This window comes from Pleuronectes platessa, chromosome 4, assembly GCF_947347685.1.
Source record: "Pleuronectes platessa chromosome 4, fPlePla1.1, whole genome shotgun sequence".
Lineage (NCBI taxonomy): Eukaryota > Metazoa > Chordata > Actinopteri > Pleuronectiformes > Pleuronectidae > Pleuronectes > Pleuronectes platessa.
Window position 1 is genome coordinate 23,449,767 of NC_070629.1, and position 123,054 is coordinate 23,572,820.

The following is a 123,054-nucleotide window of genomic DNA, read 5'->3' on the forward strand; positions in this document are numbered from 1 at the left end:
CATTTCCAGTGAGGCCTCCAACCCAGTGAGTGCTGTGTAAGTCAATGGTAAAAGGACTGTATGACACTTCACATGCAGATGGGGAAGACCGGATTCAAACGGCCAACCCTCTGGTTGGAGGACGACCGCTCTACCCCCTCAACCCCAGCCGCCCCAGTGTGTTCCTCCTGACAGATATGAACATGCTGTAGCCTGTGACTATGTTACCTAGCAGGAGAGGAACCACCGACTTATTTTCAAACTTTACATATAAAAGTAAAAAAAATGGGGCAGAGGCAACGGCAGATGTTCCAATAGCAACGGGGGTCACACAAGCAGATACATACACAGTCAAGTACATGTTTGAGTAAAGTGCGGAAACAAGTCTGCAGATATTTCCAGCTTCTTCTTGGTGTCCTGCCTCATGGAGCGACAGCATCAGGCCAGTGTGACAGCTGGGATACGTCCTGCCAGAACGTGAAGTCATCACTAAACACTCAGACACGTGTTCTAACCACATGTTGGGTCAATACTCTTTGACGAAGCTGCGTAGATAAAGTGTTGTGGCATCGGTCGGTCAGAGGTCGAGAGAGGTACAGGAAGTGTTTATTGGTTGCAGAGCATTGAGTTAGTTCAAGGAGCCGCCGGTTGATCAGACATGTTTATACCCGACGGTCCACATTGCACCGTGTGGTCCGATAGAGCTGCAGAGTCGTCTTCAGATTTCATATCACAGCAAGTTTCAGATGCAGACGGATTATCGCAATACACCACATGTTTGGATGATCTATTTGTGACCAGGGTTTGTCTTTACCAAACGGATCACTACGATTTGACCAAAGTGCCTGTCAAATGGTTGAACACACACATACACACACACACACACACACACACACACACATACACACACACACACACACACACACACACACACACACACACACACACACACACCTTTCCATCCTCAAAATTTCACGATTTCTGAAACTTTCTGAAAATGAAATTGAGTCTCTTGCAGGTTTGTTGAGAATGTACATTTTGCACTTTTTAAAAATGTTTTAAAACATTTCCCGATATTGCTAGAAGATTATTATTATATCACATTTTAGAGGATTTCCCGAGAATTGTGCAATTTGGTGACTCTTGGTTGAACCTAGAGGAGCCGTTGGGCCTTGGCGGAGGTCGAACACTCTATCGACGGCCGCTCTAGTTTTAATAAACTGTCTATAGTTGCACACACTTCATTCTGACACTCTTCAAGTGTTCAACAGAATGTAACATTACAACATTTGTTTTAGCAACCGTTGTCCAAACGCGTGTGCTCTCATCCCCATTTTTCACCATTAATTCCATCTTTTCACTTCTCTTTCCGCTCCACCTTCATGTGAGGCCATGAGCAACAGCTGTGAACACTTTTTGTCACTGACAGATGTGTTGCATCATGGTGAGCGGGTTGACAGGTTTGGATTGTGGCCAGAATTTGTGTAATTCCCCCATTTCAACTTCACACACTTGCAACCCACCAGAAGAAGAAAAAAATAACTCACATTTGAATTGATAAGTGGTTTCACATGTCAGCTTTAATAAAGTCCTGACAACATGTGGCTACAGAGATATGTTAACCAGTTCTACCAAAAACACCTGAAGTCCTGTTGACCCGACAAACAGAGAGAATGTGTTGTCCATGGATACAGATTGACCGTTTTGTCGGCTCCCCAAAAGTGAAGCCAAACCATCTTGATCGCCCCCTAGTGGCAGACTGCACTGAAAGATTTAAACCACGCCCCCCCACATTAGCGGATAGGACATGGACCAAATTAAATGTTACAGTACAAGTTAAATCCATTTTTATCACAGATGGTTTCATCCATTTTTATCACAGATGGTTTCTGTCTTTTATGAGAGTTCACGTTTAAAAAACAAACTAATTTTGTTTTGATTAGTTATTTGATACTGTAATAACGGGACGAGCCAGCAGATGAGATGAGCTGAGTGACAGCTGAGACTGACTCACGATTGGTCGAGGGTAAGTTTCAGTGGGAACTTGATACTTCGGCACCAAACCACGATCACTACTGCACAGACGCTACAAATTGTGTTAAAGATGCAAGATAGTGGGACATTTTTGTACAACAGGAGGAAGCTGACAAACAAAACTTATTCAAAATAGTTTGAAACTCCTCACTTAACTAAACATTCATCTGTAAATAAGGTGAACTTGACTCAAACATTTTAACGGTTTAATAACGTGTACACTCATCAGCTGCCATTGACAAAATAACAGCCAAATGAATCCGACAGCACATAAATCCCTTGTCTAATTAGCGCTGAGCGTCTGTCTAATTTATAACAGTTTAATATGTTAGCAGCGCACCATGTGTCAGGACACATAAAAGCCAAACATATCCTCAGAGCAAACAGACAGACAAATTAAACGTTATTAGTTTTTCACTTATCTGTTCAAAATGTTAAGATATGAGGCGGCCGACCTTGATGAGCAATGAAAGATTAATAAACATGTTTCTCTGGAGACTCTGCTGCTGTGGGCACGTCGGCCAAGAGCAACACAACCAGCGTGCATTTCATCCTGCAATCTGCTCCACAGAGTGGGAGACAGATACTCTGCGGTCTGCCATCTCTGATATAAATCACTGTTGCGAATCAGAAATAGGAACCGAACCCTGTTGACCTACGTTAAAAGAGATGGAAAACAGCATAGTTTGTGTTTGAATGACAAGGAGAAAGTGCAGCCATGGGAAAGTTAATCTAGGGGTACAACAAAAACACGAACATACTGTTCAGTGTGGATACAGAACACACTGAGCACAGAACGTCAGATGAGGATGTGCTGCCTCGGTTTTATCTGCTCTAACCAGCTGAAGTATTTCTTCCACGAGGCTCTGTGGTGGAGATAAACTGTTGATAGAGCAGCAGGTGTTCTGCGTCCACGCTCTAATGCATCAACCACTTTCTTATTCAGATTCTACACAACCGAAAAAAAACTTAAAACCCACACACAGACACACACAGAGCTATTAAAAACACTTACAGGGCTCCTGGCGGCTGGTGACCAGTGACGCGGACGTCAAACTTCCTGACACCTCACCTGACTGAGTTCATCACCAGTGTTAACATACCTGTCCTCGAAGTGACGGCCAAAAACCCTGACGACAGGGAGAAATGTAAACAGCCCTTTTACTTTCAACCCAGTGATTTTATATTGAGAACAAGGACCGAATGACCCTGTTATGATATTTCAGATGCGTCATTTAAAGCGTATCAGTGCGAGATAAAGATAACACACACAAAACAAGGCCGAGGCTCTTGCAGCCTGTGGAGCGAAGCTGCTATAAAATAAAAGAATTCTTGTGGTACTTTTATTCATAGTATTAGCGGTTGTGCGATGCCTGTGTAGACTCAAAATCCAATATTCAATATTTTCCCTTTTCTGCCCATAAAACGACAAACACTTAAAATGTCAAGTCTGGAAATATTCTCCATTTTTCTTGAATCAATATTGTCTCATTGGCTTTGATTTCTCTGTGCAAATAGAGCGCCAGTAACAATACACAGGGAACCACACAATGCACTGGGTTCCATGGTCCTTCAACATACAGTAATTAATCCTGCACAAATTGTCCTGCTGCAGTAATATTCAGTAGAGTATTTGTATTAATCCGCTCCTGATAATAGTCCCCATACCAATGTGTGATTTACTCTTGTTCAGTTACTGGCTAAAAACTGCACTGACCTGATTTGTAATGTAAAATGAAACTTTACGACCCATTTTTCAAGATTTACGTCTTCAGCATGAGCAAATCACTTCAGGGATGTTCGGTCAGGTTACGTCAGAGAGTGAGTAACACATCTTTGGATATTCTTTTATGGGATTTGACCTGGGCCTCACACAACGGCTTCCCTTTAATGTCATAATTAGACCATGCTCTTCAACATGTAAACAGGAGTATGAATAGAATATTGTATTAACAACTCGTGTAAATAATCCAAATCACAGCTTAAGATATTCAGTCAATAGTTGGATAAATTGGGTAAATGTAGTAAAGTACTTGTATTTTTTGGAATCCAATTGAAGTGAGGTAGTTCCTGGTTTACTGGGACACCTGATGAATCTGGGACTGTTTCACTGAATCTGTTTCACCTGCTTTTCCTGCGTTGACTTTTTAAAAACATCTGCTGTGGAAGATAAAAAAAAAGAAAAGCTCTCTACACATCTCAGTGGCGAGGAAACTTTGGTCGATCACGGCAGCCCGGACGGAGCCTCGGGTTCACAATGGTTCTTGTTTCAGGATTTTGTGCCATTCATTCAAACTGGACTGCATACCAGGCTGTTTCCCAAGATCATATTCTGAATACTGAATAGCGAGTGGATTGAATGCATTATGTGCAAAACCACAACAGCATTTTCTCCTGCAAAGATCTATTATCTTATCTTTCCTGCAGACTCTAAACAACACAGGCTTTTGTCCATTGGCCGTGTGCTGTTTCTACTGATGCTGTGCTGGACGTGCAGCAGCTGACTTGTCAATATTTGAACCTCTTCTCTCACTTTGCGTCTTTACCTGGATCTGCACTGCATGATGCAAGTTTTCCTTTGTGAACGGAAATGTTTCTGGTCACGACTGCATTCCTCTCGTTGCATGCACAGACTTTGGGTTTTCTCTAGACGGGTGATCGGCAAACATCGCTCGTGTGCGATACCCCTTTTATTCCCAGAGATGCTTTTGACTGACAGAGACACACACAGTGCGGGCAGAGAGGAAGAGGAGGGGGAGGAGAGGGAGGATGTGTCGCGGAGAGCTTTCCCCAGCTTCTCCTTTCTTTTTGATTACATGAGGTCACCACAACCACCGGTCTTAACAATTGATGGGACCGTGTGTTCCAATAATGATATCATCCCATAGTCCTGCACAGAAATACAATAAAAGAGAGAGAGAGTGTTTCTGTAACAAATGAAAATGGAAATAATTTTTATTGAGATATTATTCACACTTTTAATTAGCCTGATTCAACTTTATTAAAACAGAACAATATTTATCAAGAAAACAATAATTGACCATTTACATCAGTAACTAGTGAAACGACCAGATGTAATCCCAATTTTATTTGTTATCTCCGACGTATAAACAACTTTTCTGTACATGCTGTGAGGACAGATCAGTGACGAGGGTTCAGCTCCGTCTTCATGCCTGCTGAGCCGCAGCCTTGGCAGCCAACCTCTCCTCTCTCTCCTGGTTGGCCTTCTCCCTCATCTCCTTCTCTCTCTGGATCAGCTGCCTCTTCTCGGCCTCCCAGGCCTGCAACCGGCTCTCGTATTCCTCCAAGTCTGGTTTCTCTGCTGCAGCCAGGTTCTGCTGGGCAAGCGCGCTCACCAAATCCTGGAGGGAGGCAGAGTCCACTTTACCCTGCGTCTCCAGCTGGCAGCTCAGTTCCTGGGGAGGCAGAGAAAGAAGAAAAAGGTTGAAGGCGTCAAACGGTGACCTCATTACATTATTTAAATAACTTTGGTGAAATTCCCCAAAGCCAATAAACTTTATTTAATACATTTCAAATGCTCCAGCTCTGACATTCCTGAACCCCACCAAAAGAGACAGATTTCCTTAAGTCTATAAATACGTTAAGGTTTTGGATGTTCACATAAAGACACACTTCAATTTAGAAATAAGTTTTAATAAAACATTTAACATTGCTAGAAAGGTTTTTTGACATTTTCACCAATTTCTCAGAGAATAAAACTCATTTGGGACTAATATCTACAAGTGTGCTTAATTTGGTGCAGCTTGATTGAATTCAATGGATTTTGGCCTTGTTACATGAGCTCTAATCTCTGTGATCTCTCTGTGATCAAGACTTCCAGCCAATACTCTCACATTAAACACATGTCACAATTTCATGATTAACACATCAATATGCCAAAAACAGGCAGGGACAAAGAAAAGAGAGAAAGCTAATAAACAAGGATAAACCTCATTTAGGGGGAAGAACATCTGTCCACAACATGCGGCAGATCTTCAGAACCAATAAAATGCATCTGAGTGGGTGTATCACTGAATGCAATTAGAAAAATTCCCATGAGGAGTGTGGTAAAAACTCTTTGGCAGCTCCCTTAAATAGCTTTATTTCAATCAATTGGAGAGAGGTCATGAAACTTTCTCTTAATCTAATCATTTAAAAAGATTCATCCCTCTGCATTTGACAATAGAACAAAGCAGGATAGAATCTTACAGTGATGAAGCTTCATCTTTGCCTGCAAATCACTGTCTAATTATTATCATGGAGATGATGCAAATAATTTTCCAAAGCTGACGATTGGGTTTTAAACAGCATAGAAAAATAAAAATGTTTCATCATCCCCTGTTTTACTTGCTTGTGGGATAATTCAATACCATCTGCATTGTCTCATTACCTCAGGTCAAAGTTATTTTTATCATCCAACATCGTAATTCAGCTCAGACTGAATCTTTTTCTTGATTGTGTGTTTACTAAAACATGATCTATACGTCTTCTCCTTTAAGGGTAGTGGGGGGGGGGGGGGGCTGGAGCCAACCTCAGCTGAGACTGGGCGAGAGGCAGGGTACATCCTGGACGGGTCACCAGTTTATTGCAAGGCTGACGTACAGAGACAAACCTTACCCCAACCTGCATGTCACAGGGAGAACTGAAAACTTCACACAGAAAGAACCAACCAAGACCCTTCTTACTCTGAGGCGACAGTGTAAACCACTGATGTGCCACCTGTGTGTGGTTGTTATACTAATGTTAAAAGAAAAACAACCCTAGGATGCTGTGTAATAAGATTCTACTGGAAAATCTTAAATTACCTCCCCCGTCATGACTGGAAACAGAGAGCCACCTGTGACAAACACCCACCTTGAACCTGGTGACATACTGAGGAAGCTTAGCCTGCTCGGCCAAATCATCTTCATCTACAGCTTCTTCTTTCTTGTCCTCCTCTCCTCCCGACTCCTCTCCAGAGGAATCAGAGTCTGAGCTGGAAGACAACTCCTGCAGCAAGTCACTCATGTGGTCCAGCTGGAAAGAAATTTTAAATGAATGTTAAGAAGTTTATGTTTTCAGTGCAGTTAGAAATCTTCAGAAACAGATTTAATAGTAATTAGTTAGTGCCAGAAGACTTTTCCCAAGTTATCATATTAACCTGAGCATCTGATATTTTCCTTATTTGACTTATGTCGGAACAGGCATACAATGATGAAAGAGGGTGAACACTCTACATGACAAGTCGCCTCTTCTTCTCAGAGAAAAGGTAAGATTAACGCTGACCTGAGGCGGCAGGCGCCAGTCGCCAGCACCTTCATATCAAATGTAATATTTCCTCTGTGTCCACTGGCGTTATCTGCTCCGTCTACATTATTGCCGTGCCGCCGTCTCGCTGGCTGCATTAATTCCTGTTGTGGTAATTCTCACAGACATGCTCGGCGCTCCAGGCCCCTCAGAATCTCATTAGACGGGAACAAAGCTCAACTATTGAACTGGACAGCGCAGGGCGGATTAGAGGCGCTACAGCCGGTCGCATGTGCGTGCATACAAGTAAAAATAACAGCAAAATGACAGCATGTGTGTTCCATCTCAGCAGAGGAAGACTGTCACACACCACACCTGGAGAGTAACAGAGGCCTGTCTCTTCACATGATGTTGTGCAGAACCACGATCACTCTTTGAGTCTAATCAGCATTTTGGTGCGACGATCTCACACCAATAATCTAACACTTAGGGAAATGTGTTTTTCTGCCGTCAAAGCCACAGTCTGAGGAGCAGATCAATAACAAAAGTCCAAATGGTCACAGGCTGTGATTCTGTGTGGCAGCGTGTTTTGATCATGCAGCTTGTTTGTTGATCTTTGCTTGTATGAGCCATGTTTGTGTGTTATGGTGCACTGTTTGTACTGTGTTATTCTCTTCTGCCTGTAAGATAAACCCCGTATGATGTCACTGATATTAGGAGTTATGTGTGAACTAATCAGGAATAAGCCAACTTCCAGACACTGCATACACACACACACACAGTTTTTTTCATTCATTGGTTTGGACGTGTTTAGCTTAGCTTAGCAGAAAAAGGGTAAACTGCTGACCTTATTATATTAGAAAACAACAATATGGTTTCCACCTACTCCAAAGCCTCCTCTTGTCCTGTTCTGTTATCCTAGAGCAGTGGCAGTAATATGTCTGGTTGGACTGGGCTGTTTGCTTCTGCTGTGTTGATTTTCTTTCTGAATCTGTAAAATAGAGCTGCAGTAATTGAGCCACGTCTAAGTAAAGACAGACTGCTGGACTCAGTCCACAGAACCCTGAAGCTGCTGCACAAGGAGCTGTTCCCCTGTTTATTCAAAGTTCCGTGAAGACCGACTCAGGACAAAGAACCCCAACCTGGGGAATCAGTTGTCATCGGCGTTTTTCGTGAATACCAGAGCCCTGGTCACACGCGTTCCACATAGAGATGGACAGAGAATTCTGATATTGCACCGTGCAACTTTTTTGCTCCTATTTTACAGATTCTAATGCATCAGTTCAGAGTAATTCAATCTACAACGGTTACACCATGCTGCATTGATTTAGTTTCCTTATCATACACTGTGTTAGCCCTCCTCAAGAAATAAAACTAAACAATAATCAACTTTGAGATCAATTATTTAAACGTCCTTGTCCTCACCGTGTCTTTGGACAGCTTGATGTCTTCAGAAGCAGCAGCTACTCGCTCCATGACAGCCAGCGCTCGGTCCAGATATCCACGACCCCAGAAGAGAGGCATGCCCCGAAACACGGCGTGAATGCCCCCTAAGATCTCTACTTTGCCTGGATGGGAAAAGGAAGATGAGAATTTATGAGACATGGAGCATAATGAAAACGTGTTGGACCAACAACCATTGCAAAAATAAACAAGGTTATAGTGGGGGGAAACTTCAATACACACCTAGGAGAGCATTTCCAAGTAGCTGAGCGCTTAGGCCAACACTGTTGTCCTGCTTCAGTCCACAAAGGAGCAGCGACGCCCCCATCGCCCGATCCTCTGACATCTGAACACAGCGAGGAACAAGTGCACACATTTCATCTGGAGGCAGATCGGTTGGTTCTGCTACAAACACTCAAACACTAATGACTTTCAGGAATCCATTTTTCCTAAATGAATAAAGCCCTCATACATCACTCTGAGCATCAGCAGTCATACAACATGTCGTTGATGACTTTACCGGAGGAGTAATGCACTGCATTCCCGCCAAGAGTAAGAATATTCTGCTATCATTTATTTTCATAAAGCCGTCCATGTTGCTGCGGCTGCAGTTTCACTCACAGTGAGTTGTGGTCTGGCTGCGAAGTAAGAGCCCAGAGCGTAAAGAGACAGAATCTGAGTGGAGGGAAGGTCGAAGGCCTCCTGGAGCATCACCTCTTCAACCACCGAGCACGCACCTGTACCACAGAAACATCATGTCAGGGTCATTTCTGCTGTTTTCTAATGTCAGGCTGCTGCACTGGATGATGTTTTCAGATATTTCCATCTAAAATAATATTTCAGTAATGCTTCTTATTCTAACTGTAGCTAGCATTCTAATGTTATTTAGGGACAAGAGAAGGTAAGAGTCAGTTTAACCCTTGTCAAGTTAAAGTGATAATGACTCTTTGTGTTCTTTGCTGAAACACTTACTTGTTTTAATATCACTCCAAAGAGTAAAAGAAAAATTCTACATTATTGGTTTGAACATGGCTCATAATGCCACCTAGTGTTTCAAAAAGTCTGAACCTTGCAGGGTCAATGCTTCCCGTAAAGTTTTTATAAAGTCTACGTTGACTCAACTATTTGGGACGTCTCTACCTCTCATGACATTTATGTGTGTGAAAAAGGTAACACCCTCTAATCAAAGGTGGGCGGCCCCCAGCGACTGCTCGGTGTTTGAATCTGGAAAACTTTCCTGGGAGAAGAGGTTCAGCCAAAACTTAGGGATGAAGTTACACTGGATAAATCTGCTGTTATTCTATAGTTTTCTTATAATCGAGAAACACTAGAGCCAAGTTTCCCATCGTAATTTTAAACAACTTATAGGAATATAAACAAAAAGAAATGCAGATAAGAGTATGTTTCTACTCTAGTATTACTGTTGAGTGAATATAAGAAGTTAGTTCATTGTGTGGTGGAGCTAACTGTCCTGTCAGGTGACATCTAACAACCTCAGAGGAGGAGGACAAGAAGAGAGGATGAACCAACAGTATGGATTGTGTCTGTAGTCTTGACTGGAATGAAAAAAACTACAGAGCCCACACACCTTGAAACTATGTGATAGAACTATGTTCCTTCATTAGTTGAAAGACGACCCTGTTTACTGTCTAATGTCAGAAGTAATCAGGCTTCTCCTTTACCTCTGTCTTTTACAAACAAGGAAAGAAATGTTTGAAATATGATTTTAGTGATTTGACAGGCGGCTCCCACTCCTGGCAATATTCACAGTCAACAAGAGTGTTTGGAAAGCCGCAGCGGCTTGTACTTCATTTCAGCCGCCTGTCTGTTTTTTTTCCCCCTAAATCTTTCATGGGAATTTTTTTTACTTACTTTTAAAGTCTCCATCCTTAATGTAAGGATCCATGAGCAGATTGAAGGTGAAATCGTCTGGAAATATTCCATACTGAACCTATACACACACACACACACACACACACAAGCACACATTGAATATTCACGCCACATGTACAACAACTCGATCTTTTACATTATTTATCCTTCAACATTGTTTACTCCACGTGATTTGGTAAAGACGGTGTAGATCATGCACAACAATAACAACTGCAGATTCCTACAGAATCACCGACACTGACACCAATCAAAACAACAGGCGGCCATAACAGAGTATACGCCGCTTTACCTCACTGTAAACACATCAGCGGCCAGTTGACGTCTCTGCCTTTGGAATAATGCAGCGATTCCCAGATAGTACGACTCATTCAAGAACAGTACACATGCTTGGGAAACGTCAAACACGTTTGATGTTATTTGTTCTGCTCAGATCAGTTTGAAAATGCATCTGGGTTGTTAAGATGGGATCTATAATCGCTCATCCTGGAAGATAACCGCAGCTGTCAGCCCTGATCAGAGCCGCTGATTACATTTCCTCTCTGGTTTTGACGATGAGCCTCTTCTAAATAACAGAGGGAATAGGATGTGATGCGTGTACCTTGTTTTTAAGCGTGTACAGGGACTTGTCCCTGGCCCCGTATTTTAGACACTGCCTGACCCAGCTGTGAACAGACCAGTCTCGCAGGTACCAACAGTTTGGACTGTGACGAAACCTGGAGGAAGAGAAAACACATGAATGTAAACACATATGTACGTGAATGGCTCTCAGTCAAGCTCATACCTCCGCCAAACCCCAACATTCCCCTAAATCCAGTCAAACTGCACCAAATCTCCCACACTCACAGATATCAGTTCCAAAAATGTGCCTGATTTTTTCCCCATGAATTATTCCCTGCATCCGCACAAAATTTTAATGGATTCTCTGACCGACTTGCTTAGAAACAAACAAACAAACCAGCAAACACATAAAAAGGGCTGAACACATAGAAATCCGCACACAGCTAACAGGAAAGATGTGAATATGAAAAGAAGTGACATGCAGCTGTAATCAAACGTCACAAATGTTTAATAAACAATTTAGCTGCAGAAGCACCCGACTTCATCCGGAAATATTAACAATGTGTGAAAACCAAACACAGTTCAATGAGTTTTTTACTCCGAACTTCTCATAGTGGAGAAGTTGTTGTTCAATTCTTACTCAATTATGAAAAATGTATGGGCCGCGAACAAGTGTGCGATTGGGAAATTTCCTAAATCTTGTAATCAGAAGAATGGGTGCAGATTCCAGAGGAGGGAGTAAACAGGAAAGTCTGGAGTTGCCCCGGACAAAGAAAAGCATGTGACCGAACATAAACCAAAACAGACAAACCAAACAGACAATTCATTCCAAAAAAAGCACACAAGTTGGTACAGTGGACCGAAACCAAGACGGCTGACAAAGACCTGCAGACGCAGAGAGAGTCAAAAGTAATTCCTCTTACTTGTAGAGGTAATACTCTGCTTGATCGATTTCCTCCCGAGATGATATGTTGTCAACAAACTGAAACGCAAACAGAAAATATAAATCGTTACTGAAAATTCTAACACATTTGTTGGTTAAACAACAAATTAAACAGTCCAGGTGGACGCAGCTTACCCGCGACACGGTCAGAGAGCTAACTGGGAGATTCCTGTCGTATGTCCTGTCCATGGTGGCAGCCAGTTGAGCTGTGACACAACACACAACACTATTATTACACAGTTTAACATGTAAGAAACAAGCAATACTCCATAGTAAGAATTTAAGGTATCCCTTTGGAAAACACCTGCTTGAACAGATTTTTAATATCATCTCTAATAAAGGATGGGACTTGAGCCACGAAAGAAGCCATTACATTTTCCCGTAGATCTGGACAAAGGGGCGGTTCCAGGAAATGTTTGTCTCTTTCTTAAACATTGTGAGATTCATTGTTTTATTTCACATTTTCACCAATTTCCCAGGGAATACCTTGTGGATCTTGATGATTAAATTGGGCATATTTAGGGGACTGATTTCTGTGTGTAGCTTTAGTAAGTGTGTGGAATTTGGTGCAGATCCAAGTAGAAAATCTAGATCTAGCAGATGGGATTTCATTGGGGGAGGGGCTCTTTTCAGGGACTGTACAGTGACAAATACAGCTGTAACACTGTAACTACCACTCATGTGTAGTTGAGATAATGTGGATTCAGAAGGGAATCAACAGTTTGTGTGTATCTTCAATAGTTAAAGAATCATGTTCAATCAAACATGACACTGTTTGACACACCTACCACTTCACATTAGATCTGCCCCGTCTTTAACACACTTTAAATCACTACTAAAAACACACCTGTTCTCCCAGGCGTTCTCCTCAAGTACGTTTCATTGCAGCTGATTTTATTTATCTTATCATATATCTTATTAGATTCATTTTACATTAATAATTGTTACAATTCTATTTGTATTACTTGCACTATGATGTATAACGTTTTACTGTCCTTTTGTTGTACCATTACACCTGTAAAGCACTTTGGTCAACCAAGTTCTTTTAAATGTGCTATATAAATAAAATTGACATTGACATTAACAGATTTGGTGAGGAATTGAACTGTTTAGCCTTTGCAGACACAGACTCTTGACTTAATGCCACTCTGGTTATATTGGTCATGAAATGCTTCATCATCAGTTCAGCTCGATTAAAATAAAAATTTAAATCTTAATTTGAAAGTTAATTTGATATGGGCCATGACATGCTGTGTGATAATCAGATGTGTGAAGGCTTATTAATCAGTGAATCGTGCTGCTGCAGTGTTACACTGCCATCCTGTGTTGATCACACGCACACACAGTAAAAGCTCCACTACAGCATAGTCAGTCAAGCAACATTGAATGTGTACAGTAAGCTGCACTCTTATAATATTACTTAAAGCTTATATATTTATTTCTTGAATAAGGATATATGTGATCGATGAGGAAAATGCTGTTAGGAATCTGACTGGTCGTTAAATTACTATTTTTCTTTTTCACTTTGCATTTAAGCCTGTATCGAAAAAAATGAAAAAGGTTTGATACCCGATCGTAGATTAATGTTCTATTGATTTAGTGTCAGCTTCTTTCACTGACCTTCTAGATTAGAAACATCCTCTGTAGCACATGTCCTGCTCCAGTATTCTCTCTGTGTACACACTTATCCCCAACAAGAGCGTATGCAAGCTGCCGGTCTATCACCCTGTGTCTCTGATATGGACAGACCCCCCCCCCCCTCTCTGTGGGAGGACACCCACTCAGGGACAGGACCCCACAGTGTCTGCAGGATTCCCCAAGTTAAATAAAAGGTCTACAGCACGTGGGTTGGACTTTATGACAGAGAACCAGTGAGGACGATAAAGCCAAGATCAGGATAATGTGAAGGTGATAGAACACATGTGCTGTGGACATGTCAACATGGAGCAGGACCTCAAAGGAAACAATAGATGCAGGTGGTGTTCCTAATAAAGTGCTCTTAGGGTGCGGGCTCCCCTCCCTCAGGTGGAGCTCTTACCCAGGTTGTGAGGGTCCTTCTCCCGCGCCTCCCACAGCCTGGTGTCGGTGTAAGCTGCGGACAGCAACCATCTTCTGACTGCAACACACAAAACACCACCAGGTCACACACACACACAGACACACACAGGCCCCGCGTGATGGCGAACAGGCTGTTTAAGAGCGGGAGGACATTCACTGAGGGTAGGGCCTCAGCTTCACGGTGAGAGCAGAGTCTGACCTGAGAGAGACGGAGAGAAACGGTTCACTTTGACAGCAGCAGTCACACAGCGGCTCAACACGGAGGACGCCATCTTTGGACGGTACTATGTCAGAGGCCGGGGGAGGAGCGCGGCGTGTTTCTGTTTCCTCAAAAGTGACGTCAGAGGGTCATACCAAGATAAAAACGAGACTTAGAAAAAAGCATTTTAACGAAACCTTATCAAAGACGGTGGTGATGGTGGTTAAATATGCAGTTATTTGATTTTAAAATGTTTGGGAGTTTACCATAAAATTATAGCATTTAAAAAAACGATATAAACTTACACTGAATGAGTGAGGTTGTATATCTTCACTTCAGCTTCTTTATCACATGAAATTCATCACATTCATTTTCATTTGACTTATTTATAAAACTCTTCTATACTCTCAAAACTCTCAAACTTCTACAGGCTCGCCTTCTTGTACGTATAGTATTTTATAACAGTGTTGTTAGTGGAATCCACTGTATGTGTGTGTTTGTATGTTTATTTGAACTGTCTTTGTCATGGGACCTTTTTTTTTTAAATCACTTATTACTTCATGTGATCTGCCAATGACACGTTTTTCTATCATACTACCCCTTTTCTCTGTTTTCATACATTTTCTTTTTGTTGCATTTGTGGAGCTACTGCTAAGTAATATTCTTTGTACGCGTTCACACTTGGCTGATAGAAAACGGACAATAGAGGGTGCTGTTTATTTAAGGAGGAGACCGAGCAGATAAGACAGAAGAGAAAAGGAAGGAGGTTCACTTTGAAAACCCACGAAAAGTCCCAATATTAGAATCCCAGCAAACCGATTCTAAATATGTCTAAACGCGTCTGGGAATAGCAGGGCCACTGACCTGATGTGTCCCCTCACCTCTCTGTCAGTGAGCCAGGGTTTTGTTCTGTGTACAGGAGAACAGTCGTCAGCTGGGACTACAGTCCGCTCCCTGGCTGCGGGTCAAAGGAGGTAACAGGTTAAGTCTGGGGTGGGACAGTTTAATGAAACAAAACATGGAGGAAATTTCAGCTCCATCTCCTTTTTCTAACTGACCAGCAAAACAGGAAGCTCTTACCTGAGGAAGTGGACTGTTCTAAACAAACAAACAAGGGCTGAGGCCGTCTTTTCAGGAATAAAGGACCAATGGAGGCGGATACCCTTGATGCAATTTTATTACTTGGACATTAAATGTTAATCTTGCAAGGAGCAATACATGTTCAATTCATTTTCTTAAGAATCAAACTTGCTCCCAAACTCTTCCACTCATCTAGAAAGGTGTTTGTAAAAGTGGTTCAATGAGGTGAAGTGAAAGATTTGATTTCGTCCCATAACTGCTTCCCTTTTTGTTTCACCTCCATCATGTTGTATAACATTTTTGTATCTGAGTAGATAACAAAATGTATTATACATGATGAGAAATGTCCAGCGAAACATTTGATGGTATTTTATTTAGTGTTGTTTCAGACAGCAGGACTTTTCCTCAGATTCTTGAATTGGCATGTGAGCTAGAATGTTTCTTAATGGATCAACAGAATATGCCGGTCTTAAATTTTCAGTGTTTTGAATTGTATCTGTATCACAGCTGCTGTATCTCAAAAGGAATGTGTAGTAGTTATTCTGATCGCATAACGTCTCTGTATATTTTGAAGGGAATGAAACAGGATGTTCCGCCCTCTCATATGCAACCCGATATCCCATTGTTTAATATATGAGGAAACATTAATTAATACTTCACTCGGAGTAACTGGGGATCATATCTCACAGAATTTTCTAAAACTGAAAACATTCACTTTCTGTATCATTACACTCTGGATGATCAGGTCAGGTTGGGGCTACAAACACATAACGTTTCTCCACTACCAATTAATCTGTCACAAAGTGTGAGGAAATTGTAGAGATTCGATTAAGATTCGATTAAGATTCGATTAAGATCAGATACGATTATTTTCCTGTCAATATTAACAAATCGATAGATCATCTGATCAGCGCTTAATCAATAGATATTAAAGGTTAAATCCTCTCTATGATAAGAAAATAAATAAATAAGGTTCTCAGCTGCATCAGATAGTTTAATACAAACAAGATGGTAATTCTAACTTAATAGAAAAGTTTAAATTATATATCTAATAATAGAAAAATAACTATTTACTACCTACATATAAACTGAGGTCATTTTTCATGAAATGTTGTTTTCTGCCTCTCAAAAGGAATAACAAATTTTTATACATCCCAGTGAACTGAATACCTTTGGACTCAGTCTGTTGCTTGAGCAAAATAAGAAACATGAAGACGTCACATTAGACTCAGAGAAACTGACATCTTCAGTTTATCAAGAAATCTAGAAAATAATTAGCAGATTAAAGGATAATAAAAATATAATTATTAGTTGCTGCCTTCCTGAAATTAAAAGCTCCTCGATGCTCAAATCATGAAGTTTGGATGATATGAATTCATTTCTTCACTGATGAGACATTTTCTTGTCATTGTGTCGACATCATTTTGTCATGGAAATATCTACCAATGTTAGTTTTCATTGCAAAGCAGAACCGTTGTGTTTTACCGCAGAGTTCATTTTTTCCATCCCTTCAGTATCTACCTGTTTTTCTGTGTGGATTCTCATGAACGTTAAAGTTTCACTTCATTAAAAACACACAAACCTATAAATCAACCTCTGAAACATCATCTTTCACTGCATCACTGTGCTGGGGTCAGTTTGACCCATTATTCAGATAAGATAATCCAACGTCAATGAAAAATGAACATCATTAAAGTACTAATAAGTAGCATGAAATACTTATAGTGTAAAGAGGTATAGAAAAATATAAAAAATATAAATGAAGTACAAACAAATATATACAGTGTCAACGGAATATGTGCATTATAATGGATTTCACTTAGCCATTGAAATTCACCAAAAGAAATGAGCATTGCACAGTTGAAAAGTCCATTAAATGTGCACGTGGTCAACTGTGGCTCATCACTGTTCAGCAGAGGAGCTGATTCTAGAGAAGAGGCGTTGACTCTCTGCGGTTCCTCTCTGAGCGAGAAGCAGGGATTGACATGTGAAGGTGAGGAGAGGAAAGGAAAGGAGAGGAGGATGTGAGAACTTCCTCAAACTGTTTGCAGTTTCGCCCTTTAGGACACGGTGGTCGTCACCAGTGGAAATGGAGAAGCTGCTGTTCTGCATTTCATCTGACAAGAAATGACTCTTTCACCTGAACCAGCACGGTGACAAGTGACTTATACCATGAAACCAAAATGAGCTAAAATGAAAGGTTTATATCACTGGATAGAAACACAGCAAATCACACTTTAAAGTATACCTTTTCCTAAATACCCGACAAATATATGTGACATTGATGAACTGTAGGCTAATGTTCATTATTCTACTGTGTTATAACAATTTTTTTTTTACATTTCACTTCTATTTGCAGTTGGGGCTTCTGCTTTGAGCAGAAACAATGCTTTATTCTGACTCATGCCGACATATGAAGCTTTTGTCTGAGACACCTACTGTGTCCGTCACTGCCGTTTGATCACAACCTAAAAGAGAGAAGGGGAGAGGTGTTTTCTCTTCCTCTTCCTCTGCTTTGAAAGAGAAGCACGAGGAGAAAAGCAAGTTTTTTTAAGACTCACAGCAATCATTCTGGGTTTGCCGAAGAATGTGCGAGAGAGTGAGAATTGAGATTTTATATCTGGACGGAGAAAAAAAGAACAGTTGCAGGGAGGTTTATAATTTCTGAAGACACAAACAGAAGATTCACTGCACAGGTTCATTTATTTAAGCTTTTATTTTTCTCTTTATTTAGCAGAATAATCACTTATCATCACTTATCAACACAGCCATTCCCCAAAACTAGCAAAGTAATGTTAGAAACAAATCTAAACGTTAGATATCAAAAATAAAATCACAGTTTATTTCATCAACCTTTGTCATATAAAATGCGATGAGTTAATTTCCCCCCAAAATAAACCTAATTCTTAGTTTTTAGTATCTCATTTTTACATAAAAATTAAGTCAAAGTTTAATCAAAATTGCGTATTTTTTTTAACACTAGAAAAATATTTGTAAAAAAACAACAATATTAAATATCTTAATGCGTTTTATTCATTGAAAAGCTACGTCCTAATCACAAGGTTCCACTCAACCTCCTGCTACATGATATGTTCTCTACATGCAGTTTGATTCACAGCTTTTGTATTACACTTATTTTCTCAGTTCAGGGATGTGTTCACATTTCCCTTCCAGTTCAGAGCTTTATTTCTAAGTTAAGTTTAGAGACCTACTCACTTTCCTCTCTCCTCTGGGGAGTGTCTCCTAAACATCCTGTACATCAAAAACATCAGCGTCCCTCAAAACCTGCATCTTCCTCAAATTCTTCCTCTACTTTTCCTCATTCTCTCTGCTCCTCTTCATCCACCGTGCTTATAAATTCACCTGCCTTCACACCGCTCTGGTTTCTCTCTGCCACATTGATCGCCGCCTCATAAAAATCAACCAACTGCTGTTTGCTTTGCTCTGGCTCATCTAACTCTTGATGAAGATATTCCATCTCTGAGTCACAGGACTGTCTGTGGCGTGTTTCATGGTGGTACGCCTCCTCCTCCTCCTCTTCACCTGGCTCTGATTCAGATTCGCAGGAGGTGTCTGACTGCAGGAGTCGGACCTGGTCACCTCTGGGATCTACAGATGATCCTTTTTCTTCTGCTGCAGCCCCCGTGTCATGAGTCAAACTTTGCTGGTATGTCTGTGTCTCGTCTGGAGATCCCTGTCCTCTCTCCTCCAGCTTAGGGTTGTACTGCTCCTCGCCTGCAGCCTCGTGCTGGTCCACCTCCGGGCTGTACTGGCTCCTTCTGTACAAGCTATCTTCATCCTCCTCCTCCTGACACGAGCTCCCCGGGACGCTCTCGCCATCGGACTGGGCGAGACGGAGGCTGGGCAGGCCCGGTGGCTTCTGGGAAAGGTCAAACGGCTCCTCTTGGCCGAGGTGGGTGAGGAGGCCCATTGGAGCGCTCAGGCAGAAACGGCCCCTTTGCCTAAACACTGAAACACGAGAAAAGGTGATTGCATAAAACACGTTGCACGCCATAAACAGTAAAGTGCAGATGTGAGGATCCTTACATCTTTCATCCAGCCCTCTGTCCATGACGCCATGTTTGACCTTCATGTGTCTGGTGAGGTTTCCCTTCAGCGTGAACTTGCTCGGGCAGTAGAGGCATTTAAAGGGTTTGCTGTCTGAATGCAGATGCATGTGGCCCATCAGATTATGCATCCTGTTGAACTCCTTTCCACAAAGCTGGGAGAGAAAAAGTGTACGACCAGGTTGAGTTTTTATCATTTAAACACAGTTGCAATTTAAGATTTCAGGTCCTCACTTAAAGAAACATTTCAAGATTTTTTCTAAATTTGCTAATTTGTTACACCAATTTCATGCATGAATATGAAATATGAGGCTGGAGCCAGCAGCCAGTTAGCGTAGCGTAGCATGACAACTGAAAGCAGGGAGAACCCAAATGGCACTCAGAGCACATACCTCCGCCAAGGCCTAACTGCCTTCATGTTAAACCACATTTAAATTCACAACATCCAAATCAGTCCCCTAAAAATGTTTTATCAATATCCATGAATTATTCTCTTATTCATAATTGTACTTTCCTGACTCAAACCACATCCTTTCACCAAGTTTTGTGTGAATCAGTAAAGTAGTTTTGTTTTATCCGGCTAAGAATGAAAGAAATCGAAAAACAACCTTCCAGGCAGAGGGGAAAAAGGCCACATTCAGGTGCACTATATATTATTATATGTTTTAGATTCTTTGTCACTAATGCATTGACATATAAGCATTGTACTGTTGTAGCTAGATAAGATGCCGTTAAGGTCAACAAGCAATGATAATTCACTGTAATAAAACTCAAAATCTTTCTGCATGAAACGCAGTGCAGTCAAATCAAAACTTCTGTAATACTCAAGTAGAGTACTTTAACCTCAAAACTGTGCTTACTGAGTATAGCTCTGGAGTTACTGTACTCAGTTACTAGCCATCTGTAGTACATACTATTTAAGAATTCAAGAGAAATACGCCAACACCATCCATCTATTATCTTTTATTTTTGTTTTTTCTGCTAAATCTCCTTTGTTAGATGACTAATATTTTCCGAATGCACAGCTACACGTAATCATCAATGAATGTGCAGGCACACACACACACACACACACACGCACACACACACTCTTTCCTTCTATCTTTGTTTTCCTCTTTTCCTCCATGTCTTCCTCTCTCGCTCTCTCTTTCTCTGTCTCCTTGACGCACAAGAAAAACAGACAGAGAGAGAGAGAGAGAGAGAGAGAGAGAGAGAGAGAGGAAGCAACATGGAGACAGAGCCAGGAGGAGAACAGGGAAGGGCAACTCCTGCGCTGTCCTTCCTCTGCATTCTTTTTTATTAGGGTGGTCCTTTCCTTCAGGAGGAGAGAGGGACTGTAAACTGTCCGAGAGGACCGTGAGAAAACAGGAAGCTCCCTCCAGCAGCAGAGAAAGCGAGATGAAATCTATTTGCGGGCCCCGTCCTCCGGGGAGGCTGGGGGGCCATTGTTAGAGAGGCAGTTTGTGCGGCGATATCCTTCCTATGGACAAGGAGGCTCCCACTGCCAAAAGCCTCTCTGCTATCTGGTCATCGTCTCAGTCGTCACACCAAACACCAAGGTCAAAACATACGCTGCAGAGAAGTGTTGAGGCCTTTGATAGCCGCTAAATATTTCAGGCTGTGGTTATCAATAGATATGATTTGGTTTTAAGATAACAGAAGCACGGTGAGTGTTATTTAAACAACTCACCGTAAAAATAGAGACTATGATACTGAAGGACTTTCTTCTTTCTTGCAAGAAGAACAACAAGTCATTTGTGCACACTACAAATATGGTTACTTTGTGTTCGCTGCTACTATTATTGTTTTCACGCAATATTTCTATACATTTAAATACACATTGGAGAGAGAAGCCTCTTCTAATTTCACCGTACCTGAATATGGTGACAATAAAGATCTTGGATATATACAGTGAAAATGGGGAAACCGTTGACTTGTGTTGGTCCAGTGGTGTCAAAGTTTGCCATAGACCCCCCCCCCCCCCCCCCCCCCCCCGTCATTCTGCACCATATTTTTACACTTTGCTCTATGGTGGCATTAAACAAAAGGTTAATTAGCTAATACTAACTGCCATTTGCAAGAGTGTTCTGAGCCCCTATCTGCAGGAGAACATGTTTAATGGTATTGAAATATAACTGATGAGGTGACCTTCAGAAAGAGCTGGCTATGGATTAGGGAAATGTGTTTTGGGTTAGTGCTCTGTTAGTGTTTCATGGTCACAGAAATGACAAGTCGGTTAAGGTTAAGGAATGATTGCCATTAAAAGAAAGCCACCATGTTGACTGCCAATGGGAAATGCTAAAACAAAAAGTGTTCCCCCCATGTTCCACTACAATGTTTTATAGACCCACCCAGCACCTCCATCTCCTCCCTCTGGGGACTTTGTTGTCTTCAGCTACTTGAACATTTCCTGAAATTCATCGGTGACCAAAAGAGGAACTGAAGGTAAAAACTCTGCCGTGTTATATTCGACTAACCTTGCACTTATAGGGCTTGATGTCCGAGTGGACGATCATGTGAGCCTTGAGAGTCTGTTTTTGGACGAAGCTCTTGAAGCACATGTGGCACTGGTAGGCCCGAATGTTGGTGTGGATGAGGACGTGGCGCTTCATGTTGGCCAACAGGGTAAACTCACGACCACAGATGCGACACTTATGCTCTTTCACGCCCTGGAGAACGAGAGAATGTGCAAGTATGTGGCATGAGACACGGAGTTGACAGACATCTGCTTTCTGATGGCTACCAGTGTTGGTCTGCTACACCTCTTTAACTTTCATATAAGATCTTAATTTTTCATTTCTATTGGAAAGACCTAATATTCCAGATATTCCAAATCAGTCAGGCGTTAGAATATTTTCACCAGATGCTATGTTTCAATCACAGAACAACAAATCTTGAAATGCTTCAGTGGACAGTTAACACAAGTTACCACAGTGAACACTAAACAGTAAAGCAGTGTTGAATGAAATGTTTTTTTCCAATCCTAAAGTTCCTAAAGGGGAAATAAAGTAAGAAAGCTGGATGTTATTGGGTAAAATAACATCAGTGGTCGGAATTTAAGGTGGAATCGGTTTAAATCGGCCGCCAAAGAAACCTGTTAGAACAGAGTCCAAACTCTCTCCGCCAACTTCATAATCCAAAATGTAAACAGGGAATAATGGGCGAGTTTCAAAGTGACAGCAAAATTGATTCCAAAATCCGTTGTTTTGCTTCCAGTCCAGAAAAAAAAAAAAAAACATGGAGAAAACACACCATCGTTTCACTGGGTTCTCCTAATGAAACCTACTTTGTGAGTGAGCGTGTGCTGTTTCAGGTGGTGCGACTGGATGAACTCCATCCCACACTCGCTGCAGATGTGTGGTCGGATGTCTTTGTGTTTCATCATGTGGTTCTGCAGCTGACTCGGATACTGGAAAGTCTTCTGGCACTCTGCGCACCTGCAGGAACAAGAGGTATAACCTCCTTCTATACAGTCAAATAAAGAACTGAAATGTTCAAGCAATACTTTGAAATGTTCCCTTGTTCATTTTCTTACGACTGATACAACTCTCATATCTGTTGACTGTGAGATTAGTTGAGCACAAAGAGCGGTAACTGGTGGAAGCAGCTGGGATGGGTCCTACTAAAGGTAAGAAATCCACCTGCAATCAGCTGTAAAGCTCAATTATTTTCATCTTTTATCTCCTCTGAGATCTGAACAAAAAGTGTAAAAGTTTCACAACGGGGTTTATGTGCCAGATTATCTCTTGGCCTGGAGCAGTAACTTCCCAAAACTCCCTGACATCCGTCTGAACAGGGCAGCCCATAAAAAGCTTTACACTTTGGTTTTTGTGTAATTAAAATGAAGTTAGAAATAAAGTTACATTTTCGGGGGGAGTTTTAGATAGATTAAACAAAGAAGATGTGCATGTTAATGACTGAGTTTTAAAGGTGCAATTAAACAGACTCCCCCTTTCCAGAACAGACATAAGAGTGGTATAAATCTCGTCTTCTGACTCTCGACAAGAAAATGAATGAGGCGGTTTCAAACTATTGCTCTTAAAGCACACAATCACATTTCAGCGAAAGAGAGGAATCGTGTTTCTGCTCACCTGTACAGGGTGGGTCCCCGATGGGCGGTCAGGTGCCTCTTCAGCTGAGCGAGTGTGGGAAAGTCCAGACCACACTCCACGCACACGTTCTCCTGGCCCTTCTCATGCTTCAGCTCGTGGGCACGCAGCTCACTGGGGTAAGCGAAGCCTCGGCCACACACGCCGCAGCTGGAGGGGGCCGGGATTCAAAGTGTGTGTGTGAGAAGGAAGATTCAGACACAAAAACAGGCAGAAATAAAAACCTGACGTGTTCATTCACCTGTATGGCTTCACGTCGCTGTGCTGCATCATGTGCCTCTTCAGGTGGCTGGTCTGGGTGAAGGCCTTGTGGCACACCTGGCACTTGTGGGGCCTCATGCCCTGATGCGTGAGCAGGTGAGTGTGCAGGTGACTCAGCTGCTTGAAGAGCTTCCCGCACAGGTGGCACCCGTGCGGCTTGATGCCATTGTGGCCCAGGATGTGCGTGACCAGGTTGTACTTGGAGGTGTACGACTTGTCACACATGCGACACTTCCATCGCTTCTGGTCGCCTCCGACATCCACATAGTAGCTGTCATCCACGTGAACGTCCAACCCGAGCTTCTCAGCGCTGGTTGCCCCGCCTCGGGGAGCTCGGTCACGGGTGCGATGACCGGGTCGGAAGCCCTCTCTGGGGTAGAAAGCACCGGGGGAGAGGTGCATGACAGGGCCGGGCATGAAGAAGGGGTATGGGAGGAGGCTGTGGTGGAGAGGTGGGAAGAAAGGAGGATGGAAAAGGAGAGGAGAGGGAGGCCAAACTGGGGAAGGACTGAGAGGCTCCTGTTTCACCTGCACAGGTAGATTCATACCCGGCGATCGCTGGTGAAGCTGCAGTCTGTGGAGCTCGATCATACCCGGGTGGGGTTTTGGAGCTGGGGAAGGAATGGGGCGAAGGGGGAGAGACAAGGGGATGTGGGAGAGGTCAACAGTCTTCTTACTGCCGCTCTCTCCTGCCTCCTCCTCGCCTCTGTCAGGGGATTCACCTCCTTGGGCGTCCATTTTGAAAGGTGTTCTTTTGCGTTTTTGGGATCCCTCCTTTGGAGTGTACCCAGAGCCAAGCAAGGGAAAGAAAGCGGGTGAGCTGAACATCCTGTAGGCGTCCCTGGAGGGTGGAATGCTGGGGTAACTGGGAGGGGGGAATTTTGGGGGTTTCATATAGAGCGGAGTTGGACTTAGGTAGAAACTGTGCTGGGGTGGTTGCCTGAGCTCATCTCTGAGAGGAGGACTTCTTCCTGGAGAGAATCTCACTCTATCGGTTTCCATCTTCTCTCTGCATTGGAGCAAATAGAAGATAAATGTGGTAAAATGTCTCAGTGAAAGAAACGTTCAGATCCTTCACTTCACTCATTTGACATCAAAGTCTCTAGACTAGAAGTTTGGCTCCAGAGAGAAATGAGATGAGTTGCCTCAAGCGATATCAGGCAGCATCTGACGAGGCTGAAGACCAATTGCTATTGCTAAGATTTAAAAAAATCTGGTGATGCATTGTGGGTAACGTAGGCAGCGGATTTTAATACGGAAAGGGAACGAGTGGAAAAGAAATCTAGTGGGTGATGATGAGATGATTAATGGGGTCAGTTTCACATTATCTTGTATTGAATTGATATCTTTGGAAATAATCTTTACTGTTTGTGAACTATTACTTTTACCCTTTTGGGCCTGAAAGGGTTAATTTAATTAAGGGAGGAATCACTCTGCAGTTGTCAAGAGGCCTCAGCTTGACACTGATTATCTTTGCAAGATGTTTTATAAATGAATCACCTTGCGTTTTATGTATAATCCCTATCTGAAACCGAATTAGAAACTACAGCTATCAAATAAATAAATGTAATTGGGTAGAAATCAAAAATATTTCCACCTGACACGTAGAGTTTATTAATAACTAAATGTAAGATGGAAATAGACGACTAATACCTCAAACTTGTGTTGGTACTATATATGTATTTGAGTAAATTTACTCAGTTTATTTCTAGCCTCCAAAACAACACATCATTTGCGGCAGACTTGACAAAAGTCCAGAGTCTCTGTCTCTGGTTTCTGTTTATGGTATGAATCTGAAGATTTCTTTGGGAGGAATTGAAGCCGGACACACACACACACACACACACACACACACACCTACATTATGACGTCACACACCCACACCTTTCAGTGTTCAACATGAAACGTTTCACTTCCCCCTTTCTCACAGGTCTACTCCTCTCCTGAAATCAGGAAGTTGTTTGTGAAACACTCACCTCTACCTCCCGCATACTTTTCGCTTCTCCATCTCTCTTTTCAGTCTGTTCATCTTCTTTTTTTTTCCTTTTTTTTTTAAAACTGATAGCTGAAAACAACTTCTCCCTTTCTCTTCCACTGATGGTTATACATCATGTTTAACTGTGTATCTCTGTAGTCTAAGTCTAAGTAGTCAATATTACAGATGGGAATACAACTTTGATGTTAGGAAGTAAAGGAGCCGATCATAAAGTCTCTGCAGTGTGTTTGTGTTTGTGTGTGTGTGTGCGTGTGTGTGTGTGTCTGTGTGTGTGTGTGTGTGTGTGTGTGTGTGTGCGTGCGTGTGCGTGTCCTATAGTGTAGACGATGGTCATGGATGAAGAGATGATGATACCCAGAGGGGAACTGTCTTACTTCTGCATGACATTTAAGTAGAACTGAGACAAATTGCGCTTAACCAACCAAATAAATAACCATTCATCAGTGAGAAAATGTTTGGATTCCTGTAAGTCCACATTAGCATGACTGCATGGTCTACTTAATGGTCTGTTATGTGTTAACCCCCCTGTCTGCTGCTCATGATAATCATAAAACAGTGAGGAGTGTCTGTTACAGTTTCCTGAAAAGCAAGAAAAGCAAGACAAGCAACAGATTTTCTAATAATCTGGAATCTGCATTCAGTTTAAATATATTCGTGCTCCCTTATACATGTAGAGTGAAATATGATTGAATTTAAAAGATGGTAACAAGTGAGGATGAGGAAGTTTGAGAAGCTCTGTTGTGCCGTGATTAGCATCCCTGCTGTGAATAGCACCCCATGTACGTTTGACATTAATTCAACTCTAACACCAACCGATCATCACTCTTCATACCTGAGATGAACAGTAAAGGCGGGGGTGCTCATCATACGGCACAAGTTCATGAGATGAAAATAAGGGGACTACAGATTCATTTACAAATTTACGTTCAAACACATTATTTTGTCTTTGCAAAAAGATATACATTGTGACAGATGGGTTGGGATGTAGACCTGTTATCAATACTTTAAATTAAAGTACATGCACAGTGTAAAATAAATGTTATTCAGCTTCAGTTATAATTTGATATGCATGCTGCACTTCTCAATGTTTTCGAGCCAGTTTCATAAGTTCTCGTGGATCATCATCATCCTCACCTCTCCCTCCTCCGTGCACCGTGCAGAGACCCCAGCCCACACTTTGCCACACCGTGCATTCCGAGCAATCCATTAAAATCAGAAGCCCCTCCTCGCCTGTGTGCCAGTCACTGCCATGTAAGTGTGTGTTGGTGTGAGGCTGCAGCGAAGCCTGTGTGTGGAACTCACCAGTTGAGTGTGTTTTCTGTGATGCTGTGGTGGTGGTGCTCCTGCAGCTGCTGCTGTTGTACCTGTACAAGTGTTCTCTCCCTCCTGCTCGCCCTGCAGCTCTCCTGACAATGAGCCGCCCGTCCGCGGATAGCATTTGAAGTGACTTAAGAAAGAGAACAGGAACAATCACTTTGTTCTCATTTTTCAGATGAGTACCTTCGGAGAGAAGGAAGGAAGGGAGGGGAGAGGAAGTCAACAAGCCTAGTGCCTTCCTGAAGAAAAATAAGGAAACACTAGATAGACATCTCCATTTCTCTATGAAATAGGGATTTGTAAAAAGCTTTCGGAGAAAGACGAGATATGATTTTTCTCTTTATCAAGCTCAAAAACACCAATTGATAAAGATTGATGTTATATGAAAGTGAATAAAAGGTCATGTGTTTTTTATAGTTGGGATATAACATTTAAGCTTTTTGACAACACAAGAAACTTTTGGGTGGAAAATATTTTCGGTTTCCTATTTTGCAGCAGACAAATTCGATTATCAATTGATATGTTCATTGTTTCTGTCATGCAGGGGCTGTGCACTCTAACATTGACAACTGTGTATATTGATGCAATTTCAGAGAAAAGCCGTGCAACAAATTCTACCTCTGTAAACCTCAATGTTCAGTTCTTTGTTTGTTGTAAAGAAATCCTATAAATGATTGACGTTTGTTTTATTCCATTTAAATGGAAATTTACCGTTCTTTGTGGGGTGTGTTGATATGATGGATTTCAAAGTGTTGCGTAAAAGCTAAGTGTCGCTGTTATTGTTTTCCACCTCCTGCAGAAGCATGAAAGATGAAAACATGAACAGACGATGTAAAGCAAATGCATAAATAAATGGAGTGGGTCAAAACAGACACTAGGTGGCGGGAGTGTTCCTTACTCTGAAGTCCAGTTTACACGTCATGCCTTTAAATGGTCACTTCATGATCCATCTGCGTGTGACGTCTAAATATACTGATGTGAGTCCACCTCTCAGCGTCCGGCTCCTTCCTCATTGCACAGAAGTTAGTGCTGAAGTTAGTCATCAGAGTGTTTTTAATTGAGATGAGGTGGCACTAAGCAGATCAGTGCGGAGCTGCAGTAATTGAGCTCATGTCATTGACACGGTGAAACAGTCTTTTGTGAGTTGTGGCCGATCATTAGTTGTGTTAATTAGCTCATAAAACCAATTAACCTCAGACCTGGACACGTGAGCATCAATTCCTGTGCAGAATTAAGAAACGTATCAACGTGGAGGACGATTTGTAGACGTGTCTGCATGTTTGTGTCTTTGTGTCGTGATTCAGCTTGTTGACAAACATCCGCTCCGCTTCGAATCCCGTGTCCAGCGTTGCGGAGCCAAAATGGCCGCTGAGAAGGCCCAGATTCAGTGATGGACTTCTGTTCGTGACCTTTTGAGCCCATTTCTTTTCTTCACTTCTGTCCCAGAAAAGACACTTAATAGAGAAGAACTGCTTAATGGGCCCCTAAAAGCAGAGCAAAGTTGTATTTCACTCGTTTCCACTCATGGTTATTTCATCTCGCCATCCTCTTCCTGACCTCTCTGAGTTTCAGTCATTACCTCCAACATGCACGGTCACGCAGCGAGAGCCCGTCTCTAATGATTCTCAAAGGAAAAATACGCAACCCAGGCGACAGAGATGCCCGACCTTTTGACCCGGCCCTGCCCAGTGGTCAACGTCATCTCCGGAGGTGACAGTAACTAAAGTGAGCCCATTAAGGGCCTCTAAGTGGCTTTTGGGTTTCTGTGTCACTCTCAAAAGAAGCTTTGGAAGTATATAAGCCATATCTGCGCCCCCATGCAACATAGAAGATCATCGGAGCTCAGCTGAAACAAGATCTTGAAGTCTCTCATTCGTTGACTTGAAAGCATCAGGTGAGTAAATTCAATTTCCTCAACATTAGATTTTGTGATCGTTCAAATGACCTTCTTCATTTTTCTCTTGTGTGTCGTTGCTTCTCTCTCTCTCTCTCTCTCTCTCTCTCTCAGCAGAAATGACTGGAGCCGCTGTTTCCGTGTGCCTACTTTTTCTTGTGTCTCTATGTTCAGCGTGTTACATCTCAAACTGTCCCATCGGCGGGAAGCGGTCCATCATGGATGCACCACTACGCAAGGTGAGCTGCTTTTTGTAAATCTACCTCTAACTATGATTTGTGAAATAGTAAACTCAGCAAGTTGGCAAAAGTTTGATGGCTTTAGAAAAGGATTTTTTTTAAGTACATTTTCATTCAAAGATGCACCAAATCTAAATTCACAGATTTGCCTCAAATGGCTTCACAACTCACACCCTCTATTTTTACACTGAACCTTTAAGACCTTATTCACAGTAGGAAAAACCCACCCAATAACTTTTAGTTAAGAAAATATTTGGGGGAAATCTGTCTTACTCAGCCACAAGTCAAAGAAAGACAGAACTCTTCCTAGCCACATGAGTTTATGATAGATAGTCTCTTTAGGCCCTAAAGTAAATTGGAGTGAAATCCTGAGTAACACCCAGACTTGTCCCCCCCAGTGCATGTCCTGTGGCCCCGGAGACAGGGGCCGCTGCTTCGGCCCCGGTATCTGCTGCGGGGAGGGTCTAGGCTGCCTGCTGGGCTCCCCAGAGACAGCTCACTGTGTAGAGGAGAACTACCTGCTCACCCCCTGCCACGCAGGAGGGAGACCCTGTGGATCTGAGGGAGGACGCTGTGCGGCATCAGGACTCTGCTGTGATGCAGGTTAGGAAAAAACGACACAAAAACCTAAAAAATCGTTCTACTATTAAAAATCAAAAGATGTGTATTTTAATGCAAAACATTTCTTAAGATATTGCATTTTACACCAAGTAAAATAAAGGGATCTCTGCCGCTCGACTTAAATAGCTGAGGCGATTTGTGCCGGTGGACTGTTCGTTCATATCGCTGAACATTTGTATGATTCTTCATTCAAAGTTATGCACAGCTATTTGTAATCATAAATTTTCATGTGCACTGTTAATGCAAATACCTGCCGGATAACCTGACTAATAACAGACATTCTCGGAAGCTATGTGCTGCATGAGCTGGATCAGTGAGAGAAATGGGTGATAACAGCCTCCTGGTGATAACAGCCTCCTGAACCCACTGGTAGGTTAGTTGGCCCCTATCAGCCTATGTGGCACAGATCTTGGTTGATAGCGCCCATTCAAAGGCCTGATAACAGTCAAATCTGGTGCACCTTTATCTTTGAGTGGGACCTGAGTCAGCAGAGAGAAGCAGTAATTCAGCAAAGTATCTTTGGGCTGAACCATTAAAGTAAATTCTAAAACCATGCATGAAGATAGGATCCCAGCGGCACCAGTTTGTATCAGTTCAGGATTTTGTTAGAGGCTTGAAAAGCAGGTATATCGCATGAGCATTACTGTTTCAGCTCCTGTGAACTCCCAGCTACTTTGCCCTTGAGTTCTGAAAAGGTCAACAGTCTCAGGTCACATTAACCTGATAAAACGTGTTGTAAATCATATCTTTGCGACAACAAACCACGGTGATCTTAGTCATGACCCCTGCTTCTTTTTTCACCGCAGAGAGTTGCACCACAGACCAATCCTGCCTCATCGAGGAGGACGGAGAGGACCAAACCGGCCAATTGGAAGGCGGCGACCCCAGTGACATCATCTTCAGGCTCCTGCATCTGGTCGGTCACGCTTCTCCTCATCAAAGCCACCAGTGAGATGTGTCCGACTCCCAGTTTCTCCGGCTGTGAAGATGAAACTGGACAGTGGCTGTAGTTCATGTCTTTGTATTTCTGAATGTTTGTCACCTTCTTCTGAATTCACTCCTCCTGTACTTCTGTGCCTTTGTCAATATATTTTTCTGTATGAAAATAGGGATGACTACGGGGGTCATCCAGGTAGCTGCATGTTGAAATAAAGCTTTGAGAGAGTATAAAGTGTCCTCGTGTTTTACTACACTAGTTTTTTGAAAGAATATCTTTAAAGAAATCGCTCTCCACATGATCTATGTGTTACAAAATATCTGCAACACAGAAACCATGACAAAATATTAAAATAAGCATAGTGAGCGTGCTAGGTGAGCTTATTGTAGTTTTGTCCTTTGTTGAGCATTCTGATTACATAAAGCAACAGTGTGCAAAAGGTACGTAATCTGTGATGTCATCGCTCCCCAAACACAACGTTTTACATGTACACAAGGATAAACACAATCCTAAATCGACACGTTTGTAAAAAATCTCCATTTTAGTGACTTCAAACGTTTGTTGGTATGAGAGAGAACATTTTATTTTGCTAAATGTCCACATTAGTTCATAAACGGCAAAAATAGCTGCAGTTTTAACAGTTTATAATACTTCCTTTCTTCCTTCACCCGTGTAAAGAACATGTCAGCATAAATCTTATCACATCACTTTATACCACTATAACAAAATGTACAAAGCCCTCGGCCATCTTTGACTTTCAGAAGTTCAGCTTTGCATAATCCTGGAACAGAACTCCACGGGATTCTAAAGGGATCCTCAAATGACGCTCCGTGCATTTTTGTGACGGCTCCACTGACACAATATCCCTGTTGCAACAGTTATCTTGAATGGTGGTAACCTTTGATCATTTTTGTTATCTTCACAGTTGAACAAGTTCTTGTTCTGCATGAGGGTTGAATACCAAACAAATTAGGCATAAAGAGAGCAGCTCAAGGACATTAACGCCCTGGAGAAACACTGATGATGGAGCAGTGACACTGTGCTGCACTGATTCTGTCATTGCGTGTCTTTATCTGCTCAGTGAAAGATAAATATTTTCAGGGGGCTTATCTCGAAAAGTCATATGAGTAAAGTACCTTTGTGATGAAAGATAGAATATAGTTCACACTGTGGAGGGGACATGAGGGTTTTACTGTCTGTTAAAGAAATGTCACAAAAAGAAAATATGTGCTAAACCTTTATTTATTTTCTTCTTACCTTCTCCCCGGATGTTGTGTTATTTTGTATGTTTGTGAGAAATATTTCACAAGAACACTGGACCAGATCTCTTTGATATTTTGAGTGGGGATCCAGATCAGGGGGCGGATTCACAATTATTATTATTTTTGAGAACTCTGTTGATTTCAAACATTTCCCGGACTGGATTCCTGAATACCAGGCATATCGCTTGAATTTAAGGGAAGTGTTGGGCCTTGGCCGATGTGCTACTCCTACTACTGCATTTTTTTGTCATGTCATCTGTATCTTCATGTTTTAGCCCTGCAGCCCAATCACTTAGAGACAAACATTAAAAAAAAAAGCTAGATTTCATCATTAAGATGTTCAGCCCACAGAGGAGGAACCGAAACTGGAAATTTGTAAGAGTTGGGAGAAGGAAGGAAGGAGTGTAAGGAAGGAGACAAACGGAAACCTTACGCCCTGTCAGCACTCCATTATTACATATCTGTGCATAAGCCAGATTCTCAAAATACACACACACACACACACACACACTCTACCCTCTGGCTCTAAGGTTACGTAACTGCAATCTGGTCACCCTGTACCTCCCTTTATCTCTCCCTCTCTGTCCTTATCGGTGTTGGCAGTGGTTCCTCTGTGAGCTCTTCTGGACACAGTGGGTTGGAGCTGACTTAATTGTAGGCCCCTGTAGTTAATGATTGCAGCGCTGGAGTTGGAAAGTATAAAATAGGCTGACAACCTCGCCACCCGTCACCTTTGCCGACCGTCACCATGCCTTTCTCTGGAAAGTACCAGCTGGACACTCAGGAGAACTTTGAGCCTTTCATGAAGGCAATTGGTAAGATCTGTAACTTCCTGAGCAAAGGTGCATCACTGTTGACTCAGATGCTTGTGATTTTATCTATTTTTGCTTGTATAGTGTTAAAAAATAAATTTGTAACTTTTGAATGGGAAAGTACGGAGAAATGTTCCCAAAATGACCTTAACTGGTTGTAAACTGGTTGCTAACTGGTTGCAAACTGGTTGCTAACTGGTTGCTTTCTGTCTTAGGTCTCCCTGATGACCTCATCCAGAAAGGCAAAGATATCAAGAGCATCTCTGAGATCGAGGAGACGGGCGACAACTTCAAGGTGACGGTCACGACCGGGTCAAAGGTCCTCGTCAACACCTTCACCATCGGACAGGAGGCTGAGCTGGAGACCGTCACTGGGGAGAAGGTCAAGGTGAGCCAGAGCAAACGCTTGACTTTAGACTACATGGTTTGAGTAGAAAATGTGAAGTCGTAAATGGAGCACATGAACTGAATCAGACACTAGACCGAGCTGAACCCTCTTTTGTGTCACTCTGCCTGAAGGCGGTGGTTCAGCGTGAAGGCAGCAACAAGTTGAAGGTCAGCCTCAAGGGAATCGAGTCTGTCACAGAACTGGTGGACGCAAACACAATTGTCAATGTGAGTACACATGGTGCACATTTCTTCTTGCGACTGACTCATCTTTGCGTTTTCACACAAACGTTGATTTTTTTCTTCCTCTTCCCTCCCTAGACAATGACACTCGGCGGCATTGTGTACAAGAGGACGAGCAAACGCATGTAAAGGTCTGCACTGTGATAATAAAAACTAAAAGGCAACACTGTCTAATGGTTTTCTTTTCTAAATCAGTAGAAATTCTCCTCAGGATGTACAGCATTCAGGTTTTGGTCTCGGAGCTTCTGTACAAAAGGCTGTGAACCTCCTGACGTTCTCTTAGTAGGACACAGGTAATGGATCAACAAGACATATCTGTGACCTGGAGCATTGGCTTTAAAATGTGAACCTTCCAAACAGGTGAAGAGTGTTTACTTACTGTTGCTTAGACGTTTGTCCCCCTATAGGACTAATGGACAGAGGAATGTATTAAATTCAACACATGAGCATTCAGCTTGGCATATGCAGGCAACTCCAGTGCTCTGAATCTGAACTTGTGTTCTACTCTGTCGTAGCACAAGAACTGCACTTTGTGCTGTGGTGTTCCAACTTGGCACATCTCTCAGAAGTCAGACTCAGGACTAAAGGACTATTGATTAGAATAGCAGTGTTCTTGCTAAACAGCAACGTAGAGTCTGATTTAACATCAGCACAACTGACCCAGTCTGGACTCAAAGGTCCAGATTAAACTATGGATTTCTCTAGGCTTTAAAAAAAATGAGCATAACTTTACGAGATGAAGCAAATAAGTGGAAGTCATTTTTTTATGTTGCCATTTAATAGAGGAAATAAAAATTTGGCTCAGGCCACTGACTAAAGGTCCCCTTTCTGAGAGCGGAACTGATAAGCATCATGTGTCAAGGTAAGCATCTACTTCACATACAGAGTGGACTAACTGAATATCAGCACTTAGGTCATTAACACCTTCACTATCAACGTCTGAAGAGAGCCAGGTTATCCTGTTCAGATTGGGACAGTTTAATGAGTGATGGATGTTGCAGAGAAGCACCAAATTGCCAAAAAAAACTAAGTTGGAAAGAAATTGGTGCACAGATTCAGAGCTGATTTACAATGTGTTGTTTGTAGGGATTTAATAAAATTAAGTGTCACGATCACGATACTGTTTTATCCACATTCGGCAATTTTTATGCTGCAAAACATTGGATAAGTGCTGCTTAAATATACCTGTGTGTGTGTGTGTGTGTGTGTGTGTGTGTGTGGCATTGCTGCACAACCTGTAGGAGGACCTACTTTAGCTTGAGTCTTCGACTGTGTCCATTTTGTAGTGATGTAAGGAAAGTGAAGGTCAAAAGTTCATACCCTATATAATGGACTTTTTTTACTTTTTCCTGCGACATTACATTTTTTTTTATTATGACTTAATTTTGGTATTATTATGACAATATTCTTGTCTTTCTTGTAAATTATGACAAAAGCTCCATGAGTCAAGCTGACATGGAGCAGGGTGCAGAGAGAACCAGTGACATGCAGGTGTACTGCCCGGTGTACCCTGTCAGTGAGTAGGTTTGTTTGGAGTAAGGGTTTGTGACCTCAGGACCTAGACAGTCTGCCTGTGTTTGATTCTTCCAGCACCGATGCCCTAACAAGGTTGGCACAGTGGTCGAGGGTTTGTGTTTCAAATTCTCATCCTATTTCCAACATTGCATCTTAACACCAATATTTGTCATTTTGATACAAAATTTCTTTTAATAACAATCTGAATACCCAAACAACACAGTACAAACACGCTCGAAGTTTTGATGTGTAACAATATTTAATAAAAATTTGTGAAGACAAAGATCACTTAAAAAGCTGGTGTAGTTTTTCATTTGGTACTGGAGCTCTGGGCCTTTCCTTTATTATGATTAAAGTATAACATATACAGATTGTGAAATCTAAAGATTTCTTTTTATTATGAAACATTATGAATAGCTGTAGTTCCACTGGATTTGTGACGTGGCCTCTTTTCAATATAGTGTAACTGCAAAAGTGATACAGGAAATCATCTCGTGATTATTTGTGTAGACTCTCACACCTACATTCAAAGGTGTTTACTGTTAATATGACTTCCTGACTGCAACCCAATGGTTACTTCCTCCGATGAAAGAGATTCTTGATTCCCTCCTCCACAGACCTGGGCTCATTCATCATGGTCATTGGTTTGTTCTTCAGTGCTGCTTCCCTCATACTGTGGTAAACATATTCGTTCTGCTTGAACATCCTCAGCTCCATCTCTGTCTGCATTCGCATCGCCTGTGTAGATATCAGGAATGACAAATGAATTTCCACTCATTAGTTAAAGGTTCAGTGTGTAAGATTTAGGTGAAAGTGATCTATTGGCAGAAATTTTACATAAAATACAAGCGTGCTTCATCTCAATTGTAAAAATTGTCATTTTCTTTGCCCTAGAATGAGCCATTTGTATTTAAATACTTTATATTTATATTGGTAGTGGGTCCACTCTGTGGAGGCAGCCTTGTTTTTTACAATAGCCTACACAGGACAAACTAAACACATTTTTAATTTTTACGACAGATGGCGGCTACCACAGGTTATCGCTCATGTTTGGAAGGGGAGGGTGAGGTGAGGGGTATTCAGCTGCAACATGCAGCTTCACCACTAGATGTCACTAAACTCTACACACTGAACCTCTTTAAATCGAATGTACAATAAGTAGAAAGAATTGCTGGGTGGTGAACTGGTCAAATAAAACCGGTGTATTTATGAGATACCACGACTGTTTAATCTTTATCAAATGCCTTAAACTATTGAATTAACAGAAGACAAAGTGAAGCTCTGTTTTGGGTCTATCACTGCCTGAGGGAAATAGCTACCTAATTTCCCACTGTTCTTAGCAGTCAGGCACTTGTGCTTGGATGGTTTTTAATGCTCATCATGATGAACAAAGCACATCCTTTGATAAGTCGTAAATTTATTTTGTATTATTTACTACATTTATAAATAAGTAATATTAAAAGTCATTGAACTGTATCAGAGATAATTTAACAACCTGGCTGTTTTAATTTTTCTTGCAGTTGCGCATGCAGAGATGAAATGGTGGTTACCTCCAGGTCCTTGGTGATGGGATGTGTAGGGCCGTGGGTGACCATGAGAATGGCATAGGCCTTACAGACCATACTATGTCCAACCTCTATCTCGCCAGCCTGCCAGTGGTTCACTCCGGCTCTCATGGCAGCCATACCGAGAGCAGCATTGTTTGGGTTGTAGATCTTCCTGTGAAACGGAAGAGGCTCGAATTAATTGTCCATCCATCCAGTTTGAAGACTCAGCATGATCATCATTATTACAGGATAGCACATGATATAAAATGCTCACAAGAGAATGCTCTCTGTACTCACAAGTATCCTTCCACCATTTTACGGGCGTAGTCTGCTGCTTCCGCAAAGTTCTGCAGGTAAGCTTGCACCTCACTTAGCGTGCTCCACATCCTCAACAAGTAGATGTGAGTGTCGGCCAGAACTGGTTCCGTTTTCTCAATGCAATCTCTGCAGATTTTAACCACCTGAAGCAAGAAAAGGAAAGAGTAATGGTGGGGAGGATGGATAGAGCTTTATAAGATATACATGGTAAAAGCCAGTCTTGAAGTCAGTAGCAGATTTGATACATTACCTCGTGGTAGTCACCGTTTAATCGAGCATTGTCCATCTTCTCCAGCCGTGAAAAGCAGTACTCTGTTGCCTCTTTCACCTGCTCCGCTGGAGGCTACAAGGTAGAGACAGAGATTGGTCACATTTTATTAGATTTAGGCAGCATTGCCCCAGTGATTTGAGTACCAACACAATGACAATAAAATACAAGATGTAACATGACAATTTTTTGGAGGGACAAAACTGTTTTTTCTTCTTAAAGTCCGTAGAGGCAAAGGCCTGACTATTTTACTTTGTTTTTAACTGGATTGTTTGACCAAGTAAAGCATCCGTCTTCATCCCTGTTAAGAACTTGAATACTTTTTTTGCTAATAACCCACGATTTACTCCTTTACACGAGTAAAAGACAAGCCTTAGTTATTATTGTTATAAATGTACAGCCTGTTCCAGTACATCAGTGGTTTTTACTAATATACCTTTCAAATTGACTTAATAAATTACTGTAATTTGTCACAGCTAAATTTGTTTTTCGCTAATCATAATCATAATTTCTGATGATAGTCCCCGGAACATGTTTTATACAAATCGTTATCGGATAACGCAAATCCATATCCATTAATATCACAGAGGTTTTGCACTTTTTATGGTGGTCAACATTTAATTGATACACAAAGTAATAAATAATCAATTATATGCAGTTTTGTATATTTGAAATTGGGTGAAATTAAACATTATAAATGCAGTCACTGCCCCAAATTAATTTAAGGTATTGAGTAAATAAAGTTTATCTGTCATATTTTATACATCTCTGTGTTTCAAATGTGTGTGTGAACACACATACAAACAGTTGAAAGGTTGAATCCATTGGGATTATCTTTGCTTTAAATAGTCACTGTGGCTCTGTGTCTCATGTTAGTTATCTGTGCTTATCAGCCATGTCAGGGCTAAATGTCGGGAGGCGGTTTGGCCCTTTTTTGCCCTGCGCACCATGAAAATCCTTCTCTCAGTTCAACATTTAAATCAACAGAATCATTCAGAAAGACTCAAACCTTGACTCCGTCCACTTCCCTTCCACCCAACTTCAAATCATCCTTGATGTGGTCCTTGCAGTGCTCACATGTGCAGTCAAAGAAATATTGGGTTTTCAGCAGTCTTCGTCTCTCCTCGGACAAATTCAAGTAGTTCACGTATGAGACCATCAGCTCCTCGCCCTCTGCGATCTTACCTAAAGAACGCAGCTCAATCCTGAGGAAGAATTACACAGTCACGTCCACAAATACACAATGAAACATTTATATAAACCCTCAAAATCCCCTGTCCCACCCGGAGGCTGCTTTGGCATCAATGTGACTCACTAGTTATTTAATAGAATCCTTATCTGGTTAATTTTATCTGTATTTTATTTACTGTTTTGGATTGATGATGTGGCTTTTAGTTCAGTCAATCCACAATAATTTGAAGGAGGCATATTAGTGAATATCAGAGATGTTATTTCAGACTTATGCCAAAGTTTAGTAGGTGAATTATGAAAATATAGGACTTTTCTCAATTTAATTTAAATACTCACATCTTCTCTATGATGCAGAACAAAAATCTTTAAATCTGAAACAGTTATTGATTGTTAATTAACAATTCGCAGATATGCCAAACTAAACCCAGTATTAATAATTGTGTGACAGACCTATATTAAGTAGTTGTTGAAGCAAAATAAATAATTAAAAGGCTTAAATCTGAAATTATCATGAATTTTTAGATAAGTAAATGCGTGGAAATATTATTTTATCATTGTGTTTGATGGTATTAGAGGTGAATTACTATTAATTAAAACTATCCATAAACTCTTATACAGGAAGACATGTTGGCATTTCAGAGGAACACACAGTGCAGTCACATATGGAAACACACACCGTCACAAAACAGTAGTGTATGAGTAAAGATTAATATGTGGGGTTGAAAAGTGAGTTATCTGTGGAGAATAGCGTGAAGGAAAAACCCAGACCTTCTGTTATTCTTAAAGAGTGAAATAAAAGTCAGAGCATTCAAGTAGCATGATCACACATTCATTGCCCCTGCTCATACCTGGCATTAACAACATATAGTACAGGGGTGGACTAACCCGAGATGAATTGATCACCCGGATCACATTAGGAGGTGGTCTGGTCCACATACTTAAATCTGTGTGAACGTGAACGGGTCCTGAGCCATTATTAAAATGACCAACTACTCAGCTGACATACTCTAGCTGACTAAGTATGTAAATTACAGTTTCATACTATGATATAGGTTCATAGTTTGCATTTATTATACATTTAGCTATTTATTCATGGCCGCGTGCCGCAATACAAACTGACAGATGTTCTATTCTTTCAATCAAGTGTGTCTGATCTTATGTCATAGTTTAGTTCATAGATTGACACACACACACACACACACACGTGACTGACAAAAGCCTTATCCCTCCGACTGGTTTACGACAACAACGCTTTGGGTCTTTGAAGAAATCAATGATTTATGTGTCTAATTTCAGTCAGGAGTGGATAGGGCACATGTTTCTACCAGGAATGAACAGAGCCACTGATGTGAAACTGAGTCACATCAAACCTACATTACAAACTACAGCACTACTGACAAAGACTGTGGGGGCAGATGGAGTTACATGTAATGATGTATTAATTCAGAATTTAATGTTATGGTCTTAATGGTGCTCTAATAAATAACACTTAAAGAGGTAACGCACCTCCGTTGAGAATGAAAGACAGTATTCACAGCCGATTGACTGAAAGACAAGCAGGAAGTAGTTTTACACCAAACCCAACCTGAGAAACATACATTCGCACACTCTAGGTACAACACACCTCCGCATACACAACACTTAACACTTCGCATTTCAACTTTTCAACCAAGATAGGAGTCACTTCTATCGGGAAAAAAATTACAACATTTAAGTGGAGTTCAGCGTCTGTGTTATTTATTTTTTTGTTCTTACTTACTTGCCGTGATTGAGGATTACAGTGCAGTTGGGCCAGCAGTTGTGATTCACAAGGCACAAATTTGGGAAAAGCCCGACTCCCACTGCCTGAAGACCCCTCTGGTCACTGACTGTAAAGCCATTGCAGTTGATCTGGGGGAGAGAGGCGAATAAATGTGCATTAACACATCAAATATGGGAGAACAATTTACATATATTAGATATATTAGATATTACGTATATTTAGATATACACAACAGTGTCCAGATTTCGAAAGACTTGTATCCATATTTTGCTTTGTCATAAGATTTAAACATTGTGACCCAGTGCACCTCCTGGTTTAAGCCCAATTTTGAACACAATTTCCAGTCGATTATAAAGGTCACTGCCTCTGGTGGGATCATTCAAAGTCTATTTTGGTGAATAATGTCCTTGTCGCAGTATTTGGCTTCGGTAACTGTCATTCCTATGATGTGCACGTCATGGTGTTAATGTTGTGAAGCAGAACATGTTACTGGTGAATTTACAATGTGGGTTTGACAAAGTTTGACGTTCACAATCAACCTGGTACACTGTGTCTCGGCTGGGAGTCAAGTATTCAACTTGGGCTGTAAACTCAGGTACAAAGAGCACGTCTGAATTGAGCTCAGCTATTTTTTGCTATGTCAGCTTCTAAAAACTAAAGCTCTGGTGATAAAGATAAAGATAGAAAATTATATTACGTGTTAACAAAGACACCTGAACACATGACTGTCAGATTTGGAGAGGTGGGGCAGATTCCACCCACTATTGTTTTTGCTTATTCAGTGAAAGAAGCTTCCCCTGAGTTGGGACACAACTTTGACATATTTATATGCAGTGTCCATATTAAGACGCACCACTCCAAAGATATGGGAGATGTCGTCGATTCTGTGCTGTTTGCTGTTACGGGGCCAGTAGTCGAGGAAGTTGTGGATGTCAACTTTGAACTCCTGCATCTCTTCCTCCTGCATGTCGGATATGTGATCCTCCAGCTCCTCCAGTGTCGTCAGCTGCATGTCAGACACCACACTCCCTTCCTTGTCCATTCGCCACAAGATGCGAGCAACCAAGCTGGCCACAAAATGAAAAAGGAGACATCATGTGACTGCGGGGGCTATGAGCGGATTGGACACACATCGTCTTGAGACAAATTTTAAAGTCTACCGTAATAGAGGCTGTTATATAACACAGTTATGCAAATGTAGAGCAAGTACATAACAGTGACACAAAAACAAACCTGGTGCAACTCAGAGATAAACAATACCCAGTGCTTAAATGGTTCCATTCTTCACTTTGTTAAATGTGGTTCTTTGCATTCCCTTGTGTTTTCTTGATCAAAATATAATGAACACCCTTCTTCTTTCCAAATTTAAAATGGTGGATTAGCACAAGTCAACTACACACCGAAACCGCCACACACCGAAGAAAACTTTACCTGTGTTTGGTCAGCAAAAAAATTATGAAAAAGTCTCAAACAAATATAATGTCTTTCATTCAGTTCCTATCTAACAAATATAATATCTTTCATTCAGTTCCTATCTCCCTCTCCCTCCCCTTACCGGATGTTCTCATTGGGTGCTTTGCCACAGGATTTGATGGCACCGCACTCTTGCTTGTGTTCGGCCCAGCCGGCTCGTTGGCAGGTTCGGTCACAATAATGGGCAAACTTGCACTGGCCGCATTTCTGCAGCTTCTCTTGTGCGCGGAAACAGCTGTGGCAAACACGCTCGGCAAGACTGCGGAAGAACAAAGGTAACATTCAGATCATAAGAAAATCTAAATGAAATTGAGCTCGAGATTATTTCATAACACAAGTTGGTGTTAATATTGTTAAAAGCATAACGTTTGTTTATTACGACCCTCGTGGGTAGACGCAGTAAATACCTGTCTTTGTCTAATTTTCAACAGTCGCTGTGCAAAACTTATAGTCCTTACGTCATGTTTCAAACACTGGTGTTATTGATGATATTAATGGATCATGAAAAACAATATTGGTTGAGGGATACACAGGCTTAAATATGATCCACAATCGCATTATCTTTCACCCGTATCTGATGGTTATCTTGTCCTTTTCAAATTGCATCCCAGTGATGCTCGAGATGACGCCGCTCATTTTTGCCTGAGAAGTGAGCCCAAAGGTTCCAGCTTTTTGTTTCTGATTGTTCCGGATTTGATGAATGTCGTTAAGTGTTTGCTTCTTTTATCAGGTTGCTCACACTATTTTTGGTTAGTTATGTAAGGATGTTGTACAATTACATCACAGGAGGAATACAGCGGTCCGGGTCAGTAAAATCAGATTCCATTGCCCTTAGAAAAAGGAAAATGTAAGAGGACAGCTGAGGCCCAACAGTCCCCAACACCAAAGTTGGGTGATGGTGGGGCACTGCGCATTGGTTGAGTAGTTTTTGTGTAACCCTGCTATCTAACAAACACTTGCAACACTTTGCTGTCCCGTAACCCTAACCCTAAGTTTTTATGTCATAGGTATATTGCCAAATTTCGCTGAGGCTTCTAAGTTTGGTTCCTAAACTCTTACTTAAAAACACATCTCTTTCAACTATACCCAGGTTTAAAAAACAAAAATAAAAAAACAACCATATATGTTTAGTCGCACTTATATGGCACTTACACATAGCACTTGGCTTTCTTGAAGCAAATTGTACTTACTTGATTCTTGTTGTTCTGGGTTTGTACCCTCATGGTTGAATGCACTCAGCTAAATGAAAGGTAATGTAATGTAATGTACCAAACAAGCCAAAAAACAGTAACATAACCTTCTTGGCCGGAGTAAATATAATCTATGTATAAACTGACCAAATCTTCACACATTCCCAGCCGCAGCCACACAGTTTGAGTCTTCACCGTACCTGTCGAACACAACAGCCGAAAGACTGGCCTCGGAAAAAATCACATCTCCAGCCCAGAACTCCTTGGTCGCCTTCAGGCCCCTCCCTTTTCCAGGTGAGTCGAATACTGCCACGTTCTCCATGGTCGCTGCACTGGTTCCTGAGATGCTGGCCAATGAAGGTGAGCAGAGAAGAGAGGAGCGTGGCAGCGGTAGTAAGAGGCTAAATACTGCGATAGGGTAGTTGAGGAACTCGTAGACCAATCTGTGCCCTCTGTGCTCTTCAATGACAACTGCACATTCCTCAACCAGGGTACTGAAATAGCCCTCCACCTCTTGAACTGTACCAAGAGAGACAGACAAAGGGGTTGGGGGTGTCACATTAGTTTGCCGTCATTTGCAAACAGATGCCTAAATATAACCAACAACCTTGCTAAAAAGTAACATGATTGAACTCATTGTCGTTCTCCATGCTCCTGTCTTTTATTTGAGTTGTACACACGTTCAGATTTGTATGCTGTTAAGTGACGCCGGCTGTTACTTGGTAGGTGCCTGATCCCTGGTGGTTATTTCTGTCCACCAGTTGTTGCTGTCCATCAGTAGTGTGTGGTGACGTTTGACAGCTGCGAGACAGAAGCTGAGCTGATCCATCTTGCTGCCTCTACTGTGTTCTAGTGCTTTCTTTCCCTCAACAATTTAGGGCTAGGTTCAGGATAGGGTTAGGGCCAGCGTTAGGGTTGGGCATTTAGTAGTGATGGTTAAGGTTAGAGTAAGGGGCTAAGGAATGCATTATGCCAACTATAGAGAGACAAGTGTGTGTGTGTGTGTGTGTGTGTGTGTGTGTGTGTGTGTGTGTATGTGTGTGTGTGTGTGTGTTTGTGTGTGTGTGCGTGTGTGGGTGTGTGTGTGTGGGTGTGTGTGTGTGTGTGTGTTTGTGTGTGTCAAGGTTTCAGCTGTACTCGCCACGCATTGTATCGATCTTATATTATTTAATGACTGAAAAGTACAAACAGTACATGTACATATTCATGCTACTTTTCAAAGTACAAGCAGAACAAGGATTCTCCAAATACAAGGGTCATTTCTAGATCGTGTATTAAAAAACACAGTGATTTCACTACACAGCTGGGTTTAAGATATTTGTTAATTTATTAATAATTATAATTGTATACATATCACAATGAATTTACATCAACATCAACATCAACTTAAAACAAGGAACAGAGGAAAATAAAAAAGCATTTTCCTTTGAAAAAAACACAAAAACATGAGTGACATCATAAATTTACAAGAAAACAATGTGTGTTTCAAACCAACAACATTTTGATTTGTACTGGGTGGAACGAAGTTTATGAAAGACCTTGTTTATTTGTATGTTTGCCGAACCCTCGTGGACTCGCTGCCTCAACGGCAGCGAGTCTCTGCTGTTTCACCATCGTGCTGGATTATGAGCCCAAAACATTCTGAACTGAACAGTTCAATTGTGAGGAATCTAACCAAGCTGACTGTGTGTAGCTGTTCAATAGTATTTTTATGTTAGCATGTGTTCTGCGGCTTTGCAACCATCTTTAAACAGGTCTCCAGCGACAAAGAGCGGCTGAGTTGATGGCCTGGCTCCAATACTCACAGTTCACCATGGATACACACACACATGTAAATTCTAGTGATATACATTTTTTAATAATGATACTTCGTTCTCAATTATACGAAAATCACACTTCAAAGAAGTCCAGGTGTTTCCCTGAGGGATAGTCATTGTTGTGAAGCAACTTAACCAGTTTGACTGCAGACTCCTGGCAGGGGAGCAGACAATGACTGACGCCTGTGAGCCTCAGAATATCCTCCTGCATATCTGTGTCCATCGGACCTGTAGGAAACCAGAAAAGATGGAAAGCATTAAGATTTTCTCCTCTATACGTCACAGTTGATTAAACGTGGAGATGGTATCATAACTCTTATTTTGTGTTGTTATCTCCTAGAACACGGCTACTGTTGTTTATTTCCCCCCGGTAAATAAATGCTTTCTGAGTCTATATTCCCTTGTTAGATTTAACATAGCTAAGATTTGGCACGTGTCGTTCCAGGTTTACACACTGGCAGCTGGTGCCTCTCTCAGCTGGTGCATCTTGGACGAGCAGTAAAAGTGCTCAGAAACATTTAAAGTTTGAACATTCACAGTGCCTTGATTGGAAACTGTTTTGTCAACTGGCGCTCCTAAGGTCAAACATGAATTATGTGTTTAAATCTGAAACAGATTATGGCTTCACTAAAGCAGTCAGCGGTAGTTCAATGTTACCTGGTGAATAGCTGAGGACCTTGACATTTGGTTCCTCCTCAGCCAGAACGCTGAACATCATCTTCCTGGCGGCCTTGGCGGTGCAGTACAGAACCCAGGACGGTAAGGCCTTTAGTGCAAATATTGACGAGACGTTCACCACGTTCCATCGCAGGCCGGCTCGGCATGGAAATGCCTGCAGGACTCCTGCAGTCAACGCCAGAGCTGAACTGACGTTAAAGGACATAAAGGAATTCACCATTTCAAGATCTGTGAAGTTCTCAAATCCGGAAATCTCCCCCAAAGATCCTGAGAGAGAGAGAGAGCAGAGAGCGGATACATTTTGACTTCATCAGTATACAAAAGAAGCTTTAACCAGGATCTCCACGAAACAAAGTGCCCCATTCTAGACTTACCAGCATTGTTGATAAGGAGCACATGATCAATTTCATTTACAGCCTCCTGCTTCACCATCCTCACTGTTTCATTCACCCCTTCTCTGGTGCTCAGGTCGACGGCGATGCAGTGAACAATCAGTTGCTGGTTCTCACTGAAGCTGTGCAGCTCTTCCTTCAGGTCCTGCAGCAAAGTCCCAGAGCGAGCCACCAGCAGGAGGACGGAGCCAGGCTCCAGAGAATGGGACATCTGCAGGAACACAAGACATGTGTTTTTATTTATTTCTGTCTTTCTTTCCTTCGCCCCCTTTATTCCTTCCACAAAGTAAAACACTTACTTCATGAGCCAGCGCCCGTCCAAACCCTTTAGACGCTCCCGTGATGATACAGATCCCTCTCCCGAAAGTTGCCATTTTGCTAAATTCTTGCGTAGGTTTTTAAAAAACTGGTGCTCGCTTAAAAGAAAAGGGAATTTTAGGCGAAAGTGAAGAGTGAGAACAAGAGCGTCCTGCTTTTATCAGCTTGTGAGGAGGACATGGCCACTGAACTGTTTATATAATCAGGCTTGCAAGCAGAACTAATGTGATTCATGTGTTATATTTCAAAGTGAATAGAGAATTGTAACCAAAGAGAGTGGAAATGGAATAACAACAGATTTAAAGGCTTTAAAAATACCTTTTAGAACTGATATGACTTTATTTATGAAGTAGCTTCATGACTTCTATTATATAAATATGAATAAAAATAAGCACTGCACCCAATATTCACAATATTTAAGATTCTGTGCAAGGTCATTTCAATTTAACTCCTCTGTATCTGTTGTCTCCCAGATTATACTCATATGGATTTCCACTGCTCATCAGAGGCTTATTTGGAAATGTCACTTGCATCCAGCGCCGTGGACTAAAGGTGTCTCGATGGGCTGTGGTGGAAATCTGCAAATAAAGATGGCACAACAGACCCTGGCCAGAGATTGACAAAGTCTTTGTCTCTGTGAGAAGTTGTTTATGCTATGGGTGTTATCTAGTGGAAAGGAGATGAAAACCAGATGGCCCAAGAATTGATAAGGTCTCTCACTACAACAATGATTTAATGACTGTTTTGCATCAAGAAGGAGTTAATCAACTTCATGGCAGCTTCTTGCAGCTTCTCACTCTTAAGTTAGCGGAACGAGAACAAGGCAGCACTAATTCCATTACAAGGCAATTCCCTGTAATGGAATTTATGCTGTCTTGTTCCCAGGTACCAGTACCTGAGATATCCTTTACTGTTCTGCTCTATATAATTTATTATTTTGTGGTATTCTGATCATTCATGCACAATTAAACTTTCAATTCAAGTTGTTTAGCCTGATTTTACTAACTGAATATTACACTGAAGAACAAGACAACACATCTTGACACTTTTAGAGCTCTTTGCATAGGAGCAGTATAAGTTTCTTCCAGAGAGCATGACTCTTGATTAGTTAAGTACTTTTCACCGTCAGGCTGAGAGAACATGATTCATGACTGCATGCTGAGTTCCGTCATTGTACACAAATACAATGACATTATCAGTGACTTAACGCAGCTACACTTTACACAGGCATTAGCCATAAAGCATTGCCATACGTCAATTATATGACTATTATTTCCAAGAATCTTGAATAAATATATGAAGACAACAGCCATATCCTGTGAGTCTGGTGATACTGTTCTCCACAGTCCTAAGGCTACCAAAAATCAAATGACCCAGGACTTTTGTCATGGACTCCACCACGTGCCCTACAGGGTCTTGTGGCAGATGATTTTGTGAGTCTTGGCCTGTTTGTTTTTAAGTAAGAGTTTAGGAACCAAACTTAGAAGCCTCAGTGGAATTTTGCAATATACCTCTGACATAAAAACTTCCGATGTTCATATGGGTGTCTCTCTATCATTTCAAGCCTTTGAGAACATGAACTCATGTGTTTGTAGTAGAGAATTTCAAATTTGACCCATTTTTGACTCACACATGAATCCCTTGTGTGCTCTTATTCTCGTGTGGACAATGCTTCTTTGATTCTGCCTTCGTAGTATCAACTAAAAGACTCGTTTTACTACACTGCCTCATTCTTGGTTGACAAAATGTTTGTAAAATGACAAATGTTAGAAAGGCCATTCATTCCTGAATCTGTGTCTTTTCTTTTAATAGCACTAAGAGAGAGAGGAACTGACAGTGCTATAAGTGCATCACAGGGAAGCGATAATATGCAGTACATGGAGGAAACGTAGAGGCATTACAGCGCCCCCTAGTTGACAAAGGGAGTCAGAGGATTTTGGAGAAAGAAGCGTCTTTCCCCTCTGCAGGGTGTCGGCAGTTGGACACTGCTGCTCTCTAATGGACAAACCTTACAGCTGCAGTGTAGTGAGTGTCTTCCTGGTCACCTGTTTCTGGGATATTTAATTTATCTCCCTTAAAGAGGGAGACTGTTTGTTGGTTTACTTAGCATTGTTTACTAGTTGTACTCTTGCTTTTAATCAACAAGTCACTTTATCTTTTTTCAGGATGTACATTTTCAGTTCTGAATGGAAACGTTCCATTTCTTCAGACTCTTTCACTTCACTCCTGGTTTAATTACTTTGCTTCACCCATCAACCCCTTGTTCAGGGGACGTAACAACGTGACACGTACGTTTTACAGAAAAAATCTGACTTCTCTTGAGAGATTTGCAGATCTAATGGTGAAACGCTGTAACATGTCACCTGTTTCTGTTTGTTTGTTCTGTTTGTTTGTTAGCCAATACCAAACCTGGTGAAGGGATGGGGGTTGGAGAAGAAAACATTATCATTATGTTCATTCAGGTAACATGGATTAGGGTTAGGGTTAAATAGTTATGCAAATCTAGTATCATCCATTCATCTATCCATCTATCCATCTATCTATCCATCTATCTATCCATCCATCCATCCATCCATCCATCCATCCATCCATCCACCCATCATTCCAAAGGGACTGTACTTGACTCTCCCGGCTTTTCCCGAGGGGGAGCGCTGGGTGGATGCCAGAAGGGGGCGTTTGCATCATGCAGCCGGAGGGGGCGGGGCCAGAGGTGGGTGTGTGTCTCTCAGCTGATGCGCGTACCCACCGACCGACTCCATCATCAGCATCCGACGGTGACAGCGGCCGAAGACACAGCATCCCACCCCCCCTCCTCCCACCCACCCCCCAACCCCTCTGTGATATTACCGAGCATTGCAGGGATAAATCAGACCGACCGCGACCGACGCTGGCGCCGTGTGACAGTGTTGTGTAGCGACGCTGCCATCTTTCCTCCGCAGAGTCAGGAGCCTTTGATGATGGATCGCCAGGATGCTACAATCGGTAAATCAAAGGCACCGCATGATTCGCCGTCAATGTCAGCGACGCTGTGCGTTCTGATCCAGATGTGCTTGTTTCTCGCGCAGCCAGGGCCCCGCGTTTTTCCCTCCCGTGTGTGTGTGTGTGTGTGTGTTCGTCTGTGTGTGTCTATGTGTGTGTGTGCTTTCTTGTCTCAGGCCTAGTATAGCGAGTAATTGTTTGGGAGCGCAGTGGATGGAGGGCTGGATGCGGATGCTGCTAAAGCCGCCCTTATACCGCCCAGGGATGCAGAGAGGGAGAGGGGGAGAGAGAGAGAGAGAGAGGGAGAGAGAGAGATTGAGAGAGAGAGAGAGAGAGAGAGAGAGAGAGAGAGAGAGAGAGAGAGAGGAGGAAAAGGAGGCAGAGCAGGAGATAGATGGACACAGTGTATTTTTACTACTACTACTATTCGCCCAAGTGGAAGTAAAGTGCTAGTAGATCGGCTGCATGAGGAGGGGAGGTGCAATGGCATGACTGCGTATCTATCTATCTATCTATCTATCTATCTATCTATCTATCTATCTATCTGTCTATCCATCTATCCATCTATCCATCTATCTATCTATCTGTGTGTGTGTGTATGTGTGTGTGTGTGTGTGTGTGTGTGTGTGTGTGTGTGTGTGTGTGTGTGTGTGTGTGTGTGTGTGTGTGTGTGTGTGTGTGTGTTTGTGTGTGTACTCTGAGTTGCCACTTAATTAGGTACTATGAAAGGCAGTAGGCAAGATATTTGCTCCTAGGTACAGGTTGTAGACGTTGACAAACACTTGATAAACAGCAAAACATTTGACAAATCTGCAGTCGATCAATTATGTGTTATACTTCCTCACTGTGTTTACACAATGCATAAACAACATATTGATGTATTGGACCTGTGGCATATTGCTATTGATGAAAATTATATTGCAATATTTATGATTTTATTGCCCAGATCTATTGCTTGTATATTCTATTTTGGATGGTTGAGTCAATGTTATGGTCAATGTGGAAGCTGAGCTGCAGATGTAGCTGATGTTGAATTGTAATGCATCACGTTATATGTTCATATTACATACGCTGTGTTGTGTTAGAGGTGTTTCTCTCAATGGTTTTGGACAGCTTTACCTGTTCGACACAGGAGACTGTGATTGACATGAAACAAAGTGAAGCAGTTGCAGATGTTGAAAGTCCCAGGCAGGATTCAGATGGAAATGTAGTAGTTACCTATTAACATTATATAATATTATATCATCCTAAACCTGTAGGCCAGATCAATTATATAATGTAGTTAAACTACACAGCAAACAACATCCTTCAGTTCCCTTTATGAGGTGCACCAAGCTAAAAATGAAACTTCACACCCCTCAATTAATTTTGTCTAAAGCTCTATCTCAGCTGTCAGTTAGATTGCGTTTATTTCATCATACATGTTATATATGTGTTAATGAATATGCACCAGGAGACAAATTCCACTGAGAGTAGAGTGAAGAGTGAAGGTATTCAAGGGATTTGGATTATTGGTCCCTCTGTTAAACAGGACCTCTAAATTTGATTAAAAAATTTGAAAACTGTTTGGCAGTTACCATTTTTGTTTTTATTGTGTTTCATAGACGAATAAAATCAGCATAAAATCACGATAAATTTCAGCTTTGGTAATCCCACCTTGATGAGAACACACAAGCATCACAAACTACACCAAAATGACCATTAAGCTAAATCATAAAAAAAGAACATTATAACCTTCAAGAGTGTAATACTTGTTGCAGGGCTGTTGTGTTAAATTGCATTTATTGCAGGTCTACCTGCAACTCAGAAGATGGACACATTGAAAGGAATATCTGTACACTGCAGCCTCATCAGCCCTGTGATGCACAGGTTTTTCTTCTGGGTAGTTGAAAATGTTGAGATGATGATGTTGTGTTTGTTTTGAACATGACAAAGCTATATGGAAAATTAGGGCATAGTTTATCGTGATTTTGTGTTGGATTGTAGTTTAATGCACTTTAATTTAACGTAATGTCATATATGGTATTAGATCTGTTTTATGAAGCAATCCCATAACTTCAAAATATACCTTTCACTCAAATCGTATCCCCTTAAACAACTCTAAAAACACACAATACTTTTCTCTTGATCGGGATGCATAATCAAATCCCCTTAATGGTTTGTGAATTCTCAAAAACAGCTTATAAATATATATATATTTTATGACATCGTTACAGAAAATATCATATGTATAACTTCTGATTTGAGTCAGAAACACAATATTTTTTCATTTTATCTGTGACTGACGTTTACACCCCAAGAACCCTTCCCAATTCCAGAATAAGTCCATTTAGACTCCTGTTTTTAGAGTTTATTAGTTTATTTCACAAGAGCGTTGAGTGGTTCTGAGGCCTAATTGACTCCAAACATACTATGTTTAATGTCAGGTCACGTAACATGAGGTATAACATAAGACTTCATTCATACACAAGGTTGTCCAAACTTTATTGATATGACCCTATTCATTTGTATCATAGTGGGATGACCACGCTGCCCCTGTATGTGGGCTGGAGACTATTCTGCATTAGCTATTATTGTATAACTTGGTATTATGCAATTACAATATTGTATAACTCCTTTCGTTTTTCTGTGTTCCTCTAGTGTGTGTGCCCCCACTACCTGCATTAGGTTGTGATGACCCACACTACTTCCAAATGTATCTGTGACCCTCCCCAATCCTGACTCCTAACCTCTAATCCCTGACCTTTGACCCCACTATGGGCAGTGTTGGCAGTGGGGTGGCAGGAGAGCAGGAGTTTGCCATGAAGTCTGTGGGCACGAGGACCACCCTGCCCCGTGCCCCTCCTCTCTCTCGCCGTTGCCCTGCAGACCGCAGCTGTAGTGCAGAGCGGCTGCCTCGCCCCCCAGCGACTATATCAGACGGGACGGCCTCTAGTGATGAACGAGGGAGTGTTAGTATCGGGACTGGGACCTGTACCGGGACTGACAGGCCCACCGAAACAGCCTCCTCCACCAACACTGAATGTACCATGGCGGCCCCGTCCAACAACAACCAGTTGGAGTGTGGCAATGGAGCAGGCCGGAGGGAGTGGGAGAGGGAACGACAGCGTGAGAGGGGGAGAGACAGGGACCGGGACCGAGACTGGGACCGAGAGAGGTTAGAGAGGGAGCGCGAGAGGGAGAGAAACCGGGAGAGGGAGCGGGAACGAGTGGAGAGGGAGAGGCTGGAACGGGAGAGGGAACGTGAGAGGGAGAGAGCAAGAGAGAGGGAGAGAGAGAGAATTGAGAGGGAGAAGATAGAGAGGGAGCGAGAGCGAGAGAGGGAAAGGGAGAGGGAGAGAGAGAGGGAGAGACTGGAGAACGAGAGGATGGAGAGAGAGAGAGAGAGGGAAATACAGGCCGCAGGTCTGGATGTTTGTGGGAACATCATGAGCCGGGGAGCCAACGAGAAGAGCAGCATTGGCATGACCCAACACCAACACAGAGAGATGGCAGCTGCCAGAGGCGACAGTGAGAACAACCCAGGCGGCCATAACCCTCCGAACCACAACCCGCCGAAGATCATGCCAGTGTCAGGAAAACTGGAGCAGGTACTTCAAGATGAAGGAGTGTGGTTCACAACATGTAACTTCCTAGAAAAGCCGGGTTTCAATTGAATCTAAGGGGTCACAAGAGGATTACTGGAGAAGGAAGTGATTTTCAGTTTAGTTTTAGCACCTCAGGCCTTTAAAAACGTTCAAATCTGAGAGAGGAAAATCACTCTAAGGTTGAACTACTCATTGATGTACAACCGGTGACAAGAGGTCACAAGCCAAAACACTTGGAATCCGTATTTTACACTTTGAAAAGTAGGTTCAATGTTTTTTCAAGTCGAAATTCAGTGGTTACATGGATGTTGAGAGAGTTTTGAATTCTTCTCCTCTGCACACCTCTGGCTGTGAGCTGTTCCCTTTCTCTGCACAATTCAGATACAAATGAGGGAAAAGTGAGTCAAAAATTCGTTCCAATCTCAGTCTAAGGTATTGTGAGGCTTCAGCAGCATGCTTAGACAAATCTAAAAGGCACCTTCGGATGATTTTTAAAGTTTCATACATAAAAGACTATAACTTGGCAAAACTGCACTATACACTTCAAGAGACTGAATTAGTTAAATTTATTTGGTATCCTCCAAACTTACACTCTTCTGCATTAATCCCTTACTTGTCTCGAACAGTATTTCCTTGTTGAGCTGTGCTGGAAGGCCGTGACACAGAAATGGTGTAAAAAACTATAACTTTGGAAGATATTTACTTTATTTTGCTATCTAAGACTGCTGAAGTTACACATGAGCTTTGGCTGAGCTTACAATCGATTTTCAACCTCCTACATTGAAGGATTCCCCTCACGTCCACTATGGAGAGAAGGAATTAATATACTCACTCATAAAAGATGATAGACAGAAGAGTATTGTATCAAATCCGATTAAAAAAACTTAAATAAATAAAAATCATCCTCAAAATATAACTCATGCATTTGAAGCAGTTTGGGGAAAGAAAATCATGAAAAGCATGTCCTATAATCGTAGTTTTACAATGCAGAATTTTATTACAGAAACTTTTAACACACTATATTATCTCACACTGTCTTTCCTTTCTTCCGTCCTATCTACTTGGCAGGCGATGCAGAGCAACTCAGGCCTCGTCCGTCCCTCTGCCTTCAAGCCGGTGGTTCCCAAGAGCTTCCACTCCATGCAGAACCTGGTGGGCCAGGCAGGAGGGGCTGGGAGCGAGGGCAAGACTGAGGCGAGGAGTGAAGGGTTCAGTGAGAGCAGAGGAGGCAGGAGAGGCAGGGACGGAGGAGGTGAATCAGGAGAGGTCCCAGAGGCCCTGCTCCTGGACCAGGAGAGCCCAGTGAGGGTGAGCAGAAGTGAGGGTGGGGGGAATGGTAATGAAGTGGTTCAGGGAGGGATGTCTGATTCAGGTAGAAACTCCCTGACCAGCCTGCCCACCTACACGGGCTCAGGGTCTGGTTGTGGGCCCCCAGCAGTCCTGGGGCCTCTCAGTGCTTCCACCAGTCACATCAATAGGTTGGGCATGGCTGGGGCAGCTGCAGGCCTGGACAAGCTTGAAAAGCCTGGCTATCAGGTACGGCCATCATCCATACTGGCTTAGTGTAGAGCTGCGTTCACGTTGCTGTTCTCATCTGTAACGTGTCGGGATGTGGTTCCTTCCTCCAGAACGGACTCAGCGCCTCAGACAGTGGCCGGTCGTCCTCAGGAAAGAGCTCCTCGTCCTATCAGAGGCTGAGCCACCTGAGTGATGCGCCTGCACCTCTGCGCCCCTCCCCTTCCTCTGATGACATCATCCAGGACCTTGAGGACCGTCTGTGGGAGAAAGAGCAAGAGGTCAGAGGCCAATGAGAAATGTCGACTTCCTGTACATTGTATCCTGGGAAATATTTGTGGCTGCTTACTACAAAAGGCCAATTACCAACAGCCCCACATTTAGTCTATCGAGTTGGATTCTCTTCTACTTTTCTTATTTAAATGTCTTGTTTTCTTATTTTCCAACAGGTGCAGCACATGCGCAGAAACCTGGACCAAAGTGAGGCAGCCATCATTCAGGTGTTTGAGGAGAAGCAGCGGGTCTGGGAGCGACAGATGGATGAGCTGAGACAGAACTACGCTTCACGCCTGCAGCAGGTGACCTCACTGAGTACTTTAAATACAACAAATCATACTTCGATTTTAAGTCCAAATGCAACCGATGGGCAGAATCTGGTGAGAATTTAATATGAAGATTGACAAGATTTTTGGGCAAACACTGATATCAGAGGAAAACAAACGTTGAAAATTTATGAAAATTTGAATATTCTGCTTCTTCAAATCCAGTTCAAAAGTGTATCAAATCCAGATTTTTTTTTATTCTGCTGTGAGGGAGACATTCAAGCATTCAACAACCCGATTAAAAAGGTTTTTATTTTATATCAAGATGAGATTCCAGGATCCTCTGAAGGGCATATAAACCAAACTTGCAGATATTCCATACCTGTCAATAATCGCATGTCATAGCTGTGCATAACTTCCACATACAGATGGATATTATGTGTATTTTTGCAGGTGACGCGACGGGCTCAGCGCTCCCAGACTGCCCTGCAGGCCCAGATAGGCCGTCTGTCCCAGGACAAGAGGAGGCTCCAGGAGGAGATGGCGGCTCTGTTGGCCCAGAGAGAGGACCTGGAGAGGAAGTGTCTGGATTACAGGAAGGAGCAGGCCGACATCTTGCCTCGTCTAGAGGAGACTAAGTGGGAGGTGAGACGAGTGATTGGTTCTGTAAAAATGCTATCCGGTTCGACTGGGCAGAGGGGGGCTTAGTATAAGACTGTCTGTGAACCTAAGTATGTGTGTACAGGCAACCCACAAGATAGGTTGTATATTTACCACATAGTAAACTAAAATAACCATTGACCCATTCACTCATTCCTCAGGTGTGTCAGAAGGCCGGAGAGATCTCCCTGCTGAAACAGCAGCTGAGGGAGAGTCAGGCTGAAGTGACTCAGCGAGCTGGAGAGATGGTGGCCCTGAGGGGGCAGCTGAAGGAGCTCAATGCCCAGCTGAGGGAGCGGGAGGAGGCCATGCTGGGCCTGAAGGACTCCTACAGCAACAAGAGTCTGGAGCTGGAGAAGTGTGAGGTAGAGCTGAGGAGGACTCTGTCAGAGGTAGGTGCAATTAGTGCTGACAGCACTGGGAGTTTAACACTCGACTTACACAGGAACAAAGACAGATGAATAACTTACAGGATTTAATAATCCACCAAAACAACCCCAACACAATTAACACCACTTAGTATTATTTTCCGGCTCTCCATGTTACTGAAAGATTTAATATATAACCAATATGTTTATAGTTTTCAGGAATGTGTTTCTTGTTTTTGCCCTTTAAATATGAACAAGAGGAAAATGTCTGAAACAGAGACCTACAACAATTCAAGGTCTAGGTGGAACATCTTGTGTAACAGCAGGGAATGGTCGACTCTATCAAAGGCTCTACAAGGTTCTACAAAAAGACCAATATAATGTTTGTTCTTGATCCAAAGCAGTCCGAATATAATCTGCAGCAAGGGAGATTGCAGGATTCGGATCCTCACCACTTAATCTAGAGAGTTGATCATTTAATCCTGGAAATCCTTTGAAAGGATTCTAAAAACGTGGTGAGGACACTGGAACAAATTGGGAATTGGGCAACATTATATTTTACAGCTGCAACTGTTTTTTTTCCTTCTTTTCACTGTAAGAGCCCATAAGCAGCTTGGCCATTTCATTACTAAAGGGTTTAAGACCACCATTTTTCCGTCCATCTGTTCGACCGTCCAACAACCCTGCATCCCATTAACTTTAAGTCTTGTGAGTGTTTCGCTAACTATTGATCGTCTATTGCTAAAGATGTACATTGTCGACTGTGAAGGTTTTTGTGTATGTGTACATCTTGAGAGAATTGACTGAGATTCCTCCAATTATTTTGAATTTTGAAATTGCATTTTTCTTTTGAACTGAGACATGAAATCAGAGCCCACATAGAGTGAGTTGTCATTAACTACATTTAAAACCAAATGTGAGTTTCTATGAGCTTCTATTTAAGCTCTATAACCTGTGCCTGTTCCTTTCTTCAGGTGTCCCTCCTCAGAGAAAAGCTGGGTGTGTTTGAGGCAGAGGTGCTCGGTTTAAAGCGGGCTCTCAATGAAGTGAGCAGAGGAGCAGAAGTTGTAATAAGCCCGAACCTCGCTGCTGCAGGACTTTTGCCGCCATGGGGCATTGTCCACTGCCCACGCAACCCCACTGAGTCCTCGACCAACTCCCTTACCCCCACTGCTGAGACCCTGCTGAGTCTTCAGAGCGATGAAGCCAAAGCCCAAAGGCAGGAGGCTCAAAGACAGGAGAGGCAGCAACGTGAAGAAGCTCAATGGCGCGAAGTGCAGCTGCGGCAGGATGCCCACATGCTGCAGGACATGCAAATGCGTCAGGACGCCCAGGGTCGGCCTGAGGCTCAACTCCGCCAGGAGGCCCAGCATCGTCAGGAGGTTCACCTCCGCCACGAAGCTCAAATCCGTCAAGAGGCCCAACTGCGGCAAGAAGTGCAGCTGCGTCAAGAGGGCCAGCTCCGTCAGGAGGCCCAACTGCGCCAGGAAGTCCAGCTCCGTCAGGAGGCCCAGCTCCGCCATGAGGCCCAAATGCGTCAAGAGGCCCAGCTACGTCACGAGGCCCAACTCTGTCAGGAGGTGCAACTGCGTCAGGATGCCCACCAGCCACAGCGGGGCCAGGAGGGTCACTGGGATGAAGCAGGGGAGCTGCGCCGGCAGCTAGAGCAGCTACAGGCTGCTCTACGTCTGGAGCGGCAGCAACGGGAACGTCAGGCCCTCAACTTTGACCAGGAGCGCCACACTTGGCAGGACGAGAAGGAACGGGTTTTAAAATACCAGGCTCAGCTGCAGCTCAGCTATGTGGAAACGCTGCAGAAGAACCAAGCTTTGGAAAAACGTATGGGCCAGTTGGGAGCCAAACCATCCACAACCTCCACCACCACCACGATTACAACAACTACCACCACCTCCCCCACCTCCTCCAATTCTCCACCGCCACCACAAGGCCTCTCACCCCTGTCTCCTCCGTCCATACCCTCTATTTCTGGCCCCATTGCCCTCACCCTCTCCCCACCCTGTGAAGACCAGAAGGGCCCTCCTTCTCTCAACCAGCTGGCCCCTCCCTGGGCAGGAGCCTCCCGTCTGGAGAGGATAGAGTCCACTGAGATATAGAGACAGCTCCATGAAACGTTGCATATTACCCAGTTTATTACACCCAGCGACAAGGCCTCTGACAGAAAACCACTTCAAACAACAGTAGAAAAATCATATCAGTCTGCAATAGTATAAATCAATACGGTCTGGCATACTTTTCAAAGCAACTAGACACTAAACAGCAACAAAGGCTTAATGTTAAATCCAGCATTTTCAGTAAAAAGCAGATCATCTGAACAGGAAAATTAATTATATTCCATCTGTAAATGATTTTTCAATTTTCCTAAGCAGCCTTTTTCTCACTAGTTGTGCACAACTTCATCCAACAAAACCAGGGTACATGAAAAGTGTGCCATACTGGCAGGAAGACAAAATGTTAAATGACAATGTCAAACAGCACTAACACAGGGGTCATCAAATACCCAATGCTAGAAAAGGACCAAGACAATCAGGGATATTGTCAGAAATGATCAACAAGAATATTATGCGGTATTTATTCATTGTAAGTCTGTGTCACTGGTAATGTAAAAGTAGAATTAGTGGTCAGAGTGTGTGATGTTAACTTTTGGCCAGAGAGCGCCTTACTCCATTCTTTCCAGCATGTATATGAGAATAAATAATGCTGGGAATAGATGAAAAGAAAAAAAATATCAAGAGTATGATTATTATTTTCAATGCTTGAATGATATCAGCAAAACCAGTTACACATCATTACACGTGGCTGGACTATCTCATTCAAATCCCAGCAGAAGTTGACACTTAAGGTCACACAGACTGATTCTCGATTCATTTCGAAGTCGTTTCATGCACAGGGTCCGACACGCACGGCCCACTTAAACACATCATTAAGACCAACAGAGTTTATATTTTGTACAAATTGAATTAGATAGATATGTTTAGCAGATAATCACCCCCCCCCCCCCCCCCCCCCCCCCCCCCCCCCCCCCCCGAAAGAGAGCCGTGGTTCGCCTTAGCCACATATTGTCTGCTGTGACTAAAAACAAACGCTGGAGGTCACTAGAGAGCTGTTACGGTGCTCCCAACTGGCTTGGACTGCAAAGGAGAATGTGAACGGAAGCACACAATTGGAATTTGATTATTATGATGATTGTGTCATTCACTCTGTGCATTCGCCGGCACGAAATCTGAGGAAGCAGTCGGCATCCCCAAAGTTGAAAAAGAAGTAACATTTTATAGAATGTATGATATTCTAGAAAGAAATAATTATAATAGATATAGATTGTAAATGTGTGTGTGAGAGAGCGAATGTGTGCAAAGCAGGCGTGTGCATGTGTGTATACATATGAAAAGCTTCAGCGTATGAGATTGAAGATGGAGGGACTAGTGGCAATACAGCGAGTCAAGATATATTAAGAGCAAAGGGATTTTCTCCAACTGCAGGAATTTGTGCATCAGAGCTTGACGTAAGAGCAGCGAGAGTCTGTATATCCTGGGAACGCCACTTTCTTCTGTATATTTCATTTTAGACAAAGCAGGTGAGATGGAAGTTATTTTAAAAAATCGGAACCGTGGGGATCAGTCAGGCTAACTGCACTAAGTCGTGTCCTACACACAAGTGATGATGTACAGTAGACTCAGATGTGAATATCATGGCTTTTATATGTGTTGTTTACGCCAGCATACAAAGATGTTGCTCAAGAATATTAACTTATCTCTAAGGCATTACATAGTATTATCATCTTTATTACTGTTATTATATTATGGTGAACTGACAGAAAATATGTGCCATTTGAGCTTTCCTTTATGTGTTTTTTTTTATCTGTGTAGATAGCCTATTGGCCTATCATAATGGTGCAATCATAGCAACCCTGTCCAAAAAAAGAAGATGTTCCTTTTGATGTAGGTGATAAATGTAGTTACAGTAATGCATTGTTGAGAGAACAAAATGCTACCGAATTTATACATATTTCAAATTTATTGTTTGCATTTATGTTAGTTGTACTGTTCTGGCTTGATTACAACCACCCCTTTGTTAAAATTCTCCAGAACTAATAAAGATATGTGAATAATTGAGCACTTTTTTCTTCTTCTGCTGTGTTCAAGGCTGACACTGCAATTTGTAAAGAGTTATGACTACATTTTCGGGATTCACAAAGATCTTGGCTCAGGATCCCTTTACCGTTAAAATCTCAAATGTAACGAGATGATCTTCAAAAACGACAAAAAAAAAAACGACAAAAAAAAAAACATCCTACAGAAAATCAGCATCTGCAGTCTTCTGGGTTTGTAGAGTGCTGAATAGTTTGTATATAGAATAATTAAGTAATAATACACTTTATTAAATATCACCTTTTAAAACACAGTTACAACATGATTTACATGTTATAAATAAGAAGTTACAGATTAGAAAAGAGTAAACATTTTGAGTTTTTAGCTGATTATGAAATCTATCGTTTTGATATTGCTGCCTCTTTACAAGAGAGAATACAGAAAGATAAATTAATATAACGTGTTCTTATTAAAGGTTCAGTGCGTAGATTTAAGTGACACTAATGGTGAAGTTGGATGTTGCAGCTGAATCCCATTTCACCTCACCCTCCCCTTTCAAACATGAAACCTGTGATAGCCTCCAGTTGGCATAAAAACTCAAAAGGTCTTTGGTTACTGTAGAAAACATGGCGGCCTCCATGGAGAGGACCGACTCCTAATGTATATATAAAGTATTTAAATATAAATTATCCATTCTAGAGTAAAGAAAACAACAATTTATACGTTTTAGATGATACCACACTTGTGAAATCATCCGTAGGATTTTTTATATCCAATTTCTGCCAGTACATCCCATTCACCTAAATCTTACACACTGAGCCTTTAAATTCATACAACACGTCCATGATCGGGACCGATACTGGGCGTGGTGTATTTGTGTCCCACAGTAAAATCCCAAATTTAGATTGTGTAACAAGCTATGACAGATACCCAGCTAATACAACTAAATATAAATCTCATTCGAATCTGTCCTTTTTCTATCTTGAGTGTATCGATATCAAGCAGAAACGCCCGAAGTGACTTTTCAGAGGCGTGGACGCGTGTTATCGTGTCGGGATCTCTTACCTAACCCGTCTGTCCTGTGGGGCTCGAACGCAGCAGGACGACGACCCTCCTCCTCCTCGAGCACCGAACGGAATAACCGAATCCCGTTGGTCCGCTCACCTGTCCATCAAGCGTCTGGCTCCCACTTTTCCAGTAATCGCAGCCACAGTGGGAGCAGCTCGGGAGACAGACAGAGGATCACAGCGCGGTTCCAACAAGCCACAGTTCATCTAAACACGCCCGGTGACTGGATTTAAACCCCCGACCCCACTCAGGAGGACCCCCTGCTCCACCCCAGGTACCGTTAGCTCTGTTTCTCAGCTCGTAACCCTTTTTAAAACCAGTTCGAAATGGCAGCTACAGAAGCTAGCTGTGTTGTTTTTCATATACCCCAAACACCAGTGGCCTGTGTGAGTCTGTATGTGTATGTATGTGTATATGTGTGTGTGTGTGTGTGTGTGTGTGTGTGTGAGGTGGGGGTGCTGGCTTGTTAGTGGAATTAAAATCCAAATGATCAGCAGGTCGACCTCCTACAAAGTCTCCCTTCACAAGATGGAGTAAAAATACAGCCTCCATTTCTGAGGTATAGCCTCCGCCTGCTGTTGTTTATCAGGAGACTTGTAACGGTGCAACGTGCTGCTGCCCTGTGGCTAATGCTAAGTGCTGTGATGATGCAGTTTGGGACACTTGCTGTATTATTTTTATTTTATTTTTTTGTCTGGATGAGCAGAATCTGGTTTAAAATAGTTAGTGGACATCGGTTTGTAGAAGATGTGACCCTGATTTATTTATTTTGTTTTACACCTTTTTTATGCCATTTTTATTTTTGTCCTGGGAACCCCAAGGTGGGATGTGGGATGTGATCATGTGTATGTCGTCATCATGGGTGACTGAAGAGGGGTCAGATTAAATGGGATTAGATTATTTTTGCTGAGGTTAGTACCAGACAGACATGAAGTTAAGTAAATTGTGTGTGTGTTTGTGTGTGTGTGTGTGTCCCCGCCCGCCCGCCTACATGGAGGGAGTTGGCTTCTTCAACCATGTCCTCCTCTAACTCTGTGTATTCTTCTAAGCGCCATTCAATTTCTGCATGTCATCTTTATTGGACCTGGATCAATGTGTTTGTTTCTTACTATTTACTGTGAACATAGATATTGTCTTCAGATTCAATCTAATTGAATTACACAAATTTCAGAAGCATTACATTTTGATTCGATTCTTGCAGATTTTCTTCCAGAAGTTACTTTTCAGTGTTGCTGAAGGTGTTTCTCAGAAATGTTACCGCAAACTGGATCCATATAAAGTGCCTGGATACTAGAGTCACTGTCAGTGTGTTTTCTTCCAGTTGCTTGGCAGTTTCTGCTCTAAAAATAGATAAGACTAGTTTGTGTAATTCTCTACTGGATGGGGTTGAATTGGCATGTTTTTGGTTGCTCAGTGTGTTTTATTGTTTGAAGCAGGTAATTTAGAAGCAATCATATGAACCCAACTAGGATATTTTCACTCTTTTACTCATTTCCTGTTGACCCGAGACTCACATTTACATTCATTAAGGATTACAGGGACAAGGAAGGAAGGAAGGAAGGAAACGCTGTTTGGTTGTGATCCAAAAGACACACACACACACACCAACCCACACACATACACACACACATAGAGAACTGAATGTCCCTTCACTGAGGTCAGCCCACCGAAATTTCACACAGATACACTCATCTGTTAACACACGCTTTTTAAAAAAACTTGCATTCACTCACTAGCATCCGGTCTTCCTCTTGTCCCGTCCTAAGGTCAAACATAATTGGCAGCAACTTTAGCTCATGTTTCAAAATGCCTCTGCTCTTATATAGTAAACCAAAGCCACTGGGTGCTTATTTCCTTGGCCCTGGTGGTCGTCACATGACAGCGTAATGACAGCGTTGGTGAGTGTGGGCTGAGTTTTCTCTGGATCTGGCTCCAGCTGCCAGCCCAAAGTGTGGTTGTTATAGTAAGGTGCTTTAAGGTTTTGGCGGCATATGGATAAAGAAAGAAAATCTACGCTTTTGCCTGCTGCTGTTTGGAGCTAAATTAACATGATAAATAGTACTGCTGATGTATAAAAGTTCTTATCACAACCTCATGTCTGTTTAGATAGTGATACTACTTTCCTAAGATTGTCTTGGTGTTTTCCATGAGTAGTCTTTTCCCCTCGCTCCCCACAGCGGTAGTTACGTGGGAGTAATGTTTGTTTTGGCTCCCATTCATTTTTGTCCTGGTTTTTGTTCTAGCAGGATAACATTTGATTTAATGCTTGAGGCCATGCTCCAGATTGAAGCTAGTGTTGAAACAGATGACAGATCAATAGCATATGGATTTGATCAGATTAGATTTTAATATTAAACATTCGGTGGCTACAGCTTAAAGGTACCAGTGGGATCTGGAAACATGTGATGGCCGGTTGTTTTTATTTTAGACTGGATATGTAGCAACCATTAATCCCAGGGCTACATCAGCAGGAATGTGACATATGATGCTCCCAGATAAATACACATCCACTTAAAGCAAACAAATTTTGTTTCTAATCTGCAGATTTCCAGAATTAATAGACTGTAAATTACCCTCTTTCAAAGTATTGCCAAACCTTTGACTGTTTCTGTCCATCTTTCCCAGCGCTGCTCGGCCATTTATCATGCATGTTACTCAGTATCATAAAAATGATTATTCTTTTATGAGCTGATAAGCAGAAAAGAAATTCAAAAAAAAATCCGTTGGTACCTGGCACTTGGAATTCAGAAGAATTTTGGTTCACTACCCTAACTGGTGGGATCCATTTTTGTCTGATCTATGTAATATTTAGACACAGGACCGCAGATCCACAGGACCTAGCACTTAGGGCCTCATTTGTCTAAAGTAAACTGGGGACAAATGAGGCCTTTTAGAGCGAATCTGGATTCTAAGAAATGACTGCACCACATACTGCTCCGTTACTCCAAAAGTCTTTCACAGCTCAACTGTCAAACAGAAAGAGTGGCGAAGTCCAGTGTGGAGGGAGCAGGCTCAAAATCTATGTTTTTTTTTTTTTTTTAGGTGAATCTGTCCTTTCCCAAAAATAGGACTTCTGCAGGCATATGAGGATTTTAAGTTACTACAACACCGTTGTGGTTTCTGTAGTATTGTGATCACATTCATCACTGCTGCAAGGACAAGGACCAGAGCCCAGGAAAGAGCTATTGATTTGTGTGCTTGTGTGCATTCGTATCAGTTTCTTGGAGAGATTTCCCAGAATCCAGAGCAGTTTTTCCCCTAATTTCCCATCAGTGCATTATTTTTGTTTTTTTTCAGGCTCCGATGGTTGTAGGGTATATTAGAGATTGTAAAATGTTCAAGGCTGCTGCTGAAGTGGGAAAAATAATCTCCAAGATCCAGGACCGCTAAAAGCATGTAGATGCTCTTGTGATGTGGCGACCGGCTTGGCCTTCAAAGGGCGTAGAAACCATTTTGGTGCAGCCACATAAGTGTGTGAAACATTGACTCTGCACAGCTGTATTTATGTTGAGCCATGCCTTTGAATCTCACTAGGAGGTGATGTCTTTAAGCCAGGAACGCACTGGAAGACTTTTAAAAAGCAGCACAGATTTGCTTTAGCAAAGGGTTCAGATTGTCTCTTTAACTATGTGAAAACAGAGGAATCGGATGTTTTTTTCTTTTTCTTTTTAGCTGCAGAAGATGGATTGAGGCTCTGTGGTATTGACATTCCATAAACAACAACTTTTATAAAAATGCCCAGTAAAAGTAATTTTTGTTTACACTAAACAAACCACTGGATGGATTTGACCTTGACGTTCATCCATGTAGGCTACATGTCTGAGTATGAAGTCTTTTTAAAACCATGTGTGAAAGTACTTCAGGAGCCAGCGTTAAAGGCACATCTGGGATTTGAAATTCCTCTTTCACTCTCGCTGCTGCACAATCTCCCAGAGGAAGGAAACTGTTTACCAGATAAATGACAGTCAACATGTTGTAGAGAAACTCCTGCAGACTTCATGACTGCAAACAAGTTGTATTATTCCTCAATTCAAATGTGGTTACTCACCAACTTTTTTTCACTTCCAAATAATGTGATAAAATGTGTTTGAAATCTCCCTGTAATTAGTTTTTCCCCCCACGCAGTGCATTTTATTCCTGTCTCTTCATTCTACCTTTCACCAGTTTAGATAAAAATGAAACCAACTGCTTGCTCAGAACAAAACTTAAAGGCATGAGAAAATATTTGCTTCTCTCTTTTTCCTATGGTGTGAGCGTTCTCTTCCTTGGAATCAGTGTGTTTTTGTTAACGCGGCATCATGTTCACTGCCATGTTGTCACTTGTAGCAACTGTTTTTTCCCACTGAATGTGAAGAGTAAAGAACTGTTTGTCATCTGCCATGTTGGTGTCAGAATTTGTGAGCAGGGTGTCCTGTTTCTTTCTGTTTTTAGGATGAATAGATCAGTGTCTGGCAAACGTACAGGATCTCTGTTGTCTGTTTTTTTAATCAATCAGGGCACAGACACGATGTGAAATAACTTGTTGAGGTGTGTACCTGCATGTTTTTTCGTCAGCTTGTGGTGTTGCATAAATGGGTTTGTCTCTTTTTTAAGAGCATTGTTGTGAGACCTGTCCCAGCCTGTCCCAAGGTAAACCAAGCACAGTGCACCGCAGCATTTCGTTGACAGTTGAACCTAGAAAAACAGAATGAAGTACGTAAACACACCGGTTCATCCAGGTCAAGGCTCTTAACGGGAGAATTGCAACATCTTTTTTTCTGGGTGTATAAGGTGCAACAATGTTGATCTTTCTCTTTTATATAGAAAAACAACTTGTCACTCGCACAATGTACAGGGTGAGCTGACCTGGCCTTCCCCACATAGATGTTTTTACAGTTGACCTTATTTTCTGCTGTGTGCCACTCTGAAACCATTCATATCAGGTTCTTGTCCATTGTTTCCCCCATTATTACAACAGTGCTCCAGCATTACTAATGTGATTTTGTTGAAACCTTTATGTAAGTAGGGTTAATCTCCCTAATATTTTCTCTAATAATCCTATTGTCTGGAAGATAAATAGAAAATTTAGAAAATGTCTTTACATTGCCTTTCAGCCCAACTGTCCAAATTTCAAACTTTCCGATAAATTCGAAGAAAAGAAGTGAATCCTCAAAATGGGTTCTCGGAAGAGGGTAGCATAAATCTAAATAGATTGATCAACATCAATAAATTGATTAATTGTTTCCCCTCTATTCCTGATTTAGTAAACTTAAACATTCAACCTGTTCGTTGTTAAAGGTTGAGTGAGCAGTAATGTGGTCTATCTGTCGGTTATTTCACAACATTGGTTTGATAAAGGAGCACAAAATGTAATAGTTCCCGTGTGTGGTCTTGGCGGTACAGCCTGACACAGCCAGTGAGCAACTAACAGCAGTGCCTGGAAAAGGAGAGGTGTTGACATTAGAAATGAGTAAACTGTGACCCTGCAGTTTGTATAAACCAGGTTTTGCTGGTGGTGTAGGAAAAAATAAATTCACCCTGGTTTAAAAAGTTCCTGTAAAGTTGTACATGTTTGATCAGGTACATCTTTGTTGCTTTGATAGGTAGATTTGTGGCAGAGAGTACGTTCAGCATGAAGAAGAAATCAAAGTTCCTGTGAATCTTGTGAAAGAGTTTGAGCTTTTGCTGTTGCAAGTTTTCGCTTGCCCAAAGATTTTGCAGGACTGTGTACTCACATTCTTTTCTATATATATATCTGAAATAACACTGGCACCTAAATGATACTGAAAGTAATGGTGAATGTAGGCGAGGCATGTTTATATTGTAATCTCTTGCCTTGAAGACTGCAGTGATTATTCTGACGGGCCTCCCTTCATGCAGAGTGAAACCCTTACAGGTGGTCAAGTGTGCTGCAGCGGGTCAGGGCTCATGTCACTCTGCTGATAATCAAACTTGGCTGCCCATGGCCACCAGAGGAACGTCTGGGTCTGTACTCATCCACTCAGTCACAAGGGCTCAAGCTTCTCCCCTCCGTTCCTCCAGGGACATTGTCTGGCATGGCCATCCCTGCACACAAGTCACCCACAGCCCAGACTGTTCTTGTTTATGGTTCCACGATGGTGGATTGAGCGGACAGATGTTGTCAGAGCCAGGAACCTATTGAAGACTCATCTCTTCCGAGAACCTGCGACACCTCAAAATGCCGAAACCGCACTTATTTGAATTGCACATATTTTACTGTATGTAGCAGAATATCACGTGAATAAGGACATTATTGTTTTGCATCATTTGAACTTCACAGTTTAACAGCGGCTGCTATTAACCACTCATTGTACAATTAACATGTCTTTTTACATCTCTACTATCTTTTCCCACAGGGTATCCTCTGTCTCGACACTGGGGATGTCTAGACTGGTGTTACTGTAGTGGAGAAGACCACCGCCTCAACGTCTGCTAACAGTGGCTCGGCCAGTCCATCACCATGCCTCAATTTAGTGTCAGTGCCAGCTCAAAGTCTAACTGTTGCCCCCTCTGGCTCATCTGGGTTCTCCTGGGCCTCTCGGCTGTACACACTCATGCCAAAGATGGTAAGAACTGAACTAAAAGTTTCTCCTTTCACATTCTGATAAAGCAATAATCTACAGCGCTCAATGCACATGTTGTTAAAAGTTTTGAGTATTTATTCAGTACACCAGTTGCTTATGGAAAGGTTTGCTTGATGGTTCTATTGGGCTGATATTAAACCGATGACTGCTCATTCAGAGTCTGCTGATTGAAACGTAACTTGTGTACTTTGCCATTCAAATGGATTTGTCCTGTTCTGATCTTTCTTCTTCTTTTCCAGTCCTCGGTGTACCCCAGCAGGTGAGCCTGTCGCCCGACAGGTTCTCACGGCAGCTGTCCATATCGTGGCTGGGAGGAGCCGCCACAACGTTTGACCTCATGATCCTTAGAACGGAACTCAATGAAAGTGTCTTCTACGTAAGGACATTTTTCTTCTGTAAATTTGTTCCCTTGTTTTTCTTGTAATTATGTTAGTTGCACTCTCACGTGACAGGATTTCTGAGCCTGATACCAATATTAATATCTGCACGTTTCAAAGATTGTGATAGTGATGTATAGGGCAATATTTTTTACATAACTATATTAATAGAAATTGTACTGTGTACGTACTGAGCAGGATATTTCTGTTAATTTTGTCACTACTTAGTGGTGGTCTCGGCTGACCTATAAGCCATTACAATAATACTGCGGTCAGCTAATATCTGTAAAATATATTTTTATATAATGTATTTTTGTAATTAATTTGCCTTCACAGTCCATTATTCTTTATTTGTTAATTTGATTTCACAATAAGTCATTGGTTATGCAGATGATTTAATAATCCAGAGGAGTTTGGTTCTTATCCTTGAGCTCCTGTGAGACTCAGCAGTTTTCATCCACCAGGAACCTTTTGTTTCCCTCACTGTTTTTCTCTTTGTGTTATTTGTAGGAGACTCTCTCTGTGAATCCAGTGAGTGGTCAACACCTGTGGAACTGGACCTCAGCTGAACCTCTGGAATGTACCTCTCTGTCCATCAAAGTCCGCTCAAGAGATGGACACATGACAAGTGAATGGAGCAACACTCAGATACTTCGAGGTCAGACGGACAATAAATACCTCCATGTGTATTATAGGACACCAAGAAATCAGATTAACACAAATACTGCTTTGTCTGCTTTTATTTCGATGCCGCTCTCCACTTTTGGGCTTCGGTTAGAAATCTCTAACATTCTGCTCTTTCTCTCTCCTACTGCTTTCCAGGAAACGATCTCCCCAGCAATGACAAATGCCAGGTGTATCCCCTGGATAGAGTTGTACCTGTGGGGGCCAATACTACCTTCTGCTGCATTGTGGAGGAGGGGAAGGTCTTTGATGACCTCTTCTACAGCGGCGCTGTGATGAATACTACTCGACTCAGCAGGCGGACTTACGCCGGCACGGTGGTTAATCAAGGACCATCCAGCAGCTCTGGAACCAACGTTGTCTGTTACAATAGCTTGAGGGCTAAGGAACCGTGTGGAACCGTGGTGTTTGTTGGATGTAAGATGACTAAGAACTGATGAACTAGTACTAAGTGAATTGGATGAAGCTTGCACATCAGTTATATAGCTTGTGAATTTTGTAATTATAGAATGACTTTGTTCATCTAAAAAGATGCTTGAACCAACTGGACTATTTGTCATAAGGAGTAACTGCCGGAATAACATGTTAAAGAATCTTGAGATTATTTCAGATCATTTCTAAATAATCTCGGCAAGTATTTAAATGTATGCAGTGTGTATTTATACATATTCTGTATGTATTGAGCTTCTATTTGGTGACCCTCTCCCTAGATCCACCTCTGCTCAGTGATTTTGTGTGTGAAACTCACGACTTAATCTCCGCTGTATGCCATTGGACTGAAGCGCGAGACACAATGCTCTACGGCAAACGGAGATCGAGCTACTCGCTGAACAAGAGGTACCACAATCACACTTGCGGACACAATCAATTCTAGTAGCTAAACTTCACTTCTCCTCAGCTCATACATGTGTGCAGCCTATTGGCTGTAACCCGACCTGATATCTGATACTCTGTCTGAAACCACAGGTCTGGGGTTGATCAGCAGAACTGTACCCACACTTTGTCACAAAAACAGGCTACAGATACTGAAATGAGTGGAGTAGGACACCAGCTCACTACGTGTACCTATTAATATTCAAACTAAAATCACACATCTGCCATCAGAAAACCCTGTAGTGGATCTGTGTTGCTTTTACTCCACAAATATGCTTCACCAAAGTGAATTGGAACCAGCCGCAGACTTTCAAAGAGTCAAGGTTTGGTTATGCAGTCCACACCAGAGTTCATTCCTTTCAGCAATATCATAATTGTGGACACATTGAACAGAAACCATGCACCATTACATGAAATCTGTATCTGACTCAGATCCCAGAGGCTTTTAAATAGGAAAAAGCACAATCCGTTGGAATCTCCCAGTAGAAAGTCACAAAGGTTTGGGACAGAGGTGGCAATGATGGAGTGATGTCCACTTACCAGGATGTGGTGCGATGTCACTGTTTTGTAGAGACCGTATATTTGCATTATTGATGATCGTTCCCCTGCCTTTCTTCAAAATGTGTTTTTTGCCCAGAAAAAAAATCTATCAAGAGCGAGAGGAGGACAAGAAATATAAAGCACTTAGTCTAAGTAACCACTCGCTGCTTCTGCGTGTAGACTGATTGAGGGTTGACCATCAGCCAGCGCTTTTACAGGAACTGTCTCAAGGCTGGCCGGAGAAATTGTTGCATTATGAATGTGTTTGGGCCTGTGTCTGTATCATTAGGTTAGATGATTATCCAAAGTGGTTATCTTTTACTTTAATTTAATCAGGTTGTTTTTATTTTTCTCATTCTGAGCTCAAATCTGTGGTTTATTCATTTATTTGTGTGATTTTCTTTTTTTTTTGTAGGGATTGTCTTCAGAGAGGGCAGAAGCATAAAGTGTGTACTGTGGACCATTGGGAGGGTAACTGGACACTGGTAGCTGTGAATTTTCTCGGCCAGTACAGCCTCAATGACTCTGCTGAAATCCTTAACAGAGGTAGGGATATTAACGTCACTTTATCCAAACAAAAGGAACAGTACACAACAAGAAGAATTCATTCAAACACGCTTGTTTTTTAAAATCAAATGTTTAAAGCAGGGATGAGCATAGACATGAAATACACCCGTAATAGTTCACTTATTGTTGTTTAACCGTTTCCCCTCAGTGCATCTGGTAGCACCGACCAAAGTGAGCTCTGTTGTCAATGCCTGGAATGCCACTGTGCTGTGGCAGTGGAAGTACAGAAGCTATTCCTCCCTGCGTCTTGTCTGTCAGGTCGAGCTCACCTGCAATGGAACCAAAACAAATGTAAGCAGAGTTGACGGCCGCTACTTTACTTCTTGTTTTAGTTTTTCGAACCCTCTGTCTGTTTGTGTGTCTATGTTAAAAGCATGAAACAGTATCCCTTCCATTCCTTCACCACATCTCCATTACAACATACTAATGACCCGCTGCATTATTACTTTCCTCAGCATGTTCTCTCCACTTGTGTGACCATGGGTTTTACCAAACAGTAATGAAGTCTGTGGTTTGCTTGCAGCTTACCGTCTCTGGTGTGGGTCTGCAGTCTGTGGTGCTGTCAGACCTTTATCCTGAGGAAGATTACAGTGTTCAAGTGCGCTGTGGTGCCCAGCTCAATTTCTGGAAGTGGGGCGACTGGAGCGAACCGTTTACCTTCAAAACCGACACTTATGGTAACAATGTATATTTATAAACATAACAAGAACTCTTGCACAAGGTCCGTTCACTATAAATAAAGCAGAATTTTTGCTCCCTTTATTGGGTAAAAAATATATGGCCTTTCGTCGTCTTTATATTGCCTTATATATTAAATTGTAGCACAAGCAGTAATGCTGCTTCACCTTTGGACGTTAGACTAAATGTGATTTTTCTCTTCTCTCCAGTTCCAGAGGCTCCTGATGTATGGATTTGGATGAACAGAGACAACACCGGGCGGATTGTTTGGAAGGTGATCTTTGTTTTTTGTGTCTACTTTAATACTTTTAGACGGTTTGCTAATTTTAACGGGAAAAGCACAGATTTTTAACTTGTATATAAATATGCCATAATCTGGGTTTTTAGTATTTTAGTCTTAAAGGAAAGATTTCTTGCCATTTTCTTCCAGTTTGAGTCAAAGGCACGGTGATTTGTGGAATTTTCAGGAATATCTGAAATCTGAAAGAAAGCATATTTAATTTTTTCCATTTTTGTTGTCGTCCCTGTTCTTCTCCCTTTTAATATGGTTTATTCTAGCCTCTGACAAGAAGACAGAGCCACGGTCAGATCACAGGTTATGAATTCACTCTCTGGAGCGCTGAGGAAAATGTACAGCACACACAGATTTTTTCACCTGGAACAACTGCTGCACCAATCAACCTCACCCAGATCGCTGCCTTCAGCAGTGACAAGATCATTGCAACCATCATTGCAAAGAATGTTAAGGGGTCATCTCAACCTGCCAGTGTGGTCGTACCTCTACGGTTGACAGGTATGAGGAAACGAAAGGAGAGTGTGTTTGGGATTGAGTCAATATTACAGATAATAAAAAGGAGAAAAAGTTAAACTGTATATGTATGTCCTTTTTCCCATATGCAGAACCCATTGCATTGTCCAGGGCAGTTTACACAGAGAGAGGTTTCCCTCTGACCTGGCAGAGCGATGCCAACGCTACCTGTGGTTATGTAGTAGAATGGATAGATGCTGTCTGCACGAGGGACTGCTTCGTGGAGTGGATCAAGGTCGCAGCTGGACAGACGAATGTGTCCGTAGTGTCGGGTAAGCAATCCTTAAAACCACCTGTGGTTTGTGAAAATAGATAATTGTTTTTAGCATATTCAAAACATCCTGTATATAGCCCGACTTTGTCCCTCTACTTTTGGTTATTACAAAGTAAATAGGATTTTATCTTTCCACCAACTTATATAAAAATACATTTAACATAAATATTACTTTAACCTCTGCTGTCAAATATTAAATTACTCTGTAAATCTCCTCCTTTGCCATCAGCCAACTTCCAGCCGGGTGTGAGGTATATCTTTTCCTTGTACAGCTGCTCCTCTGAAGGCCGGGAGCTGCTTCAGCGCCAGCAGGGATATGTGCAGGAGCTGGGTAAGGACCGCACAGCATGAGGAGAGCTTATCCTTCCAGAATCAGAACAAGCAATGACTCCAGAAAAATCGTACACTGCATTTATACTGCTGACTCTTTGTTCTGATTGCCTCTGGTATTCCTCCCCTCTCCTTCGATTTTCTTCTCTCCATTCCTTGCTGCTACCACAGTCCCCTCCAGTTCTGTCCTTCTGTCAACCAGTCAGCAGAACTCTGATGTTCTTCTCTCCTGGGGAGAGATCCCACTGCTCAACAGAAGAGGTTTCCTCCTGGGCTACAATGTTTACAACAGTACCGGCTCTGAACTCAAACTTCTAGGTAAATGTTGCAATGTTGCTGTTCCAGTAGAGAACTTGAAAAAGGAATTTGATACAAAACAGTAATTACAACATACTAAAGATATTTTTGAAAGGGCATCTGTTTCCTGTTAATCTCATTCACTGTCCTCCTCATTCCTCCCCCTCCTGCTGCCTCTTCTTTTCCCCGTCCTGTGCCTCTCTCCTATTGTTTTTCACAGTAAATCTGCCAGACAAAGGAAACAGGAGCTACACAGTAAAGGGGCTGTCTGAGGGCTCCCATAAATTTACTGTTAAGGCCTACACCTCGGCTGGTGAAGACACAGGCGCTACTGCCTCCATAACACTGGAACTATACGGTATGTGGATGTGTAGTAATGTGGTCAGCTACAACATCAGGCCGTAACAACATTTGTGTTGAATCCACAGTTATTATGTTACGGCTACAAAAGAGAAGAAAATAACCATCTTTCTTTTCTTCGGTTTTGACAGCTGATTGGCTGATCCTGGAGATCCTGACTTCTCTGGGAATCACAACCTTATTCCTAGTCATTGTCTCCTTCATCTGCTACAAGAAGAGAAAATGGTGAGACTTTTTTTTATCTCCTCACCTGTGTCTCTCTCCTGCTTTTGTTTATCTTTCATAATCAATGTTACACATACACACAAAACAACATATGTGAAGATAAATCTCTGCACTGCATCTAAAAGGAGATACTAGAAAGTATGATTATAATTTGCGGAGGATTTTTTTTGACAATGTGACATATTACTTTACTAACAGGGTGAAAAAGGCATTCTATCCAGACATACCTGAGCCCAAGCTGCCCGGTGATTGGTCCAGAAGACAGGTACCGTATAGTTTGATATATTTCCCTATTTTTATACCTCTGCGCCGGCGACAGCCAATTGCCGGAGGCATTATGTTGTCAGTACTTACGCATGTCCCATTCCAATGAACAACATATCTCAAGAATGTCTTCAGGGAAAATTATTCAAATTTGGCACCAACATTCACTTTAACCTCGAAAAGCAGGTTTTTGCCTTGTGCAATATCTCCCGAACACCTTGATGGAATTCTTTCACATTTTGTATAAACATTCAGTTGAACTTGGATTTCTATGATTCTTGAAAAGGAGTAGGTAGAAATATTTACACAGAAACTGCAGTGGTTGGCGGAGACATACAAGAGTAGTGCATTATTTTAGTTCTGTTTGAAATTGTTCTCTGACTGGGTAATGGTTAATCACTCTGTATCTTACAGGGGCCGTTGGACGTGAAGCCATCTTCCCATAGTATAATGCACATTGTAGAAAAGCCTGAGTGGGATTCTAGTAAGGAGGCACTCGTTGTCATTCCTGAAGAAGATGAGGATGAAGAAGGGCAGGGGATGGGAGATGAGCCAGTTGACACAGATGAGCCAACGTCGTTAAGCTACTACAACCAAGTAGTAGATGAGAGGCCCATAAGACCACGTTTCCCAGACTCCTCTGATTCCTCTGCATCTTCTTTGGATTCAGCACGCACCGATGTGACGTACACAGGAATCCAGACGTCAGGGTCATCATTGGTCTTCCAGCTGGATTCACAGGCCTCTGCCGAGGGCCACCAACCCCATGCTGATATGTCTGTCAATGGTGGAGGTGGAGGGGACTACAGGCCCCAGATGCAAGCTAGAGCCCCAAGTGATGACATTGCCCTGGTTTCCCCTGAGCCTTTCATAGAGGCTGCCAGTGGTGGGGGCTATAAACCCCAGAGCTCTTGGCATTTGGACTCCCCCGTGGAGGGCGAGGAAAGTGGAGGCCGGGCACCGTCTCTCGGATCCCCCACCTCTGTCGCCTCCACTCAGTTTCTCCTCCCTGATGGAGAAGAAGACACAGAGGAGAGGCGACAGCCATCATCATCAGCAACAACCTGGTTCACCAATCTGCTGTCATCCACGAAACCATGATATAATCTCTGTGTCACTGCTAGAGAGGTCAACATTTAACTTTGAGATTCATTACTGTTACCAGTGTCATGCATTGAACAGGTTTACCCCATATGGTCTTGGTAAATATGCCCTCTGATGTAGCTCTACATCCTTATGTTTGCATTTCGACAGCAGGTTAATGATCGTATCTAAGGTGTCTATTTCTACACATAGAGAAATACACATATATTGTTAAATATCATAAATCTAAAACTGTATATTTATACGTCAAACATTTCTATTCTGACAATGATTATCTTCCACATATTTCTTCAGACCTCTTTTCTTTTATTGCTGCCCCTGGTAAACTGGTTGGTGGCTTTTACGATGAATCACTGCCTTTTCTGTGACTCCCTGTAACGGGCATTTAGCGATGGCATATCCAATGTTTCAGTTGACTCTGTCCAGTTCTTAGCTTACATTTCACATGTTGTGAGTTTTCGTGATGTGAACTTAACTACACTACAAAATAAACTGAACACAAGAATACTTTGATCCAAAGGATAGCATAAGGCTGAAGGACATTTTTAAGAGAACACTACAGACGAGTGTTTGAATAGAAGGTAGCTGAGAAGATACATCCTCTCTTCACTCGTTCCCCGTCTTGTGGTAGCCGTTGTTTTGGGTAATCTTGCCTGCTTTCTTACCACTGATGAGCTACTGAAAGGAAACGAAACTGAAATGTAAATTGAAAGATGCACTTACAAAGCAAAAACAGTCATTATTTTACACAGATACTGGAGTGGTGCTTTCTATTGCATTCTGGAATTGTGTTGGCGATGAGCCCAGTACACTGATATAAGCTAGAATATGATTACAAACTGATGTAATTTTATGAATGAACACTATTCTGTTATGTTTGAATGTTATTGTTGTGATGTCTTCCTTAACCAGTAGAGTTTTATTTTTTTAATTGCATAGACATGAAGATCATTTCACTGTCGGGCCAGTGACATTCTTTTTTATTATGTGTTGCGAATTATTCTCAAGTTGATGATTGAACAAATGATGTGAGTTAACTTGGAAGGGTAATTACATTGTGTAAATCCTTTTTCACGTGCTGCCTGAATGTCATACATAATGAACCAGACTCTGCCGAGTGCTTACGTCTGCTAACAGTCCTCTTATGAGTTTAATTTAAATTCAATAGACCTGCATTTTTATCTGCACCAAATTGCACACACTCGGATACCAGTGACCTAAACGTGATACACTTTTTTTCAAGATCAAGATCCACAAATCCTTCTCTGAGAAATAAATGAAAACGTTAAAGAAAACTACCTTGGTCCTCCCCCCAGATTCAGATCTGCACCAACATGTATCATTAAATGTTTTCTCTTTGGCCACGCCCCACAAAACTACAGGGAAATTGGTAGAGTTGTTTTTGTGTGATCTTAACTAACAATCAAACAAATGCAGATGACAACATAAGCTCATTTGTTGAGGTTATTTTTTTAAACCGAAAAGAAATGCAGTGCTTAAAGTGTTAAGTACAAAAAGTGTGGTTAATATAGATACTTCATACTTTTTCTTTTGTTGCATTATTTTTAAACCCAGAGAAAATGTGGATTTGGTGTGCTAAGAAGCTTGTTTATTTTTTGCTAGAGACCGGAGTCTACTTTACTTTTAAAGTTTGTTTTAAGAAGATTGTTTATCTTTTAATTGCAGAGTTTTCCTGAAGGCACCATGTCATGTTTTGTGATTGGAGAAAGGGAACAAGGGGAAAGCGTGAATCTATAATTTGTGGGGGAAAGGCTGTGTGACTATTTGTTGCTTGACAGCAATTTGGCATCTTTGTCATGGTGTCCTAGCCCAAGTACTTTTCACATACTCCATGAGCTCTGCACTTGTGTTTGTACAGTGTGGGTGTGAAGGATGCACCATTGGCTTGGCTTCCAAAAAGCATCATTATGCAAATATCATCCTTTGACATCAAGGTCAAGTGGTAACCAAGATGTTTTTCAGTTAGACCCTGGTTTTTTTCTGTTGTTTCTCAGTGCCTCCAGCCAACAAGCTTTAAGCGAAACTACTGTGACATGACTGATGAGTTAGATTGATGTGTGTAGCTTCACTGATGCACTCATAACAGTCAGGCAGTCCTCTTTGACTACTGAGAAAAATATATCCCCTCTTTCTCTTTATCTCGTTACACTGATCTGAAGTTTAACTTTTAAACTGATCTTGCACCAGTCGAGCTGAGTGAAGGGATCTGATCTCATTGTGTGTGAGATCAGATCAGTGACGATCACTTCCAGACGGTGGTGTAGAGTGGCTAAGGTTTTGAGTCTTTAAACATGGCTGTAAATTGTTTTCCTTTAAAGCCTGCTTTTTCAGACCGGCAGCGCTTTGGAGTCTAACCTATGAACGCTATGTGTTAGAGGCTTTAATGTTGATTTGGATCAACAAACTGGCAACTTTAGATTTTTCTCAAAATCTCTGTTTTTCTATAACTAACTGTATATTAAAATGTTTATTCCATTTAACAAGACAAAATGCTACGGTGTTTTACATTGGAAATGATATACTCTATATTGCAACATGCAGAGTTAATGTTGACTAACCAGATTTCTTGAGATAGAAAAGATTTGTGTTGAGGACACCAGATATATTAAGTCCTATGAAAGGTGTTGTGTGTAAATCCATGAAAAGCTTTTTAATTTGTGTCTTGAAAAAAACATGTAAATGAATTAGAAATGTGATCCTGTCCTCGTTCCTAGTTTATCCTGCTTTGCATTACCAGCTTATCGCAGCAGTGTAACTTTGCCACATTGTAAGTAGGGCCAGAATACTCACCATGCAGACTCACACATGGCAACTGCTGACGTGCAATTTTCCATTCAGTCCATTATCTTTTCCCAATGTCCATCCACACTTTTAATTGGCGCCTGTGTTTGGGGATTATGCAGGATTGCAGCCGGGTACACTCGCTGCCTTACACATCTCCATCTCTGGCCCTGGATGTTTTGTTGAATCGATGCATGCTGTATATACCGTTACTAAACAAACAGCTCCATGCTTACGTTTCCCTATAGCTTTAAAACACTGACTAATGTTGTGCATGGCAACATGACTGAAGTATCATGCACCTGAACATGCTTTAAAATCCATGATGTTTTGCAGAAATATTTTTTGCATAAATTGAATGAAGAGACACAGTAAAGTGCTAAGCAAATGAATAAATGTTAACACTAATAACACAAAGTGAAACGCTACTTGTTTAATGGCAATAAAGTTATTTGTCTGGCCGCTAAGTGTGTTTGGTTCATTTGTCTCATACCATCTCCACACACACGTAATTGTCCCTGATGATAGAGACAATAATAATTCTGGGGATAATAATATTTTGGATATCACTTGTGTAATGGTCTAAACAAACGGCCCGAGGTTGTATTTGGTGATGAGACAACTTGAGATTGTTTTTGTTATTCACACGAACACCCAGAAGAATTACTTAATGTGTTAAAGTGACTGGTTTAACTATTATTATAAATTATCCCTCGATAATAATAAGAAGGCATGTTTTTATTTTTCTCGGATCTGGCCCCGCCCACTCTGATGTGTGTGTGCCCCCCTAAAACACTCCGGGCAACCCCGTTGACATGTCGGCATGGCAACGACGCGATGCTGGAACTTTGTGTTTGCTGTCGAGTAGCGAGCGAAAGAGTCAAAGTGTCAGCGAGCAGGATGCGAACCCCCTGACCGCGTTCGAGTCCCGGGCTGGAACTGCGAGGGGGAGAGGATGTCGGACATACTGTGCCGGTGGCTCAACCAGGAGCTGCGACTGTCGAAAGCTGTCGGTAAGTGGGACTGAGGCCAGAGCCCACAGAGCGGCTAGCTGCTAGCTTAGTCGCGGTAAGGCTAACTCCAGTCAGTGATGATGGTCGCTACCTTGGGGCTCAACTGGGTGAACTGGTGCTATGTTAGCCATAACTAGGTTTGTGTTGAGTTAAACTTCTGAAGCTTGCACACGCTTACTTACTATAATTCTCATGACATGTATTTTATGCATTATGATATGTCACCATTTATTTTATTTGCCAGTTGCACTAAACTTGGTATGGGCTGTGGGGTATTTCTGGGAAAATAACAAATACAAAATCAGACATATTTACCCTTTGATACACAAGCTCACAAACCCCATCTAATGCACAACATGGGTCAATAATGACCTCTATTTATTTCTTTGCTATCTTTTTTAAATAAAGGTATTTTATCATTTAATATTCTAAGCAGTCATTAGATATCTTGTGATTGATACCACAAATCAGTATTTCTTTTTTTCCTTTCTTACTTTTTGAACAAACATACATTTTTTATTCCTACATCACTTTTACACACATGGGTCAGAAATGACCCATACAGTATGTATTCTCTACGTTAACACTTGCCATACATTTCACACAGCTGCTTTCGCTGTCTGAAATGAAGACAGCGATGACATCACAACTTCTAAGTAGCATAGGATCCTTTGATGACATCACATATTCTATTAAGCATTTTCTGTCATCAGCGGAGCCCTCATTTACGGTAGCTGGATTCCAAGACACGCCCACAACTCTCGCTTTTATCCTAGGTAATTACTATCAGAGATTTCAGACTCAGAATCAAGAATTACCTATCAAGTATATACTGTTCTATTCTATTTTTTACATTTTTTTTTGACGATCTAGCTATGGTTAGCTAGCTAGGAAAGAATATGTCAATAGCTAGTTAGTATTGCACCTATTTCTCTTTCTCATTAGTAATGGATTGTAACATACGACTTACATTCATCAGATGTGCAAAAGTAACTGTGTGAAATGTATGGCAGGTGTTCCACACTCATTTTTGACCCATGTGTGTAAAAGTGTTCATAAAGTAATAAATGAAACAGGAAAGTAATGATTTGTGGTATCTGAAACAAGATATTGAATGCATATTTAGAATATTAAATGATAAAATACATGTATTGAAAAAATATAGCAAAGAAACACTCAGAATACCACTGGGAAGCCCATGTTGTGCATTAGAAGGGTAGTGACATCCACCATTTTGACATTGAAAAAGATCAAATATCATTGTCACTGTATGGTTAATTGTTGCATGTTCATCTCCACAGAGCCACAGAGTTTTGCCAAGGATTTTTCCACTGGTTACTTGATTGGGGAGGTTCTGCATAAATATCAGTTGCAGAATGATTTCACTTTGTTCATGAGGAAAGAGTAAGTTTACAGATCACTTTCTGTCTCCTTCCTTTGCTTTTTGTTTGGAAAATAGATGACTGCTCCTTTATTCACTACATTATTTAATGTGTTCATAATTACTAAAAGAAATCACTCCTTCTCTCACAGCACCTCCATCTCCAAACTAAATAATTTTACCCGCCTTGAGCCTACTCTTCAGTTACTGGGGATCTCTTTCGACATAAACACAGTTAAGGAACTGATTAAGGAGAAGCAAGGGGTTGCCACACGCCTCCTTTACCAACTCTACGCCTCACTTGAAAAGAAGAGGAGAACAGAAATCACCAGGACAATGATGGAAAGCATGCAGCCAGTAGCCAAAGCAAGCCTGCACAAGAAGGAGCACGAAATCTACTCTGATGTAAGGGGGCTGGATTTGTAGTGGCTGCATTTAGTTCGTCCCATTTTTGATTTAAAGACCTATATTGACATAAGTCTTGCTCTACCAATACTGAAAAACTGCAAATCATGAAGTTTAGCAACTCTGACAGTCCTTCATTCTTCCAATATTTTCAGGGATTAAGTTCACTTTGTTAGTTTAAGATAATATCACTGTCTACAATAACAGGTTATGTCAAGCATCTAACAGTTTTACTCCTCATCTAGCAACTGCACCGGATGGTGAAACGTGGTGCAGAACTGAAGCTGCAGAAAATTTCTAGTCACTATGAGGCCAAATACGAGCAACGGACTTATACATCTGTAATGACCCTTCCCATCCAGCCAAGGAGACCACTCAAAGTCCAGGAAGACAAGAAAACACAGAATATTGACAAGGTACTGGATGTCAGAAAACGTGAAGAGTAAATCCCTGTATTCATTTAACATCAGGTCAAAACGTATGACCAGATTTTTAGGTAATCTACAGTTCATGTCTTTAACATGTCATATGCTGGAATCTAAACATCTGATACCTTTTTTTAAAAATAGGCCTGAGAGTTTTGGATCCTCTGTATTTTTTCTCAGTTTCTTTCGAAGTCTTTGAAATATTTTGGTGTTGGACATTATTATAAAACTATAGGACATAATGAAAACCAACACTCAGCCGTTAGCATCTTGATGGTAGAATACATGAAAAGTAATGTGACTTACAGTGATGAACTTGGAATTGTGTGTGTTTCAGATGCTGGTATGTCGTCAGAAGCACAGCAACATTCTGCCTTATAACCAGGCCACTGTGGTCCAGGTACCCAAGCCACCACCTTACACTTCACAGCTCAACCTAAAGAGGAGACGACAGCAGCAGCGCAAACAACAAGCAGAGGTGTGATGGAGAATAAATAATCAACAGTGATAATTTACCAACCCTCGATGGGAAATACATTTCCTACTTTGGTCATAGGTAGTTACGAATTTACTATAGAATAGTTCTTATCACAAGCTAAAGTACCTCAAAGGTAATTGTCATGCAACATCAAGACTTTCTCATAGAATATTTGTGAGACACATATCCATATTGAAAACAATAGAGTCACATGGGTATGTTTGTCTCCTCTAATTTCTTTGCATTTTGCCCATGCAGTCAGTCCAGGCTGAAATAGCCAAGTTTGAGACAAGCAGAAAGAAACTGGTCAGTTCTGGTTTTACGTCCTCTTCAAGGTGAGATAAAGAAAACATTTTATACTAATAAGTTATTCAAATGTTTGTACGAATGGATTATAATGACAATCTTGAGCTTGGGACCGTAATACATCTTGACTACGCATGTGATTTTTGCCATTTCAATTGTAGTGGTCAGCCTGGAGTTATTCCCATTAGTGGCAGCAGCTATGGCACTGAGGTTCATGGAAGTGAACATAAGCTGATACTAAAGTCCAACAGCCAGTACATACAGGACATCCGACAGAGGCTGGAGGAGAATGCTGTCTCTCGTGATCAGAGAGAGAAAAGACGAGACAGATTCCTGGTGGAGCAGCTCAAGGCCCATGAAGCTCAAGAGGTGAAACTTTTGCTTGTGCTGAGAATAATATATAATATATAATAATAATAATAATATATCTAAAGGTAAAAGATATAAATACCCTCTAACAATATGTGTACAGTCGATTTCTATCTCTAGTTCGAAAATTGTAATTGAAATATGAACTTTGTGTGGAAAGCACATTTTACATAAACACTACATACCCTATTGTCTGTTATTGTACATTTGTCACTTCATCCCAAAGTCAGTCAACTGATCGGCCATCTCTGCCTCACCTTGCAGGAAGCACGGAGAGAGGATCAGTTGGTGAAGCGTCTGACACGTCAGACTCAGCAGGAGCAGCGTTTGGCATCTCAGCTCCTCAAGTTTCGTATGCAGAAGGAGGTGATCCGGCAGAACCGCCTGTTAAGAGAGCAGCAGTGCCAGGAGCGGCGAGAGCGGGACTTCCAGGAGGCTCTGGACAGGGAGGCGGTGAGATAGGATGAATAAGGAAGAAGAATAGCCCTCTCTAATCTTGCTTTGTATTAGGCTGCATCAGTGATTGTCTGAGTGTGGTCCTAGGGGGAAAGGAAAGGGTGGATTTATTTGTATTTATATAGTATCTATCACCATGGTATTTGGTAGGTTTTGCAGAAGATTATGAGGTGTTTAGATAGTCAGACAAATTATCAAAAAAGAAACTATTTATATATATATGTGAAGTTCTTCCATTGATCACACCTATATTTCAAATTACTTATTTAGTTTAAATGACAGCAGAGAAACTTGAATAAATGCTTGGCAAAGGAGTTTAGCTGTGGGCCAGCATGGTGTCAGTGTTAATTATATAGTATGTTATAGTATAGTGTGGTCACGGTTATTGAAATTTTGCAGGTATTCCCAGAGCAGAGGCTCTTTCGATTATGTTAAGGAATCTATTAAAATAAATTATTTAGGGAGAAAATCATGTGATTAAATGTATATGTGTATTAAACCTGTAATTGGGTATTATAAATGTTGTGTCTATATGCAAACTAAAACATTTAATGAATTGTTACCCACTGTATAACATCAGCTAAAGTGTAGGTAACAATAATTGAATGTCTTTTTTATGTAACCTTCAATATCAGTAATCCGCCAGTTAATATACAGAAATATCCAATGTAACAATGATTTCTGTCATGCCTCTCCACTCATCTGATCTTTCTGAATGGCGCCTGGTGCAGACTTTGGCTCAGCAGGCTAAGTTGGACCACGCAGAAGAGATCAAAAAGGAGCTTGAATTCCTTGACAGCATCGCTGCAGAGCGAGCTCAGAGCAGATACAAGAAGCACTTTAGGGGCTGCAAGGACATTTTGGAGCAGATAGTGGACTTGGCCACCAAGGTCGGAGAATATCGACTGATCACTGCGAAGTACGTAACACAATTGCTTTTAATGATGCAGTAGAAAGAAACTGTATTTGGACTTAATATAAACTTCCAAACTGAGCTCTGATTATTCAGTTAATGATATGGGAATGCAAAAATGTATTATAAAATTTGACTGGCAATTATTCCCTTAAGATTGTTTTCTTTCTTTCTTCCTTTGGGAAAACATGAAAATGGTATTTCAGAAAAAATATGAAATATGTTAAAATATTGAGTCATTAATATGATGTTATGTAAAACTGAAACTTTGCAGCTCACTGCTAATTCAGATGTGAATCAAGACCTATGAAGGTTCCTGTACAGTGGTCAAATAAAATTAGAAGATTTAGATATCCTTTCCCTTTCTTCTCATGATCAAATACATAATTTTACAGACATTCACTTTCATACATTGATCCCCACTACATCAGATCCCCTGCTCTCAGATTAGCCATTTCTAGAAAAAACAATTGATTCTTAATTTTAACGTTAATTTCAAATATTAAGTCCAGTTTTTCCTCCTGTCGTTTGTTTTTGCTATCAGTCTGATTCCAGATAAGCTGATAAGAGAGTGGAAGGAATTGCTGCTCAGTGGTCTTCCTCTCTATGAGTCAAACATGGGTCAGAAGCCCGGCATTGACTTCTCTACCTCACTAGATTGTGTAGAGCTTGAGAAGCAGGAGATACTCAACAACCAGGACTATGATGAGTACACTGTGAGTTTCAAACACGAGTTATGTTTTAAATTTTGTGTCATTTGACTCTGGATCAGACCCACATTTTCAAGCAAATGTTGATTTCTCTGCCAGTATCAGGCCTAATAACAGGCGAAGCTAACCAAGCACTATTTATTGACACCGACAATGTTTGAGATGTATCTTAATAGAAGCCATGAAGTGTCTGAATGTTGAAGATCCTCATTGTCGGAGCATTATGCTATGTTTGTCAGAACATGGTCGGTGAGTGGGCCTGGCCAGAGGAAGCAGGGAGTCCCAGATCACCCCCGGGCAACAACACCATTCTTGGACATGTTGTTCTGCGTCTGAGGCACATAGTTCATTCACCCGTCATGGAAGCCACCTCAACCCCATTTCCTCACTTTACTCTCAAAGCCTGTGTCCTGGGAAAGTTCTGCTCTGGCAAGTCCTCCTGCCTGGCCAAGATAGCTGAAGGCAAGCTGTCCGAACAGAGATTCCGACATACACTCATACCCAATGTCACACCACCTAATATATTTTTTCTGCAACAATACATTAATAACGGATGTGGAACAAGATTACATGGCTTATTGGGTCCTGAGTATGTGTGTTGTTTTATCCTTTAGCCAATGGCATCTGTGTCTTATCACCTGACACACTGGTTGAGGAGGTGCTGAATGCTTATTATGAAAAGCAGGTGAGTCACATATAGTGTCACAGTAGTGTGATGTCATTAGAATCTTTTTTATTGAATCTATTCACATCAATTTCCGATGGTAAGGGAGTATAATATTTCAGTGGTACAATATTTCAATTACCCTTAAAAGTTCAGAATACTCCCAAACATGTTCAATTTTCAAAGTCTTTTTCTTGGACACAATTACAGGCTGCAGAGAAGCAGGGGGCAAAAGTTGAGTTTCGGCCCCAATCTTCAAAATCACAGAAATCTGGTGGGTAACTAAAGACAACATGATTCTTTCTATGTTATTTTACACTATTTATTTACATGTAGTAGAAATGTAAAATATTTCACATAGATGGTTTGATGTGATACCTTCAATGTTTTCTCAGACAATGGCACTCAAGAAGAAAATAAAGGCTGCAGTGAGAGGGTAGGAGTGCAAGTTGTTTGTGATTTTCCTACTTTGGTCATTTTATTTAATACATATCATAATTTGCATTCAATTTGACGATTAAATAATTACTTTTCCCCTGCCTACGTGTGTCCCTTGTCCAGCTGTCTACACGGGCCATGCAGGGAGCAGCTGCAGAAAAGGAGCTGAGAAATGGAAACCCCATTCCCAATGAGCTGTTAGTAGATATTATAGTAGAGGCAATCAGGTAAACACATTATCTGTATTGTTGTAAAAAGAAAACTAATTCGCATTTAGTCAGTTGTTCTATCTCAACTATACAATCTCACCATTATTCACAGAGTGGAGAAAATTTCACAACCACTGTAAAATATATCTTGTGTTCTTTTTAGGCAGGTTCCAGCTCAGTCAGGTTGGATCCTGGATGGCTTTCCAGTGGACATTACCCAGGCCTACCTGCTAGAGAAAGCCCTGGGTGGAGCTGTAGACTTAGGGAGTGGGGTGGAGACCAGTAGGAAGGACCTCGTTCTTGATCCTGATCCACCCGAACCTTTGCCCCCCCCACACCCTGTGTTAGACCTGGTTCTGCTGCTGGACGTTCCTGATGAGACTGTGACAACACGTGCATTCAGTCACTCTGGTGGGAGTTAAATGCTGTTTGTCTGTGTACACCCAAACTTTATCCGTGAGATGGTGTGTGTTTGTAAAGATACAAACACAACTTGACATATGTAAAGTTAATGTTTGTGTTTCTATGTGTTTTTCTTTCTTGCTCCCAAATCTGGTGCAGACACGAGCTCCCCTCCCACAGACACAAATGTGTATCTGGCACAGATTCCACACAGGTAAATCAAGACAAAAACCTAAAGCTAAATGAAGTTAATGATTCACTGCTACTGCCTGACTACAGCAGGTGTCTTACATCGAACATCTCACCCTCTACCCCAGGATCACAGCTTTTCAGGACACCTGGCCAAAACTTGAGAAATGGTTTGGTGGAAACCAAAATATTTTGGTTTGTGTTGATGCCAATGTAGAAGAGGAGGAGCTTAACGAGAAGGTGGAGTCCGTCCTGAAGCAGGTTATGATGCGGATTCATGAAGGTAAGTTTGTCATTTTAGTATTGAAATTCCAATATTATTTTACAATAAATATGAATTCTTTCATCAACTCTTGCCACTTCTCCTGTGGAAGATGTGTTGCACATTTGGAAAGCTCCAGACTCCTCACTAACAGCAGCTCCTCTACCTGTAGAACAACCTCAACCCGTCACTGATGAAGTCAGCAGCCCCGCAGAGTCCTCTTCCAGCCTACACAAGGAAAGAGCCCGAAGTGGGACCTCGCATCACAAATCCAGCACCCACTCTTCCAGAGGTATCCCCTCAGTAGTCTGAAGATAATATTTGCAATTTTAAAGTCACTCCTGGTCTGGGAAACAATTCTGCTTCATAAAGAGGATTTATAGATGACATATTCTGATTATTAATATGAGGACTTTTCAAACAGATAACTGTTTATGCTCAATAAATACATTTCTTCTATCTTTGATAAAGTGATGAAGATGTACTTTTGGTTCATCAATAGGACACTCCAGGATCTCATCAACTTCCACAGATGGCACATCTGAAGGTCACAGAGTCCACAAGAGTCACCATGAATCTGCCTCAGCCAGCCTGGCTTCAGCCATCTATATCGATAAACCTCTTCCTGCAGTAGGATACAACTTTTTTGTTTTGTTTTACTAGAGTAGGAAGAGTACACCTAATCTCTGTCTTTGCTGAAATATATTGTGTTGTATTTGACATATAACATAAATTTTAGATGCAATCAATTGAGGGTTACCATACACTTTTGTTCTAAAAGGATTTAGCTCCTAAATCTGTGGTTTCCTGTCTTTATTGCCTTTCCGTTTTAATAATATGAAAATACTTTTCATGTTTGTCTCTGTTGCATCACAACACTATCCTCCTGTGACCCGGGTTGTGCTCTTCTCCCCCTTCCCATCTCTGTCTCTAGGTAATCTCACAGTACCTTTGCACCCACTGGGAAACAGTGTGTGATTCTTATGTCGGCAACATAAAGACAGTAATGGAACTGCTGCGCTCACAAAACAATCTTATTAGCCATCATCTGTTCAACATCAGGTAATCTGCAAGGCCCTTGAATCACAGATATGCACAAAGCATTTGCATGACGAACATGCTGTACCATGTTAGCTACAATCAATTTATATAACTAATCTGTTTAGTTCTAGGTTCGGTCATGTAGGTTTATTGCTGCAGATATAGTGTGAAAGTTGAACATCTTACTCCAGGTTGCCATAATTGTTTATATTTTTTTGTACCACAGGATATAACCCAAATGTTAATTTCATGACATCATGTTCTTTGTCAGAAATATTTTTAAATGAGAAACGAATAAAAAAGAAGATTCAATTATTTAACATACGATTTGCTGACACAGAAGTGTGACCCGGGTCTCTTTGACTTCAGAGAGGAGTTCAAGCATTATCTGCAGCGTCCAGACATGAGGCAGGAGTTAGTGTCTCAGTGGCAGAAGGCCTTCAACAGCATAGCTGATGATATGAGAGAAGATGAGGAAACGAAAGCAGAGCTACACCTGAGACTCGATGTAAGATGATTTTTAAATATTATTAGACAAATATTCTTGAACTGATTCTTAAGACTCTGTAAAAAGTCTACTCATAAATGAAAATATGTAATACGCGTAGATGTTTTGATTTGTGTACAGGAACTGCGTGAACGTTTGTGGGACATCAGTGACCAACGCAAAGCGGAGGATGAGCAGGAGAGGGCTTCTCTCATGTATAACGGCTGGGTGGAGGAAAACACTGCCATACTCATCAACCACCATTCTACACTCATGCAGGTGCATAATCAGTTTTTGTGTGCAGCACATTTAGAGTATATTTAAAGTTTGCTATGTTTCAGGCAGCCACACGGCAAAATGATTTGAATACCTTTTTTTCTCCTTAACTTAATAACTCCTAATAACAGAAATATATGCAAAATGTCCAGAGGGACATCCATCACCTCCATAATGCTGAATGAATGTCTTATCTATTTGTCTCTTCATTGTGACTTAGTTTTAGGTAAAACTATAATCTTGGATTGTTTTGTGATTTATAGGTGGAGTTGGACCGCTTCCAGGAGACCCTCTGTATTCTGAGGCTCTACTATGTGTACATGCACAAACATCTGGGGCTCGAGCCTCCATCCCACTTTGTCTGTATCCCCCTACTGGGCATCCAAGACGAAAATGATCTGGACAATAGGCAAGGATCAAGCTTTTGATAGCAACATAAGAATGTTAATAGAAGATATTAAACTAAAATGTCAGATTTGTAAATAATATGGTGATAACAAGTGGGGAAATTTATACCTTTATTTAGTTCCACCGGTTCTGACCCAGCAGACACAAGTGTGTGTAGTCGGCTGCATGACGGAGAGGAAATGAGAATAACTAAACTGTGAGGAATATGCACTTCTACTAACAATGTTTCTTCAATTGGTTGTCATAACAATCTAAATACTGCCAAGCCCAAACACATACACAAACTATTTCCTCTTATTCTCCAGTGTTCCCTTCCTCTCCAAAAACCCTGACTCCTCTCAAGGTGCCTCCAAAACAGAAGTCGTGGGCAAGGTAATTCCTGTGTCTTTATATATTTTTCCTTCATCTTTTGTTTTTGTCTTTCTGTGGTCCTCTTGCTGTCTTTAAAATTCACACATATCAGCTCATAATGGACTGCTATAGACATTACAATACAGTATATACTCTGCTGTCTGTTGTTTGATAGTTACAGGATGTTCAAATTTATAAGGCATTTCTTTTTGGTTGGCAAAAGTAATTAAAATGTTTGTTTGTGAAATTGTACCTCAAAACGATCCAACTCTGACATATATAAATGTTTATACACTGATATACAATCTAATAGTAACAGATGTTGACTCTTGTTTACTCTAGCCATCGGCTGAGAAACTCATCTCTGACTACGAGGAGGCACACAGAACCATCAGCAGATTGGTAATGCACTGTTTGAGTTATCATGAGCTGTTTTGTAGAAGTATATATGTCACTCGTGATGTGTGGGTCATACATGCGTGTAGGTGTCAGGAGAAGACCAACAGGTGGAGACAAAAGAGCAGAAGGAGAAACCAGTGGAAAAGGAGAGCGCTAATGCAAGTACAACCAAAAAGGGGAAAGGAAAGCCACCAGTGAAAGGCATGTATTTATGTCTTTCGATTAAAATGACGGAGCTTTGCCCTCTGACACGTCCTCTATGTTTCAGTAAATCTTCCAACTTATTATCTCCTACTCTCACATTCCACCAGAACCACCACCTCCTGAACCCGCTCATGCACCACCTCCTGAAGAGAGAAAGTGTCATGATCACTCAGTGAGAGACAAAATACATAGAGAATATTCAACTGCGCTGGAGCACGAGGGTATGCCCACACTCATTATGAGCTTTTTTATTATATTGCAAAGTGGTTTTCTAAAAAGTGAGTGACATTATTGTTATGTGATTGTTAAAATATGTGTGACTTTGCAAATATGCACATACATATGTAAACGTGTGTGTTTTCCAGAGAATGCAGCAAAGGTTCGACTTGTGCTGGTGAAAGGTCGTGGTCTGTTTGTGGTGCAAAGACTGCAAAGCACGACAGAACAGGTCTTTAGCGACATGGAGAAGTGGTTAGAAGACCGCTATCTTTCAGAAATGAAGAGGTATGTTATTAAGAAATATAAACACTTATGACAGACTTATATTAATTTGAGGTAGCAACAGTGTAGCACTGCACTGAGGGGCTAATTTTATGGTTGTGTCATTAATCTTTATTGTGATAAATGCTTGACATGATATCGCGATATCCTTTTTCCTAATTTTGTATAAATGATAATTCTATAGTGGGTATGTTTGCTTTTATATAAACCCCCAGCATTGAATCTTTCACTATCTGTATTGATTTATTCAACGTTTTAATAAAAATGTCACAGAACATGAAAGATCTAAAGATATGAAAGTGCTCTTGAAGTTATTCTGAAGCTGTATCTTGAGAACGTTAACATTTCCTGGCTTTAATTTCCACTGAGGATAAGCTAAGCCATTTCTGACACACTTAAGTCTGATTGTGATCATTGTGTATATATATAAAATGTGTGACATTCTATCTTTGTCTCATTTTCTTCAGTATTGAACAATTAGGCAAAGTAGTTCGCCATCACATTGAGGCTGGTGCTAAGTTGAAGAATGAGCTGGTGTTGGTATGTAGTAACTATAACTACATGTACTCCAGTAAATTATCTCACGTCTCCCATTTTAAGATTCTCTGTATTCTCTTCTCCAGGAATGTACTGACTTCTATCTGAATGGAGACTGCTACATGGTGGCCAGCCCGACTCCCCCTCCACATCCACCTCCTCTGGAGAAATCCACACTGTCCACACCGACCATCCTGCAGCTGGAGTCACTTCACCAGCAGCTATGCAACATTGCTCCCTCAGGTGCTCATAGGGGAGAGACAATTTGGTGTGATTAAGCGTATTCAACTTGCTATCCAACTATTTATTTTTCTATCCACTCTTTTTCCTTCCCTTCTCACTTTCAGGCCTCATGTCCAGTTCTGAGTTTTCCAGTTTTCTCCGGAATATCACCTCTGTTAACATGGGCAGAGACGTCTTGCCTGAGCCCTGGATCAGCATGAATGAAAGACAGGTACTCTTCAAAGCACGTTGCAGAGAAAGCAAAGCAAGACCCAAAATATTCCTGCCCCATTTTTTTCTATTGCTCAGAGTCTAAACAACCTAACAAAACACAAGCATTATCCTTGTGTCTCCTGTTCCCAGCTATTGGAGATCGAGTCTATGTTAGTGGACCAGTGTGACCTCATAGACTGGGGTCGGTTTCTGCTCAGTGCTGCCCTCCCTTGGCCTTTTCCCTCCCTACCACAGCTGCTGGTTGTGCTAAAACGTTTCAAGGCAGCAGATACAGGCAACACAGGCTATATTAACAGGGAACAGTACCTGCAGGTTTGTCTCTACACACACACACATTCAGACATAGGTTGCAGATTCAGATTCTCAGGTACAACGTTGTCCTACTGTGGATGAAGCTATATCTACAAGTTGTCCATCCACTCATACTCATTCACAGCTCCTCCGCACTGTTGTTGCATTACTTTGCACCTAGATCGTATTTCTACAAGCAGACCTAGGTTCACGTCAATATTGTCACACACAACACATTGTATACGATTGTATACATTGTATATCGATCGGTTACTAAATATAAAGATAAATGCTGAAGTCACTCCTCTTCCCTCCTTTTCTCCCCAGACGGAGTTGTGGTTTTCCAGTGAGAGTGTCCAACCTGTACCTGAGGACCCATCTGAGCCTCTACCTTATAACCGTCTGGCCAACTTACGCAAGGTAAACAGAGGAGAACAAAAGAGTATTACCCAACCTTTTAATTTATTGCCATAAAATGGCTCTTCTCATTTGAAAATATATTAACCGAAAACACCAGTAGAAAAACTCATAACAGAAACATCCATTTTGTTATAAACCTCAAAGGTATCAACCCCCAAAGTCTCATGTTGACAGAATGTTCTTTTTCTCAGTTCTTTTTCCAGTTGTTTGCGGATCACTCTTCCTCTCCCCCTCGATTGGACTATGGGTCCATGCTGCAGTACTTTGCAGCCGACCCTAGCCCCCGACAGGGCTTCATTAGAGCACTGAGCGTGGTGCTGGGACACAATGTAGGACAACACACCTCACTGGGTCATCTTGTCGAGGTGAATAAATTAATGCACAAAGAATCATGACTGAAAAGCACTTTATAATTCTTTATAATCAACAATGTTATAATCTGTTGTAATCAGTGTCTTCCAGTTGTTAAGAATAACAACACAAACCAGTGATGTTATTTCCAGTAATGCCAGCACTTGGGGTAATAACTCTTGTTCATCCACAATATAACTCTGTGTTGTGTTTACAGTCCCTGCCCAGTATAGAAGAGGCTACAGAGCTCAGCCCCTCAGAACCCGACGGAGAGGGGCAGGATACACTGTTTGCATCGAGCAGTCCACCGGTGGAGCAGGACGTGTCCATCCCTGCTCTCCTTTCTGTCGTCTGCCACAAAGTCACCAAGATGAAAGACGGCAGCAAGCTTCCTCCAGGCTGTGTGAGTGAGGAGGAGCACGCTCAGGTACAGACACCAATGAATGTTTGAATTAAGAGGTATAAGTAAGAAGTAGTTGGCATTAGATCTGGTCCACAAATTAAATTAGGCTTCACCGACACCAAATCAAGCTGTGAGCTATTTTAATTCAATGATTCTCAGGGTTGGAATAATACATAGCTGCATTTAAAAAAACTATGGGGTCTATAAATTGATCTTTTAGGTGTAATTATTTTGACCATATTTTTAATCAAAACTCTGCCCTAGTGGTCAGTCTGATTATTTATCTTCTGCCTTCTAGCACCTGGTGGATCTTTTCAGCGAGCACGGCTACACACCTGAGAGCTGTGTCCCCTTCTCCTTTCTGTCTCAGCATCCTCTCATCCAGGTCCTGATGGAGTCCTCCATACACCACCAGCTGGTAGTGAGTCCCTGTTCATCATCTGTTTACTTGTTCCCCTGCCACAAATCCAAAATACACACCCACACCCTCCATTACCGTCATGTGCATTTATATTCTCACTGCTTCTCGCTGCTCTCTCTCTCTCTCTCTCTCTCCCTCCCCACCTTTGTGTTTTTCTTTCTTCTTTCTAACATGTATTTCTCTCTGACCTTTCTCTCTCTGTGTCTCAGAACATTCATGGAGTGCTGTTGGCCAATCAGAGTGAAGGCGAGGCTGAGAGCTCTGGATGAGGGATACACAGTACATACTGCATGCTGCTGTCGGCATCATCACAAGATCTTTAACTAAAGCAGTCATTGTTGCCTCTGCCGTTTTTCAATTATCTCCTTACTTTTACATTTGAAATATTTGCTGTCAGCTGTAGTGCTCACTTCAGTTTTGAATAAAGCCCTTTTCAACGTTTACTTGCCACAGTATCTCGAAATATCTTCAACTGATGCCGGTCGGAGTGACAATGTAATTGAAAATGACAACAATAACATCAATGATGGCGAGATTGACCCTTCCGACTCACTGTTTTTTCTCCTCCTGATACACTCCAGCAGTTTTTCTGACTCACTTGTTTTTCTAATGACCTCTCTGACACAGAAAAGCATTGGTCGGAGCTACAATGAGTGCATTGTCCAGGATAACCTACATGTCAAGCCTGACTTACCAGCAACCGCCTGCCAGGGCAACCGCAACCCTATATCAGCCCATTCAACGCCCTAGTGTCATGGTAGCGTCTCTCTCTAACAGTCACTGGTGTCTGTTTCCTCGATTGAGTTAACGTGTACGCTGGATAAAATAAATAAATAGTGGCAAATATAAATAACCAATCAGTGTTGTTAACTAGATTGTCTAATTTATTATGAACTTATTGATGCATCATCAGAGGTCACACCAAATATCATTATGATCATCAAAAAGTGCTTTTCTCTATGTGTTGATGGAGGGGTTGCACACTATATGTGACATTGAGAGAACATAACTCTTATCGAAATGTCCATTTGTCTCATTTTATGCAACAACGGCCGAGGGGAACCTCCCACCCCCCCGTCCCTCCGCATTGTCTCTCTTTCCCTCCCTTTCACTGTCACTGCAGGTCCAGGGCTCTTCTCAGTGTCTTAGAGACAGAGCCACTCACATGTGTCAAATCGACGGGGTTGTGCTTGCAGACTTGCATCCAAAGCTACTCGAATAATAAGGAAAAATATTTTTTTATATCTGTTGGGAGAGAAAAAGCAAACAGCGGATACATTGGAAGCACACGAGATAAGGATTTGGGGTTTTACCTCGTGTCAAATTGAAACTGCAGAATATTAAAAACTTTTTTTTCCGCCTGCCTCGATCAAACATAAGAAAAGAAGACATTCAGGAAAAGAAAGTGATTTTTCTCAGTTTTGGTGCATTTTCTTCATCTGGACTCAGGACCCGTCCACTCTGATCCCTGGATCTGACTGTCGCTGCATCACGGGTGGAAAGCGGAAACTTTCTCACTAGGAATTGTCGCTCATGCAGTGAGGTTTTCATTACAGTTTAAATTGGAACAGGAAGACTATTTTTGGCCGCAGGTCGCACTGTGCTGCTCTAATAACAACATGGGGATTGTATTTTGGACGTTTTCTCTCCTGGCTCTTCCAGTGTTGCAGTCTGCCAAGATCCTGACTATCTGTCTAATTGGTGAGTAGTGGAGCAGTGACTATCAAAAGTGACATTTACTTAATGTCATAGAGATAATACATTTGTTCGGAAATATGAGAAGAATACGGGAGTGAAGGTGAAGTGCACTAAAAGGAAAAGGAAGAGTTTGTGTTAAGGAAGTTTGTGTGTCATATGCAAATTCTCATGGTGAACAGAAAGTTATATATACATAGAATAGTGATAGTTGTCTCCTTATCATCTTCTCTCTTCTTCTACAGGAGGAAGCCACTACTTGTTATTAGATGAAATTTCTCATAACTTACACCAGCATGGCCACGAGGTCCGCATGCTCCTGCAACTGGGCAACCCAGTTATCACAGGTACACTGCACATACAGCACACAACACAAACATATGGGGGAAAAAACCTTTTTGCACAATTTTCTATCTTATTCTCTCTTTAATTAAGTTGCTCTTATTTTCGTGTCATCGACTTCCCACCAGGTTTCTCCTATAAAGGCCGTGCAGACAGTTACCAGATGAGCACATGGTCCTTGGGAGACAAGTATATTAAAGAATACAACGGCTGGTTCCTGGAGCAGCAAACCCAGTTTCTACTGGGAAGGTATCACCCAGATCAAAGGAGATTTGGTTCCAATGGTACATCCCTGTTCCTCTCTGTCTTTATCTTTCACTCTAATTGGTTTTCTCTTCATCAATCTCTCTCCCAGGGATAACTTTCATAACTTTTTAAACTTCATGGGGCACCTGTCGTATCAGTGTGACAAGCTGTTGGGGGACAAAGAGATGATGTCGTTCCTCCAGGGGCAAAACTATGATATCATCATCCTTGATGCTTTTAACCCCTGTTCCTTCATCGTGGCTCACAGACTTGGTACGACTGCTGCTCATTTCACTGGCTTATGTCATAAAGACTATTACTAGATTAGAAGATCACTACAGTTGTATATTGTTATGTTGTTTGTTTACACTTGCCACAGAGCGGAGATGCATTTGATTCTGCTTCTTCAAATCTAAATGTAAATAAATCTATCAACAGCAGCTCAGAACTTGACTTTGCTTTTGATTTATTCCAGGTGTGAACTACATAGCTTTCTATCCCGGCACTCTGAACGGTCCCCTGTCCATCGCTCTGCCCAGCCCCGTCTCCTACATCCCGGTCTTCAGCTCCCGTCTGTCTGATCGCATGAACCTCTGGGGTCGTGCCAAGAACCTCTTTTATTCTTTCCTGGCTCCTGTAGGTAAGAACAGTTTTGAAAAAGGAGATCACATAGTGTCAAAGGTATTATCACTTCTGCTTTGTGCAGTGGTTCTCCCGACTTTTAACATTTTCTGACTTAGCACATTTGTGAGTATCATGAAGTGTTTGAATTTTAATTCTTATAATATCTCAGTTCAATTTGAGCAGCTTCCTCCGGGAATTGATTAATAATGCTTATATGCTAATATCACAGTGAAACGAATGGTACAGTTTGGTGTCATTTTTTTATTTACCTTAAGGACATTGGTTTAGAGGTTTAACTAATTAAAATTATCACGAAATTTTTTCTATTAAATCATAAATGTGTGATAATTGGCTTTGTATTTTTTTTATTGTGTCTTGTGTCGTATATAAAAGGCCAAGAACTTATATGGTCGAAATTCAGGGAGGTAGCTGATCGCCACCTTGGGTCGGGCTCCCTCCCTGGGGGTCTTGAGGAGCTACACGAAGGAGCTGAACTCTGGGCCTTCAACACCGACTTCTCCTTGGAGTTCCCTCAGCCTCTGCTGCCTTACACTGTGCTGGTGGGTGGTTTGCTGAATAAACCTGCAAAGCCTCCCGAGCAGGTCTGTTTTCCTTGTACAGATATCCACATGGGTTAGTGGTACAGCTGTCTTTCTCTCGTCCTTCCTTGCTCAATACTTTTCCATGTGATCCCTCAGGAGCTTGAGCGGTGGATCTCCGGTTTTGGAGAAGCGGGTTTCATTGTCGTGACTCTGGGATCGATGGTCTCTTCGGTCTCTGTGGACCTGCTACTTGTGGAGCTGGTGGCTGGCTTCTCCATGATCCCTCAGGGGGTTCTCTGGAGGTAACAGCATAACACACAGGCACAGAAAATAAACCTTTTAAATTGAAGTGTCACATAAAGGGTAAAAAAAGACACACAACATTGTTTTACACTAGTGAAATATTAAATTATCCCCCAAAACAAACAGACTTTGTATTTTCAACTAATGTCGGGATGTTTTCGACAATTCATTAAACCTGCAGTGGACTGTTTGCAGATATGACCCCAGGCGATGGCCATCTGACTTGGACAAACCTCCCAATGTCAAACTAGTGGACTGGCTGCCTCTAAATGACCTGCTGGGTAGGAACAGTTTGTCCCTTCTTTTCACCCTTTGTTACAAACCTAGCAGTTAGTCACAGTTTATGGTGGACTGTGAAAAGACTTCATTGTGCTCTATCTGAGAGAAGACCAAAACAATGAATTTCAGGAAGCATTTGTGTCAAACATTATTTTCTGTTTACCCCAGGCCACAAAAAGGCACGTCTCTTTATCACGCACGGTGGACAAAACAGTTTGCTCCAGGCGGTGTACCATGCTGTTCCTGTGCTGGGAATTCCTCTGTTTGGGGACCAGTTTGATAATGTGGTAAGAGCGGAAACAAAGGGACTTGGCCTGAGCATCAGCCCCACACACATCACCAGAGAGCTGCTCAGCTCGGCCGTTCAAACCCTCATACAGGACACCAGGTGTGTGGACGGATGAGTGGACATTATTCGTGATGCCATATGCGTGTGTCAATACTCCTTTTGTCTTTCTTTATTTACCCCAATTACTTCTCCGCAGGTTCAAGTCTACGGCTTTGTCCCTAAGCACGATCCACAAGTCCCATCCCGTCCCTCCGGCCCTTCGACTCGTCCAGTGGGTGGATCACATCCTGCACAGTGGAGGTGGTGCTCATCTGCAGCCGAGCTCCCTATCACAGCCGTGGTACCAGAGATACCTGTTGGATGTGATCCTTCTTCTCTCCCTGGCGCTCACTGGACCTGTGGTTCTCTGCTGGACGTTCTGCAGGAACATGATTAGCAGTGGTAAATATAAAAAGATACAATAGCAGCAGCAAGTATTCCCTCACAGAGACTTCAGATCCACACCTCAGTCAAGTCGCCTGTTGGTCATGGACTTACTGTTCTGTACTGTATCCTAGGAAGTTAAAAAAATGTATCATAAAATGCTGCAAATGTTCAATAAATAAGCCATGCTTGTTTCAACTGATTCCTTCAAGTTACCTTTGAATGCATTCAATGAAAAAAAGTCATAGAAGCCATGTTCATACAGGAGACTTTTGCTTTGTCATGATTTAGAAGAAAATATACCTAGATATCAAAAATAAGAATTAAACTAGAAGGGGGGTTAGCAGTGTTGCCTCACAGCAGGAAGGCCCCCGGTTCGAATCCCCGTTTGGCCCGAGGTCTTTTTGTTTCTGCATATTCTCCCTGTGTTGCGTGGGATTTCCCTGGGAACCAAGGCCTTCATCTCACAGTCCCAAAACACGCAGATTGGGGTATGATTAATTAATTGGAGGCTCTAAATTGACCATGAGAGTGAATGTCTGTTTGTCCCAAATCTCGTGTCCCCTCTCGCCCTGTGTCAGCTGGGATCGGCTCCATCTCCCCCCGTGACCCTCAAGGATAAACAGGAGGGACAATGGGTGGATGGAGAGGTGCGTGTATCCAGCAAGGTTAACAGCTTGTTTTACCACGTCAAAGAAAGTGAAATGACTTCCTGGATTTGCCTGTTGTTCTGGATCCGCTCCAAAATGAAATGGATTCTTCTTTGGGTCATGCCCCAAGCTTCCACAAGATCTCATGGAATTGTTTCAGTTGTTTTTTAAGTAATGCAACTGACAAACAAACTGCAATGAAATCATAACCTCCTTGGCATAGGTTAAAAAATCGTATTTCCAGAATAGTCCCTTTAATGGTCTTAACTGAAAGCAAAAAGTACAGATTTAACTAGAAAAGAAAAACGTGCTTTCATTGTTAGAGTTGAAAATGCATTTGAAAACTCTTGGATGCTTTTAACTCCAGCCCCACTTCAGTAGAAGACCCCTAATGCCAAGTTTCCTGCCCTCTCCCCTCCCAGCGCCTTCATGTCTACCAGACATCTCAATTGTACTGCAGCGCCGCATTGTCCTCCACCTCTGGGCTGTTTTGATCTGGCTGCAGGGGTTGTTGACAGTATGCACGCATCCACACACACACAATGACACCCCAGCTAAGCAATACTTTTGTGTTGTTGCGTGTGTTTCCAAATGGAGGCAAACCAGGTTAGGATAGATGAATGAATGCTGAGAAGGGGTTCTATGAGCTTTTCTTGTCTGTTCGGGTCCAAACATGGAAACAATGCAGCTGATTCCTCAAACATCTGCTCTACCTGCTAAGTTTGTGTAAACACGCGTGTGCTCATGTATGTTCGAGGCAGCGTCATGGTCTACTGGCTCCTGGGTTATTAACCATCAGCACCACCACCTGCAAGTCTCAACCCTGACCCCCACACCCTCCACTGCTGGTTTCCACTGAGTCTCCTTCCCCTTTCCGAACAAGACATAAAAGCGCTGAGCAATGTTCACGGTCAGCGCTCAAGCCACTGTGGAGAGCAGCCATCGAGGACCCCCCTCTCTGTTCTGTCCTCTCTCCCACTCCTCACATCTGTGTTGAAGGTTAGCAGGGAGGGAAATATAGATTATCAAGGAAATAATGACCAATTAGGCCTTCTTGTTCTCTGTCCATTCAGCTGTCCTTTCCATCATTCCTTTTCCCGCATTTCATTTGTCTATTTGTCCGGCGGCTGCCAGTGTGTCTTCCTCTGTCTCGCACGCAATGCAAAACAGACAGGGCGAAGCAGCCGAAGCATGACAGGGGGAAAAAAATGAAAAAAGCTAAAAGAGGAGGAAACTTCAATGAAGCAGAAGATAAATACACCAAAACAAACCGGAACAAAGGAAATTCATAAAAGAGACAAGAAACAGAAAAAAACAAACAAACAAGAATCAGCAGAAATAAATAATGATCTGAATACCACAAGTTAAATCAGATATAACACATACGTGTCCAGACAATAATAAACTAAATTTAGACACTACAACTTAATTTATTTAATAATTTTGTCTTATTGAAATCATCTACAACCATTACAGATTTAAAACATTATACAGATATTTAGCGATGACAAACCGGATGAAATAATTAAACAAATAGTGACATAATTATATTTTCACCATCATTTCAAGCACAAAATGTAGATTAAGAGGGAGACGATTGAGCAGGTTGAGTCCTCATTCATAAAACATATGTGGTTTTTATGCTTGTTAAATGTATTTAGTAATAAGTTCCTGTCTTGATTTGCTGGGTCTTAGTTATAATGATTGGTAGAGTAGAAGTGGGATCTACTTTATTTTTGATCTGAGAGCAAAGCTTTGTGTCTGAATGACTTCAGAAAGATATTTAGATTGAGTTCAAACAGGAAATTAGAAATCCAATAGACTCTAATGTAAACCCTTGTTATTGTCTCTCTACTTAATAACAGTCCAGATGAGGAGACAGTAGATTGGGTGCGACTGCATGAATATTCATTATTCACTATGATGGAGTTGCAGGGACTTTTATCCACTCTGCGTTTTGAAGCTCAAATATGTTGCTTATGGGTTTTAGCTCCATCTAGTGACCCAGGAAAAAGAATGCTGAGCTTCGAGAGCAGCTCGTATGTATATATATATTAAGTAGATTGACTCTAAATCTGTTTGTTACTGTTGTTAAAGTGACAACTTTTAGGATCGATGTATTAGGTTTAACATTTTGTGCAACTTTACACTTACAAGTAAAACCCAATGCTCACATTCAAGTGTATTTTATTGTAGGTTATGGTATTGTAAAATATACATAAAACTCTTTCTGTTACAAATTTATAAAATGTTGATTTAAATGGAAGCATTCATGCTGCATAAATATTTTCAAGCATCTGGTCAAATATGACAAATGTGGCTTTGATTACATAGTAAAGTATTTGTGTTCATAAATATAGAATCACCTGTGTACAGGCGCCTGTTATCAATCAATCAATCAATCAATCAAATTTTATGTATAGCCCATATTCACAAATTACAATACGTCTCATAGGGCTTTAACACGGTGTGACATCCTCTGTCCTCAGTGTTCTGCAAAAGAACGCGCTCATTGAACACGTTCACTTTTATGAGAACAATGAACTGAATGACAAATAATGAATTTGAACGGTGAACACGTCCATATTGTAGCGTCCTCGCGTATAGACGACAGGAAACTTCTCTCTTTATGTGTAACTTTATTAAAGTCCAGCGAACACGACACGCTTCTTGTTCGCTACTCTGACACTCCGATCATCCACCACTATATTATTCACTCCCCTTCCTCATTCACCCTTGATACGCCAACTCATCAGCCAATGAGAGCCTGGCATCCCACAAAACCCTACAGCCATTGGCCTAGAACTGTCACGTGCCCCACCCCTACCTGTTCACTGACCCTCGGGACATTTCTATACTTTCTCCTCAGGAGAGACGCTGTCTAAATCGAATGCTTTCACCATGTCGTTACTCAGTGCCCGTAAAATGTCCGCGATTTATCCTAACCGAAACCAACTAACTAGACTTCGCACTACGTTACCCATCACCCATGGCACTCATATGCAGACCAAACAAGCAACGTATTCTGGGTTATTCTCTAACAATATGTTTCATCCAGTATCTAAAAGCCAAAAATATAAAAGTAACTTTTAAATAAGGCTGTCAGATATATGTAGTAATGTAGAAAATATCTTCTCTGAAGTGTTTATCAAAAGCAGCATAAAATGAGGACACACACACTGAAGTGGCCTAGTCGGTAAAGTATTCGGTCTATAACAATAGTGATCTGGGTTCGAATCCCACTAATTACCATTTTCAAGATGGCAATATGTTACAACTAAAATTGGCAGTACTTCTTCTATTAATTGCAAAATATCTTACACTATGTTAATTTAAATTAATTAAATATAAAAAAAGGAAAAAATTTATTAAAAAAAAAAAAAAAAAGCTGCGCGCGCAATTCCTGCGCAGTGGCCTTCTGCGCAAAATGTGCGCCGTAGGCTTCTGCGCAGAATGTGCGCAGTAGGCTTCTGCGCAGGATGTGCGCAATGGGCTTCTGCGCAGAATCTGCGCAGAATCAGCTGATTCTCCGGTGCGTCCCGGGGTTAGAGGATGATGGTGTGACGTTAATGTATTGTTTTACATTGCATGTGTCACGTCATGATAAATCAGTCTCCTATGTCGCCTGTACCAGGAGCCGCCCCTGTCACTGGTTATCTTGGCTCGCTGTCTGGCCGGTAACCAGCCGTCCGGACCGCTCCGTGAAGAAGGAGGAGGAGATGTTTCTTTACTTGGAATGCGGTCACTTTATTTCTCGGATATACAGCAGGAGCAACACTCGCATCACCTCTAGGTGCTCCGTCACTTCTCCTTATAAACACACTTTTAGTGTATTTTCCCACAATACCCTGGTGCACTACGTCACACACTACAAACTTTTCTTAAAGGGGCAGGCCATACCTGCAACACAACAGCTCTCGGTCTCATATACAGATGGCAAGAGAAAGCAGAGACGCAGACTCAGCAACTACATCCGCGATCCGATGCACCTTATTATTATCTGAGGGATTTTTACACACTGTCTGACAAACATTCCGACAGTAAAGGCAAGGGGTAGTGATGGATAAGGTTTTCTTTAACAAGTTAAGTCTTTCATTCTCACTGTCCACCTTAAAACTATGAAATGAACTGAAATATGAACTAGTTCAGAATTTAAATGATGAACTATGAACGTGAACTATTCATGTTTACTTGTATGAACTGAACTTTGAACTTGTTCATGAGAGTAGTGAACTTGCACAACACTGTCTGTCCTTAACCCTCACCAAGAGTAAGGAAAAACTACTTAAAACCCTTTTACAGGGTAAAAATACGTAGAAACCTCAGAGAGAGCCACATGTGAGGGATCCCTCTCCCAGGATGGACAGAAGTGCAATAGATGCCACGTGTAGGAAAACATCATCAAGATTATAAACAACAGTTCCACCTGCCACCAGAAGGAAAAGGAAACATTTGATTGTTTATACAGCACAAGTACTTGATTTTAATCTAAGTATACATAACTGATAATTTTTAACTTTTACATTAAACTTTTTTATGTTTGGATGTCAACTCACTTTTACGATCCTAATAACTACTTTTTCAGCGAATACTTTTTTTACTCTGAATGCAGCAGCTGTGGTGTTGTCACTTTTATTTACTTGAGGTGAACTTCCATCGATGTTTATTCATTTATCACATTTAATAAAATATCATATTGTAACGTTTCCACCAGCTGCCGTGGGGGGGCGCACTTTTATTTTTCAGAGGGATGATGCCCACCGTCTGATTGGTTAAAGTGCTGCGCTGTGATTGGCCGGTGCTGACGGCATGGGCGTGTCCAGACGTCAATGTTTATGTAGTCCTGTGTGCGTGTGTGTGACCGCAGCGACGATCCGATGTGATTTCTCCGACATTTACCAGTTTTCACGCAATTCCACCGCATTATGACCCAGTTCTCCACGTGGCGGAGCACTAGCAGGTGAAAGACGGAGGAGACGGAGGGAAACGCCGGGATGGCGGGCGCCTTTGGCGGGTTCAAAGGCTGCCAGAAGATCCGAGGTCCGCAGCTCCGGAGCCTGATGGAGGCGAAGGATTACTTCCTCTTCGACTGCGACGGCGTCATCTGGCACGGGGAGCAGGCGGTCACCGGTGCCGCCAAGGTGGTGAACGCGCTGATCAGCCGCGGCAAGAACGTTGTGTTCGTCACCAACAACTCCACCAGGCCGCGGGAGAGCTACGTGCACAAGTTCCTCCGCCTGGGCTTCACCGGCGTGATGCTGGGGCAGATCTTCAGCTCGGGCTACTGCTCCGCGCTGTACCTGCGCGACGTGGTGAAGGTCCGCGGGCAGGTGTTCGTCATCGGCTGCGACGGGCTGCGCAGGGAGCTGCAGGAGGCGGGCATCCCCTGTGTGGAGGAGGAGGACGACCCGGCCGCCACCATCTACGACTGCGCCCTGGCCCCCGACGTCAAGGCGGTGCTGGTGGGCCACGACGACAAACTGACTTTTCTCAAACTGGCCAAAGCCTCGTGTTTCCTGCGGGACCCGGAGTGTCTGTTCCTGGCCACCGACAACGACCCCTGGCACCCCCTGTCAGGAGGAAGGATACTGCCAGGTAGTAGATCTGTTATATAGAGGGCTGTGTGTTTAATTCAGTTTAATGTGATCTAGTTCTGAACAACACCAGTCCAGTGTCGGATCCAGAACCATTCCAGAAATACTGTGTGAGAGGCATCACTGTAGGGGCCTACAGGGAACAAGCCCAGACACCAGAGGGGTCCCAGGGCCCTAAACTAGACCCTCACATTGACAACATCTCTATACAGGTGTATAATTATATGATTGAATGATAAATTAGTCATTGAATCGGTTGGCAGCTCGAGCCTGGCTGATGGGGATTAAATAAGACTGATATTGATATACCAAAAAGTATATTGGCAATAATTCCTAAGGAGTAGTTATCAACCCCTTATGTCAAAACGTTTAATTTAAGGCTTGATTTTTACTGTTTAACCACACATTTATTATAACTATAAAGATTAAGAAAAAGAAAACATAAATACAACCAATTATAAAGAACTTGATTTAAAATAAAAACAATTCCCACTGACTCATCACTGCAAACATACATGCTGACACTGATGCATCTGGGAAAGGTTCATATTGTCCGATGTCATCGATAAATCGTTAGGGCGCTACAAAATGATTTCAACCAACGATGTAACGTCACAGTTGAGGTTGACCTGCAGACCAGACACAGTATTAACTGTGACACACTGATGATGGAGCTCATCACCTGTCAGGGACCCACCATGTACAGTGCACACAGCAAACTGAACATGCATCATGTAATTGCAACACCCAATCATATATTCAAATAAACTACAGTACACGTTACAGAAAAATCAACTGATGCAAAGGGAACCTCTCAGTCTTTCAGGATTCAAGGAAGTGTGAGGCCTCTAGGGAAAGTGCACTTTGATCCCTTCTAAATAGCAGCGAGGCATTCAGGAACCTAAAAAGTAGATACGAGCAGAAACGTATTGGCTTTCTCTTCCGGCTAATTAAAACCATTAATCAATGATGCAGGATTAATCTCCCTCCATCGCTCTCCGGAACTGTTGTTTGTGAAAACGTGTGGTCTGCTCTGGACTTCTATTACAGTGGATACAAGATAGTACAGCAGAGGGGGGGGGTGGAATGAGAGGATGTCGCATAAGATTCACTTTAATCTAACCTTGATCTTATCTTCCCCCCCCGCCCGTCAGGTTCTGGGTCCCTCATTGCAGCACTGGAGGTGGCCTCTGGTCGAAAGGCCACTGTGATCGGCAAGCCCAGCCGCTTCATGTTCGAGTGCATCTCCAGTCAGTTCAGCGGGGTGGACCCCGCGCAGTGCCTGATGGTCGGAGACCGCCTGGAGACGGACATGCTGTTCGGGTCTAACTGCGGCCTCGACACCATGCTCACCCTCACCGGCGTGTCTCAGCTCGAGGACGCCGAGGTGTACCGGAGTAGCGAGCTGTCCGCCAACCACAGCCTGGTGCCCGACTACGTGGTGGACACCATTGCTGATTTCTTACCCGCTTTTGAGGAACTGGACGAACAGATTAATTGATGAGTCCCTTTGCCTCTGGTGCTCGGCACAGATTGCATCTCCTACATTTCAAAGTAATGTTTAGTCTGGCGAATGCAAAAAAAGAGAAAATGTTCCAAATCCAAAAGCATAAATGTTCCTCAGAAGAACATGCGTAGGCCAGAATCCTACTCGCAGTAATCCAGTGCATACCTCAGTGTTTCTTATCGTGTCGTGCCCATTTGTGACTTGACGGTTCCTTGTTGCTGTAAGTGTTTGTTAATATACTGCACTTGTTCATAGGTCGTGTTTGATATTGGGGTTTTGAACACCCAGAGGTATTTTTGTAAAGCCATGAATTGTTCTCTGATGGCATTCATGTGTTTTAGGAGCTGGTTCTTTTGTTATGTTGCCAAAAAAAAAAAGGCCGGACATGTATTCATGAACACAGATTAGTTGAACTTGTGTGTATTTGCCTGGCTGTGACTTCTCCTCGATTCATTCATGACGAGAGGAGAAAGTAAAGAAAAACTCTGGAGCTTTTCTCAGCTCTGGTTTAGACTGAGGTGACAATCTGCCAGTCGAGAAAAAGTCAAGTGTATTTTCCACCTTTGGCCTTTTCTATCATGTCTGAGCTAATTGTGCCAACATTCATGTGAGTGATTAACAGAGAGCTGAGTCTCATAGTTAGAAAACCAGTAGCACACTGACCGATCATACCGCACTGTTGTGTAACCTCAATGTCGTTAATGTTTACCATATAGAGCATGCCAGCAACGGTAACAATAAATCCCTAAAAACGGACTTTGAATATGTTGTTGGTCTGTTGCAGAGAGTGACGTCCCATGATTTAAAGCACACCACAATCAAAATACAATAATCCTTTAATTATTTCAATCCAGTTGTTCACATGAACCCGACACCATTTCACCCAGTATCTCTTCAGCCCTGTTAAACTTAAATATTTATTGCAGTGAAAGGCATGAAAAGCTAAGAAGCCCACTGGTGATATAACTCTATGTACCTCGAGGTTGGATGTGGGTATAGTTGTAGTGCAAGGGAAGCTCAAACAAAGTTTATAACTTCAGGGACATGTTGCTTTTAACAAGATAAACTGTTGAAACTAGGGCTTAACAACAATACGTCTGAAAGGAAGTAGCTGAGATGCTAGTTGAGAAAATAAGAAAAACCTTAGAAGCTTTTTTTTGACTTATCTGTGAAATACATGCAAGATTTCCCTAATTATGAAATACAATTAAGATTATAAAGCATCTAAATAATAAGCATATGTACATTTTAACAGGCTTTATATAATACTTTATTCTACATTGTGTCTCATGCGGCATTAGGTTCTTTGTGCTGAGGAACAGAATTCAAGACACAAACAGATTTCCAACAGATAAGGACTTTGGTTGCAGTGATTCAAGTCGGGTCGTGTCACTCGGGTCCGCCGCGCTGCGAAGAGAGAAGAAACGTTTTATCAGCAACATGACGCAAGCTCCTCATACATGACACAACACGTGTACAAAGGACAATGATTATGTTCCAACTGCTCTCAATCCTGTTCACTACCTTACTTGGTTGTAAAAGTGTGTGGTCAGTTCTCACCTGGATGTAGTCCATTTCCTCCGCGGTCACCGGTCTCCTCCGGTACCTCGCAGGGAAGAGCTGAATAGAGGCCAGTGTGTCCGGCGTGCCAGGGATCGGGGTCAAAGGTACGTGAGGTCTTGGTAGTGAAGGCGGTGCTGGGGCTGAAGGTGAGCTGCCAGCGCTGTGTTGGGGAAAGGTAACGGCTGATGTCTTTAATGCCTCTTGGGCTAAAAGGAAAGGGGACAAATCAATTGACGTGAATCAACTCAGAAAGAACCTGGAAGGTGATAAATCATCATTTCAGTGTAAAAAGATGTAAACCTTAAAAATCAATAATGGTGAAACTTTGCTGCATAAATCAAATTACAGTGCTACACCAGGCCTGTTAGATTCATCAGATAAGCCCCTTTGGCAGTAGATGCATCGCCATTCACTCTGGAGTCAATAAACTCTGCAGGAGACGGGTTTTAATTGTCTGATCAGAGCCGGACTCTGATCAGCAGTGATGGAACAAGAGGTGAACATGATCATCTATCAAGACAGTGAGGTGAGAAAGCCCCTCCTAAGCCCCCCCACCCCCCAGTGAAAAGAGGGGAAGAAATTGATCACCTGTTTTTAGTTGGTTAACACGTGTTTAGAGAAACTGCATATACCCACTAGTTTCAGTGTAAAAGAGGTAAAAGAGCACATGGGGCAGATTTCCACTTTCTGACTGCAGGTTCAGACTTACCGCTGGGTTTTGGGAGCCCTTGTCTGCTGGGGAACTTGATCAGTGGAGCACGAGGCCGAACAGCCTGAACAACAACACAAAAATAACATTCACAAGTATGAACACCACAGGGGGTGTTTGGGATCAGATTCTTCACATAGTCAATTTAAGGCAGGGCTATTTAAAGATAACAATACTGATCGCGATATAATTTTAATTTAGGCGATATAACCAGAGTACAGTAAACAAATGTATACATGGATGTATTACTTTTGCATTGTGTGAACTCAGTAAGAGTCGTAACACTTAATCTACCCACCTCAAATTTGTTTTGCTGTTTTTTATTCTCTGCTCATAAAGAATATAAATCCACAAACTTAAATCCGTCTTTAAAACATTTATCGTGATAATTAGCAATGTCGAACAATATATATTTTACAGTTAATAAGAAATTATAACTTTTCCTATTGAGCACTTTTCTTTACGATGTTGTAAAATACTCAACAGGTAAAATTATAACAAGGCAATTGACTACATGGAGATTGAGATACGTGAGAGGTAATGTTGTAAAGAAGACAAACAGAAATACAAATCACACATCCCCAGTTCAGTTCATTCACAGCTCACTTTTGTAATTGTAAACTGAGCACATTAGAGTTTGACACCAGATATCAGACTAAACTATTTAGAAACGAGCTGAACATTGTAAATACAAAGATTAATTTATAATAATAATAATAATATCAGTCCCATCAATAGAAACCCAATGTCTCCAGATACATGGGTTTCACTCTGAATGACAGTAAACGTGTTGTCCAGTTTTTACACATTGTGAGATTCAGTTCATCTCGGGACTGAATCAGCGACAAACTGAACTAACTAAAGAATCTAAAAACTGTGAAATCGTCTCTTTACTTTAACGTGTATTTATAAACTCAGAGACTTTGTTTTAGCTCCAGTCTCAACTTGACAACACCCGAGAGTCCATGAGTTGAACAAGGACATCAACAAGGGTACGAGGCTTGATTCCGGGCAGAGGCCTCACGGACAACCCGCTTTAACCCCTCACATCGTTTAAATAACCCGGGTTAACTCCACAGTGTGAATCTGAGCCCGACACGAGCGGGTGAATTCGCTGCGGACGAGTTCAAATCCGCGGTGGAGACGTTACCTGGATCACTCGAGCGGCCGGGGCAGCCATTTTGGAGCTGACTTTGCTTCCCATGACCTCACGGGTTCACTTCCGGGATGAAGCGCTTCGTGGGCGAGTTGCGGGGACGAGCCGAGAGAGGGCGCTGTGGTTCCGCCGCACAGTTGAAAGTCTATACAGTTAACGCACAGAATAACAGTGGTGCTGAGGATAATGATGACACAAGGGGGGGATCAACATGTCTGCTGCAAGATGTCAGGCAACAAACATCCGTCAGATCAATAACACACATGTATATCAGCCATAATAGACAATAAACAAGTTAGGCTCACCTCCAGCTGCCGGTACCGGGGATTTGTCCCGTTAAAAGGTCAAATCTCAGGCCATCCCGCAGCCGATCCCTCCCGGAAACAGACAGATATCAACCCTCGATCCACCACGATTCAAATCCGGTGAAGTCTCCACTGTTAATCACCATAAAACGAGTCAAGATGTGTATTTTCCTTAATGTCCGGGCTCCAATGACAGGTGAGGGACACATCTCATCGCGTCTTTAATGTCACTCCGCCTCTTAGAATAAAAACCGGATCAAGTCAGTGACGCTCGGCCAATCACAATCGAGAAAAGCACCAGAGACATGTTATGAGAGAAGATGTGTCACTAGGAGAAAATGCCCAACACATTTTCTTATCAGTTTATTAGGAACTGCTAGCTACACGAAGCTGAAACTAATGAAGGCCCGTTACAATAGAAATTACATTTATAATGTTCAGTTTTGTTGACATTGTTTGATAGAGGAGGTGATTAAAGTGTAGAGTAACGCTGGAGGATGTCGTTTTTATGTCTTGTGCAAATATAGCAGTAGACAGAGAGCTGTTTCTCTTATTGAACCAATCCTTATTACTATAACCCGGTTGGAAAAAATTATAATACTACTCATTAGTGTAACACAACAGCCTCCAAAGTGATCGTGCATTTCAATCGACATCTCTTTAAAACAGCCTAAGCAAAAACTGAGCATCGTAACCCTTAGAAAAGAGGATTTATTTCAGTACAATGTATTTGACTGTGTTCGTCTTTAGCTCAGTGTTCCTACTAAACTGAGAATATTAATTATAATGAAGCTTGAACTCTGTCCTGCTGTATAGTAAAGTTAATGAACAGATTAATATCTGGAGAGATCCTGGCGTTTCACGTTGTGTTTTGGCCTCATTCTACACATGATTGTTAATACACAGACCTCAAACATAAAATCAACCAGCACTTAAGTGTGAATTGTTAAGGGATACCTAAAAAAGAGGTCAGTTCCAACCAGTTACCAGTGCTGCCAGCTGCTGGAACATCTTTTATACAAGGCTCTTTGTAAATATAGCCCTGTATACATAGGCCATGATTCCGTAACACTGCCATCTACTGGATTCCCACATTCATTACACAACTCTCTAAAGCCTGGTAATTTCCAGAACTCAATGACATGCTCTGACTTTATATTGTCAGACAGCTGAGAGCTTTTATTGGCTATTTTATATTATCTATATGGTTTATATCTAAAGTTTTTTTGTTAAATGTTGCCTGTACTTGATGAGTTAACATGTCTGTGACTATTTAGACATTTAAGTATCTGTTTCCTCTTCTTTTTTACACTAATTCTCATTGCATTGAAGCTGTGTGTGCATGGTAGACATGGTCATCAGCAACAAATAATGGAACTGGTAAAGCAGATATAAAGAGTACCCCCCCCCCCCCCTCCCCTCCCCTCACCCACCCATCAACAACACCAAAACTGTTTAGTTTAACATTTTATTAGATCTGATTTTATTACACAAACTGGTCCTGAGTCATGGAAAACAAAAAGGGCCCGATCTTAACACAGGCCGACTCCTAACTTGAGATTAATCGACAGAGGTAGAGAACAGCGCTCGTCTCAGGTGAGGATTGTGACCCTGACATGTGTGTAAGCTGAAGCACCGTTAACAGAGTGAACACACACGCCGTGCGGTGGCTCCACAGCGCGCCTGTTTGACCCAGGTTTAATGGAACCATCAGCTCTGCTGCCAGGTCTGAAGGAGACAGAACGACTCAGTGGGTCTTTGACCTGACGAACAGCTCTTTGAGTTGGTCCTGAGAGGTGGCCTCTGTCTGCTGCATGAGATCAGAGTGGCCCTTGGTAACACCCCAGCTATCAGGGGCAGACATGGAGGGACACAGGGGCCGGCCGGAGGCTGGCTTCAGGTTCTCCCAGTAGTCACGGCGGGCTCTAAATGAGAAAACATAAATAAGAAAACTCAAACTTGTTGCAACTCACTGGGGCTAAAGACCTGATGTTTCACATTTGACTGTGATTGGCTGCATCTTTATTTTACTCGTTGGCATGTTGACTGACCTGGCTCTGACCCAGGGCTTGGTGTGCATCTCCAGACCTGCACCCCAGCTTCCATGTTTCTCTGAGGCAGCTGGCAGGTAGCCTCTCTCGGGGGCCAGCTCCTCGGCCACAGCCCTGATGTGGTAGGGCTCAAATCCACAGCAGCCACCGATGAAGAGAATGCCGGCGTTGTAGGCCTCTCTGGCGTATTGGTGCATGTCCCAGCGGCTCAGAATTCTGGGCTCCAGACCTGGCAGAAGATTTAATGTTACAGACACATACACCTGCAGATCGGCTCAGTGTATTTCTGTGTTGAATGGAAGACCTTGCTGTAATGAAACTGTCATTTTATACATGATAACATTAACTGTTAAGATGCAAATGCAACACAATGTTAGTACCGAAGGGGAACTCTGGCAGATCGATGAATCCCTGACAGCTGCAGTCGGGGGTGTGGTATGCGAGGGGCTGCACCATGTAATGTGCCTTCAGCCCGGCCTTCTCCACTCCCTCCTTCATCATCTTGACAGCCTTCACGCAGGTCATAGGGTCAAAGTGGCAGTTGACTCCAACGATCTGGGCACCTACAGAGGAACATGCATTGGTGTGAGCTGACTGTGGCAGATTAGCACAACAATTTAACAATAGGACAGACAACAGTGACTGTCGTTGTGATTTCAAGGTTTGTGTTGAATCCATAGCACTTTTTAAATTTCATTCATAACCTTGAACGATGCAGCTGTTAACTGAACAAAACATACACCACACACACATGGCATGAAGGCTGCTCCCATAATAAGAGCAGATCATGTGTCCTATCTCATGTTCACCTGTTAAAAATATTGCCTCTGCCGTGTTATGTTCACTGCTCAGTCATAAGAAGTTATATTTCCAAAATCATGCTTTTCTCAATACTTAGAAATTCTGATTACTTTTCAGGTGGTTTATTAACAATAAAACTAAGTATGGGTGATAACATTTAATGCTCATAGATGTGCTGGAGAACACCGAAACCCACCGGCTTTGACCAGCCTGACAGCACAATCTCCAGGTGAGACACCGTGCATGTCTCCCTCTGGTCCGATGCACATACAAGCAGCCACAGGCTTCCCCGTCTCTTTCAGCACCTCCACAGCCCACACGGCCTCCTCAACGTGCTCGAAGTACTGCAGGACACAGATACCAGCATAACATATGAGAAAAAACTGTCTCAAGTATTGCCCTCGTACTTCTGAGCGTGAGACAGAAATGCTGCAGAATGATGTTTTAAAAAGCAAAAACAAAACTCTACCTCAGCGATCAGGAAGTCCACGTCCTTCTTGATGAACACATCCAGCTGTTTCTTCAGGATGGACTTCACTTCGGTCTCACTCTTGCAGCTCAGGTAGGACGGAGTCTGACAGACTCCTCCGGCAACCAGAGCATCGCCCTCGTTGGCGACCTCACGGGCCAAATCGCAGGCGGCCTCGTTGATCTGAGCTCCCTGCAGGAAGGAAACAGATCACACAGACAAGCCTGAGACACGTGAAATACTATTAACACCATACAAGCATTCCTGGTCGAAGTCATTTTATCACGATAATCTGTGTAATCCTATGAAAGTGGTGGGATTTCACTTACGGTGAAGGTGAGCTTGTTGCCCCTGTTCTCCAGTTTGTCGTCACTGGCATAGAAGGTGAAGGTCTGCATAACGTTGGCCCCGGCCCTGAGGAACTCCCTGTGCAGCTGTCTCACTGAGAATCATCAAACAAACAATTGCATCATGACATAAACAAATTGGCAAATCATAACCATGACACCTAATGCATGGAGTGTGGTTATGCACAGGGAATAGCGAGGAAGCCAATATCAGGTGAAAATAGAGAATTGAAGTTGTTAACCCCTCTGGTTCTCACCTGCTTCAGGGTGCTCTGCAGCGGCTTCCGGGGTCCAGGGACCGGCCTTCACGTATCCCCTCTTCTCCAGGGCAAAGACGAAACCACCATCGCCGATCACGACCTCCCCAGCGTCAAGACGCTCCAAGATTCCCTGTGAAGAGGGAGCAATGTAAGCTTGGACTCATGTCGACCGTATCTGGCTAATCTTGTTGGAGACGAATTGATGAGGCCAAAAGGTCGGCAGGTTTTTAGATCCCATTTGTGCATAGTCCCAAATTCTGTGCCCACCCCTCCCTTAGAAAGTCCCTTACTAATGGACCTGTCCCCAGAGTTAATAACTGTAATGAACTAAATTTCACTGCACTAACTCTGGATACGTGAAATGTATTAATTCATTGATGAATTAGAATCTATTAAAAGCTCCACCTGCTGTGCACTGGTATCATGAGCCCTCACCAGATGCTCCGTTGCCACGTTGAGCAACTCTGCAGTTTATGAGAAATCCTAATATAAAAATGCACTTGACATTTTACAATAATAAAAAATAATTATTATCGGTTATTCATTGAGGTTAATGTTTTTAAAATAGTTTTAGACCCTAACGGATTTACAAATGTGCTCAAATCTAGCTAAATGTAATAATAAAACCTCAATGTCTCAGTAAGTGAGAAATATTAATATTCATCATCTATATGACACTGAGCTGGAAGGCAACACTTGTTACTACTCATTCCAGAGTGCAGAGAATGTGAGAGGTGCGGTCACTGGTCTTATTTCTCCAGTAACAGCTGAAGGTTTCAGCTGGCAGAAATGTGACCCGACGTGCCAGTTGTGCAGAAGATTCATTTGGAAAAGAAAAACACGAACGCAAATATGCAGCGTGTCTCCCAGCAGCTCGACTCGAGAGTCTGAACAAGTCACATCACACCAAAGATGCTGCAGTATTCTACTGGGATACAAATATTATTTATATTTATAATTTCCTGTATGGATCCTCTGCAGGATGGTGCTCCAGACAAATGTCAACACATACCTTCTTTGCTGGTGCCATATTCCTACAGCTGAGTGGACCCCAGATTGCTCAGACTTTGAGAGGCTGAAGTGACAGAAGAGTGGAGCACAGGGCCACTATAAATCTGTCTGAGGGTGGGGAGGGGTCTGAGTGAGAGCGGCTCTGATTGGCAAGGGGACAGGTTACACAAGTGGGGTGTTTACTCCGTCCCCCTGCCTACTTTAGCTCAATGAGAGTATTGTGAATGTGCACTACTAGTTTGGTCCGGATTAAATACAGCTGTTGGTGGGTTTTTAGTGTGTGTGTGTGGGGGGGGGGGGTCTCTGCTTTATTGACCCAGCTACTTTTAAAGAAACCAGTAAAGACTGAATCATGTTTAAATCAGTTTGTGTGTGTGTGTGTGTGTGGGGGGGGGGGGGTTCTCTGCTTTATTGACCCAGCTACTTTTAACAAACAAGTAAAGATTGAATCATATTTTAATCAGTTTGTGTGTGTGTGTGTTTCGGGGGGGGGGGGGGGGGGGGGGGGGGGTCTCTGCTTTATTGACCCAGCTACTTTTAACAAACCAGTAAAGATTGAATCATATTTTAATCAGTTTGTGTGTGTGATTGTGAGACATATTGATAGTTGAGGCCAGTTTGCAGAGTTTCTTCTGAAGGATTGCACAGCAGTAAAAGTATATGTAAACAAACTGGTATTTATTGTTGAGGGGTTCACATAGTAATACTCCACAGCTGGAGCATCACTGTTACAAGTGCTTTTTATCTCCAAGCTGAACTGGGAAAGATTTCACTCCCTCCCCGTCGTCCTCTTGGTTGTTGTTGACCGAGGAGGCTCCCGCTCATGCAGAGGACTTGGCCTTCTTCTGCTTTTCCAGCACATGCCTCATCTCCTGGGTGCTGGTGGCCTCTTTGTGCTGCAGCAGGTCAGTGTGGCCCTTGGTCACACCCCAGCCCTCTGGCGTGGACAGGGACGCGCACGTGGGACGACCAGATGCGGGCAGGAGATGCTCCCAGTAGTCACGGCGGGCCCTACAGGAGATAAAGACAGATGGTTATACAGTGGAAAAAAACATTCATAGAACTGTTTGCATTACAGTGTACCGAGATCTTTCCAGATGTTTTACCTGGCTCTGACCCAGGGCTTGGTGTGCATCTCCAGACCAGCGCCCCACATTCCATGTTTGTCTGAGCCGGGGGGCATCACCCCTCTCTCCACGGCCAGCTCCTCTGCCACAGCTCTGATGTGGTAAGGCTCATAGCCACAGCAGCCTCCAATGAACTTGATTCCAGCCTCGTAGGCCTCTCTGGCGTACTTGTGCATGTCCCAGCGGGTCAGGATCCTGGGCTCCAGGGCTGAGAGCGGCAGGGAAATGGAATCAAATGCTTGAAATGCTGCCAATTGTTTGCTGGTTAGATGCTTTATTTATTTTTCAATGTTTAGGTACAACTAAAATAATTTTACCAAAGGGGAATTCTGGTAGGTCGATGAATCCCTGACAGTTGCAGTCGGGAGTGTGGAAGGCAAGTGGCTGCACCATGTAGTGAGCCTTCAGCCCGGCCTTCTCCACTCCCTCCTTCATCAACTTCACAGCCTTCACGCAGGTCATGGGGTCAAAGTGGCAGTTGACGCCAACGATCTGGGCACCTGGGGAGCAGAAGGGGAGAAGGTTGTTTGCCGTAGCAGATAAAACACCCGACTTTCATGTGAGGAAACAAGTGTGTGATGGTGCAGGTTTGGACTGAGTACACACCAGCCTTCACCAGCCTGACGGCACACTCTCCGGGTGAGACGCCGTGCATGTCCCCCTCCGGCCCGATGCACAGAGAGGCAGCCACAGGCTTCCCGCTGGTCTTCAGCACCTGCACGGCCCACTCCGCCTCCTCAACGTGCTCAAAGTACTGCAATGAAAGAAAACCACACAATCACCACTCTGCTCCACCAATCACAGTTCAGATTGGAGCGGCTTTGACGCGACAAAACTAGACACGAGTCTACCTCCGCAATAAGGAAGTCCACGTTCTTCTTCGCGAACACTGCCAGCTGTTTCTTGAAGATGCCCTTCACTTCCGTCTCACTCTTGCAGCTCAGGTAGGACGGAGTCTGACACACTCCACCAGCGACCAGAGCATCGCCCTCGTTGGCCACCTCCCTTGCCAGGTCACAGGCGGCCTCGTTGACTTGTACTCCCTGGAACAATGGAGCGGGTTAAGAGTTTGCACGATCACACTCTTTGCAATATGGTCTTTCATTGATTCATCCCAGCTCAGTGATATACAGTGGTTGAACACTTACAGTGATACTGAGTGTCTGACCCCTGTTCTCCAGTTTGTCATCACTGGCGTAGAACGTAAATGCCTGCATGACATTGGATCCGGCCCTGAGGAACTCCCTGTGCAGCTGTCGCACTATTGAAAATAACACCGATTTGTCTGTTAAAACCTAATGATACACACACACACATTCTAAGCAACACTTTTTCTATCAGACCATTCATACACGTATATGGCACAGACGTCAGGGGAAGTTTGGTGTGTGCCTCCGAGTGTGTGTGTGTGTGTGTGTGTGTGTGTGTGTGTGTGATCTCACCTGCTTCAGGATGAGTGACAGTGGCTTCAGGAGTCCAGGGCCCAGCCTTCACATATCCCCTCTTCTCCAGTGCAAACACGAAGCCTCCATCGCCGATCACCACCTCCCCGGCGTTCAGCCGTTCAATGATACCCTGTAGGAGCAGAGTACCCGTTTGAATGCTTTATATTTAGCTTTGTCCGAATCTTTACACACAGATACACACATATATTTATAAATATACATATGAATGTGGTCGAGAAGTTCACCAACGCCAGTTGAGAGAAGCTGCGGTTCAGGTACAAAGGTGCAAAGATAAAAACTGTTTTAGTCTGAGAGTCTCCAGCTGTGACTGCTTTATTCTGGCTTTTAAACAAATCACATGCATGCACACAAAACAACCTGCAACAACATTTTGCTTACAACACCAGACTCCGTCCCTCAGTAAGACAACAATATCCTTTAAGTTTGAAACTACTTTGCATGATGCATCTAGAAAACCTCTCTCCCCTGCTTATTGATATGAAAATATCTGCCCCGAAAGGTGATTTTACCTTCTTGCCAGGTGCCATCTCTGTTTCCCAGTGTCAGTTGCAGAACGAAGCACCAGAGTGAACCCCTCTTTTGGCTCAAAACGTGCCGAGAGTTGCCTCCGCCACAGTTTTATACTGCCAGTGGATATGGGAGGATTTCATGTCGGTGCCAAATCCGTGTGTAATTGCCACATAACTGTTTAGATATTGTGCAACATCGTCCGGATCACTGATCAATGAAGGTGGCATGGAGTCGCTGAGGGTAAGACAGGGCAGGAGAAACAGAGAACGTTGCTGTTTAATGATTATATAACAATCCAGCCAATTTCCATTTTAGTAAAATAGAAACCAGGATTAGTTTAACAGGCCTGAGCTTCTGCTTTTTGACTTGATTCTGCACAGTTTACTTTTCGCAGCTTCCTGCAGAATATTTCCTACATGTTCATATCCTTGTTTTAGAAATATCCTGGTTGCATCACACCAGATCCTTCAGGTGTTCATCCTCCTCCCGTGACCCCGAAATGTCTGATGCAATTAAGGCCTGGCGGTGTCCTCACAGTTTGAACCTTCCACACAGGCCTGAAAAAGATAAGCTCCTATTTTTCACCGTCTGCCCAATTACTAGCATTTCTGTTGGTCTTGAAACACACGGCTGATAAGAGCGGGTAATGCAACTGAAGCCCAGCAGTCATGTGCTCATCGACTGCAGCTGCTGCACGTTAGCTCTTCTTTATGATTCAGATTTGTAGAAATATCTTATTATGAAGTTGTGCAAAGATGATAGACATATGCAAAGACGGGAGCCAGGAATTGGCTGGTTAGTAGGATGACGTATAGATTTTTGTCTTTTAGAATATTCAGTTTGCGTCAAAGAAATAAACAGCAGATTAATCAATATTGAAAAATAGTTGTTTGTTGCAGCTTCTGACAGAACCACAGCTTTGTTGTTGTATTTTTTCCCTCTACTATTATACATTTTTATAAAAATTAAAAAACTCAATTCCAGCAATGATGCATAAACAGGTTCACCAGGTTAACCAGTAACATCTCCTCTCCTGGCCACAGCCCACACTCACACACACACACACACACACCCACACATACACACACAGACACACACACACAGACTGACACACACAGACACACCCACACACACACACATACACACATATAGACAAACAGGGATATTGACCTTCAGTGGAGCGGTGATGTCTAGTTCTGTTAGGTCTGGGTCGATCCAGTTTCAGGGGGAATGTTACAGATACGGCTCCGGTGTTTATCAACAGAGTCAAAGTTCAGAAAAACGCCTCCCATCTTTCCTTCACTGAAGGATTTCAACAGCTTGGGTTAGAGCTAAACAGAACTTGATCCCCTCTGCTGAGCGTGTTTAGTGTATTACGTAAACAAATAGTGCATGTCCCAAAAAAATTGATTCTGGCACTTTTGGGATTTTAACCTTTATTCAGCTGTTACAAACTCGTGCTGTTATAGGAACTGTTGGGTTTGTCTAGTATATTCTAATGTATCCAAATCCAATAGAATTTAATTGAATCGTATAATTTAAGTGGTGATACAGACTATTTCAAACTTTTCGGTTGAATAAGTGAGGTTGAATTTTTAGAGAAATATGCACAATGATGCACAAGACACACATGGAATGTTTCCATATGATGAACAGCATTAATATGACCTCTTGGTTTTGTCACTCAGTGTAATCATCATATAGCTTCATTGAAGAGCTTTAACAGGATGGTTCTCCCCAATATGAAGCTAGTTGAGCACAAACACTGAAAGCCTATAAGCCTGATTGTGTCTTACCAACACTCCTGAAGCTCACTAATAAAGACATATATCTTATTTATTTTATCAGTGAAAGAAAAGAATAGAAAAATAACTTTACCATATATAAAAAAGTGGTCTATAGATGCCACTGCACAGTACATAATCCCCTATAAAACAAAAACTATTGCAGTTACATCTAACAGATTAATGTTTTAATTACTTTAAAGAGCCAGAAAATCTGATGTGAGAGTAGAATCAATCATCTCTACTAACTCTCGGCAACCAAGTGAATTAGCGAATTTCCCAAAATGTCCAACGCTGCCCTTCAGTTGGTTGACATGTTTATTGTGGGTACGTTCTACATCTGGATCAAACACAGGCTGTTAGACAAATAGCTCATTTGTACCATTTTGCATGTGTTGTGAGTAAAAAGCTGAAAAACGTACAAAAAGCCCCATGTGATGAACTGGTGGGAAGTTGATGGTTTTATGCATTTTATTCATCGAACAGACACTTGAGCTTCTCCTTGTGAACAACTCAAGTGAACGTGTGTTGCTTTGCACTTGTTGTTTTCACGGAGCAGTGTCACGTTCATTGTGAAGTGAAGAGGCTTCACCGTGCACAGGCAGCACCAGCAGCTTCAGTGGTGGAGACCCCCCAAATTCCACGTGCACACTGAACCTGAACCCTGAGCCCGGCTCTCCATGCCAGCTGCCCATAACCTCATGTTGACTGACCTCGTGGATTATCTAAGATACAATGTAGGGACCACATGGAATGATAAACCCTTTCTTTCTTTTTCTGATTGGCTATTTTTCCTCCTGTGATCACGTCATTTTTCACGATGTCTTTTTACTTCTTCATCGTTGACTCACTCCCTTCACGGCTGCTCCTCTCCTCTCTTTCTCCTTCTCCCGTCTCAGAAGTGTCTAAGAAGCCACAACTAGAGTTTTCTACTAGGGCTCTTCTTGGGTTACACCGTGAGTTCATTTCTATGAAATCTATTTGCACTGTTCATATCTACCGTATCACATTTCTTTTATTCCAGCTATTCCAGTCGGAGTAGCCGGTGCTGACCAGCCGCTGTATCGAGTTGCATCTTCTCTTTGCAGTCACAACTGGTTCACACAGGCTGGGGCTGGAACTGAGGTCGTCCCTGCAGTCGTAAAGAGACCAAAGGAGAGGGGACAGGGTGCATGGGCAGAGGGGGTGGTTTGATGACTCTGCTGGAGCTGGAATCATCGTGTGAGGACAGGGAGCTGGGAGAGAGGCCAGATCTGAGGCATGAAAGTGGAGGAAGAGGGTGTAGAAAACTGCAGGTTTGCAAACCTGGTTCCTGCCGTGAGAAACCTGCTTGAAACTTATCCTGAGTTGACACTGATAAAGATTTGGTTAACTATTGACTCCCGGCACGCCGATAAAGTGTTGAACTGTCACATGCTCTTGTGGCCTGGTGGCAACAGAAACAGAGCAGAGAAATGTTGCCCCAAATTATAACCTTTGACACAAGATTATACTTTTTGCTTTGCCAAAGTTATGGTAATGCTGTTTTTATGTTTATTAAGATTTTACGCAGTTTCATTCAAGTTTCTGGCCTGATTTTGTCCGTGCATGCTTAGAGAACTTGTTAAAGACCCCACTGATACAGAAAATGAAAATGATATGCACCAGAGCCTACAGAGAACAGCACTGTCCCACCTCTCGACGTCTTCTCTCCCTGTAATCTTCACACATGTTCTGTTTTCTGTGTTGCTTCACTCGCTGTTTTTTGTTTTTTAGAGAGACTCCCCTCTGCCACTGGAGCCCCCTCTGTTTACCTCCACCCCTTCCTCTGGTCCAATCACAGCTCAGGCCCAAGAAGACTTTCTGCTGAATCTGTCCATTCTTTGTGGATATGCAGGCCACAGAGAGACAGATAGGGCGAGAGACACACTGAGTGAGGGAGATAGCGAGAGGCACAGAGGGCGAGCACTCTGACCTATAAACTCACCCCAGACCTCACAGCTCCGTGTCTTACATTACTTATACGTTTATTCAAAGACACTGGTTTTAAGAAATTATAGCAACTGGTTGCAGAACATTCTTCATTATCCGCTTCTTCACAACATTTCAAATATATTTTCTTAATTGACTGAAAACAAACTGGATTGTTAAAACCCCTTTGAGACACAAGAGGGCAGAAGAGAACATTATCTTCAGTGAGTAGCTTTATCTCTTTAGACATGTGACTGCCCAAATAGATGAGTGGAGAAATACAGTTAAAACTAGAACGGCCCCCAGACAGCGCAGACCTCCACCAGGGGCCACAGTCCCCTCATGAAACCACATTTAAATCCACTAGATCCAGATTCTTATTAGGATTCACAACAAATTACACACATAGATATAATTCCCTTAGATATGGCAGCTTTTTTTTATCAAGATCAATTCATTATTATCCAGAAAATCTGGGAAAAGTGGCCCGCTGGTCAGTGTAATAAAGCAGCTGTGCGGCTTTTCATTAGCTTCCTACTTTTACCTCTTACCTCTGACTGTCAGTATTAGAAGCTTTACAGTAACACATCTTTTAAACTGCTTCTTTTCAAGTCTCACATCATAACTGAACAGTAAGAGCCTGTACAAGAATATATATCATCAAGCGTTTGCCAGATGAGTCCAGTAAAATCTAGAACTTGTATATATCCTATGATGATAAATAACTTTACATTTACCATATTTTAAACCTTTTAAAATCAATAACTCTAGGACATGAAAACCATTCCAGAGGATTGACCCTGATTAAAAATCATCCTGAGTTTGTACGTGCTGTTTCTGTTTCTCTCTTTCTGTTTGGTAGAAACCACAGACGTGTTTTCCAAACCCCGTTCATGTCGACACCTGCATCCAAGAGTTATACTTACTTTGGCAAAAACAAGCAGCAGTGTAACGCTGTTGATGTCAGTTTGGTTTGAATGCTTATAGGGAGCTTACGGTAATCAGGCGGGGCCATGCTGCAGTGTTTTACTTCATTGTTGGCAGGTTGTTTAATATATTGAGATTATTATAATATTAAATATATATGAAATAGATGCATGAAATAAAAATTTGTCACAACTGTTCCCAAAAGGGGAGCCAAAGGTTCATGATTGCCACCTGGTGGCTGTCTGCGGTATAGACCAAGGACTGACTCACGATTGGTCAAGAGTGTTTATCGATGGGACTTTGCTGCAGCAGCTCTGATCACCACCTCACAGATTCTGGCTCTGATCCACCAGATGGCAGCGTTTGAATTTGGCATATTTAGGCCTCATTTGGGAGGAGGTGCTGACATGTCGTACATGTTTATATACTGTCTATGATCTGCACATGTGTGAGTCAGAAACACATTGAATTAGCCAGATGTTCTTTTGTTTTTTAGATGCAATGCAACACAGCATGCAGTTTGATTTTGGCCACAGCAGAGACATCGCAGTGTTTTCTTTCTTGTAAATTCCTGACTTCACTCTCTCCTGGCTTGTGTGAGCGGGGGGGTCATTCTGCTCTCACCTTTGTGTCACACTTTATTTCTGTCTCCTGTGTCCTGCTCTGACCTCACTCCCAGCGCAACACTGCATCTTGCTTTGAAATCTCAACAAAACAAAAGTGGAAAAAATGGATTCTACTTTTTTATTTTTTCTTCCTTTTTAATGGCAGCTCTCTGACCACACTGCATGTTACTGTTTATGTTTACGTCAATGCACTGAGGCATTTAACCCCTAAAGAACTTCCAGAGTGTGTGTGAGAGAGAGAGAGAGAGAGAGAGAGAGAGAGAGAGAGAGGGGGGGGGGGGGGTAGTTATGAGGACCTGAATCTATTTACACAGTCATTATGGGGACAATTAGCCGGTCCTATAAGTTATGGGTTAGGGTTGGGTCGAGGTAAGTGGTAGTTACAGTTAAGGTTAGAGAAGGTCTCCAGGAAATGAATGTAAATCATTGTTTATGTCCTCTGATGTTGTGTGTGTGTGTGTGTGTGTGTTTGTGCACATGTTTAGTTATGTAGGACAATTTTGGTTCAATACCATCATTGTGGAGACATTTTGGTGGGTCCTCACAAATTCAAAGGCCTTTTTGGGTGTAAGACTTTGTTTTAGGGTTAGGGTTGGGGCAGGGGTTAGGGTTAGAATTAGGTTTGTGTTGGGTTAGGGTAAGGGTTAGGCATTTTGTTGTGATGGTTTAGGTTAGGGTAAGGAGCTAGGGGATGCATTATGTCAATGAGTGTC

At 42.2% G+C, this 123,054-nt stretch overlaps 14 protein-coding genes across 16 annotated transcripts; 7 read left to right on the plus strand and 7 right to left on the minus strand.

Moving 5' to 3' along the window:
• Positions 1–4,950: 4,950 nt before the first annotated feature.
• Positions 4,951–14,490, minus strand: mrps27 (mitochondrial ribosomal protein S27). The gene is made up of 11 exons (XM_053420785.1): positions 14,334–14,490; positions 14,115–14,192; positions 12,212–12,282; positions 12,057–12,115; positions 11,174–11,288; positions 10,555–10,633; positions 9,304–9,419; positions 8,926–9,028; positions 8,665–8,807; positions 6,868–7,029; positions 4,951–5,429 (listed from the first exon to the last, which is right to left on the minus strand). Exons 1-11 carry the CDS (start codon positions 14,404–14,406, stop codon positions 5,181–5,183), a joined length of 1,248 nt encoding a protein of 415 aa, XP_053276760.1. The 5' UTR covers positions 14,407–14,490; the 3' UTR covers positions 4,951–5,180.
• Positions 14,491–18,114: 3,624 nt separating this feature from the next.
• Positions 18,115–27,373, minus strand: znf366 (zinc finger protein 366). Of its 2 annotated transcripts, none has more exons than XM_053421372.1 (7): positions 27,149–27,373; positions 23,831–24,859; positions 23,572–23,739; positions 22,767–22,917; positions 21,958–22,149; positions 19,461–19,635; positions 18,115–19,382 (listed from the first exon to the last, which is right to left on the minus strand). In XM_053421372.1, exons 2-7 carry the CDS (start codon positions 24,850–24,852, stop codon positions 18,733–18,735), a joined length of 2,358 nt encoding a protein of 785 aa, XP_053277347.1. In that variant the 5' UTR covers positions 24,853–24,859; positions 27,149–27,373; the 3' UTR covers positions 18,115–18,732. The 2 variants fall into 2 exon arrangements, with proteins under 2 accessions (XP_053277347.1, XP_053277346.1); XM_053421371.1 differs by lacking the exon at positions 27,149–27,373 and adding an exon at positions 26,981–27,133.
• Positions 27,374–28,937: 1,564 nt separating this feature from the next.
• LOC128438713 (isotocin-neurophysin IT 1) lies at positions 28,938–30,869 on the plus strand. The gene is made up of 4 exons (XM_053421373.1): positions 28,938–29,057; positions 29,175–29,296; positions 29,695–29,899; positions 30,724–30,869. Exons 2-4 carry the CDS (start codon positions 29,177–29,179, stop codon positions 30,867–30,869), a joined length of 471 nt encoding a protein of 156 aa, XP_053277348.1. The 5' UTR covers positions 28,938–29,057; positions 29,175–29,176.
• Positions 30,870–32,710: 1,841 nt separating this feature from the next.
• On the plus strand, positions 32,711–33,722 carry LOC128438714 (fatty acid-binding protein, liver-type). Its single transcript, XM_053421374.1, has 4 exons — positions 32,711–32,931; positions 33,144–33,316; positions 33,448–33,543; positions 33,637–33,722. Exons 1-4 carry the CDS (start codon positions 32,865–32,867, stop codon positions 33,685–33,687), a joined length of 387 nt encoding a protein of 128 aa, XP_053277349.1. The 5' UTR covers positions 32,711–32,864; the 3' UTR covers positions 33,688–33,722.
• A 1,659-nt stretch (positions 33,723–35,381) lies between these two features.
• On the minus strand, positions 35,382–43,279 carry smyd1b (SET and MYND domain containing 1b). Of its 2 annotated transcripts, XM_053421375.1 has the most exons (10): positions 43,023–43,279; positions 41,715–41,891; positions 41,013–41,226; positions 40,157–40,287; positions 39,904–39,942; positions 38,216–38,411; positions 37,189–37,281; positions 36,918–37,081; positions 36,624–36,792; positions 35,382–35,811 (listed from the first exon to the last, which is right to left on the minus strand). In XM_053421375.1, exons 1-10 carry the CDS (start codon positions 43,142–43,144, stop codon positions 35,647–35,649), a joined length of 1,470 nt encoding a protein of 489 aa, XP_053277350.1. In that variant the 5' UTR covers positions 43,145–43,279; the 3' UTR covers positions 35,382–35,646. The 2 variants fall into 2 exon arrangements, with proteins under 2 accessions (XP_053277350.1, XP_053277351.1); XM_053421376.1 differs by lacking the exon at positions 39,904–39,942 and having other exon boundaries at positions 43,023–43,264.
• A 1,433-nt stretch (positions 43,280–44,712) lies between these two features.
• On the minus strand, positions 44,713–46,083 carry LOC128438931 (sepiapterin reductase). Its single transcript, XM_053421706.1, has 4 exons — positions 46,009–46,083; positions 45,692–45,920; positions 45,297–45,584; positions 44,713–44,867 (listed from the first exon to the last, which is right to left on the minus strand). The coding sequence occupies exons 1-4, from the start codon at positions 46,081–46,083 to the stop codon at positions 44,713–44,715; spliced, it is 747 nt and encodes a 248-aa protein (XP_053277681.1).
• Positions 46,084–52,288: 6,205 nt separating this feature from the next.
• Positions 52,289–57,792, plus strand: lzts3b (leucine zipper, putative tumor suppressor family member 3b). The gene is made up of 8 exons (XM_053420038.1): positions 52,289–52,596; positions 53,662–54,129; positions 54,222–54,389; positions 54,558–54,686; positions 55,104–55,295; positions 55,472–55,702; positions 56,653–57,114; positions 57,151–57,792. The coding sequence occupies exons 1-8, from the start codon at positions 52,375–52,377 to the stop codon at positions 57,790–57,792; spliced, it is 2,514 nt and encodes an 837-aa protein (XP_053276013.1). The 5' UTR covers positions 52,289–52,374.
• A 3,094-nt stretch (positions 57,793–60,886) lies between these two features.
• lifra (LIF receptor subunit alpha a) lies at positions 60,887–78,086 on the plus strand. The gene is made up of 18 exons (XM_053420037.1): positions 60,887–61,126; positions 67,209–67,418; positions 67,676–67,812; positions 68,324–68,471; positions 68,636–68,914; positions 69,208–69,334; positions 70,326–70,456; positions 70,626–70,768; positions 71,001–71,154; positions 71,365–71,429; positions 71,714–71,948; positions 72,056–72,235; positions 72,467–72,568; positions 72,739–72,885; positions 73,085–73,222; positions 73,356–73,449; positions 73,648–73,714; positions 74,128–78,086. The coding sequence occupies exons 2-18, from the start codon at positions 67,313–67,315 to the stop codon at positions 74,812–74,814; spliced, it is 2,940 nt and encodes a 979-aa protein (XP_053276012.1). The 5' UTR covers positions 60,887–61,126; positions 67,209–67,312; the 3' UTR covers positions 74,815–78,086.
• Positions 78,087–78,449: 363 nt separating this feature from the next.
• On the plus strand, positions 78,450–93,054 carry spef2 (sperm flagellar 2). Its single transcript, XM_053421076.1, has 39 exons — positions 78,450–78,632; positions 79,934–80,036; positions 80,166–80,418; positions 80,664–80,834; positions 81,181–81,321; positions 81,580–81,656; positions 81,789–81,996; positions 82,261–82,449; positions 83,184–83,371; positions 83,910–84,081; positions 84,315–84,537; positions 84,690–84,760; positions 84,950–85,013; positions 85,135–85,175; positions 85,301–85,404; positions 85,550–85,797; positions 85,948–86,002; positions 86,106–86,260; positions 86,412–86,531; positions 86,742–86,869; positions 87,174–87,301; positions 87,650–87,788; positions 87,909–88,046; positions 88,307–88,452; positions 88,570–88,647; positions 88,757–88,823; positions 89,145–89,204; positions 89,288–89,402; positions 89,513–89,626; positions 89,771–89,909; positions 90,374–90,446; positions 90,530–90,686; positions 90,791–90,897; positions 91,029–91,211; positions 91,518–91,610; positions 91,802–91,975; positions 92,179–92,388; positions 92,663–92,785; positions 92,995–93,054. Exons 1-39 carry the CDS (start codon positions 78,575–78,577, stop codon positions 93,052–93,054), a joined length of 5,073 nt encoding a protein of 1,690 aa, XP_053277051.1. The 5' UTR covers positions 78,450–78,574.
• Positions 93,055–93,993: 939 nt separating this feature from the next.
• On the plus strand, positions 93,994–98,150 carry LOC128438495 (UDP-glucuronosyltransferase 3A1). The gene is made up of 11 exons (XM_053421077.1): positions 93,994–94,486; positions 94,726–94,827; positions 94,951–95,071; positions 95,178–95,341; positions 95,544–95,708; positions 96,086–96,294; positions 96,391–96,536; positions 96,733–96,818; positions 96,985–97,204; positions 97,302–97,546; positions 98,110–98,150. Exons 1-11 carry the CDS (start codon positions 94,405–94,407, stop codon positions 98,148–98,150), a joined length of 1,581 nt encoding a protein of 526 aa, XP_053277052.1. The 5' UTR covers positions 93,994–94,404.
• Positions 98,151–103,009: 4,859 nt separating this feature from the next.
• On the plus strand, positions 103,010–106,035 carry pdxp (pyridoxal (pyridoxine, vitamin B6) phosphatase). Its single transcript, XM_053420744.1, has 2 exons — positions 103,010–103,773; positions 104,927–106,035. Exons 1-2 carry the CDS (start codon positions 103,173–103,175, stop codon positions 105,271–105,273), a joined length of 948 nt encoding a protein of 315 aa, XP_053276719.1. The 5' UTR covers positions 103,010–103,172; the 3' UTR covers positions 105,274–106,035.
• Positions 106,036–106,097: 62 nt separating this feature from the next.
• Positions 106,098–109,240, minus strand: mrps36 (mitochondrial ribosomal protein S36). The gene is made up of 5 exons (XM_053420350.1): positions 109,013–109,240; positions 108,702–108,852; positions 107,552–107,615; positions 106,840–107,048; positions 106,098–106,686 (listed from the first exon to the last, which is right to left on the minus strand). Exons 2-5 carry the CDS (start codon positions 108,753–108,755, stop codon positions 106,669–106,671), a joined length of 345 nt encoding a protein of 114 aa, XP_053276325.1. The 5' UTR covers positions 108,756–108,852; positions 109,013–109,240; the 3' UTR covers positions 106,098–106,668.
• A 1,226-nt stretch (positions 109,241–110,466) lies between these two features.
• LOC128438014 (betaine--homocysteine S-methyltransferase 1) lies at positions 110,467–114,134 on the minus strand. Its single transcript, XM_053420349.1, has 8 exons — positions 113,953–114,134; positions 112,938–113,070; positions 112,663–112,775; positions 112,334–112,525; positions 112,061–112,208; positions 111,444–111,626; positions 111,064–111,292; positions 110,467–110,937 (listed from the first exon to the last, which is right to left on the minus strand). The coding sequence occupies exons 1-8, from the start codon at positions 113,968–113,970 to the stop codon at positions 110,760–110,762; spliced, it is 1,194 nt and encodes a 397-aa protein (XP_053276324.1). The 5' UTR covers positions 113,971–114,134; the 3' UTR covers positions 110,467–110,759.
• Positions 114,135–114,608: 474 nt separating this feature from the next.
• On the minus strand, positions 114,609–117,212 carry LOC128438016 (betaine--homocysteine S-methyltransferase 1). Its single transcript, XM_053420351.1, has 8 exons — positions 117,054–117,212; positions 116,521–116,653; positions 116,227–116,339; positions 115,930–116,121; positions 115,685–115,832; positions 115,396–115,578; positions 115,058–115,286; positions 114,609–114,962 (listed from the first exon to the last, which is right to left on the minus strand). Exons 1-8 carry the CDS (start codon positions 117,069–117,071, stop codon positions 114,773–114,775), a joined length of 1,206 nt encoding a protein of 401 aa, XP_053276326.1. The 5' UTR covers positions 117,072–117,212; the 3' UTR covers positions 114,609–114,772.
• Between the last annotated feature and the right edge of the window lie 5,842 nt (positions 117,213–123,054).

What these genes read in the sequence shown, in the direction of transcription:
- LOC128438713 (XM_053421373.1), top strand. Translation starts at nt 29,177, where the DNA reads ATGACTGGAGCCGCTGTTTCCGTGTGCCTACTTTTTCTTGTGTCTCTA. An exon ending in TGGATGCACCACTACGCAAG is followed by an intron (nt 29,297 to 29,694) that starts GTGAGCTGCTTT and finishes TGTCCCCCCCAG; the next exon opens with TGCATGTCCTGTGGCCCCGG. An exon ending in AGGACTCTGCTGTGATGCAG is followed by an intron (nt 29,900 to 30,723) that starts GTTAGGAAAAAA and finishes TTTTCACCGCAG; the next exon opens with AGAGTTGCACCACAGACCAA.
- LOC128438714 (XM_053421374.1), top strand. Translation starts at nt 32,865, where the DNA reads ATGCCTTTCTCTGGAAAGTACCAGCTGGACACTCAGGAGAACTTTGAG. An exon ending in GCCTTTCATGAAGGCAATTG is followed by an intron (nt 32,932 to 33,143) that starts GTAAGATCTGTA and finishes TTTCTGTCTTAG; the next exon opens with GTCTCCCTGATGACCTCATC. An exon ending in ACGCAAACACAATTGTCAAT is followed by an intron (nt 33,544 to 33,636) that starts GTGAGTACACAT and finishes TTCCCTCCCTAG; the next exon opens with ACAATGACACTCGGCGGCAT.
- LOC128438495 (XM_053421077.1), top strand. Translation starts at nt 94,405, where the DNA reads ATGGGGATTGTATTTTGGACGTTTTCTCTCCTGGCTCTTCCAGTGTTG. An exon ending in GGGCAACCCAGTTATCACAG is followed by an intron (nt 94,828 to 94,950) that starts GTACACTGCACA and finishes ACTTCCCACCAG; the next exon opens with GTTTCTCCTATAAAGGCCGT. An exon ending in CCTCAGGGGGTTCTCTGGAG is followed by an intron (nt 96,537 to 96,732) that starts GTAACAGCATAA and finishes GACTGTTTGCAG; the next exon opens with ATATGACCCCAGGCGATGGC.
- znf366 (XM_053421371.1), bottom strand. Translation starts at nt 27,039, where the DNA reads ATGCACGGTGTGGCAAAGTGTGGGCTGGGGTCTCTGCACGGTGCACGG. An exon ending in AGCGACGTGAAGCCATACAG is followed by an intron (nt 23,740 to 23,830) that starts GTGAATGAACAC and finishes GGCCCCCTCCAG; the next exon opens with CTGCGGCGTGTGTGGCCGAG. An exon ending in CGGGGACCCACCCTGTACAG is followed by an intron (nt 22,918 to 23,571) that starts GTGAGCAGAAAC and finishes TTGTTCCTGCAG; the next exon opens with GTGCGCAGAGTGCCAGAAGA.
- LOC128438016 (XM_053420351.1), bottom strand. An exon ending in GTCAGACACTCAGTATCACT is followed by an intron (nt 116,122 to 116,226) that starts GTAAGTGTTCAA and finishes CCATTGTTCCAG; the next exon opens with GGAGTACAAGTCAACGAGGC. An exon ending in AAGCCCTGGGTCAGAGCCAG is followed by an intron (nt 114,963 to 115,057) that starts GTAAAACATCTG and finishes TATCTCCTGTAG; the next exon opens with GGCCCGCCGTGACTACTGGG.
- spef2 (XM_053421076.1), top strand. Translation starts at nt 78,575, where the DNA reads ATGTCGGACATACTGTGCCGGTGGCTCAACCAGGAGCTGCGACTGTCG. An exon ending in ATAAAGGCTGCAGTGAGAGG is followed by an intron (nt 85,176 to 85,300) that starts GTAGGAGTGCAA and finishes TCCCTTGTCCAG; the next exon opens with CTGTCTACACGGGCCATGCA. An exon ending in TCGATAAACCTCTTCCTGCA is followed by an intron (nt 86,870 to 87,173) that starts GTAGGATACAAC and finishes CTCTGTCTCTAG; the next exon opens with GTAATCTCACAGTACCTTTG.
- lifra (XM_053420037.1), top strand. Translation starts at nt 67,313, where the DNA reads ATGCCTCAATTTAGTGTCAGTGCCAGCTCAAAGTCTAACTGTTGCCCC. An exon ending in AGCTACTCGCTGAACAAGAG is followed by an intron (nt 69,335 to 70,325) that starts GTACCACAATCA and finishes TTTTTTTTGTAG; the next exon opens with GGATTGTCTTCAGAGAGGGC. An exon ending in CTCTGAACTCAAACTTCTAG is followed by an intron (nt 72,886 to 73,084) that starts GTAAATGTTGCA and finishes TGTTTTTCACAG; the next exon opens with TAAATCTGCCAGACAAAGGA.
- LOC128438931 (XM_053421706.1), bottom strand. Translation starts at nt 46,083, where the DNA reads ATGGCAACTTTCGGGAGAGGGATCTGTATCATCACGGGAGCGTCTAAA. An exon ending in GACGGGCGCTGGCTCATGAA is followed by an intron (nt 45,921 to 46,008) that starts GTAAGTGTTTTA and finishes GTGTTCCTGCAG; the next exon opens with ATGTCCCATTCTCTGGAGCC. An exon ending in GCTCCTTATCAACAATGCTG is followed by an intron (nt 45,585 to 45,691) that starts GTAAGTCTAGAA and finishes TCTCTCTCTCAG; the next exon opens with GATCTTTGGGGGAGATTTCC.
- smyd1b (XM_053421375.1), bottom strand. Translation starts at nt 43,144, where the DNA reads ATGGAGAACGTGGCAGTATTCGACTCACCTGGAAAAGGGAGGGGCCTG. An exon ending in GCACCCAATGAGAACATCCG is followed by an intron (nt 41,227 to 41,714) that starts GTAAGGGGAGGG and finishes TTTTGTGGCCAG; the next exon opens with CTTGGTTGCTCGCATCTTGT. An exon ending in TAAACGGTGACTACCACGAG is followed by an intron (nt 37,082 to 37,188) that starts GTAATGTATCAA and finishes TTCTTGCTTCAG; the next exon opens with GTGGTTAAAATCTGCAGAGA.
- LOC128438014 (XM_053420349.1), bottom strand. An exon ending in TGCAGAGCACCCTGAAGCAG is followed by an intron (nt 112,776 to 112,937) that starts GTGAGAACCAGA and finishes GATGATTCTCAG; the next exon opens with TGAGACAGCTGCACAGGGAG. An exon ending in AAGCCCTGGGTCAGAGCCAG is followed by an intron (nt 110,938 to 111,063) that starts GTCAGTCAACAT and finishes TTTCTCATTTAG; the next exon opens with AGCCCGCCGTGACTACTGGG.
- mrps27 (XM_053420785.1), bottom strand. Translation starts at nt 14,406, where the DNA reads ATGGCGTCCTCCGTGTTGAGCCGCTGTGTGACTGCTGCTGTCAAAGTG. An exon ending in CAGCCAGACCACAACTCACT is followed by an intron (nt 9,029 to 9,303) that starts GTGAGTGAAACT and finishes CGCTGTGTTCAG; the next exon opens with ATGTCAGAGGATCGGGCGAT. An exon ending in TCAAGCTGTCCAAAGACACG is followed by an intron (nt 7,030 to 8,664) that starts GTGAGGACAAGG and finishes ATTTCTTTCCAG; the next exon opens with CTGGACCACATGAGTGACTT.
- pdxp (XM_053420744.1), top strand. Translation starts at nt 103,173, where the DNA reads ATGGCGGGCGCCTTTGGCGGGTTCAAAGGCTGCCAGAAGATCCGAGGT. An exon ending in AGGAGGAAGGATACTGCCAG is followed by an intron (nt 103,774 to 104,926) that starts GTAGTAGATCTG and finishes CCCGCCCGTCAG; the next exon opens with GTTCTGGGTCCCTCATTGCA.
- mrps36 (XM_053420350.1), bottom strand. Translation starts at nt 108,755, where the DNA reads ATGGGAAGCAAAGTCAGCTCCAAAATGGCTGCCCCGGCCGCTCGAGTG. An exon ending in CGGCCGCTCGAGTGATCCAG is followed by an intron (nt 107,616 to 108,701) that starts GTAACGTCTCCA and finishes GTTGTTGTTCAG; the next exon opens with GCTGTTCGGCCTCGTGCTCC. An exon ending in AGGGCTCCCAAAACCCAGCG is followed by an intron (nt 107,049 to 107,551) that starts GTAAGTCTGAAC and finishes CTTTCCTTTTAG; the next exon opens with CCCAAGAGGCATTAAAGACA.
- lzts3b (XM_053420038.1), top strand. Translation starts at nt 52,375, where the DNA reads ATGGAGAGAGAGAGAGAGAGGGAAATACAGGCCGCAGGTCTGGATGTT. An exon ending in TGTGGGAGAAAGAGCAAGAG is followed by an intron (nt 54,390 to 54,557) that starts GTCAGAGGCCAA and finishes ATTTTCCAACAG; the next exon opens with GTGCAGCACATGCGCAGAAA. An exon ending in TGAGGAGGACTCTGTCAGAG is followed by an intron (nt 55,703 to 56,652) that starts GTAGGTGCAATT and finishes TCCTTTCTTCAG; the next exon opens with GTGTCCCTCCTCAGAGAAAA.